A 102886-nucleotide genomic window follows, 5' to 3' on the forward strand; every position below is an offset into this window, starting at 1 on the left:
GCCATCTAGACTTTTGTAGGCTTGTTTTCCTTTCCAGGGACTCATTTTCCTTTACCAGTATCTGTGATAGCTGATTCTGCTTTTTCTTAGTGCTATTGAACTGATGTTTTTTATGGAGCAGTGTGGTTGTGCAAGGCTGCAAACAACTTCTGGATAACTTCCACAGAAAAAGACTTAGCTAGATGTATAGCCTTGATCTGTGAATATATATAAAAAGCAGAAAGGAGGTGATGATTTAAGTCTGCCTGAACAGTTACTGTAAAAGCAAAGATCTCAGGAGGAAGAAATTGCCATCTGTAAAACTGTTCAGCAGTGAGCTGATCTAGACTGTAAAATATGTCCTAGTGTGCCCTGTTAACAGAAGATGGCTCAGTTACAGAGCTCCCTTTTTGAATAAATCTCTGAATCTGCTAGGGGATGATCAACTCAGACCTCTTTAATTGCAGACAGCCACTAAGGGATGCTCAGAAAGGAAAGGAAATCTTTCACTCTGAAGTTTCTTATGAGCAATGGAATGGTCCAAAATCACTTTCAAAAGTGAGCAAAAAATATGACTGCATCTCTGCCAGGGGAAAGCTGTGGCTCCCTGCACTGTCAATCTGGTGAGGAGTTCATTGGCCGGCCTAGGTCCTTCCCCCTTGAATGCACCGAGGAGTTGTAACACCCGTTTAGGAAGTGTCAAAATGAATCACTATTTAACGTGTGCTATGTGCAAAACTGCCACTTAAGTACGTATTAAGGAAATAAATGACGAAGGAAACACCTCTGGAAGATGATCACTGTGAACTGATGGGCACGTCAGAGTTTTTGCCTGGGGAGTTTTGAGCTCATTTTTTGCCTGGGGACTTTAGAGCTCCCGAGTCTTCCTGAACTCCGCACGGGGCTGTTCATTGTTTTATCTTTACCCAGCCCTTGCTGGGGGCAGTGCGGGCAGGGCAGTTGGAGCCGCTGCCTCCTTGGGGTGTTTCACTGCCAAAGCTGAAGGGGCAGAGGGTGCCATCAGTCAGCTGCGCTGTCCGGGGTAATGGGGAGAGGAGAAGAAAAGAAGGAAAATACAGCACAAAAGAAAGAGCCTGTTTAGCCTATTTGCATTTGAAAAGGAAAGTAAGAGGCTAATGGTTATAAAGGGAAAGCTGAGGCGTTGCATAGCGTGGTGGGGCATATCCGCACCCAGGGATGTCCTGCAGGCTGTGCTCTGCGTGGTGTGGGCACGGCGGTGTTGGGGAACAGAGCTAAATCCATGGAGTGTCTCCACCTCCGGCACCGAGGGAAGTGTTGATGTGTACCTGCAGCAAGGAGAGCAGCATAACCCACATTCTCCGCGTTCCTGAATCCACAAAACTGGGCGTGGAAATAACTCGGAGGTGCCCCCGGGTGTGTGTTACAGCTATTTCCACAGCTTCTCTTGTGAGGAGCAAATGCCTGAAAACCCCTGTCCTGTAAGTCAGCTAGTTTGTTTCCTACAGTTGAAGACAAATACACTTCACAGCTTATAACAGTGTATTGAAGATACCTGTGAGTCCACTTGCTCTTTCAGTAGATTCTTGATTTTGCTTTTGTCAGGAGCAGCGTTAAAAAGGAAAGGTAAATTAGCTCAACAAAGTGTAAATGTCGGGCGTTATCCTGTCTGCTTATCGCCCTCATCAACAGGCCAGGGGCGTGTTGTGCGGCCGGGACAGATGTTTTAAGTGATCACTCATCATCGGATAAACAAGCGAGTATTTGGAGGCTGTTTTGTAATGATCTTCCCTGAGAGGGTGTAAATGATTCTTTGAATGCTTTTTCTGCAGGAAATACCCTTCAGCAGAAACCAGGACAGAGCTTTGTCTGCTGCCCAGGAAGGCTCGTTTCAGCCACAGCTCTGCGAGCCTCTCTGTGCCTGCAGCAGCCTGGTCACCGCAGTGCCCGGGGCTGGTTTGCGGGGGCGGCAGCAGGGTGAGCCTCCTTCCTGCTGCTCCTGTAGGAGAGGATGTGCTCTCACACTTGGCGGTGTCTTGGCTTGCAGGGGCAGCGCAGCTCCTGCTGCTCACACGCGGGAACAGAGCCCTGGTCCTGTCACACCGGGCTCAGCCCCTGCCGCCCTTCCCCTTCAGGCTGCAGAGCTCCCCTTTGCCCACCTCGGGTGTGAGTGACTTGTCCCTGTGCTAGGGGAAGGGACGAGCTGCCTCCTTTTCCTGGAAGGTGCTGGTATTGCTGCTTCTCCTGAAAAGCGCTGGTATTGCTGCTCTCCTGAAAGGTGCTGGTATTGCTGCTCTCCTGAAAGGTGTTGGTATTGCTGCTCCTCCAGGCCTGCTTTCCCCTCAGACACGAGGCCGTGTGCTCAGGGTTACACAGCAGGAGAGGAACTGAGCCACAGGTCATGGAGAGGAAGGAATTCAGGCCAGGCTGTGGTGGGGTAATAAAGGTTTTGAGTTTGGTCTGTGACACTTTCTAGGTCTGAGGTTCAGCTTGACTTCAGGCCAAATAATGAGTTCCTGGGCTGTCATCCTCCCTGCCCAGTAAAGAGCTGTTTTGTTGATGAGCCTGCAAGGTGGTGATGAAGTGTGAGCCGCTCTTGTGATCTCCCTGCTCGGGGCACTAAACCCAGAATTGTCCAGCCGGGGCTGAAGTTCCAGCGGTGCTGAGCTAGTGAGGGACAGCCGGCCCTAACCTGGCCCCTGCAGGAATCTGCCCGAGACCTCCCGGCCGTGAGCGAGCACGGGGGCGATGGGGCCTCGTGTGCCGGGCACGGCCGGGTCAGCGATCCAAGGACCCATTGCTCCGTCCCTCGGGCCGGGGCCCCGCTCTGCTCTGCCTCTGCCCTCAGGCCGGACCCCCGGGCTCAGCCGGGCCCGGATCCGCCCGGGACGCGGCGCCCGCTCAGCGCCAGGGGGCGCTCGGGCTCCCCGTGCATGTCCGGGATCGCCCTCAGTTCCCGGTGTCCGGGATCGCCCTCGGTTCCCGGTGTCCGGGATCGCCCTCGGTTCCCGGTGTCCGGGGCTCCCCGTGTATTCCCGGGATCGCCCTCGGTTCCCGGTGTCCGGGGCTCCCCGTGCATTCCCGGGATCGCCCTCGGTTCCCGGTGTCCGGGATCGCCCTCGGTTCCCGGTGTCCGGGGCTCCCCGTGCATTCCCGGGATCACCCTCGGTTCCCGGTGTCCTCACGGCCCGGGGCTCTGGGCACCGCTGCCCACCCTGGGTCCCTCTTGTCCTCGGCCGTGCTGCTCCTTCCCCCCGAGCTGCCCAGGATTGAATCCCGGCGTTAAAACACCGGGAAAAGACGCGCGTTGTGTTTCCGAATAAGTATCAGAATATGGTGCTAGGCATTTTCCACTCTTTGTTTAAACTACTTTTTTTTTTTTTTTTTTACAGGAAGATGCTTGGAAATGTCGCAAAATTTGGTTACTTTATTTGAACTGCAAAATGACTGGTATGAATTTATGGCAGAAAGTCAGACCTGTGCAGTGGGTGAATCATTATCAAATCCACTCATAGGTGAGGCTTGAGACATTTTTGTATTTTTCTCTCTTTTCCAGCTGACTTGTCTCCATTGATCCACAGGCACTTGAGCAGCACAGGAGAGATGGGAAGAGTCATTCCTGATGAGAAATGGATTTTTTCCTCCTGCACTCATTATTGTAGAGGACTGTTAGTTTCCCTTGGCAGCCTGTACAATGGGCTTGCTCTCTAATAAATGCAGATGGCATTAAATTAACGTTTCATTCCCACAGTGACAAACAGTGGCATCCAATTCCAGCACAGGATAATTCAATAACAATATTCAGCAGACATGTACCTCACCTGTTATGGGCTGAATCAGTGATGCAGAGTTCAATTTGGACTCAAAGCATCCACATAACTTGAAGTGAGTTTATTAACCTTTATTAGCTGGTGAAAACGAGCTGGGAAGTGCAATATGTGAGAATATGCATAATAATAAAAAAAGAGCCAAAATACATAAAAATAAGCATAAAAGCATGAGTCAAATCTAATAAAAAATTATTTCTACTCTTCATGTAGTTCTAACTGAAACCTATGCAGGAGCTGTCAGGGGAGGAGAACTGTTTCCACAACTGACTGCAGGAGTGTAAGCACATGTGGACATGAAGAAAAGGATCCTTGGTTTGTATGCGGGCTGATACAGCTGGTAGCAATTGCACTGCCAGCCTGGGAAAGGATGGAGTTTGGCTTTGTCGTGTTCTTGGTCAGAGTTTGGAGAGCCAGGACAGAGCAAGGCTGTGGAGAAGGAGACCCAGAGGTATCTGGGAACTGTTGCACCAAAGATCTGCAGTAGAGAAGAGCAGACACCCACTGCAGGGAGACTCCAGGGGCCGGTGAGGGGCGAGCAGAGCCCCCCAGCACCAGGGAGATGCTGGTCCTCAGGCAGGACCTGACCCTGAGGCTCCTCTCTGCTCCCCCCCTGCTGCCCTTGCTCCTTCCTGCTGGTGCTTGCCTGGTGCATCTTCCCCTTGGAGTCACAGCACACGTGGGAAAGCACTCCAGGGGGAAGTGGATACTGAGCTTTTTTAGACAACTTGCAGAGAAGCAGAGATTTTGCAAGGACAGGAAACTCAGCCTTCATTTTTACAGCATGCCCCGGGGTTTTGTTCTGCACATCAGCAGTTCTGCAGGAGGGAAAGGACGGGTGGCAGCCTTGGATAACACAGGGTTCCCCTTTCACTTGTGCTCAGCTTTCTGGGCTGTGTGTTTCTGAAAGGCTATTTTGGTGTATACATTCTCAGTGAGAGCAGTGCTTCAGTTAGTGCTTGGCATCAAATCTTAGGGGTGCTGGCTGCTTTTTACTTTTCATCAGATGAGATATTTAAAAGCATCTCATTTGTGTCCCCTAGAATTAGTCTGAAGATTCTCATCACACTTGGTTTTTTATTAATGGAAGCTTTTGGAGACACATCTGGCATATTTTATTGATCATAATTTCGTGGTTGGAAGCTCATCTTGGTAGCTATAGCAACAGATTTTTTTTTTTTCCAAACGTCAACATAGCTCCACAAAAAGTGGAGTAAGGGGGAGCAGATCATTTAAATTGCTAGACAGCTAATAACACCTTCTTCTGTAATAACTCCTTCTTCTGTAACCAGTTCTGAGATTTCTGGTTTGATACAGTAAATACTGAATAGGAACTAAATCTTTCAATGACTACCTCTGCTGTGGAAGCTTGTGAAATGCATGGATGTGGTGTCTCAAGAGTCTTTTTTTGGTGATTGCCCATTGCTCCCATCCTCTGCCAGGCTGCAGGGATCATGAGCAGGCTGTGGGCACAGACCATGGAGGAGGAACAAGAGTACAAAGGATGCAATTGTAGCCCTACATCTACTACCCAGTGAAGGAGGGGTCCCAAGCACTGCCCACAGCAGCAGGGCTCACTCCTGCTCTTGGGGGCAAGAAGCACTCCCAAAACGTGCCTGGGAGCTAAGAATAAATGATACAGACTGAAATCATTACCTGTGAGTGTGCTCTGGTGCCTAAAGACCCCTATGAGGTTGGCACCACTGAGTTTTCTCATCAGAGATTTTTCAGCCGTGTCTGCTCAGGCACAAGTGGGACCTGCAGGTGACCTGGCCTGCACTGTGGGTGGCTCCTTCCTCTGCCTCCAGCTCCAGTGCTTGGCTCTGGGAGCACTCCCAGCAGTGTTTCTTCATCCTGCCTTACAGCAGCATCCTGCTAGCACTTGAAAATGGTGATGCTGGGACAGCCAAGTACAGCAGTGGGTGGATGCTGTTGCCTCCCTGCTTTCCCTTGGGGCTTTCCAGCAAGGCAAGTGGAGAACCACCCTCAGCCTCCAGCCAGAGCAGAAAGTCAGATCCAGCTGTGGCTGCCTGACTTCTTCTGCAAGAAGCTGCATATGGGTATAACCAATACTTCCAAGAGATTTCTAGACACTCAAACCTTCACATCATCTTCTCATCAATTGAAAAAAACCCAGGTCTTTGGAAGTGCTGGAGAGCACAGCCCTAAGAAAATTGCAGAGGGTGAAGGGCAGACGCTTTCCCTGGGGGCTGCAAATGCTTCCAGTTAGGGGCTGGAAAATGTTCCCACCAGCTCCATGGCGAAACACTTGGGTGTCCTTAACTTGTTCCCTCAGATGGTGATTGCATTCTCCCAATCCTGCTCCCAGTGGGGGAATTTCCCTGGGCCACACAGCCTCGGGCAGGGCTGAGGCTCTTGGCAGCCCCCTACAAAGGGCCTGGGTGGCGATGATGATGATGGTGATGATGGTGGTGGTGATGATGATGGTGAAGTCAAACTCACAGCTGACAGGCAAACCATTCAGGGGCTCTGCTGCTCTAAATGTCACCTGTTTGAGCCCCTTCTTTGCAGTGCTGTCCTCTACAGCAGCGCAGCCCAAGGTTGTCCCTGCAGGTGCCCTTTCAAGGAACTGCACAGATCACCCTCTCAAAACCCAATGGGGGTTGGGTGTTGGTTTGTTGGGCTTTGTTTGTTTGACTGAGGGTTTTTGTTGTTTTTCCCCCCATCATCTCTCCAGGGCTGTGCTAAACCCCCCGCACCCGGATCCGCGGCCGCCCCGGCGTTTCCCGCACGGTGCGGGCGCTCAGGCCGCTGATCCAGGCCCAGGTCACCGAGCGGGAACAAGGCGAGGATTGTTCCCGAGCCGGGCTAAGGCAGGAGCGGCGGGCACGGGGCGGGCCGGGAGAGCCGCGCCGCCCATCCCGGCACGGCACAGGGCGAGCCGCGCTTCCCTCGGCCGCGGGGAATGCAGGGCTGGATGCTGCAGGGACGGATGCTGCAGGGACGGATGCTGCAGGGATGGATGCTGCAGGGACGGATGCTGCAGGGATGGATGCTGCAGGGATGGATGCTGCAGGGACGGATGCTGCAGGGATGGATGCTGTCAGGCATGGATGCTGCAGGGATGGATGCTGCAGGGATGGATGCTGTCAGGCATGGATGCTGCAGGGGTGGATGCTGCAGGGATGGATGCTGCAGGGATGGATGCTGCAGGGATGGATGCCCGAATCCGTGCCGAGACCTGGCTGTGCCGAACGCAAGGGTGGCTTGGCACGGCTGGCGCTGACTTGGTGGAACCCGTCTCCCCCGAGCTGCACCCTGGAAGAGCAGATAACCATCGGGAAACACGCAGCGAGCGCTGCCGGGGTTTGACACAGCACAATGTTGTGCTGCCCGGAGAGCACATCCCTGCCGGGACAGGTCCCTGCTGCTTTCACAGCCCGGATTCTGGAAGATGAGGACACACCACAACCAATCTGCCCCTTGGTCAAGGGTCGGCCCGGTGGGGCTTTGCTTGCAGATCAGTCAAGTGCAGCACTGTGAAGAGTGTGTGCTTTATATGGCGAGATTGAACATGGAAGAATAAAACAGGTCCATAAAAGCACACAAAACCAATGTGCCTGGAGAGAATTTCAAAGGCAAAATTACTCATGTGGTTGGGGAAAGTTGAGGGGACTTCAGAAAATGAGTGTGGTGTTGTACTTGAAAGGAATAAAGGGGTACAGAGTTTGCTCAATTCAATTTCTTCTCCTGCCTTTACATTTCCTGAATGATATTCCAGGAAAAGTCTTTCACCTTATGTCAGGACCCAGGACATCCCTCTGGCTGTCCTGGATTGCCAGGACCCCTGCCAGGGGGCTCAGAGACCCTGGCACAGAGCCCAAATTCCAGTGTGGTTTTGATTATGACCCATGGAGCAAATTACCAACCTTAGATGAAGATCTGCAAGCCATGACAAATTAGGTAGAATGATAGTGAATTTATCACAGGGTGAAAAAGTAGATTTTGAGGTTTTTAGAATGGGGTTCAGGGGGCAAGATGGAGGAATGTGGGTGTGTCCAGCCTTTCTCCTTCTTCTTCTTGGCCTCCATCTTCTGCTGTGACGTTGGCACTTTTGGATTGGTTTAGAGTAGAAGCTCACTGTCTAACGTAGGTGATAGGTATTGGAAAGGAATTGTAAATATTGTATATGTAGTTTTTAGTATAAAGACATAACACCCCCCAGGGGCAGGGAGAGTGCCTGGACTGTCTTGCTGAGGGGACCTCAGCTGGACAGGAGAAAGAATTTTATAGATAAGGAACAATAAACAACCTTGAGACTGAGAAATGAAGAGCTGTGACTCCTTCTTCAAGCCCCAGGCTGGGAAAAGAGACCTTCCAACTTTTCTGGGGGTCACTCTGAGCAGTGAGAGGCCCCCACAGCCTCAAGCAGAGGTTTTGCTGCATTAGCACAGCTGAGGGGCTCTGGCACATCAGTGCTGGAAGAGTTTGCCTGGTGCTGCTGCAGGCAGTGGGCAGCATCACTGACAGGATCATCAGCAGAGAACTGAGCACCCACTGGGAAGTTTTGAACTCATACAGACCTTGGATATTTTAGAAAAGATTAATGAGGCCACCTTTTGTTTTAATTCCCATTGTGTCTTTATAGCTGTGCAGATTGCATGCCACCCACATCTTAGAGAGCCTCAGACAAAACCATAACCCAAAATTTAGGTGCATCACAACTAGAATCCAGGAGGTTCTAGTTCTGTTATCTCCTCCTGTTCCACACCTGCAGACATCAAACTCCCTGCATGTCTGTCACCCCCTGGGACACAGCTGGGGAGAGGGGAGGTGCTGACCCCCACAACCAGACTGGGGCTCAGTGTCCCAGAATCTGCTGCAGGCAATTACAGGTTACATTATTTGACATTCAGCATTTTCAGGAGTGAGGATGGGAAAGGGCTTTTCAACATCTGCTGATGAGTGGTGGCCTCTAGGCCAGGGACTCACACTGGCTTGACCCAAGGAATATTTATGGACTCCATGCAGCAGTGGAGAACTTCCACCAGTGGAGCTGAGAGGGCAACAAGAGCTTGACACTGCCCTTGGGCAGAGGAAGGGCCAGACCAGGAGTTCCCATGTCTTGGCTGTTTTAACCACAAAAATCTCCTAAACCAGAGGGTGAATGCAGCAGCAATGAAAACCAAACCCAGGAGCTAAATGAACTGAAACAGTAAGTCATGACTCATTTATGGTGTATGGGTCTCAACAGAATTTCCCATTCCCACTTCCCATATACCTTCAAAGAACTGTAAAAACCCTCCTCCCTTTTAAAAATATTTTTAAGCTGAGTTTAGAAAGAATATTTGCAAAACACTATTGCTTAAGCTCTCATGAGGAGCAGGGGTGGGCTCTACCCTCCTCAGCAGCTATTTCAGCTCCTGCCTAGGGCATACTGCACTCCCTGCTCTGGCTTTTCATCTTGTGGGTACTTACCTACCTCTTCTGCATCCCCTGAATGGTTGTGATATTATGAATGCTAGTCAAAAATGAAATATCACAGGGTGCTATTGCAGCCTAAATCATCCCTGTGACTCTGGTCTGTGCTTGTAGCTAGTTGTGTGTGATTATTGTAGCAGGATTCTTTTCTAGGCTTGGAGCTTGTAAATGCCAGCTAGAGAAGGAGAGCAGGGAAATGAATTTAGGTGAGGAGTTAGGTTTATCTTCTGTACTTGTTACTGATATGATCATTTGTATTTGACTCAGTCAGCAGTCATTTAGTACACAGGCATTAACAAACATTCATTAAAGTCAGGTAGAAACTGACTGCTGCTTAATACAACAAATACCTCAGGCTCCTTGTAGCACTGCAAAATTATTGCACTACTTATTCACGTATATATGTCTATGTATGTACACACACACAGCCCCCTATACACACACACACACACACACACACACACATATATATATATATACACACCACGTGTATATACACAAAGATGTGTGTAGATGCAAGCATGTGCATGTATGTTTGGAGACTGTGATGTTCTGCTGATCCTTCAGTACAGACTCACCCCTGAGGACGCTCTCCAGTTGGAATTACCTCACTGAGTTTACACCACGAGTGTGGGGAGAGGCAGGGCTGCTCTCACTGTCGGTGCAGCCCCAGCCCACGCAGCCTGGAGTCAGCAGCAGCCCCACCAGTGCCTGGTGACTGTGGCCAGAGTTCCTCCCACTGCAGGGGGCAGAGCAGCTGTGCATGAGCTGCCCTCTGGCAGGTGGGAGAGGAGCAGCTCCTCTGCCCCAGCAGGGCACTGGCTGCATGAACCAGCTTGGTGCAGGTACCAAGTGTCAGAAGAGCTCACATTTTATTTGGTGTTTCTGTTTCCAAGGCAGAGCCTGAGCTGGCTGCAGGGGCTGCAGCTCTCTCCTGAACTGAGAGCTCTTTGCTGCCCACTCCACAGGGCACAGTGAGCATTCACCAAGGAGCAAAACTGCCCTGAAATTGCAGTGTGGCTCCTAAAACTGCGGTCACACCACCAGTGCTGGCAGCAGCAGCCCCCCAGCTGCTCCTGCCAGGGCAGACCAAGGGGACACCTCACTGTCAGGGACCAGGGGTGGCTGCAGCGCCTGGGCACCACGGCAGGGGGTGACAGCTGTTTTGTGCCACCTCTCTTCTGCACAAGCACCCCCAGAGCTTGTGGGAGATCTTGTCCTGCACTCTGATTTACTTGGAAAAAGATATGTCACTAAATATTGACTCATTCTGCAATGAGCCTAATACTTTCCAAACAGCTGCAGGTCTCTCCTACCCTCTGAAATATTCTTGTGGGGGAGTGACGTGGAATATGTTCCCCTCTGAAATATTATTTTCATTTGATGTGTGTTCTAATGCGTGTGCAATACTGTCAGTGAGATTACTCCGAGCTGTCACGTGTTGAAGACTCTGTGCAATTTGTTTCTATAATGGCACTTCTTACTGCTGAACATTTAAAACTTTTTTTATAAGCAGACAAATAAGTATTGGGAAAGTCTCTCTTGAAACAGGGAAAACAGCTCCTGGGGGAAAACTACTTTTATTGTTCTTGGTTTATGAAACACTTAACAGAGGTCAGACTTCTTTTCTGTGTAAAGATTGCACATGTAGGTACAGAATGATTTTTTGAGTCTCACAGCACAGTGGCAGCAGTAGAAAGCCATTATTAAGCATTAAATAATTAATGTTAATAACTAAGATGCTGATGGCAGGGATGAGGTGGCAGGGCTGCGCTCAGACTAAAGCTCCTTGCTCCTGCTCTGCCTCTCAGGCTGCCCCAGGCAGGGGCACACAGCATCTTCCCTCTGCCCCGACCTTCCCTGCCAAAGAAGGGCAGGATTTTGCCCACAAAAAGGCAGATTAAATGAGAACGAAAGCCAACCAAAGGCACCCCCAGAGCTCAGGAGAGGGCAGTGTGCTCTGAAGGGAAGCAGCCTGCTCCCCGTGCCGGTGGCTCACATCCTCGATGCTGGGAGCAGCCACCAGGGCACGGCTGGAGCCAGGATGCCGCTGGATCCATGGGCACCTTCAGAGGGAATGGCAGGTTCAGGTAGCACAGAGGTGGCACACAGGGACCTGCCTGTCACAGACAGGCACAGCCAGGCTCAGCACGGGCAGGGACACTGATGGCTGGATCAAGGAGGACCTGGGTGTCCCAAGGCACAGGGACTCTGTGGTGGGTCCTGCTGGCTCCCTGGAGCTGCCCCAGCTGCCATGGTCCCTCCTGGAAGGAGCCTCTGCTGCTCCTCCTCCTTAAAAATTGGGAGATTAGCTTGTGTGAAGTATTATTCACAGTCATATTTCACTACATACACCTCCAAGCTGGCTGTGATGCCAGGAAAGATGTGAGGTTAACAAATCAAGGAGTTAAAATCTGCTCTTCCCACTTGGTGAAGAGTGTATGAATTTCGCCCTCACACTGTGACTTGGGGATGTACCTCCAGCTGGCCCTCAGCTTTTCTGCCACTACTTGCCTAAGATTCATTGCTATTTTATACTTCTGGAATGACTGGCTTGAGCAGGGCAAATCTCTGATGTATTCCTACTAACCCTGTGTGTGTGAGTGAGCAAGATGAAGTATAGAAGCACTCACCAGGACAACAGTAATTAGCTGCAACTCATGAATCAAAATGCATAATTAATGTTGTGTCACATGCTGAGCATCAGTCATGCAATGAGCGGGCTGTGATAGCAGTTAGAAATTCCTGAGTTTTAGGCCCATTGCTATGTCAAAAATCTTGCTCCACTTATGCAAATTGGGCAGTATCAGCTGGGCAGGGTCAAGCCCTTGTGCAGCACCAGGCTGAGGGACTCTTGCACCTCACAGGAGCCCTGTTGCAGCTCCACCTCTGAAGAAATGGTAATTTCCCTGTCCTGGAGCACACCTCTGAGTGACAGAGTAATCCTGAGCCCAGGTGAGAGCCAGCTCTCCCCCTGCAAAAGGGGAATATTTAAGGTTCTCCTACTCATTTTTCTTTCCTTGAAGCCTCCTCCTACACAAACACCAAGAGCTCCCTCCTCTCATTTGAGCTTCTCCCATTCCATGGAGGGTGGGAATGGCCCTGACATGGCCCAGGTTCAGCCTGGAGTGTGAGCAAAGCTGTGTGGTGTGTGCCTGCCCCAGTGCCCATGGCAGTGCTGGGCTCTGACACCTGTGGGTCATGCAGCTGGTCCCTGGGTGTCCTGCATGCAGTGTCCACATCCAAAATACCTGTCCAAGAGCTCAGACACATTTTCAGTGACTCAGCTCACGTGCTGCCTGTCAATAACATTTGCTGTTCCAAAAGACATCCTGGGCGTTTGGGGACCCAACCTAGTATTTCCCAGTATTTCCCAGCCTAGTATTTCCCAGTGTTTGGGGTTTTTCAGTTGAGATGAATATTGGGGCCTTCTCATGGTCACATCTGGATACAGGGAAAGGAAGGACTGCCTGCCAGCACAGGGGACAAAGAAGTTCTGTCCCCACTGAGGCTGAAATTTAAAATCACCCTTATCAATCTTATTAAAATCACATTTTCAATCTCATTAAAAGGGAGAGGTTGGTGCTGGTGCAGACAGCACAGTGTCCCGTGCTGCCACATGGAGGAGGGGAAGGGTGATCCCCCCAGCTTCCCCCTTAGCACCACTCCCACTCTTTCTCACTGATTTTTAGGAAGCAAATTTCATTTGCATCAAACACCTCCCACCTCTATCCCCACACTCCTCATGGCCTGTTACTGTTTTGCCAAAAGCACTTTGAACTAAATGCTGCTATCAAACATGTCCCCAAGCCCTCCTGGTACTGCTGGATCATCTTTTTTAGCCTTCTACCCTTTAATGGCCCTCTTACAATATTAATGGTTCACAGTTCTTATAATATGACATTAATCTAACTCTGCATTTTTTACATAGTAATTGTTATTAAATCTCTGTGTCCTGATGAAATATTGTGAAGGGGCTTCTACCAGCTGCCTCAGTGGTAAGGCTGGATGCACAGACCACTGATTTCTTTTGTTTTGTGGAAGATGCACAGGACTGAAGAAGAACCACATTATTTTTACTGCAGACTTTCCACAGGTCACTAAACTGACACCTACAGTAAGCAGACCACCATTATTATTCTGAACAGGGAGGCAGCCCCATCCCAGCATTATGAACTGGTTTGAGAAAATTACTGATTTTTTTCAGCTCAGCAGCTGAACCAAAATGTTAATAAAAGAAACAAAGAGGCAATTACCAAAGTGAGCAGTATGTAAAATTTGCAGGTGTTTCTTTTAGGTAAAGAAAGCCTTGTCCACAAAATCCATTCCATCTAACCCACATTAAAACATTTTATTTCCTTGCAAAAAAAAAAAAAAAAAAAAAAAAAAAAAAAAAAAAAAAAAAAAAAAAAAAAAAGGAGAGGCTCCATACCCAGATCTGTTCCTACACATTCATGATCAGCTGAGCAATCCTCCCTCAGAGAGCAGCTGTGCCCCCCTGCACTGGGTGAATGACAAGGATCTCACACCGACCCAAAACCTGCTGCTGTGACCAATGGAGCAGTAAATAATGTCTTGTGCAGGGATGATCTCCTGAGGAGCCAGGAAATCGCTGTTCCTGGGCTAAATGCTCCCTGATGGGTGGGGATTCATTAGGAGGGGTGTGGGTCTCTGATGCTTTATGGGTGAGGGTTTTTCGGTGCAAACTGAAAGTGTCCAAGGATGTGGGGCCAGGAGCATCCTGCAGTGTCCTCTCTCTTTAGTGGGGTGAATTGCCACCAACAATTAATCACATTTTTGTTTGCTTGTTTGTTATTTTTCCCCACAAATTTGGGTCAAATTGATGAACAGTTTTGGAATAACTGAATTACTTTCTAGGGAGAATTTGTAGTTTCCTTCTAAGAAACTGCTGAGATCTACCTCAGCAGATTATTTCTATTAGCAGCTCTGAGAATCCTTTGGACAGCTGGAGACCATGTAGAAGAGACAGAAGTGAGACTAAACATTTTTCTAGCAAAGATATAATTAGGAATTAGAGAGACTGATCCTACTGCATAGTGTAATTAAGAGATTATGGCGTGGCATTGACTGGGATTAGATTTGACAGAAAAATCTGTGCCCTACTATATAAAACCTTGCAGGTTTTGAAATGGAAACCTATTAACAAAAAATCTTCACTGTCTTAAATCCATGTTGTGCAGCAGCCTGGCTGCATGTTGAGGAGTGAAGGGAAACTTGTGTGGTCCCCTGGACAGAAGTAAAGACACCCCTGACAGGAGCTGAGCACAGCTCTGGCTGCTGCTCCCTTTCCCTGCACAGAAACTGAACCTCCTCTGGTGTGCCCAGCACCCCCCCAGCTGAGCCCTTCTTTGGGCATCTCCTGGGTGGCAGCACCATGGGCAGGGACTCAAGGACTCCCTGCTTCTCCCCTGGCTTCTGGGCAGGTTCCTGCTGGGATCTATCAGTGGTACCTCAGTGCAAACCCCCTTGGGTTTGGAAAGATGCTGGAAGTGCACCTGCCCTGGCCCTGGGCATGGCATGAGAGGACAGAACCACTCTTCACTCAGTAACTGGGGCCAGGGAAGGCTCCCTGTGGGCTGGAGGGCAGGGAGAGAGGGAGAAGTTCACCTGAGCACAGGCTTGATGTTGCAGGGCTCTGCATCAGCCAAGCCAGCCCCTAAATCCAATCAGCACCAGGAAAATTGTGAGAACCAGCTACATAGATCACATTTCCACCCTAAAGCAGTTCTAAAATCAATAACTCAAAAAAACCCCTAATTTATACCTCTAGATGAACCACCAGGCTTGGTGTGCTCTCAGTAAATTAATTCTTGTTAAAAGTCAATAAAATACTCCAGTGAAACATCCCCCAAAACAAGCAGCAAGACCAGTTCTGCCATTCTGCTGCAGTGGTTTTTGTGCTGCCCAGACATAGATTCCCTGGGGAGAAGAGGGAAATTGGGAACTGCAGGGCTCCCCTGCAACTCCCAGAACTTTGTCATGGGTTTCTTTGTCACACACTACAGCTGCAGCACCAAGGCTCTCCAGTTCCCACAGCATCCTCTTCTCTCTTTTATGCAGTATTAATTCTTCAGCACAGGAAACACCTTCTTCTGTGTTTTATCTATTACTAACTATTCCTGGCAGAGTAGATTGTAAATGGGAGCAACTATGAGTATTCCACTTGCCTCATTATATTCCCCAGCACAGGAGTTGGATGATAAAATAACAACTTCATCCTATGGTCAATAAAGAGGAATAAATCTGGGGATGAAATACATGTGACAAACCCCCAGAGTGAGAAGGCACTGCAGCCTCTGCAGATACATTTTTTAGTTTATCAAAAATCAATGTATTGCAAAGTTTCAACAGCCTTCACAAGAAGATCCTGACCAAATCAAAGGCTTCTTTTACTTTGGGGAGCATTGATTTTAGCAAGGTCAGTTGCCTTTCTCTTTCTGTGCAATCACAGAATGAAAAATTGCAGAATTTACAGAAAATGGAGAGTCATCAGCACATCATCTTGTCAGAGCCTGATTTGTCTGGAGACAAGTGACTGTCAGATTTCCTCAGCCTAGGAAGTAAATCTGAGCACTATCTGTCATCTAGTAATTGTGCTAAACTTCCCAGCACTTACATCAAGCCAAACATTTAGGATACTAAAATGAAGATTAAACATGTGATTTCAAATAAAAATTATTCCAGAGCAAGTGCTTGGATTTTCAAATATTTCAAATTATTGTTTTGAATTGTTTTGCAAATTTATCTCTCATATGAACTAAATCTCCTATTCACTGTAGGCTTGTCTGGTAAATATGGCTTTTTCTCCTCTACATTGTATTTTCCTTGGTCTGGATTATTACCCACTGAGTACCTTACTTAGCCTTTTTGCTACCTGACAAGCTAATTAAAAAGTTACTCGAAGTTGCAAATAAAGAAGTAAAAGATTTAGAACTATAAAAAGTAATCTGTATGCTTCTATAAAAGCGTGTCTCTGGGGGATAGCAAATGACTGCAATGTACAGTCAGGAATAAATGGTAACACAGCAAATCAGAGCTGCAATTTCATCTCCCATTAAGACATTAAATAATTTTCCTTTGACAGTGATTGCAGTTGAGCTTCACATAGCTGAAGCTGAGTTTCACACCTGAAGGACAGGACAGAGTGAGCTGGACAGGCTCAGGCAGAGGGGCCATGGGAACACCCTGAGGTTCAGTGAGACCAGGGCTGGGGCAGCGCCGGGAACCAGCACAGGCTGGAGAGATGGAGAGAGCCCTGCTGAGAGGAGCTGGGGCTCAGGGAGAGGCTGGACATGGCCCAGCCATGGCACTCACAGCCCAGAGAGCCAAACATTTGGGATATCATCCAGAGCAGGGTGGGCAGCAGGGGAGGGATTCTGCCCCTCTGCTGAGATCCACCTGGAGCTCTGGGTTTCCAGCACAGCAAGGACATTCTTGGAGACCACCAAGATGATTAGAGGGATGGAGGACCTCTCCTGTGAACAAAGGCTGGGAGAATTTGATTTGTTCAGTCTAGAAAAGTGAAAAAAAAAAAAAATATTTGGGGTGACCCAATTTCAGTTTTTCACTATCTGAAGAGAACCCACAAGAAAGATGGAGAGGGACTTTTTAAGAGAGCATGTAGTGACAGAGCAAGGGGGAATTGATTCAAACTGAAAGAGAATAGGTTTAGATTACATATTAGGAAGGAATTCTTTACTGTGAGAGTGGCCAGGCACTGGCACAGGTTGCCCAGAGAAGCTGTGGGTGCCCCATCCCTGGAAGAGTTCCAGGCAAGGCTGGAGGGAACTCTGAGCAACTTGGTTTAGTGGAAAGTATCTGCCCATGGCAGGGGGCTGGAACTGGATGATCTTTAAGGTCCCTTATAAGGGGACCTTATAAGTTTTGTTCTCTCATATAATATGAAAGCATGAGAACTTGTTTTAAAAGTGTGTGTTGACAAAATACAGTAGACTTTTCCTCCCACATTTGGCCCAGCAGGATCATTAGATCATTTGTCAGAGGCTGCAGAAATGGTCAGGAGCTCCTGAAACAGGAATTTCATTCCTTTTTTCCAGAGAAGGATTCTTGCCTTTTGTAAGGTCTTGAAGATCTTAGTGTTCCTAAAATACCTGTTTGCTTAGGGGAATTTTAAATGTGAGTCTTCTCACTTGTGTTTATTTATTGAACCCTGGGGAGAAAGAAGTCTTCTTGTATATCTAACAAAGTACCCTGAAAAGATCTATATTTAAAGCAAGCCTAGTCACCTGCCTCACAGCCCAGTTCTGTGGAATGATCTCATTGCTTGGGGTACATCCAGAGCCCTGGGGTTCCCTCAACACCCCCAAAGATGCCACTTGCACTGGAGTTACCCCCCCAGTTAGGGCCCTGACCTCAGTTCCAGGGGCTGGGATGGATTCCCTGGCAGTCCCTGCTGGTTTTCCACAATAACCCACAGTGGGTGAGGGGCAGGGTCTGTGCAGCTAGGCCAGGAGTCCCCCAGCAGCCCCCAGAGCCCTGCGGTGTGGGGAGAGGAAAAGCAGGGAACAGAGAGCAAGGCAATGAATAATAGATTACTAAAATCTAGCCAGCGAGAGAGCGCATACACAGGAGAGGGATAGAGTGCATAATTCATCTGTAATTGCTTGGAGGGGGGTTTAAATAAAGAGGAGAGCTGGGTTTTGTTTCCCTTTGTTTCTCTTTTGAGTTTTCCAGCAGTGTAAATGTGTTTTTACTCACCTGTCTTGGCCTTAGGGCTCAAAGGTGACCCAGCTACCATCCTGCCATCTGTCAGGTGATGGGGCTGTCACACATGACATGCCAAGGTGTGACTGAAGCATGACCTAAAAATGACTGTAGCCTATAATACTGCAGGCCCAAAGTGGGGAGCATGGAGGATACACCTTTAAAAAGACCTGGACAAAATGCTGATACCATCTTGTCAATGGCTATTTCACAGCTTCTGAAAATACCCCGAAGGAATTTCTATCTTGTGATTCATGGTTAATCATCCTGCTCACTTTGCAAGCCATAAAATGTAGTGAGGTTGACTTTTGTCACAGCAAATGAAAACCTGTTTAACTTTCTTCGTGTGTTCCTGCAGAATGAACAAGGGAGCACAGGTTGGCTAAATTGGAGTCTGTAGAGGATGCTTCCTTGGGGATTGAGCATGTTTGTGTCTGAAAGTGATGATTCTATGTGATATCTTATACCCTGCAGTTGTAAGGATTAAACACCACTATTTATTTTTTGCATTACAGGAAGTCACAGAAATATAGGCCCATGGTTTCAGCTCAGAGCTCTGTTTGTGCCAATATCCTGTCTCTGAAAGTAAAAAAATTAAGCTCTTCTGGAGAAATAGCAAGTGAGACAACATGCCCTGGTTTCCTAATCACTGTGGGGAGGGATGAAAGGCTGGTCTCTGCTGCAAAACCTGAACATTTGTGACTGCTGCTGTTCCAGGGCTACCTGTGTAAATGCCTTTTGTTTTCTCATCTTGCTACACTCTCGGCCTTGGTGAAAGGCTTTGGCAATAAGTTCCATGTTCCAGTTTATGTGAAAACCTTTCTCAGTTTCTGCTTTGTAGCATTTCAGTATCACTGGATGTTCCCTTCTTTTTTCTTTTTATGAATAAATGCACTTAGAAACTTTTGATCTGAGTTGTCCTTACCATGGTGACATTTTTTTTTTTTTTAGAGTTTCCTGGTATTGATCTTTTCCAAAGATGAATGTTTTCAATGTCTTAAAAAAAGGCTCAATAAAGTGGGAAGAATGGGTAATGCCCACTCAGAAAACATGCAGAAGACTACAGAGCTACTCACATAAGAGAAAGAGAAAAGAATGTCTCCCCTATCCTCTTTCGAGAAGCAAATGCAAAGGGCTGAGGAAGGTAATTGTTTTGTGGGATATCTGATTGCAGGAGCAATAGCTGAAGACCTATAACTGTTAGAAATTGGTAACTGTTTATTATTTCCTCATTTGTTGTATCAGCAGATGTATTTTAACTTCTGCTGTCATGGCAGCTTCTCAGCCTCCACAACAATAACCTGTCTAATGCTTATTGCTGAATTATGGTGTGTCCAGCACCTAACAAAACACTCAATTTGTGGCATGCACAGAGTACCTGGTCCAGAGTTTCTGTTGCTATTCTGTTATGATGGAGCTGATCAGTGAGTGCCAGAGATCATTTACTGCCAGATGGACTGGCGCAGAAAGCTGCACTTCCAGAGGCTTGCTCAGAAGTGACTGTCCTGCCCTTAATTTCTGACCAAGAGATGACTGTAGATACTGTGGTTCTTCTGAGGATAACTTGTGGTTATCAATGCACAAAACGATTTCCATTAAACAGGAATGGAAATGGGTGATATATTTCCCAGTGAATAGTAAATTAACAAGAAATTTGGCTTCAGTCATTCAAAAAAATTCAGATTTGATCTAACTCACTTGAACGTTGCTGCCTAGGGAGAGCAAAGGGAAAGCCGTGTCATTGTATTCCTATCACAGAGCTGGGGGAGGGCGACGCCTCTTTTGAACGTTCAGGCTTGCCATGAAAAATGCGGGTTCAGTATCTGCTTGAGGGGATTTAAGCCCCCTCTACCACCTATTTCTCAGTCCTTCATCACTACCAGCCACACCATTTAGTATTCTGGGGTGCCTGCAATCCTGTTGCTGCGGTTCCACTTAGCATTAATAATTAAATCTTCACTGCAGAGGGGCTGAGCTTGAGATATCTTCCATCCTCGAGGAGTGCTCCAGGCTGAGCAGCATTCACACCCTTTGTTCAAATGACTGCTCATATATTTTCCATGCACCAAAACTGTGACAGACAGAAGGACCAAAGGTGGCGCATTTAGAGTGACTCTTGTGGTTAGCAGGCTAATCTGGAAGAGATTACAAACATTAATTTAAACTCAGTTTCTGCTTCATTTGAACTAAGCTACAAGGTCATTGTTTTTGGTATAAAAACTCTAACATTTAAATTTGTTTTGACCCCGGTCAGGACCTGGTTTTAATTTTGTTCCCCTCCTCCCGCCCTCCTTGCTCTTTTTGTCTCGGCAGGAAGCCCGAGAGCTCTCCCTCCCTTTTCATTAATTACAAACATAACGCTAACAAAACCCTGAGCCAGTGAACACTTCTCACTTGGCTTTGGAGTTTATTCATCCCTAAGGTAGAGCTATTATTTCATAATTGGAAGCACCTTCAAGGGACTCTTTTATCAGCAGTTTAATAGATACTCACAGCCCTGCCACTGCTTCCTTGTGAATCTGCCTTGGTGTTAAAGGCTTTTATCTTGGCTCAGCTGTTTGCAGCTGCTCCGGGGCTGCCCCCTTCCAGGACATAGTTTCACCCTGACCGAAACCAGCATCCTACACAGCTTCACTCTGTCCTGGCTGTTTCACCCTGACCGAAACCAGCATCCTACACAGCTTCACTCTGTCCTGGCTGTTTCACCCTGACCGAAACCAGCATCCTACACAGCTTCACTCTGTCCTGGCTGCAGACAGGTGCTCACCATATTCCTTCCCGTGCTGCAGGAAGAGATCATGACCTCAGTTATGTGAAACAGTGGATGGAGCAAACATGTTATGTACTGGTAAAGTCATGGCCTGGTATGCACAAGGCCTCTAGACTTTCTAATCAGGGCCTGAGCTAATTAGAACTGGCTAAAATGCCCATGTAGTGGACATGTTTTTATTTCGTGGGCTTCAAAAGAGACATAAGCCTCTAAAAGGTTTAGCATTTATTAAATTGAAACCTGACTTTTCAAATGAAGTCTGTGATTGCATGAATGAACAATTTTTATGAGAGTTTGGGGATTGCTTTAATGGCTTTGATAAGGGTAAGGCGTTTTCACAAACATTTTGGGGAGTGTCAGCTGAGGCTGGGGCTGGGGCTGGGGGAAAAGGCATGAGACCACAGCTATGGCAAAGAGGGGCAGTGCAGTGTCACAGCCAACACAGCCTCTGATTTCTCCCTTTCTTTATTGCAGAGCAATTGTAATGGTCAAACCACGACCTACATGAAACATTCTAGGGGATCCTTTGCATCAGCTTGGGATGTAAAACTACACTGGCTGAACCAAAATACAAAAAAAATTTCCATTCTTTCTAATGAAACTTCTATTTTACTATTTAAAAACCACATGAAAATAACAAAGACCCAGCCAATCCCCTTTTATCACTTTCTCCCATGGTTTCCTCTCTAGTGAAAAGCTGGAATGACTCATTTCTGGCTAGAAGCAGGTGAGACAGCAGCAGCACTGACTGTGTCACCTACGGCGTTATTGCTAGGCCAGCTTTGAGCAATGAAATTTTTTATAAGGGTTTCTGTTCACTTTTTAGTGGAAAGAGGAAGGAAAAACCAGCAGAGAAACTTGCAAGAAAGCAAACATAAGCCAAAATGTGGACTTGGATTCCTTAAGATATCTCTGTTTGAAGGAGTGATGGGCTGGAAAGGGTTTGGGCCCTGAACTCCAGTGACTCCTTGGGAATGGCTATGATATACCAAAATTACTAAGAACTCTGAGCCAGCACATAGTTTCCTTCATACCAGCCCACTCAGGGACTTGAAATAACTTTTTTTTTTTTTTTTTTTGTCAGAAGCAAAACTCAGAAATGAGAGAATGAAACACAGCTTGTCATGGACATGTCGTTACCTTCTACCTGACTGTTTCTGCAGTAGCTATTGGCACAGAGAATTGTTTTTTTCTTTTTATGAAGCAGAATGAAATTCAGAAGAGTTGGTGCAGGGGCTATGATGGAACAGAGGAACTGGAGAAGGAAGAATAAAAGGTGGCATCTGTACTAGTCAATTAAACACAGTCACAGGTGCTGGAACTTGATCATCCATAGTGTGAAATTGTGGAAGCAGTCCTCCCCATGGCTTTGGTGAGAGGCTAGCTTGCCATCTCCCACACATGTTCTGCAATAGGACCATTCCCAGCCAAGCTTTAGACTGTGATTTGCAAGAATGTTTACTCAGATGAATATCACAATGTGCAGATTAGGTATTTTTGTGAGTCACTGGGATGCATAGAGTGCATAGAGTGAAATCTCTTCCACCAGGATTGCTCTCTGGTCAAGAACAGCCCTGTGGTGACCAGGCAATGGCTTTAAGAGAAAATACCATGCTTATATAACAAAAGAATTTGGAGAACATCTGAAATAAAACGTGTGTCTATTTTTGGTATGATTTCAGACAGCTGAAAATTAAAATCTAAGTCGCTCATTTTTCTCTCATGAATTTGTCTAATTCTTTATGAACTTGAAGACTTTTGGCATTCACCATTTCCAGTGGCAGTGATTTCCAATAAGTACATGAACAGACTCTAGGGTGCAATTGACCTTATCACATATGGGTGCCTACCTTGAGATGAGATGAATTACTCCCCAGACTCCTTTGATTGCGATGAATAGAAGTCCACTGAGTCTGAAGGGAGCTTTGTCATCCATCTTTGATGTAGATACACACTAATAGATACCCAAAAAATACTTGGGCAGGATGAACCTCTCCTCTGACTTCTACCTATGCTTGTGAAGCTGAGGGGAAACCTACCCAGGCTGTCAGTTTCTGCTGTTCCTCAGAAAAAACCACCCAGTATAAACCAGACAGCCTCACGTAACTTCACTTTGACCATCCACTGGGAGCTTTGCTGGACCTTGAGGAGCCTCTGTGGCTGCATGGGACCAGCAATGTGCAGTGTGAGCTGGAGCTTCCAGTTTCAGAGCACCCACCAGTGACTGGGTTGTTTACCAAGTCATGCCAGACCCTTGCCCTGAAGTAAATTCTGAGCTGCTGTGATTTGAGGAACCAGAAACTCCCCTGTGAATCTTCTCTAAGCCTGAATTTGGTGCAGTATAATAAAATTTACTTCAACACGAGTAAAACGTTTATCACACTAGATTTTATTTAATTCCGTTTGCAAAGCTATGTATTATTTGGATTCTGCTTATCAGTGGTTGATAGACAACCCTTCCTTTTCATTAGAAAACATACAAGGTACATAGAAATTAAAGACATTTATGTGGGGCTATCCTTAATTCTCCAAGGTGTAAATGGACATTTACATTGTGCCTTTGAATATGAGCACTTTTAATTATAGGTTTATAAGAATAGCTCTTACTATTAGAAGGATTAATTGCCTGTTAGTTCAAACCATGATGAGATCAAGACACGACTAGCTGTGCAAAGATGACTAAGATTTAGCTTAGGCAGAGGTCTTAGACCAAGGTAGCACAAAGAAGAGTCTGCCTTCATCTACTGCAGGCTTTAGCTATTCAGTCAGAAAATTATTCATTACTTTTCTCCACTTTTAATTCTGTGCTGTGACTCAGAGGTATATTTTAGTGCTCCACACAGGAGTGATACAGTTTGGAGTACTGTGCTCGATAAGAGAAAGGTGATAAACAGTTTAATTACACAGGCGAGTAGGGAACCAGCTCTTGGCAAGAGCAGAATCAAAAGATCTGTTAGACCAAAACAAATCTCACTTTGTTCTTTGGTAAGGCTGACAATCAGATAGCTGCAAAAAACGTCCTTCACTTGCAAACTGAGACTGCAAATACAAACAATAGGTATGTTTGAATTTTTGTTACAGCTTCGACTGGGTGCTCCAAGAGAGATGTGAAAGTTGAAGATCACAATGGTGACGTGGCTAACAAACAGAGCAGAGTGAAAAAGCATGTGTTGGCCACTGTCCACTCTGCCTAATACAATTTGCAAAAATAATCTGCTGGCAAAATGGAAAAATTTTACAAATTCCTTGCTGATTTTTCACAGTACAACAAATCATCTTCTCTGAACTGTGGATAAAAGTTCCTCCTTAAGGCAGAAAATTCCTTTGTAGTGTCATGGTGAAAGAAGTTCTTTACTGAGCTGGTGAGAAATCTGGGTTCCTTTTTCTACAGTCTTTACTTTGATTGTTCCCTCGTCAATTGATTTTCCATATAATGCACAGTTATATAAATAAAAATGGCTCATCTATTAGTTGAGTCAGGAGATGGGGAGTAAATTGACAAGTTCATGCAAAAAGCCCACAGCATCTGCACTTTGTGAAAAAGTGCTTTTGTAGTACAGAGAAAGAACAGAAAGAAGGAATTGATTGTATGTCTATGTGTAGGTGGTAAAAGTATTTTTAGATAGAGGTGAGAGGCTGGAAGCTGTCAAAAAACTGAGAGTAGGAGCAGAGTACACAGGAGATGTCCCAGGTAATGTGTTTTAGATCAGGCAAACTCAAACATTGTATAAAATACATTTGTAAGTAGGATTAAAAATGAAATAAAAATATATTCTATTTATATAAAAAATATTTGCTGAAATAAGTGCATTTGTCTAAATTCAGAATGGTTTCTCTAGAGCATATCACTGCTAAGGTTATAAGACCAAAAAGGGAAAAGGTCTCTAAAAAGGAGTGAAAACTTGAGGAAACAGCAAAATGAGCAAGGTGGATATTTGCAGTATCTGCCTGTTAGATGTGACAAAGCTTTTTGTATTTGCCTTCTTAGTCATTTCCAAAAGAAAGAATCAACACAGTTCATAATGAGATTATGTTTGGTAAGGAGGGGTGGCAAACAATGAATAAACAACCCAGATTTAATACCAATCACGTTTTCAGCAGCACACTTCTGCTGGTTACCTAACACCAGTTCTGGCACTATGAGTAACAGGATGACAGCAGCCACTCTCAGATACGCATTTCTAATTAATTAAAACATGACACACATCTAGAATTACTGTGACTGAGGCATAAAATAATGGACAGCTGAACTTGCAGAGATTTGATATAGACTCAGAAGGAAAAAAATAGAAAAGAAAAATATGGCAATTTCACCTTCAAAATGAATAGGTTCAGCTTTTTATACATATAAAACTAGTACTTGAGAACTTTGAATCTGAGAAGTGAAAGCAACATTTCTATGTCTTATTCAAACACCAGAAATGGATTTTTTCAAGACTGGATTTTCAGAACTGTGAAGCTTGTTTTCTATGGATTTTTGTTTTATCATAGATAGTAACTATCATATTTTTTTCCCCACAATTGCAGTGTTTATGATGTCACTTTCTTACGTAGATTCTTCTCCACCTCTATATGGCTGACTGCTTCCACAGATTTTGTGGGAGCTTAACCACCTTTAAGGGAACTCCCTTTTGGCAAACAAGGCTAAATTTGGACAAAGGTTTTGAAGGTTTGGCATAATAGAACCGATAGAGACTTCAAACACTGATGTTTCCTGAGGAACCAGTTTACAAAGAGAGAGATTGATGTTGTTGTGTGCAAGGTTTGATACAGAACAGTCAGAACACAATAGGTACATGAATTGAGTCCTGTACTCTCTACCATAGCTCTCGTGTACTACATAAAGCAATTATAGCTGGCAGTTCTTTCAGCCTGGGATTTGTGAGGTCAGTACATCTACTGGATGTTTCCAACTAACAAATACATGCAGTCCCATCTGAGGTATGAGTATGGCAGCATTCCTGCATCTCTGGGAAAAACAAGTCATGGTGAGTAAAGGTTGTGAACTTTAGCTCTTTCTACTCCAGTGAAAGGGCAGAGAAATCCTTCATGGGCAGAATACGCAACAGATACTAATATTGGAACTTGGGCTGGACAGTTTATTTGTAATGTGGAATCTTTCATGACTGCACTTGGGCAGGGACTCAAAATTACATATCTTCTGGCACCTTCAGCTCTATTATGCCTGTTGATCTTATGTGGGACCATTGGTTCAACCCTGACTCAGAGGGAAGAGTGCCTCAGACTGAATCACTAATGCCATATCCTGCAGCACTCTAGTGCAGCCTTGGCAGTAAGGAGGGATAATTACAGTGTGGTTACCGTGACTGATTTTTGAGATGCTTTTATGTACACCTCAGGCATGTCAGCAGGTAAAATGCAGCCAGCTTGTTCAGAGGTACCCAAGTGTCCCAAGTACATTATTTTTTACAACAAAACTGGGCATACAGATAGAATCCTGCTAGACAGAAACATCCAAAATTACTCTATGTCTTTTTCACATATGTGTAATTTACAAAAGACTGAGCATGAATTGTCCTTTTACACATTTCTTTTGCCTTTAAAGGGAGATAATGGACATCTACATACAAGATGTTGTTTCCCTTACAATAGAAATGCTAGTGTCTAGTCTATTTTTTCCAGACCCTGTGAATAACTGCTGAATGCATGGGTGTGACAGTGTTATCAGTCTTACAATACCAACAGAATTTTAATAATTAGGTTTTGTGAACAGACAGCCCAAAGTCAAATGATCCTTGGTGTCAAGGGGACATTCTCACAAGTACTCAGGCTTGAGAAGAAGCTTTAAGGTGTATGCAGTGTTTCCTACTTCTCTTGCAAGTTTGTTGCATGACACACATGAGATTTCAAGGAACTATCAGTATTGAAAGTTCAAGATGGACTACAATTCCATATGAAAATATGTCCACATGTTCAATTAAACCTATTGATGCAGTTTTAATCTTTTCTTCAGTTAAAAGTCTGTTTCTCTCTCTTAATGGCACTTCTCAGGTCTTTTCCCATTGCTTGTCCCTCCCTCAGCAAACCTGTTCTTTCCACCTTTTGATGGTTTTACTGTCTCCTTCCTCCTTCCGTCTGTTAAAATAGTCAAAGAAGAAGTTAGACCAGCATTATCCTTCATTAGATTAATAGAGAGCAGACAGTTTACACATCTCCATGCCATTGTTTCAGGCTGTTTGCAGATTCATTCAGATACTGCTGTATCAGTTACAGTCAGTTCATGCTTTCAAGGTTATCTTTGCAACCAGGAGAACCAGATACTGCTTTTTCAAAGGGAAAGATAAGATTACTTACAATTTGAAAATGCTGTGAAGGCCACCTAAATATTTTCAAACAATGTTTGAGAACTTTTTTTAATATAGTAAGAGACACCAAGTGAGTTAACTCGAAATAAATGTCGAGAACTGTTTATTATTATTTCACTTTAGGTAACTACTTAAAAAATGTGGTTTCTTCAGGTATCGTCTATTGAACAGTCAGACCGAGCCTGTTTGCAGGGAGGAAGGTGTTTTTGTTTCCCTCTGTTCGTTTCAGCAGGGACAGAGAGGCCCGGGTGTTTCACACACGGCATCACTCGGGAGCTGTTGGCATCGCTCCAGCGGCCGCCCCGGAGCGCTCCGGCCGCGCACGGCGAGGCGGACAGCAGGACGGACAGACGGACCGGTGCGAGCGCCGATCTCTCAGCGGGGGCCGGGCGGTCCCGGGCACCGCCCCCGCCCCACCCCCGCCCGGGCCCGCCCCGGCACGTGACCCGCGATGACGCCGCCGTGCCCCGGAGCCGACACTCGCCGGGGCCGCGGCGGGAGCGGAGCGGGAGCCGCCGCAGCCGCAGCCGGAGGGGGCCCGGCCGGCAGGTGGGTGCCTGCGCCGCGCCCCTCGGCCCGCCGGGGAAGGGAGGGCGGGGACGGGGCTGGGGACGGGAACGAGCGCGGCGCTGCCGCCGCCGGGACGGGCGGGCAGGGCTGGGTGGCCCCGCGGGGGAACGTCCGCGCCCGGGCCGGCGCAGGGGCCGCAGCCCCCCGGGCCGCCCTCCCGCCCTGCCGCTCCCGGGGCGCCTCGCGGAGCGCTCCCCGCGCCCGCCGGGCTCCGGGCGGCGCCGCCCCGCGCTGCCCCCGGCGGTGGTGGCGGCTCCGTTCCGCGGGCGGCGCCGGGAGCGCCGAGTCGGCGGCGCCGGGAGGCAGCTCCGCACCTGGGCGCCGCCGCGGGCCGCGCTGCCGGGCCGGGCCGCCCGCGCTGCCGTGTGCGAGCGGCGCCCGCTCACCTGCGGGAGACAAAGGGAGGCAGCGGCGGCCCCGCCGCCCTTCCCGGGCGCCCCCGCCGGGCCGGGGGGATCCGCCGCCCTTGTGTGAACTTGAGCGCGGTAACTTGGGGTGGCTGGGCCGGGCTGGGCCGAGCCGCGCTATTTATAGCCAGCCCTCGCAGTCAACAACTTAACAAAAGCCCGCACCGAGGAGCGAGCGGGGCTGGCAGGGAGGGAGCGAGCGGGGGGAGGGGGGCGCGGGCTGCAGCGGCGCTGAAAAGTTGTCCTGACACTTGTTTAAAATGCATCGCTTATTCAGTGCTCTGAGTCACGGGCAATTATTAAATGGTTGCTTATTATGCCTCTAGCGTTTAAAGACGGGTGAGCTCCGGGTAGGTAGTTTACTTGCGAGTAGTGCTCGATTTCGAAGTGTGTTTGAGGAAAAAGCGAAGGGCTGAGCTTGTTTTCATACAGCTTGTAAGTTGTCTGTTATATCTGGTTATATCTGTCGTTTCCATTTGCCTCTATTTGTGTGCAACTTTTGCATGCTCAGTGCGTGCTTTGCAGAGGGTGGCTCCTGCAGGCGCTGGTCTGCAGGAAAGTACTAGCTGAGGATCAGGTGTGCTGGACAAGCAGTGGTGCCCCTTGGGAAGAAAGGTATGAATGGGTTTGAAGTCTGACAAGGGGCCAGTCTCCCAGGCTGTGGTCATGCAGGTACAGCCTGAACCCCTAAGAAAACTGCCCAGGAAGAATCAGAATCATGGAATCTATTGAGGTGTAGCCCGGGTATCTTATCTGGCCTGAACTGTTAAGAATTTATCTTAAATTAGCCTTCGTAATTGAGTTTATTTCTGTATCAGCACTGCGCAAGGGTTCATTTCAGTAGTGGGTGAAGTTTGATGCTGAAAATGGAAAAAGATTACACAAGTCAACTGCTGCTGCTTTGTAGGACACTGTGAACAAGGTCACACAAAGAAATTTAAGGCGATCCGTTAGTACTCAGTAGCACTTTTAACAATTTATCATCTGTTTGTATTGGAAAGTAAGTAACAATTCCCTGACCCTAGGAGGGGCGCTTTTTTTTTTTTTTTTTCTTTCTTTTTTTCTTTTCCCTTGGGGAAAAGAAAAGAAATAGCAAAAAGTATTTTAGGTTATTTCCCAAGACTCAGTTACCTGGTTTGCAAAGACGAGAAGTAAATCTTCTCATCTTCAGAGATGCGCTTTGCCTGATAATTTCAAAAGAGAGAGTGGGAGTGAGTCTTGAATTCTAGGATAATGAAGGTAGGGGTGATCATATCTCATGCAATACATGAGCATACTCTATGTGTATCACATATGATCATATTTATGATTCTGTGTCTTAGGACTGTGCTTCTTTCAAGCATTTCCATGGACTTGAGGATCAATCGAGAGAGCACCATTCTGTAGCTAAGGCTGGATGCTGTAAGGAGGTGAGGGTGCAGCTGCAGGGGTCAGGTTGCTCCAGGAAAGGCTGAGCTCTGAGCGGACCTACAGCTCTTGGAAGCCTGCCTGCCTGAGGGTGATTGGAGCTGTCACATCGGCTCTGGATACAAACGGTCTCATTTTGTGGGGACGCACATAAAAACGTAGCTAGAGGCGAGGGTTGGCATGCCGAACCCCTGGTGCACCCGCGTGTGGGGAGAGTTCCCCGGAGCCCCGAGTGCCGTGCCGGGAGGGTCCGATGGGGCAGGGCCGGCCCGGTGCTGGGAGTAGCGGAGCCCGTGGGGCAGGGCCGGCCCGGTGCCGGGTGGATCCGATAGGGCAGGGCCGGTGCCGGGAGGGTCCGATGGGGAAGGGCCGGCCCGGTGGCGGGAGCAGTGGAGCCCATGGGGCAGGGCCGGTGCCGATGGGGCAGGGCCGGCCCGGTGGCGGGAGCAGTGGAGCCCATGGGGCCGGGCCGGGCCGGGCCGGGGCGCGCCCGCGGGCGGACGGGGGAAGGGAGGAGCTGACCTCTGCGAACACCCAGGGCTGGCAGCCTTAGTCAGCCTTAGCTGAGTAAGAGATGGGAACGGTTCCATGGCAGCCGGAGTCCGAAGGGATCTCCCTGCCCTGGTGCGGAGTGACAGCCCTGCTCGCCTCTGCCGCGCCTGGGGCCTGCCCTCACCCGGCTCCGTTCCCGCGGGACAGCGGGAATGCTCCGTGAAATGCTGGCTTGTGTGTCCACGGGGATGTGACCCGCCTTAGATCACCTGCCAGTAGTGATTGGGGTTTTCTTCACCAGGAGAAATGCGAGGTCTGAGTCTCTTTTGGTGTTCATGAACATAGGTTTTCTTAGTGAGGCTATTTGTTATTCTCTCAATCACATACTGAGACTTTATTTAAGGTATTAAGGTATGAAAGCTTACAGATGTTCTCTGTGGAAGTAAATGATTTTTCATACTTACTATCCTCTAATTAGAGTAATTCAACCTTCTTTACCAATGTGGATGCCATCGAGCATGGCAGGTAAATGGTAAGGAATAGAAATATTAGGTATAGATAGAAATAATAAATAATAGAAACAATATAACAAATAATAGAAATGTGAGGTTACAAGGGCTGACCAACTGTATCACTTCAGCTGTTGGCTGGTAGCACAGTGCAGTCAGTACTCCAGGTGTCAATATTGAGCATTCACACCTGCACTGTTGTGGGCCCCTTACAGCAGAGATTTGGCCAAGGCTCCCATGGCTCTTTAAACTGTGTTCCATGAGACAGCTTCATGAAAGGGCATTAGCTGTCCCCTTTGCTGCACAGAGAGTACATGCAGTCTACCTTCTGTGACACAAGTGCTGCATTAAAAAAAAAATAAAGCGAAACAAAAATTAATTCATTTGAATCTGTGAAATCAAGGCCATGGTAGTTGTTTGCTGATCTTCAGAGTTAATTTCCTACCTGTACCATACATATTTATTGCTTTTTTGGGTTGAGGAGGAGAATTAGAGCCTTGCTTGATCATGATGATGTGATCTGTTTGTAAATCTGTTTCAGTATTCTGGCTGAACACAGCCTGTCTCTCTTTAATCATATGTTCAACATTACCAAATGTTTGCTATTGACTTGATAATTTTGCAGCTTGGATGAAAGACCAAAAATTGTGCTGCTTATTTTTGTTATTTCTTTTTTGTTGTTATTTTTTGGAAATGAATTAGGCTGCAAAATTGACTTCAAAAGTGGGTAGAGCTATTTCTGTAGCAGTTCTGTTTTATTTAACTTGTATTATTCAACATTTTGGGTTTTTTAAAGCATAACATGCAACCTGTTGAACCTTTCTGTCTTGAAAAAATTTTAAGCATGCATTCTCAAGAAGTTGTCACATGGAACTGGCAAAAAAAGGAATGAAAAATCCGAGCTTTTAAACATTTGTTAGTCCTGTGGGAAACCAGAGGCTTATGTTCTCTCTTTGGTTTCTGTGTGGGAGAAAGATTTTGAATGGAACCTTGTCCTGTGGTTCAGCTTTTTGAGGTAACAGAGCTTTGAGATAGACTGCAGCTTGGTAAGACTTGCATTTTTCTGGTGTCTGACCTGGAAGCCTTGAAAGTGGTTGACAGCAGCTTTGAAGAAGTGTTGGAAGGAGTCAGGTTTGCTAAGAAGAAAAAAATAGCATTTGCATGACAGAGCTTCCAAAACTGGGAAGAGAGTGGGAATAGCTGCAATTTGTTCATGTTTACCTTCTGCTGCTGTTGCTAAACAACTGCAGAGCTGCACTTAAAAACACCTATTTATGTAGAATACCAGGTAAGCAAGTTGTTTTGTACCAAGGCTGTAAATAGACTTTGAATGTCAATGTACCATTTTATGGTAGAGAGTAAACACCAGAATCCTGGCATTCTTTTCTCCTGCTTTGTGTTCCTATTGTCAGCTTTGTTGAATGTGGTACCATCATTCCTTCTGTCAAGTCTTTGATAAAATTGTAAACCTGACCTTCTGCTTCTGTGTGGAGCCTTGGAAACAGTGGTGGCTTCCTGGTTACCTGTAGGAAATGCTTCTTGGAAGTAAAAGAAGATGGTGTGTAGGAGAGAGACATAGATTAAAGATGGGCACTTCTGTCTTGGTGTAGTATTTGAGCTTTTTACCTTCTGCTTTGTCTCTGAGTTATGATCCTAATGTATTTTTTCAAGGCTCAGATCAAATAACAGAAATGGCAAAAGAAAACTGAATGGTCCTTAGTGGTTTCTGCTTTAGATCTCTCCAGAAGTTCTCTTCTGTTGTTATTTCTGTCCTTGGTCCCGTTTAGCAGCTGAGTTCACTCTGCATGTGTGTGCCTGCATGGAATTGCATTAGTTCCACTCTGTGGCAGGGTAAAGGCTACAAATCTCATCACAAAGTCTTAACTTGCAGAGCTGCAAGTTTCTACATAACTTTTCTCATTCATGAAATGGGCATTTAAGAATAAAAAATGTGTTTGTTAATCTTCATAAGATTAAATATGGCAGTATTTTACTTGAGTTCTCCTACTTTCTGTGTGAATGATGGAGATCTTACATGCATTGATTTTCAAGGTTAAAAATCCTACCTTTCATGTTAATTTACTATATTGTGTACAGTGCAAGTTGGCAAGACTAATGCTTTCCCAGCCATGAATTTGGACATTGATGCTACATGATTAAATGGAATTTGTTGTAGGTGTGGATGCAGTGGCAGTTGTCTGGATTATAAAGACGCTGAAAAGTGCTTTGCAGAATTTTCATGTATTAGTAATTATTTCATTACCCATTTTGGTTCATAGTCCTGTTTTGTCACTGTGTTTTGTTTGCATTTTAATTTCTAGCCCTTAAATATTTGGTTAGATCAGGTTTTCTGTAAGGTAGATAAGTCTTCTTTGGAATATTTTGATTAAAACTAGTGTATTAACAGTTCATTTAAGAAATTAAGCCTATATGTAAGCAAGAGATTGACTCAGATCAGTCCCCTCACCAAATCCCCAGTGATTAATCAATATTAATCAGTAATAGAAGCAATAACTAATTAATTAATGAAGCTAATGAGCCACTTGATAGCAGGAGGCTTGTGTGAATAGGACAGTTCAATCAGTGACCTAAGTTGTTCTACTGATTTTCTATCTCAACACGCAGAAGGATATCTGAAAATACTGCATTTTCCATCAATTAGTCTAAGTAGGCAGGATTTCTTCAAAATTATTTTTATCCAAAGTGCTCTTAAACAGCCACTTGATTACATATACCGTTTTTTTTTTCTTACAGCTCTGAACATTAACAGGAAAATAACACTGAAACAGAATGTCACTTACCTTTTGTCTGAAAAGGTGAAATATCTTCAGATAGAAATGGCTGATAAGGGTGGGAAGATGCTTCCAGGACAATTTTACATTCAAGTGGAGTATGACTATGAGTATGAGGCCAAGGACAAGAAAATTGTGATCAAGCAAGGGGAAAAATACATCTTAGTGAAAAAGACTAATGATGATTGGTGGCAAGTCAAAAGAGACGAAAATTCCAAACCCTTTTATGTGCCAGCTCAATATGTGAAGGAAATACCCCGGAAAGCACTGATGCCACCTGTGAAGCAGGCAAGCATGTTGCCAAACAACACCTTGAAGTTGACACATGGATTACAGAGATCAACAGAAAATGTGAATAAGTCACCAGAGCTTTCTAGTTTTGGAAAATCTTCTCCAGTTCAAGTGTCTTGCTTAGTTCGAGATGCCAATCAAAACCTGAGACCCAACAATAGCCCCTGTCAGACTTTTGGTTTGAGTCTGGACCTTACCCAGAACAATGGAAAACTTAACAATGAGTTGCAATCTCCCAAGGTTTCCAATCAGTTTAGAACCATTTCCATGGGTCATTTCCCATGCCCAGAGTTCTTGGAAATAGAGAAGACCAGCTTTTTGCATGAACAGTCTTGTGATTCAGCAGGAGAAGGCTCAGAAAAAATTCACCAAGATTCAGAGTCTGGAGATGAACTCAGTAGTAGTTCCACAGAACAAGTGCAGGTAAGCTGAAAAATGGCCACCATGTCTGGTTTGTTTTCTTTTGTTATTGCCGTAATTGTCTGCTACTGTTTTGAGACTTATTCCCAAAAATTTCCAGTTGTTCAAATAAAAATATTTCTCTCAGCCTGAAATTGTTACTAAAATCGAAACAGTTCATCTGTTTAGTTCTTGCAGAATTTCTGTGCTATGGGAATTGATTCCATTTACATTATTCTGTGATTTAAAGAAAGAACAATAGTGTTTCCATATTAAGATAGTTTTAATATGACATGGAATTTGGGTTGGATTTTCTTTCAGAGGAAGGGAGCCTACTGCTGTAACTCCACATGACTTGGCCTGTTGAAATGTGCAAGTTACTGTCAGTTTTCCCTAAGTGTGTATAGATAACATAAGAACTGTAAATTAATGTCTTGGTGGGTTTAATTACGCTTAAGACTTAGATGGAGTTGAATTTCTGGCTTGATGATTTTATTTGTGGACTGTTTTAATGAGTCAGCCCTGCCAATTTTGCTTCTCACAACTTTACTCTGGATTAAAACTCAAAACATGTGAGTTTGTTAATTAGTATGGAAGAATCTCAGGAATGATGTACTCCTACTTCTGGTTCAAACTGAGCATTGACGGCCTTTGTCCTTGGTAAAGCATTTTCTCTCACTTCTTAATTTTTTTTTTAACAGGCAACCCCCACCCCCATCAAAAGATTAGAACTGTGACTTAATCAGGTCACTTCTGGTAGGGGTAACCAAGTTAATTAGTCTGTTGTAATCCAGGTTTGCTCTTAAACCAGTGATGTTTGTGTGCATACACATAATTATATATTTATATATGTGTGTATGTAGATAATTTCCCCACCTCACACTTGCCTTCCCCATCTTTCTTTAGGGACATGTTCAATTATTTTAAATTCTGTTCAAAGCTCCCTACTCTTGAACTTAAGCTGTAGTGTGAAACTGTTTTTGCTTGGATAAAAACTGATTGTTACAGTAAATCCCACTTGGCAGCATGTGTTCAGAGTACCAGAGTATCTCAAATCAAACTTGATCCTAACATTAGACATGAAAAGTTTTACCATTGAGAGTTGTGAATCAGTGCTTTGCTAATAAGAAACAATGAAGGCAAAGCTGCTTAGGAACGAGTCAATATGGGAAGATCTTAAAGATACAAGACTGATTAGGTGAATTACAGAATCTTGAACTGTGTGTATGTTTATTTATTGTAATATTTAGAATCTGTAGTTTTCAATAGTCTACTGTGTTCTTGGCCTCATTCTTGATGTTCAGTTTCTATAGTTACAGGACATCATGTCTCTAATATTTGTATATTTTATGTTAGTTTTAACTTCATCACCCCTCCCCCAAATATTATGGAATGAATAGGATTACTGAATTTAATTTCTTTTCTCCAGTGATGTCTTACACAGTGTGAGAATCCATGAGCTTTCTTGCACTTTCTATGCAGCACTGCCCTAGCTCAGTGTAGTTGATATGAACCACTCAGAGCTTGGCATGATAAAGTGATTAAATAATTAGATATTTATTTTAGAAGTGTATGTTGGCATGTTACTGCCATATTAATCAATTGCCAAACAAATTATGAAAATACCAAGGAATGTTTAGAAAATATATCCTACTTTAAATAGTTTACCACATTAAAATTTCTATTACATGGTAGGACAGTTCCTTCTTCGGTGTTGACTATAATTTGATGCATTTCCTTCTCTAAAGCAGATGGAATTAATATTACATGGGTGTCTTTTGTCAATAATAAATATATGGCCTGCAGCTCAGTTTCCACTGGACTTTGTGCCTTTTGATGCAGTGACACTTAATCTGTTCACCATTCTCCTCTCTTTCCACTATACTTTATTCTACACTACAACTGATTTATAAATTTATATTTGAGTGGGACAGCAATGCATGTATTGTAGACACTGTTACAGGTCTGAAATGGGGGAGTTTTCACAGTGTTTAAGAGTGACAAATGCCAAAAATGCCACATTTTGGCTGTGGAAAATGCTTGGCAGTTTCACTTGCCATTATGAGAATCTTGGGCAACAAGAGTGTGGATGCTTGCTATGCCTTGCAGTTTGCCTTATTTTGTAACTTAATCTCATGGGGCACAATTGCAAGCTCTTTAAATACAATGAAAATGTTTGACATTTAGTAGCCGTGGGGATTAAAGCAGTGGTAGAACTGATGTCACCGTTAGCTCAGTCTAGATGTTCAGAGTGCCAGCCTTCTCACTGGAACAGCTTGGCAGTTTTTTTAGAATTCTTTCAATAATGAGCATTGTTTAGTAGAAATCAGCTGTGTAGAAATTAATGGCTCAGAAAGCTGTTTTTATTGCTCCTAGTCTGTAGTGAGAACATCAAGTTCCTGGCTTTCACGCACAAACAGGATTTCACTTCACAAGACTGACTGCTTCTCCCTCCCCTGCCTGCTGTGGAGTTCAGTTTTATGCAGTCTGCATTATAATAAACTCTAAGCTACAGGTGTTTTCTCTTGAATTTGTAAGATTAGAAGCTAGAATTACCTTATTAATGCCTTCATGTAAGTTATTTGGTGGTGTTGAGGTGATAGCATTCAGTTTTAGCCTGACCTTCAGTGTGTTTTCACTGTCCTTGAGTACAAATATATGAGATATAGAAGAATGCTTCTCTTGTGAGATCTTTGTAAGAAGTGGTTACATTATTCTCTGCAGATTATCCTCCTCCTCCTTTCCAGTAATGAAGTGCTGGTTCTGCAGCTGTACAGTCTTGAAGTCATAAGCTTGCTGGCTGTGGAAATACTGGAAGATCCAGAGCCTCCAAAGTAATGCAAAAAGGAAGGATTTTTTAGCAGATGAAATATGTGAAGGACAGAGAGGTAGCAATGTGAGCAGAAGGATTTGCTAATGAAAATGTAGCAAGGGATTTGGTTGAGAGAAACATTAGGACTGGATAATGAACATTTTTGACGTTTTATGCAAAGAAATGATAACTATTGTTTGCCACTCTGGTGGATAAGGCATTGTAAGAACCATAGGTTAGTTTGTGGACTTGAGCTGTGGGAGGCTGCAGGTAATTAGAGGAAGTAGGGCTTGAGAGGAAACAAGCTTCAGTTTAACCAGATTTAAATCTCTGGTGTTGACAGTAACTGCAGGTCGAATTGGAACTGAATGAAATAGTTTGAGTGAATGCACAGCTGGCTGTAAGAGTCACTGAGACAATGGTGGCACTCAAAGCATCAATGAAATTCAATGAAATTTCAGGAAAATGGTGCCAGGTGTCATGTTCTGATCCCAAGGAAAGGGCAAAAATATTCCTCAGGGAGGCCAAGCATATGGGGAAGAAGGAAAGTTCTGAGTGATTCTTTAGCAGATACAGACAGTAGAAGGAAAGTACTGAGTGATTCTTTAGCAGATATGGGCAGTACTTGAAAGAAGCAGATGGGATGTCTGAGCAGTATGCAGTAAAAGCAGAGACCTGGGTAATTGTTCTGAAGTAAAAAAAGAAAAAAAAAAAGGACTTACACATTCAGGCATGCCTAAACAGGCAGGAAGAGCTGAAGCAAAAGAAGACATTAAAATGGTCTTTAAAAAGCACCATGGGCAATGCTTCCCTTCTTACCAAGTTTTGAGAGAGAGGGTGTGCAGACAGGGAGAGCTGGCTAAGTTCAGAGATGATGTTAAGAATGTTTAGGTGATATCTTTGAGGATGATACTTTATGATAAAATTACAGACAGAAATTAAAATCTGCTTTTGGCAATGCTAATGGATAACCTATGGGAAATAACTTTGTTTCTGATGCATGTTACCTCCTCTTTTGTCATAGGAGACATAGAATGTATTTAAGAATAAATACATGGCACTGTCTAAATGTTACTTTTTATGCTTATTAAAAGTTACTTTTAGCAGCAGGTTGGTTTTAATCATTATAAATATAGACAGTGACCTATTTGCAAAGATTGTTCTGTCTTTCATCCTCTTTAGTAATTGACTATTGCATAAACTGTGAAGCACTAAAGGGGATTATCACTAGGATGGCTGTTTTGCTTTGATTAATTCTGAGTAGTAAAGATCTTAAAGAGCTCTTTCTGTCTTGCCTTTGCAATTTCTATGGGATTGCAGTAACTTTTTAGTCAGGAAAATAAAATATTTACAGTTTCTGTGAATGTCAGCATATCTTCTGGAGGTCTTGGTGTTCTTGGCTTTGTCACTTAGTTGAAAGACTGGTGGCAGGTTTTTAGTGTTAGACTGCCTTGCTGGTCAAACATTAAACCTCTTAAATAAATGGCTATCGCTGTTTTGCTGGCCACAAAATCAGTTTGCTTCTATGATAAAAAAATTAATGTTACTTTTTTTATTTCATTCCTTTGTCCAAGAGATGAGTAATTTGACAGTATGAAGGAAGCATGCAAGATTTTTTTTTTCTTAATAAAACTGAACAGTTTACAGATTCGTGGTGATATGTATAATGTAGTAGTTTGAATTATGTTTGAAGTACCATCCTTTAGTCTCTTTACCTTCTTAAAAACAGCATTTGCTATTCTAATGATGTTAAATGCTGAAATATGCACATTATAATGAGGTGAAGAATAACTTTCAATGACAAGGAACTCAAAGCTTTATCATTTAAGGAGTTTTATAAAACATTAATTTATTTTTTCTGTGATTTTGGTAGCTACTGCTAGAGCTTTGTAAACAGCTTGAAATGTTTGCTAAATTATGTTAATAACTGAAAGGTTCTGGACAGATAATTTTAAGGACTATTTTTCCTGGCTGGTTTTGTGTATGTGTTTTTTTTTTTTTTCCTATGCAGTGTCAACGGGTGTGGATAGTTTCACTTTACAGTGCTGCTGTTTGTGATCAGCTCAGCCTCTGTAATTTTAATAAGTAATTCAGGTTGCTGATAGTTCTCCCTCTCTGTCCAGGTGAGTAAATCTGGATTGGTGCCTTAAAATGAGCAACCCTTGTGTGCCACTGTTGTCTACAGTCCATATCCCGTGCTCCTCTGCACATCCCTGCTGCAAATCAGATTGAGCTACCTTAAAAAAATAAAAGCAAGCACCAGTGTTATCTGTGTGAGGCAGGTGTCAGAAAATCACGACCTGTGAGACCAGTTGGTTTTAGTTGACTGGCTTGTTCTAATACTGGTGTTGGAATGCTCAGCTCAGTAAGCTACAGATCTGCTTGTATATGCAGCTTTGTGTTGTGCTCTCAGACTTGAAACAAACATCTAGTGCACTGTCAAAATTCTGCAAGTGCTGACACAGTCTTTTGACTCTTGCACCCCTATTTGCCCTAATTTCATGCAGAAAATGATGAAGTGGAACTTTGAAGGCACTGGTTTAGATGAATAAACCTGTGGTTTTTATCCTGGTAGAATTACTTCCTAGCTCAAATGAAGCTCAAGCTGTGCTGCCTAAGGAGTAATAGTCATAATATGGAATTGATTTTTCTGTTTTTACCTAGAAAAGTGTAATTTCTGGTGTGCAATGTGTGAGTTTTGGTGCATGCTGTCCCACCTGACTTTTCTTTTGAATTCATGCCAGGTGCCAGCCTCAGCAGGGTGATGACAGAGTCTTTAGGGATGGTGGAAAAGCAGCCCTAGGAAAAGGAATTTGTCTCACTGCTGCCTAAGCTGAAAGCAGCTGGAGGTGCTGGGGACTTGCTCTTTCTCGTTAGCAGTGCTTCTGTCATTTGAAGCAGGGAACCATCAGACACAGGAAGGACTGTGATAGGTAAAACTCTGCTTGAGACTGTTTTGAGAATATTTGATCATCTCTTGTTCTTTCACATAACTCTGGGTACAAACAATTGCTTTTGCTATGTCTTTACCTGGTTACAATCTAGGCAGTTGTTGAATATTGCAGTGCTTGCCTATAGAACAAAGGTGCTGTTATTCTGTGGAATCCTAAAGAAAGTATCATTTGTTTTACAGCAGTGTGACAAAACATCAGGGAACGTATGACTCTGTAGAATAAAATGCAAAACACTTTTTTCCTTCTTTTAGGCAGCTCTCTGGAATAGTAGACATTTGTGTTTAAAAAAAAAGCAAGCAAAATCTGTGCATATCTAGTACCCAAACAGCTGATACGTCTCTGACATGCCTTGCCAGGTATGTTTGCTTTAAAAACGATAGGGACAAATGGGTTTTGCCTTTATGGGGAGTTTGTTCTAAAGCTAAGGACAATACTTCTGGACAAAACAGTCTGTCAGACAGTAAGAACTGAGGATTTTCAAATGACTTCTGTGATTGTGCATAACTGGACAACATACTGTTAGGCTAAATTCAAAATTGATACAAATATTCTATTTTAAAAGGTCTGCTGACCTAGCTCTTGGGAAAGACAGTAGGTTTCTAGTAGATTATAGTTCTATTCTGGTAGATATGAAAGTGCTAGGTTAGTGCAGAGAGGCATTCAAACAGGCATAGAGAATGTCAGTAGTAGGAAATGGTGCAGAACGAAAATGCAGAATGCAAATTTCTTGGTGTTTCTGTATTAGAAATAACATGCAGTTGCTGGCCTCTCTCATCTTGAAAAGGAGGTAATTTTGATATATTTTCCTCCCATCTTTTGATATTTGTCCTAAGAGTTCGTAAACTCTTTTGACAGAGATTTGGAGCTTGTGTACAGTGATGCTGTGAAGACTGGCATAGATGTTTGGAGTCTGTATTTTAATACATTCTAGTTTTCCATCTGATAAGTTTTGTAAATGAAAGCTAGAAGCTGAGGAGCTGTCTGAATGAATTTAGGTTATTGCTTATGTTGAGATTTGATGTTAAATTATCTGGCTTCCCCTGCTTATAATCAAAATCATGATTAGAAACTTGGACTCCAATTTTAAATCTGAAATTGCGTATTACATTTTGAATTTAAATAATATCATTTTAATTATTCCCTTTTAAAGTAGTTTACCTAAGGCTTCTGGATGATCTTTAGATCATCTAGTTAAATTTAAGTGACTTCCCTGTATTTTGTTTAAATGCAGTGCTGAAGAGAGAGGTTTATGTCTGTTTTCTGCAGGTGTGTAGTGTACACAGTTGCCATCTTTTGCTTTTGTGGATGGTTGTTCAGCTGTATCACTTTGCTGCTCCAGTCACCACCTGGCTCTACAAATATTTATTTCCAGTGTTGCAGGGAGGTGGTGGTGCTGGCCTGGGCAGTGTTGTCACGAGTGTCCCTGGCCTGTAAGGAGCTCCTTTATGGCAGCCTGGATAGGCACAGTCTGGTGCAAAGTCAGCAGATGTGAAGGACTCGAGGACACACTTGCTTTTTACTGTCACTGATGTGATGGGACTCAGGTAACAAGTGTGGTTATGCAATACTGTAATAAAATGTTACATCTGATAAAAACAAAAATACAGTTAGCAAACTTTCTGGACTCTCAGCTGGTTGTTCAGCATGTCTAGTAATATTGCATGCTCATTTATTTTCTAGAGAGCTTGAAAGGTCACCAGGGTATTGTTTGGAAATGATGCATGGTACCACAGAAATGTTACAGAAAGTGTTGCACATAACTATTGTTTGGGTTTTAGATATTTAGAAGACACTTCATCCTGCACTAAAGTGTTGCAACAGTAAATGAGGTTCTTGAGTGACTTGGATTTGCTTTTCCTATTGAAATTGAATGCAGGTGTATTTCCCTCCTCCCCCCAGCCCCCACCACTGAAGATTTATCAACATGCTTGGCACTATCCTTATCAATTCTTGGGTGTCTTCATCCAACTGGAAAAGCTAAAATAGATGTTTGTCATGCATAACTGCATTGTGCTTTAGGCACAGGGAACTCTGTGTGTGTGTTTATCTATATACCCATGTTCTCTGTGTATATGAGATATAAAAAACCAGAACAGCTGTTCTGTTTCTTGATAGCCCTTTGATCTTGATTTGCACCTCATATAGTGTGACTACCAACTTTAAGCTTTCTCACAACAACCTCAGGAGATGTACTCGTCAGTACTGTCATTTTCTGCCATCCAGATGTCCTGGCTGTGACTTTGCTGTGTTGATCCCTCCTGGGTGCTGCACTCTAACTTGTAATGGCATTTTCATGCTTCCCTGAGGCTGTGTGCTTTTCCTGCTGCAGGATGCATTCCCCCATGCTGCTGGTGCCCACCAGCTGTGCCAGGGACCTGCAGTGCTTCCTCCCAGGAGAGCTTTTCACAGCCAGGCTCTGGGGCTGCCTTGCCTTAGGCAGGGAGCAGGAGCCCTGTCAGGGGCCTGGTGCTCACACAGCTCTGTCCCTCTGTCCCTCTGTCCCTCTGTCCCTCTGTCCCTCTGTCCCTCTGTCCCTCTGTCCCTCTGTCCCTCTGTCCCTCTGTCCCTCTGTCCCTCTGTCCCTCTGTCCCTCTGTCCCTCTGTCCCTCTCTCATCTGCTCACTGAGCTCCTCACAGTCACCCATTGCAGCCTCTCCAGCCTCTCTCTTCCCTTGCTTTCATTTTTGCCTTTGCCAGCCTGAAGGCTCATGCTGCCTGAAGAGACAAAGGGTGAGGGATGCTCAACTTGAGATAGTTTTTCTTTTGGTTTTTCCATTTTTCCATGCTTCAGTCTCCAAGAGAGACCTGTCTCTGTGTTTCATAAGGTTGTGGGTTGTCGTCCACCATGGTGTAAATTTTATTTTTAAGTTTTGCTTACTTTTCAGTTAATTATCTATGTAAAAACTGCATTGCATCCATTTTTGCTTTTTGCTAGTTCATAAGTCACTACTGTAACTATCATTGGAGCAAAACTTAGATTTGTACTTAGGCTTGTGGGGTTTTTTCTTTTATGGAAAAACAGAAAAATCTAAATCCTTAGTGTTATGCTAAAAATCTAGCTCTAAACTCTTATTCTTCTTTTCTTGTTTTGTAAATCTTTAAAGCCTCAGCAGATTGTATCCAAACCTAAGAAGTGATGATTGCCTGTACAGCATTGTGAGGGCTGTAAAACAGCTTTTTCCAGCTGCTGGAGGTCTTTGGTTGCTGTTTGTTAAAACAGTCGAAGTGAACATTGTGCTGAGATGGTACTACATTGACAAATTCTTTCTTTGCAATCAGTTTTCTGAGGAAAGTAGCTTGAAGGGCTGCATTTAAATTCTGTGCCCATAGATGGTCTCAGGAATTGTGTGTGCTTGTCTTGCTCTCATATCATTACTGTCTATCCATAAACTGCTGCTTTGCTTCTCAAAGTATTATGTTAAATGGTGATTTGAGCCCTGAGCCAGCCTTCTGTATTTTCCTTGGTGTGGATGGATCTGCTTGAGTGCAGCCTCAGAATTATAAAGTAAATAAAATTACACAAATACTCAGTCTTTTTATATCTTCTTAAACAAAATCTGAAACAAAAATTGCTGGTTTAATATGCATTGAAGTAAAGTGGAAGTTGCATTTAAAGTGGAAGTTAATTTAACATTTTCATGTTGAAACAAAAAATTCAGTGAAAAATGTACTTTTTTCTAGATACTGATTTGCAGAAATAGCTGTTATTGGAAATGAAAGACATTCTTGCTAGTGTAAGGAAAATAAAGAGGAAGAAAAACTGCAGAAATGCATGGCTGAGTGTTTCATGCTTTCTGTCCTTACACTGGGTGCCAACCAACTGTCTGCAAGTAGAGAGAAACAGACTAAGAAATACAGTGAAAGAACAAATACTTCTATTTTCAGTAGTTGTAGAGAGGGAAAAAAAGATGCAACCTGGTTGAGGTTCCCATGAGAATTTTATTGCTTTGTTTAATTCTGCTGTAAGCAGTACATACAGTCAATTGCTGGGTATTTTGGGAATTTTGAGAAAAGTTTGTACAATTGTGTGCTTGGCTTAAGCATTTTAAAAAGCCCTCAAAAGTGATCTTAAAAAGTCTCTAACTTCTTTAAGTTAGGCACATTGGGTTGGATATATTCCTAAAAATGTTCCTCCTGCTATTCAGCATACTTTCACAAAACAGAATCCCAGTGTTAAAACTGGAGTGATCACAACCTGTTCTATCTCAGTTAAATCTGGAAATTAAAAATATATTAGAAGCACCATGGCACAATTATGTACAGGCTTCTTTTTGTGTGGTCTTAAAACAGCTATCAAGGGCAATATTCCTGCTCTGTTCAAAATTTGAAACACCTCATATAAATATATAAATATGCTAACTGATACCACTTATTTTGCTCATCCTATTGTGTCTTTTAAGGCAAAATTTCTAACTGAAGTCTTGACCTAATGTTCTCTGCATGTCTTCTCTGGCATGAGACTTGGCTTTCTGTTATCCTTCATTACCAGAAAGAAATGTTATACGTGATGTAATAGGAGGCGTTCTTTGTCCTAAGTCATTAAAATACATGAGATTGAGGGGGTTCAAGCAGCCCTAACAAAACCTCAGAGTTTTGCTTGTGTGCTGTAGCACGTACATTGTCTTGAGAACAGAGGCAGTGTCTTGGGAATTTAGAAGCCCTTGTGACATTTTGTCTTGATTCTTTATATCTCTCTCCCCTCCAGTATAAGTGACAGATGCCAATATATGTGGGATTTTTGTGGTTTATTTAGAAATTTCAACATGCAAACTAAACAGCCGAATACTTATGTATAGTGGAGGTGACAATATATAAAGAGCCTGTTAGGAGCCCAACTTATAATGGGAATTTAATTTTAAAATACTTCTCTAGTGGAGCTGTGAACTTCATTTCCATAACTGCCAAAATCAGAGGTATTTTTCCTGGTCAGAGAAGTTTTAAACACAAAACACATGCAAAGTACTGGAAAAACAAAAAATATATTCATTTCAATGTTAAGTGTTTTTCCCACCTATTGCTTTTTGCCTTAAGGTTTGTTTGCTTCAGGCAGACTGGTGAATGTCCCATTCCAATATACTGGGAGACAAGAAATGCAGTGTCCTAAAATACCAGACTCCTTTGAAAATGAAATTGTAATCTCCTCTCTAAGTCCTTATACAGTGACTTTGTCTTGCACCTTGTAAAAAAAGTCTTGCTGTCTGTCACAGAACCCACTAATTATATTCAGTGTTACACAGTAAACATGTGAGAGTATACTGGATCTGAATACAGATTTAATAAAGGAAAATCTAATACAGGGACTAGAAAGCCTTATATGGTGACCGTTCTTTGAAATCTGCCAGGTGAAAATTAATTTAGATTTTTAAAATAATCAAATTTTAGATTATCTATTTTAATAATGGGATAAATGAGTAAGTGGGAGAATGATGCTTAATTTTAATTTAAAAGATTACTTGTTAGCTGAAATTGTTTAAATATGTTAAAAAAATTGAATAGTGTGGGGAAAATGGTTTTTGTGTAATCTCTAAGCTTCAGTCTTTATTGAGGAAAGGCTTATGTGGAGAAAGAATCCTATGAAAAGCCATCAAAACCACATCAAACAGCTTCTTGGTCTGGATCTTCTTCACGTTGAATGATCTCATATTAATGCATTATGCTAATCATATCAATAAAGGCATGGTTTATGACAAGTGACTTTTAAAAAAACTGATCCTTGTAACTTCTTGCAGCTACCAGGATACCATACTATGATATGCCAGCCAGTGTGGCCCAAAGCTCTGCAGTGCCGTGGCAAAAGGGGCCATAAACCTTCAGTTTCTGCTCAAAATAGATGAATCCAAGTGCTAAAATGGAAAGTGTGTGTTCTTAGCAGATTTTAGCAGTTTAACATCTCTCTGCATTCCTCTGAGGGGATTTATGGCTGCAAGGCTCATCTTGAGGCTTCACTGGAGGTTTTGTTATGATTGCTGTGCTGTTGCTGTGCCAGATAGTTTGCCTGTCCTCTAATCCCCATTTCAGTGGCAATCAGAAATGCACAGCTAACGCTTCCAGTAAGTGTTATTTAGGAGATAGAGCTAATCACCCTCCATACTCAATTACTGCCCTTGTGAAGACAAAAGCATTTGGAGCAATGTTAGCCTAAAGCCTATTCAGGCACTTAATTTTCCCAATAAGCTTTTTATCTTTAATATAGCTGTTGTACTAAATCTGGCTGAACAGCAAAATCTGAACAGTCATGCAGCAGGATAAGCTCTGGCACTGCCAGCAGTGTTTCAGAAGGCTCTCTGGGCAGTGGGCTGATCAGCTTTCAGCACTGTTACTCTGCAGACCCTCGTGGGACCTGGAATCCAGAGCTCCTACAATGCCTGCACTTGCATAATTCACCTTTTTGTATGAGCTCAATGGAAATCTCACTGGAAAACAACACAGAAATCAACAGCAAAGTATTAGTGTATCCAGTAATTCAAAATACATTAATTATTAATTAATTTTTCTCTTGAGACTCCCAGAAAGTTCAGCTTCCATTCCACCTGTGTTTTCTGCAGATGAACACTAGCTTTCAAGAACAGCTTCATGTGCAGAACATTGCTATGTACTCGAGCAAGCATACATGTCCTTTAAAGCATTTTTTCCCCTGACAGCTTGGCAGACAGTGCTGCCATACTTTGTGACACTTGCAGTTTCAATGAGAACATTCTCCAAAGGATGGTGGCTCCAGCTGATCCCCTGAATGCTGAGCTTGGAGTTGGAATTCAGCAGCACGGGGGAGGGCTGGGGGAACAGGGCACCGCTCACTGCCTGCTGCTTAATCAGCATGAAGCCATTAGCAAATTCTTGCCATCTCAGCTATAATGTACTGCTAATAGGTTTGCTTTATTGCAAAGGACAGTCAAAAAAGTCTGGAATGTTTTAGTAATTTTGAATAAGCATAACATTCCTCTTAATGAAGTTTGACAAGGTTTTCAGAACTCCCTCACGCTGTATAACAAGAGTGCCATTACACATTCCTGTGTGCTGTGTGCTGGTAATTTATTTGTGTCTTTTGCAATACAGCTCTTCTTACATGAAAGCTTTTACATTAGAATTTAAAATTATGTTATTTTACAAAATAGATTCCTTGCAACAAAAGCATCTCTGTGTTTTTAGTCCATTTAAACATGCTCTCTAAATTTAGTCACGGTTTTACACTTGTCAGAAGACTTTGTAAATCCTACTTCAGTGAAAAAATTATTTAGTGTTTTAAAAATTACAGAATAATACACAGAAATTATTTAGTGTTTTAAAAATTAATTTAGATTATGTCTCACTCCTCAGTATTTTGGAACATGCTTTGCAGTCTGGAGCACGCAGTGAATGTATGTGCTAGTGTGGCCTCTTTCAGACAGGGTTAGTGCCAGATATCTGAATCTGACTGTTTTCTTTTTCCTCTCTGTCTTTTGTTTAGGGGCAGGTTTTTTTTAGGGCAGTTTAATAAGTCCTTCATTTTATTGATAAATTGCAATGAATCTCTGATACCTAGGGTTTGGATGATTTTCAGTTTTTTCTTGTCAGCAGTGAAAAATGGTGTTGGATGGCAGAAGGAATTCAATTATGTCACTTTATTTTACTAAAAGTAAGTTGTGAATTTGTCTTACAATCATAGGAGAAGTGAGAAGGGTCACTGTGTTTCCCCATTCCCCAGTGTGGTAGCAGACAGTGAGCCCAGGCAGTCTGCATGGTGGGCAGGGATGTGACAAAGAACTTTGCTTCCTATTTTTATTGCTGGGTCTGGTTCACTTATGGCTGCTCTCGCTCATTTCTCTTAGTTCTGAGACCCTTATCTCATTCCTGAAGCCCAGAATTCAAAAAAGGTTTTTAGGATCTTAATCCAGCAGTGCTGCTAATGGTCAGAATGGCTCTACTTTGAATGCAGTGCCAGCCCTGGGAAGAGCAGATGCACTATTTATGATCAGTGCATCTTTAGCAGACCCTCTCTGGATTGGTATAACTGGGACAGCAGGCTTTGGGAGATGGAGTCTACTTCAAAAATCAAAATCCTTGACTCCCTTCCCTCACACACCTCCTCCTCCTTTCTGGCAGGCTGTGCCTCTTTGTTTCAGCTCTTCATAGGAGGCCTTTCAACCTCAAACTTTGTTGGAGAAGGACCTGCAAACAAGCAGGGGGATTTCTGTTAAACATTTGATTGCAGTAGATGTTCATACTTGTCTGAGTGAATGATCTTCAGAGAAAATTAGAGTAAGACTTTTTGTGTGTGTGTCCTGTTACTTACACAGTTGGCATCTACAGCAAACACAGCATTTTATCTTGCATAGATAGTACCAAGCCTTTTGATTGCTCAGCAGTCCATGTAGAACATAAGGGACCATTGGAACACATTCTGACACCTGTTTTGCAACACATACCAACAGACATAGTGCAGTAATTTTCTGTGTGAAACATGTAACTGGGTTATGTTTAAGGAGTATTGTGGGAAGAGGAGAGATACTCAGATTTAGTTTTGGCTTTGGAGGGTGGATAGCTGTGCTGAGCTTCTGGGGGAATTGTTGATGTGCCCATTCATTACTATTTTTTGAGTATTGTGGAATACACTCTTTCTCTCCCCCCCTTTTTAAAACAAGTTTCTAGACTACGTGACATGCTGCTTTAGTCCTTTCACCAATTGTTTTATGTAAGATAGAACAGACATGCTATAGGTACTATGCATTGACGCTATTTTGTGGTTCTTTCTTGATTACTGTAGCATAAAATCAACTGATTTTCTTTTATCCTCATGGCCATGTAGAAGTTATCTTTGTACTGTGAAAATTACAATTAACTGCTTCTGAAAGGATGAATACTGGATTTTAGATTGCACTGCATTTACTCAGAAGCATGAAGAAGTTAAGCAAAAGCCCCAAAGCCCAGTTCATTTAGTTTGCAGGACCTCTATCTTGTATTACAAAATACAGCTTGCTTCATCACTTGTGTATTTGCAACTTCTCAGGGAAGAAAAATGACTTTAAGTTTCCTGTCAGTGCTGCAGCTGTGAAAGCGAACCAGGGGGAAATGGCCACAGGTCCAGTAAAGCTACTCCTGATTAAACATGGTGGTTTGCCAGCTCATAACATTTTAGGGCTGTTTTTGCAAGTTGTACCTGGGAATTGACTTCACAGCTGCAGTTCTGAGGATGGTGAAGTTGATAATTCACAGTCAGGGGAGAAGTACAGTTGAAGCACAAATATTCCCACTCGTTGGCACATTTCAGGTATTGCCTTGGGTGACTTAAATTCTGTGCTGGACAGCTTTTTAGTGTAGAGATGAATTTGCTGCCTTTTGATCATCTCTGGACATGGAGGTAGGTTTGTCCATTCTTGAACTTGCTTATTCTGAAAAAAATGCCTATTAATCCCACAAAGTAGAGCACTGTATATTTTCTTTTCTGGTTTGTTTTGCATCTTAGTAATTGTTGGGGGCTAACCACCTCAGTGAACTGAAAATGCGGTTATGTCCCTATTTTTTTTTTCTGAAATCTGAAAAGCTTGATTGCCCATAACTCATTCCTCACATTTGTGGGAATGTCTGAAATTGGAAGGATGACTAGATCCAGTGGTAGTCTCTTGTTTTAGTTTTGCTACAGGTTGAAGAAAATTGTCCTTAACTTTTTCTTTTTTGGGAAAGTATGCAGAGGGAGGGGAGAGAAAATGTCCTCTTTCCTTACTGGTATGATTTTATGACACTTTCTGGGTTTTAACTTATTTTGAGTATTAAGATAACCTGGTGGTTTGCAGAGGAGAGGAAAATATAGCATCTTCCCTGGCTTAAACTGATTTAAGATATTCCCAAAATTCCTGACCCAGGTTTTCTTACTAAAAATTAATATTAGTAATGTTTTTTAATTTCTCAAGATGCTGTGAGGAAAATGTTTTATTTTATACTTCAGATGTAAAGTATTAAACGTGTTAGATCTAATGTTCAATGTTTAAAACAGTTTTTCTCAAAATGCTGACAAAAACCATGTTCTTCAGAATTCCGCTTTTCGTTCCAAGTGTGGGACTTCAGCTAGTAAACAAAATATCTTTCACTTTTCACTCTTAGCTTTCATCCAACTGCTGAGTTCTGTACTCTGAGGTGGCAGGAAGAGCTGTCTTTAGTCAGCTTAAAATATTTGTTATTCTCTGCCTGAGCTACTTGGGTTACTTCTTTCCTTCTTTGGTGGCATGAGGTGTCTTCAGCTTTATTTTTGAATGCTCTGATCACCGTGATCTTGTATTGCTCTTTCTTACAGGCTGCTGGTTTTTCTTAAGAGAAAACAAGGTCTTAAACCCAGCATATCATTGTGCATGCTTGTACAATAAATCAGCTTCTTACTATATACTTTTAATAGCTTCTTCATTTGTTTCAGACTTCAGATGTGAATGTGCTGCTTTTCAGGATGAGGGTTAGAGATTTGTAATGTAGCCTTGTTTACAAAGCCTTGTGAGAGTAAGGAAAATAGAGAACAACCCCATTGTCGTTCTTTCTCACTGCATAGGGACAGAAGCAAGAACACCACAAGTGCTATTGAAGGTTGTGGACTAAACTGCACTTAAGCTTTCAAGGAAAGTTCCTTATTTTGCTGATCAGGCTGTTGCAAAATTTAATTCCTTGTTTGCTCTATATGTAAGTAATTTTTTTGCCCCACTTCAATCTAGCCATTTTTTACCTGTATCTGGGAGAAACAGGCAGTTCTTTACTTATTATTGTTTCTATAATTGATTCTGTTTTAGATACTTGAAGATAATTCCTTCTCTCAGCCACCTTTGGAACTTAATTAGGCAGCTAAACCTCCTTAAGAGCTAACACAGAGGTTCTGAAGGAGGAGGTCCTGCTCTCCTGTCACCTCAGTCAGACACTTCAGAGGTGTCTCTGGCTGACCTTGCAGTGACCTGTAAACACCCAAGGAGTCTAAATATGGGAGAGCCTTTTGTTTGTTTGTGGAGTTTCGTTTGTTTTGTTTTAAAAGTCTCAACAGGGTTAGTTTATTGCCATTCTGTTTTTTTCCATCCCTTTGCTGCAGGGCCACATCAGCATCAGGGGTGCAGAGGGCAAGGCAGATGGGGTTGCTCCTTCTGGTAGCCATGGCAGGTAGACCGGCCTAGCTAGGTCTTGAAAATGTGTCATTAATCTTTGATTTTCTGAAACAAATAAATTTGTGGGTTTTTTTGTTTTCTAAACTTTGAGTTCTTGCCTGACTCTGTGCATTATTGATTGGGTCACCTGAACTGAATTAGCAAAAGCATTTGCTGAGCTTCTGTACAAGCAGAAGTGTCAGTGTGGTTCTGTCTTTCTGCAAGAAGGAAATTCTTTGCTTGTGTGCATGGGTAATTAGGGTAACTAACTCATTTAAAGTTACTTTGGCAAGTTACTTTTCTCTTGGCTTCCCTTTCTTCTAAGATTAGCTGACCAATTTTTTCAAAAGGAAAAAGTGAAAAAAAGTTATTTTGTTTTTTTTTATAGTATACATTCTGATGTGTTAGAAATGATAGCTCTTGTGTGTACAGAGTTAAGAACATTCTGAGATTATTATTTCCCTAATCCAAGTTTGTTTCATATTAGGGTATGAATACATTACTTGATGAATAGATTTTATCATAATTTCTCTAGACTTTGGGTGCATAATTTGTGTTTTGGTTTGTAATGGTATAGAGTTAGACAGTATGTAAAATGTGGTTCTTCAAATCATATGTTTTGAGATTGTTTAGCCAGTCATGATCCCTAGAATATGCTTTTTCAGGTGTTCCTGTGTATAAATTGAGCACTGTTGAAACTTGTTTCCCAAGATTTTAATACAATGTTTGTGGAAGTCAACGTGAATAGCTACAGCTACATCAGCTGTTTCTGAGGTTTATTCCTGAGTGGGCAGTGTAATCAAGGAAATTGCTCTCTGGAGTTTTGGGGCACATGAGAGGTGTAGCTGTTTGTGAATGGTAATTGTAGGTTATAAACTCAGGGAATGCTTGGAGAGGCAGATGTGGAGGATGACAGGGTAAAAAGTGACTGGAACTCACCAGTTACCCAACAGAATGTATTACTGGTAATATATTAGTGAGGCAAACGACCAGATGCCCTTCTAGTATTTGATTTGATACTTTGCTTCCTAGGCCAGTTAACTGTGTTCTTCACTGGGGTTTGCCACCTTAATTAATCCCATAAGGTATTTCCAGTATCCCAGTAAGTGTGCTCATACATCAGCTTTGCTCATATGTTTGAATACTGATGATATTCTGCAGCTGCACATGTTATTAAAAACTTCTAAGTGTTGATGTTCATAAGCTCAAGAAGATATTTTGAAATTATTCTAACACCTAACAAAGAAACACTACCATAACAAATGCTTGCTGGATTTGCTGCCATGAGCAACATTTGGTGAAGCAGTTTCACACAAGTGAAATCTGCTTTTGCAGCAGAGTAAAAGGACAGCAGCTGTAAACTGAGTGGGAGTTCTGCATTTTCTTGTCAAGTGTTTGGAATGAAGTACCCTTTCTAAGAGAACACATATTTGATGACTGTTCTGTTTTAGAACTATCTCTTGCAAATAGTTATTTTCCCTATTTTTTTAAGAATCCCCAACTATCTATTGTGAAAGTGAACCATTATAATACACATATAGAGTTTCTTAATTGTTCTGGGCTTTTCCTTCTCTTTCTAATAGGAGAATATTACAGTTTTTGGTCTACTGAATGATGGGGTTTTGGTGACTTGTGTGGTAGTATTTAGACTTCATTTTGTTCATTCAAGTGGTTCTCAAGCTATCTTTTAGGTTTTAGGTTTTTGACTTGCTCAGTACAACTTCAGTAACTTGGAAATTTTATCAGAGGTGGTGTTTACTTTCCCATCTGCAGTTTCATGGGTTCCTGGCTTTACATTGCTTTGTGTAAGCACTGGACCCTCAAAAGTACACTTAAAGGCTATGGGATTTGTACTTTTGAAAATGTAAAGTGTGGAAAAAAATTGCTATTCAGTTTGAAGTGACTGTAATGGAAACTTTTCCATGACCTTTAGGCTATTATGAGTTCAAATGACACCATTCTACACTATTCCACAATAATATTTCATAGGAGCACTTCTTAGACATGCTGTGTTTCTGTAATGGGTACAACATAGAATTGCTCCATGAAGATCTTTATAATCTGCCTTTAAGAATAGTTTCACCTCTCTGAGGCAAATGAGACATACAGCTATACATTAAACCAGTTAAAACAGTAAATGCTTTGGTAAGTGAGGAGTGTCCACTATTTCTGAAACTTCAAGAGATTATTCTGCTGGAAGAGCTCTAAAACTACTGAAGTGCTTGTTGTGTTCTTGTGATACTTGCCATCTGAAAAGCAGTACCTATTGGCCTATTACAGGATAATTTTCCACTGGAAAAAGCAAGCTAGGCTTTTCTTGTGCTTTCTTAGTGTACTATTTTAGTTTGTATAGAATATATTCTTGAGAGAGATCACAAATTATTCCCAACAACTTTATGGTCCACAAATCTGCATTCAGACATGTACTCTGGGCTTCACAGAGCTCAAGAACTGGCAGCAATTGAGCTAAAATGCAGAAACAACTTGAAATTTAACTTCCCTAAAAGTGGAAAAATAAATGTGTAAATCTCCTGTATGGCATATCGAGGTTGTTCAAGATGTGGGCTAAATTTCTGAATTAGGTTGCAGATACTTTCAACACACATAATAAAGTTATCAGCATTTAATCTGATGAACAGGGGGAAAAGGAGTGAAGGAAATTTACTCTCTGCCTTTTGAACATTGTCAAATTTGGCTCCTCTTTCCTAACTGGGGTAAGCTTGCTGTGTAAGCATGCATGACGTAAAGTGTTTCATATGGTATTGAAATTTTCTGCTATAGGAAAAGCAGCTTTGTCTATATCCTTGGACAAAAGCTTTTTTATGGAAGGGAGAAGCTAGATTGTGCAAGTGGCAAAGTACAAGTACGGTAAACACTGTCATCTTTGTGCATGTTTGACAAAGGATCCCATTGTAAGATCTTATTTCCGTTTTTTAAAATATTTGACATCACTGTTGCTGTCCTTCAGTATATTTTCTTTTATTGCTGTAAACTTCCTATGTGCATATGTCATAGTTTGCTCATGCACTGAGCAACTGCAGGGACGTGAATGGGAAGTTTGCAGTGCATACAGGGGAAAAATGGTTTTTCATCCATTTTCTTTGATAAGTCACTTGTGATGGATGATCTGGGAGTGGTCTCTGGTCCTCCAAGACCCAGCCAAGTGCTCCCTGCTGTCCCAGGCTGTGTCCTGCTGCTGCAGCCAGTTTCCATTCCTGCTCCTGAGTGCTTGTCAGTGTGGCAGAAGGAGCCACCTTTCGCTTTCTGTACTGCAGGATTTTGCAATACAATTAAATGAATCATTATCTTGATGAGTATGAAAATAATTTAAGTTACCTCTTTTGGGCTACAAAGGGAAGGAAATGTATTTAGTTTGAAGGGCTTTTTGCTATGTACCTAGATATTGATAGATTACAGTAGCACTAGATAAAGATTTATATTTTCATCAACAATAGGAATTTTTTGTTTTATGAGAGCTGAAACAGAAGGGAATTTACATGGCTGAAATAACACAAGCGTATTCAGGCAACCCCAATGTCCTAAGACTGTTTCATAATCTGGTTTCATTAAGCAAAATATTAATAGAAGTATGTAAAATAAAATTAATTGTATGCAACTATCTCCAATAATAGAAAGAAGTAATATCTCAGCCTGTAGTTCAGTGTAAGTAAAATACAGAATTTCCTGAAAGATAAAATTAGCAAAGGTGAATCATGCCTAATTTAACTGTTTCCAGTCCAATAGGAAGTTATGACTAGTCATTAAAAAATATTTTGAATCTATCTGCTTAATTTTTAAATGGGATACTTTTAGCTGTTGAATGGCCTTTATTAGGCAGATATATTTGAGAGTTGATTTTATTTCTGTGTTGCTTTGCAGTGTCATTTTTTTTAAACCAATTTATAATGGCAGATCAACTGAACACAAGAATGTCAATGCACTTAAATAATATTTGCATTACTATAGCTTGTCTGAAATTTATAATCAGCTGTTAACAGGCATATAATATTCACTCTCATTGTTTTATATGTTCCTTAGACTTACAGTGTGAATTATCCGGCCTATGTTGGAGAAGGCTAGAGTGTAAAAAGTTGTTTCAGTTCCCATTTTAATTTGGCTTGTTAAATGAGCTTGCTCTGTTCACCTCTGAGGTAATAGAAGACTCACTGAAAAATCTCCTCTGTGTGTTTTTTGGGTATAAATTGTAAATATGCCTGTATCTGTTAGAAAGAAGACAGAGTCCGGAACATGTTTGTAAAAAAATAAACCAAAAGCAGAAACAGGAAGGAAAAGATGAGCTAATTATTCCAGTTGAAGCTGTCACTTTATGAACATGAAACTGTAGAGTTTTTGAGATTTCTTTTGTATCGTTCCTGTTTGAATAAAGCTGGTATTGAAGTCCCAGGCCTTCCTAAAAGGACAGTGGGAATTCCTTGGCAAGAAGCTCAGTTGTTGAGGGAACTGGGATGCTTCATTCCCAGTCTCAGGATGCTTTGGGGTTTGCCTGTTCTCCTTTCTTTAGCTTGCTTCTGTAGAGACAGTATTCCCTTACTTTCCTTCAATATAATGCTCCTTTTTTACATGAGTAAGGATAACTTCATCAGGAGTATTGAGATATGCCTTTTTTTTAAAAGGTTCTTCATTTTTAGCAGCTACTTACAGCAGTCTGAATGCTGCTACTGAAATGAAAGCTTTTACATTCATGTTCATTGCTAATAGAGGCACCATAGTGAAAGCAATTTAATGTGTGGTAGGTCATGTTTTGCAGGCTAGCATTGCAGTCATTCTTTGAGCAGTTATGTTCTACAAGTTTTTGTCTTGAATTTAAGTTCTATAAAAGGAAAAAAGGTAATTACCAGTTGCAAGTGAACTTTGTTTTCTGGCTTTTTGTTGCTGCCATGCTCTGCCACTTCACAAGGTACTTTCATTACTGAAATGTGTACGTTTGCTGCCCACTGCACTGAGTTCAGGTTTCCAGAGGCCTGATAGCATATCTGTGGCCTTTGTTAAAAATGTTGACTGTTCATTCATGAATGATTAACAGGTTATTTTTTTTTTAAAGGCCCATATCTGCTTCCTACTGTGCCAGTATAAAAACTGTGTTCTGAAAGTGCTGTGTGTGCAGTCTCTGTTTGAAGAATGCTGTGTGTTGATCCTTGGAAAGGAAACTTGGTCCTGCTTGCATGAAACTCTCTTCCTTATCAATTACAACAATCTAGTGTGAGCAGACATTTTGGAGAGACTGAGGTTAAATGTGGCAGATTTTTACAGTATTCTACAGAGCATTACTGGGCTCTGGGAGAGGCCCTTATGTTCTTGAAGTTGCCAGTGTGCTTAATGGGCTGTACAATTTTAATTCATGTTGTAGTGTCATAGAAGTATTTCTGCTTGCTAATTTTCCTACATCACTTTTCCAGCAAGAGTCCTTCACTGTTCTTAGCAGGAGAAAGCAACATGAAAAAGTCTGAAAATCCATATCAAATAGCAAATGAGTGTTGAAATGTTTGGAGTAGAAGGCGTTTAGTGTGTGCATGCACGGGCACGTTGAAGGACATGTTCTTGCAATTCTGATAGTGAGAAGACAAGGAGTCTCTTTGGGAAGGTTTAATTCCATGTTTATGAGCAGTCAGAGTTTGATAGTGCAAAAAAAAAAGGCCTCAGGGAGGGAAGTTCTCACTGGAAGTCCTGCTTAGTGTTTAGCATATATTTAAATGTCCCTTAACTGTGTATGGTTTTGGGCATACACCCATGGAAGTGATCAGGAACTGTTTTGGTCTAGGTAATGCTTTGTCTAATCATATTAATACATTGTCAGTAAGTAATGCTTTTGATAAATGAAAGTTAAATTAATCTACTTTTTGGCTTAAAATTATTCAAGTTTTTTGCAGAACTCAGTTGTGAACCCACAAAATGATCATTTGGAAGGAAAGGAGGAGGTGGTGCAGTACCTGGGAGCCCTACAGGCCATGCACTGTGACCTGCTTGTGTGGGACTCCCCAGCCTGGGGGGGATTGACAACCTGCCAACACTGGCATAGAACATACACTGATGTTAATTTCAGGAGACTTTGAACTTGCTAAAAGCTGCTTCATTTATCAATAAATAAGATATTGACAAAATTAGCCTTGTTAAGGTTGAGTGCTGTTGAACTGAGCAAATCCTAGACAAAACAACATACCTCATCATGTGGCTCAGGGTATGAGGAAGTTTCCTTGTGTGCTGCAAGGTTATTAAAAATAGATCCTGATAACAGAGTCATATCCCTCAAAGACGTACTTACAAGCTAAGCTGCGTGTTACAGTCAGATTGGTGACTTTGCTTTTTCTTAATGCTTCACTGAAAACAGTAATTTCCAGATGTCTTTCAAAAATCTTGCAGTTCTCCCTGAAAAATCTGTCAGAAGAGAAAACAGCAGGGAATGAAAGGAGCTGGAGGGCTGGCTGGGCAGGACAGCTAGTTGTCTTGCTTGTTGCTGAGGAGAAAAGTTCAGTCTTCTCCTTGAAAATCAGAAATTGGTATCTTGAGTTTGGAAGCACTAAGTATACAGAAGAAAATCCCTCATTTACACTTTCATATTGTTGTGTTTTAAACTTACCTTGTGTGCTGCCTGAGTTAGGTGGCAGTACTTTGGCTGTGAGCTCCCAGTATTGGCTGAGCACATCCATGTCCTGCAGTTTCATCTGGAGTTGTGCTGGTTATAATGCTGGAGTGGTTGAAAACCTCCATGTGAAGCCTCTGAGCCATATTCCTATTGCTTGAGAAAATACTCCAATGCAAAAATATACCAAGCATTCTGTGTTTCAGGCTATTTGGAAAACATTTTTACTAATACACACAACTGTTCTTTTAGTGATGGCACTTAGCTGTCTTAATTAAAACAAAATGGTGACTGTTAAACGTGGGCCAGGCAGAGGAGCTGCCTTATTGCTTTGTGTGGAAGAGGAATTTCAGGAGGAGGTGAGGGTTGTGGAAGCCACCAGCCCCCCTTGGCAGCAGCCAGGGTGCTTGGTGGTGCCACTTTTGCCACTTCCTTAAAAGAGAGGAAGGAGCTGGAGGTTTGTGCGTTCTGTGGTGTCACTTCAATGACAAACCCTGTGGTTTACGTGGGAGGTGCAGCTCTGAAGACTCTTGGACACCGAGGCAGAAATTGTGCTCTTGAATGAGGAGGCATCAAGATTGCTGCCCCAACATCCCAGGGAATTGGTTCATCATCCCTGAAGACATTAGGGTGGTCTTCATTCACAGTAGTGTTGTTTATACTCTTAAGGCTCTCAAGATCAGCTCTATCAAAGGTAGCTGTTCTGCCCTCCTCACAAAAAACCCCAAACCAAATAAAACAAAACAAAAAGTCAACATGTGTGACTTGGATAGTAGAAAAATAACCTTTTACTGTTTATCAAATTTTGTAACAGATTTTTTCCTTTGAATCAGGTATAGGATGATACTGATTGGTTTTGGCTTTCAGATTTTGCCAGTGCTGCAATTTTTTTGTTTTCAGCATTTCACTTGTGGTTTGCCTGAGATGTACTGTACTTGCTATATCTGGCAAGCTGTGTTGTCTCTTTTAAAGGCACGCAAAACAAGTCCATGCCCGTTATAATCTCATTAAGTTCCTCTCTAGCTGTTTCCCCCTTTGGTTGTGGATATTGCCCATATTTGGTTCTACCTATGGTGCAATCAGTTTTTATCTGATTGTGTGGTATGATACGCTGTCTTGCCTGAGCAAACCCTGATAATTTATTATTAGATGTGGCCTAGATTAGCATCTTATGATTTTAATGTTTAAAAGTGCATTATAAAAGGTCTTTTATGTAATGTAGTAGCAGCAGGAGGCACAAGGACTTGCCTACAGCAAAGCTGCTCAGTTAAAACCAAGGGGATGGTATAAATTGTATAGTTTTTCCTTTAGAATACCTAATATTATGCCTCAAAATACAAAAATGGCGGTGCATTACTAGGAAACTCTTTAATTTGGTGTAATAACTAGCTGCTTTCACAATCTCATAATCACAGTTCTTGTGAAAAAACATGCTCTTACACTCTGCATGGTGTATTTGTATTAGGCTTTAAAAATTGAACATCTGAGGCTTTATTTCTCTCCTAAACACTGTAGGGGCTCATTTGGAAGTACTTGTGGTTTCATTAAGTTCTTTGGTCTTCAAACCATAATTTCTGCTGTCTGTCACATTGGCAAACTATTTATTAATAAGCAATTGTCATTAGTGTTTTGTTTTCTTATGAGTATTTGTTGTTCTACTTTTGTGCGTGTATGTGAACAAAATAAGGTGGATAAGAATATCCACTTAGTTTCTACAAGAAGAGAGGGGTAATTTAAATACTTGGTGATGTTGCCTAAAATATTTTCAAATAAGCATGTTTGAAAAGGCATACAGGCAAACTGTCCAGGTGTTTCTCAGAATTTCTTAGTCAATTACTTAATCACAACATTGTGCTCATCTTTCCGACTGAGCTGCCAGTTTAGACCTTGCTGAGAATGCAAAAGTGCTGCTTTACATTCACCATCGCTGTATCAACAGTGAGGTGAAAAGGTTGGGGAACAATCTTTGCCTAACAAGTGGCATCTCAGAAATGCTATGTATTGTCTTCAACAAGATCACATTACTTCCAGTTTCTGAGCAATACTTGAACTGTAAAGCTGAAGTTTTTCAGCAAGGCATGGCAAGCATATAATTCTTTGATGATGATTCCAGTGTATTTCAAATCCACTGTAAGACATAATTATCAGCTGTCATCAGGAGGAATGCTGAAAAATTGGTTCAGCATTAAATAATATAGCTTGTGATATCTACCTTAGAATTAAGAATCTAATGTTCTTATACCCCAGCATTTTATGGCTGTCCTTTGTGCTTTTGTATTTAATAACAAAAGAAGGAGTTTGTTGGTTTGTTTTACTACTGCATTCTGATTTGTAAGGGAGCATTCAAAAATTCATTTGCTCGTTAACAGTGCATTTCTTCTCTCAATAGCCAACTACTCCACCAAGCCAAGGGAGGCCTGATTCACCTGTTTATGCTAACTTACAAGAACTGAAAATATCTCAGTCTGCACTTCCACCTCTACCTACAAGTGCTCCAATCCAAATAAATGGGGAATGGGAAACCCATAAAGATACGACAGGACGCTGTTATTACTACAACAGAGGATCACAGGAGCGAACCTGGAAGCCTCCGCGGTGGGCCCGAGATGCAAGCATTAATAAAGGGGATTCCCAGAGCCATGCAGATCATGAGGTAGTTCCTTCTGAGATCAAAAGCAATGAGATTGTAATGCATTTGAATGGTCTTTTGCTGTGGGATTTGGTATCTCTTGGTTTTGAGGTGTCAATGAGTGTCTTCCTTTGTCTTTTTGGTTATGTGTCTTGCTATGAAGTGGTCAGTAGTTTCACTCTTGGGTTGCTTTTGTGTATAGGAATGTGTGTGTAACTGTGTGGAAGAGTAGCAACTTGTAAAAAAATGCCTGTAAAAACAGCCCCATAACAGATACTGCTACTTTTGACTAGATTCCATTCAGACCATGAACATATTCTTTAGGTATATCAATGGAGTTTTTTCATTATGTAAAAGTTCTGTTTTTGCAGAGCCTTTTGGTAAAGCTTTGCTGCTGACCTTGCTTGAGATAGTTGAAGCTTACTGTGAAGTTATTTATGTTAAAAGATGATTTGGACTAATATTTGAGGTGCCAATTTATTCTGTGCAGCCAGTTGCTAGGGAAAGTCTGATCGTGAAGTGTGTTTATCTGAACTGCAGTGGTTCAGATAAAGCAAAGGAATAGTTGGGAGATGGATATTACCATTTAGATATGCATAAAATAGTGTTCTTGTGTCCAAACAGTACTGAGGTTAACCAGCTTCCTGATGGAAAGAGAAAGCAAATATTTATCAAAAAATCTTCTGCATATTTCACTTCTATATTCCCTTTTCAAATATATATACACCTTTTTTTTGGTGGATTTTCTCCTGTGACAACTATATATAGTGTCTCTATATATGCTATATATATATATCTAAGCTATAAAACCAGAGTTTAGTTTTAAAATTGAATTGTGGACTGCTCAAATTTTTGATTGCCGGAAGCCTGTCACAGAAGTCTACCTCTGGAAAGGTAGTAAGAGGAACAGGTGAGAAAGGGAAATGGAAACCTTTCATTTCCTTTGGCACTGGCCTTCACAGCAGCTGTGACATCCATGAGCATTTAAATAGCCAAATTTTCTTGCCTCAGGTGAATGGCAGCAACAGGCAAACAGAAGTAATGTTTATGCCTGTCCCTTTGGTATCTCTGGTGATGGTCTCTTAATTTATCACTGACTGTCCTTTTGCTGGATAAGACTGGTTTTAGTCTGGGTGAGCTGATTGCTTTTTTGAGTAGTGATTCTCCTTGTCCTGGTAATGGTTTTCTCATTGTTGTAGTTCCATCTCCTGGTAATTGTTTTCTCATTATTGTAGTTCTTCCTTCTTTTCATGGAAGAATTGCAAGAGTTCTTTCTTCCTCCCCATCTGCAAGCAATCCCTCTGACTCTTGCTCATACATCTGTACCATCACTTCACCACATGGTTGCATCTTTGGAATGCTTGATTTTTAATTTACTTTTTAAAAATTGCCCATAACTTCTTTCATCTCAGTTCTTCTGTTTATTTGTGGTGCTTCAGGTATCACAAGTTGGCCATCAGGCAGTTATGTCTATCAAGTTTTCAGTCTTTGTGAGACCACTGGAGATACATGTTTTGATTTTTAAATAGACACGAAGTCTGTATTTCCAGTAGCATCAGCTCCTTAGGAGGTAATTTTTGTCTTGGTTGGGTTATCAAAACATAGGTCTAGGGAGAGATACACATTGCATGGTCATGTCAGTCCACTTCCCAGCAGTCATGTTTTGTTTTTGAAGCTGCCTTTCCCCCCACCCCTCTTTCCTTTTGTTTCTTTTCTGTTCTGCATTTGGGAACATGCTTCACACTCCACTGTTCATGTTCCTTTTTGGAACCTCTGGGTATTTAATCCAATATAAAGTAAAGATTGAGATCCAAGCCTGAGCTACAGGAAAATGTAGGACATCTCAAATTTTGTCTGATAGGGAAAGTTAGAGCTAATATATCTTAATAATTGTAAGTTGGCTTTTGTGCTAGCCTGAGTTATACTCTTTTAATAATAAAAGAGTACATGCAGAAGGATTAAAAGCTAGTTTCTACTAATTTGTCCTCAGAGGAGCTTGTGTTGTATTAGATAGCAAAATGGAAGGTGATGTAAAAACGAGAGCGGAGAGATCAGCTATTATAATATATGAGTAATATATGAAACGTGACATAGTTTAGAGTTGGTCTTTGAACTCTGTGATTAGGAAACCAAATTTTATTGGATAATTAACAAGGGTCAGAATTGTATCTTATTTGCTAAAGTAGCTGGTCACAGACATGGCACAAAGAAAACAGTAGTAGGTCATGACAGTTAAATGGATGTTATATGTTACATGGATGGGATATGGGGGAGCAGAGATGAAGTCCTATGGATAGGGGCTGTAAGAAGGTGTATAAGATTTTGGAATTACAGAGAAAATGTATTAGTGATTTGTTGATGTATCTGAGGAAGAAGTGTTTAACAGTAACTAGGAGGAATTTGTCAAGTGAAGTGATTTAATTAAGTTGAACTGTAAAAGGAATGAGATGTCACAATATCAGAGAAGACAAACCCTTAATACCTGGATAGGAGATCATAATGTGAAGGAGACATCCACAAATTACCCAACAGCTGTAGAAAAGCAATGGATTTTAATTGAATTTCAAAATGAGATTTAAATCGTGTCCAGAATGTGATTTCATTCCATGGTTTTTGTTTTAATATTAACAAATGGTAATAAAGGGATGGTAGCTTCCTTAATTAGTGTTCTTCCTGATTATTTTCACTTGCACAAGTAGTAGCAATGTTAAAAGCTAGAAAGGTGAAGTGATAGGAGGGACACAGGTAGCTGTTCCCAGTAAATGCATGGTGATGAACTGGTCTCTGCCCCCAGGAACTTTCTCTGTAAACAGAAGAAAGCCAAGAATGACAATAAGCAGCAATGCTATGGGGGACCTTTTCTGCAATTCTCTTTAATGTCACAACAAAGTTCTTATGAGGCACCTGTCTGCTTAAGATGGGTTTATTTAAGTGTGGGATAGTGTAACTGGGGATGAGACTTGAGATAAAGCACGAACAATATGAAAAAAACATATAGGCATTTAAGGCTGAAAAAGTGTTGAAAGTGAAATTGAAAGCTGAGGAACAAGGTTTAGCCGGTGTTCTCTAAACCCTGTTGATGCAGCTTTAGCAGCTGTTCCTGACAGCTGAGGGACAGGGAGTGCCTTGGCTTGGTAAAATTTGTAATAACTCAGGAATTCTGTTGAAGTTTAGGTCTGCAAATGTACAGGATATGAGTTAAACCATGCAGCACCTAAACTATTATTACATGGATGCCATGCAGATAGACACATTAACATTCCTCCTATAAAACAGAGGCTCTTCTAGGAGAATTTTCATTTTTAAGTCCTCTGTTTAGTTTTACCTATGTAGGGTGTTTCTGCAGTATCAGGAGTTGCTTGGAAGAGGCAAATAGCAATGTATTATATTATTAGGTCATAATCTCTATAGATAGTAATAATAAAAATGTCCAAAGTCTTCTACATTGATTTACCATATGTCAATGCAATTAATATTTAACTATTAAAACCATGTAAACTTAAGTACATGTATACAATATAGTTATCCTGTGAAACAGTAGTTCAAATGAGGCCAATAGCACCCTTGGCAACTCTTCAGTCTTAATTCTGCAAGTGTAAAAATGGGACTGAAGAACTCCCCCCACCTTGCTCCCTCTGCTCTCCTCCCCTCTCCACAGTGGTTAGGAATTGGCAGGTGAGAATTTCACATTGCCCCATGTGCAAGAGAGGTAGCATTGGTTAATCCATAGTTTACATGCTCACATTCTGTAAGCTGTAGAGGACATGTGCATTTTTTCATGTTCCTTAATTAATGGTCTAAAAATTTCCTGTGGGTTTTCCTGTGCTTGGTAAACTGGGTCATGTCAGTTAAAGGAGTGTGTGTCACATAGGTGCTAAGGTACTCAGAAAAGCAACACCAAAAACCTACACAGAAATCATTTGGATATGTCACTAAACATATAGTCTTTAAACCCTCTGACTTTTAAAAACTGGGGAGTTTCTGATAATTTAATATTTTTTGTAAGACTTGATTTTTTTTGGGAGAGGTTTTTTCCTATTTAAATTTGAAATTGTGTCTCTCTCCTGCCTTAGTTTTTCTCAAAACCCTTATGCCAGTGTTATTGAACCATATTATTTTATTCCTGTAGTTTCTGAGTAGCAGGGTGTCTTTAATGTTTTGCCTCCTGCTAGCTGAGGATCCAAGACATTGTGAAAGGAAATCTGCATAGAATTCCTCAGGAGACCACAGCACAGAGATGTTGTAGGAGATGAAAGGAGGGAGATTTTTTTTTTTGATGCATGAAGTGGGTGCTTAGAATAAGACTACAGTGTGTTAGCAAGGGGATGAACAAGGTTTATAGGGGTACAGAAATAGTTGGATGTGTGTGTAAAATCTTTTCTCTGCATTACTCATCAAACTTGTTCCTAGGATAATAATTGACTTCTACCTTCAGGAAACAGTTTTTATCCTCAGCTAGCTGTGCCTTGTGGAAGGCTTTGCTTTTGCAATGCTCTTTGTCATGTGCATCAGAGTTGGAAGGAGGAGAGTGGAAATTCATAATATTTTAAGATGCAGTGGACAAATACTGTAAAATGCTGCTATCTAAGAAGGTGAAACTGAAGTTTCAAGTTGCCCTTAATTGTTCCTGTGTTTCCAGATGTATTTGAAAAAAAGGGGAAGGATTTAAGTATGGAATTAGGGATGATGGTAGATGGTGGTAGAAAACTGAGGTAGCAGGGCTCCCAGGTTGTTTTTTTTTAAGGCAATGCAGATTACTAAAGCTAACTCTCTTAATCAGTAATGTAAATTTGTAGGAATAAAATTCGGATAGACAAAACCCCTGGAGTTTAAATTTGAGTAGTGAAATCTGATATTGTGGAAATTAAAAAAAATTATCAGTAAAAGCTAGTTCTGAAAATACTTTGAATTGTCTGCACTGTAAAACTGCATCTCATTCTCTCATATAAAAATGTGAACTCCCTGTTTTCATTACTATTCTCTTTCTAGTCAAATAATCTTTGATCTTTCAGATTTTAAAGCGCTTTCATTCTCAAAACTGCTTTGTATGTTTCTGACTACTTGTAGCATCTTTCATCAGAAGAAAACGACCACAGTTCTTGTTACAGCCAGTCAGATAGTCAGTATGGTTCTCCTCCAAAGGGTTGGTCAGAAGAGTTGGATGAACATGGTCAAACCTTGTATACCAATGACTATACTAATGAAAAGGTACTTTTTCCTTCTTCTCATCACGTGTTCTAAATCTTTCCCACTAATTCACTTCTAGAAATGAAACCTACATTTCAAAAGTGGAGAGCATACCTCACCAGTAGCTCCTTTTGTTTTTTCTAAATATGCATGAAGCTTTAGCAAGTGAACTTTTTTGCTTATGTATGTTTTTGTTATTTAGAAGAAGTTTTATTTCCAGTTGTGTGTCAGATTATATTGAATGAACATACCATGTATTATTTTTTAGTTCCTGCTCTCTCCCTTTCTTTTGGTTATACTTCAGGATTGAACTTCATACCAAAAAGTTTTTCTTACTGTCTTTTTTTACTGTCAAGAGCTGCTCTTGTCTACATAGATGTTTTTAAACTGAATGTAATGTTGCTTTACTACTTTCATAATTTCCTTTATTAGAGATTTTTCACTACTGCTTTCAGATGTAGACAAACTTCTTAATTAAACTGCAGCCATATCAGCAGATTTATGCCCTGTTTTTGCTATCTAATTGCTACTGACAACTTACTGGGCATGCCATAAAAATTTCTCCCACTTAAGATAAAATACAGTATTTGTTTATATTTGTAAAGCAGTGCATTTTCCAGTTGTTCACTGAAGTTGCATTTTTAGTTTTTTAAACTTCTGAAGTTCACTGAAACAGTACTTTGTTGTATTATAGCACCGCCTGTTCTTGAGCTGAATTAGGCAAGTCTTATTTGCAATAATTTTCAAAATAGTTGTATTTTTTTTGTCCATTTTAGAATTTTATTCTCTTTAATCAGTTTCTGACAAACATCTGTAAAGCACAGTCCTATGTATTAGCAAATGTGCAGCCTTCTTTTTTAATTCCATTGGGATTGATAAAAAACAGCCTTTCCTACCACAGTTATAGAAAGGCAATCTTGTGAAACCTGCTTGAGCCAAGAGCCTTGCTGTGAGTGTTTCTGTGTTTTTCTGCAATCACCTTGTTGAGTTTTGCTCATTACAATTCTTTTCTTTCTGCATGACCAGTGCCAGTTGTCGTGGGTTTACTTCTTTGATTGTGGGAGGTGCTTGTACAGGTTACAGAAATTATATTGTCTTCTTCATGATTTCTCTAGGGACTGCATCTCATGTTTCCACTGATGTTTTAAAAAAGTTGTTCAATGAGTGCGTAAATCTCTCATAGTATCAGCAGTTGCCTGTTGAGCTGCTTTTTTGTAATTTTATATATAAGATCCTGATGCAGATCTGATGGAAAAATTGTGCCTCCCTAAAATGACAACATAATGTTGAATAAGATATGGCATCTTAAAAAAATCTATTTATCACAATCTCTTGTGTGATATTGCTTTCTGAGGAGTTACAGAAGAAAAAAATCAGGATGCTGAAAACTGTTGCTCTTACTGCAATCTAACCTCAGTTAGTTAATGGAGGGTTGTGCATTAGACATGGCTGAAGTGGATGGCACTTAATTAAAAATTAACTTTAAATCTCAGGTCTCAGAGATTTTCTGTTGTGACTGTCACTCTGATTACATTTTCTATCATCACGTTTCTCTCTGCAGTGGATAAAACACGCAGATGAACAAGGTAGACCATACTACTACAGTGCTGATGGTTCCAGATCAGAGTGGGAGTTACCTAAGGTGAGTGACCTAAAAAAGAAACTTCAACAACTTGGGGCTTTCCTCTCTTCCTGAATATCTGTTCTGTCAGGCCTTTAATGTGAGGTATTAACCACCAGAGGACTCAGATATTGCTCTTTGTTATTTATTGCATTTTTGTGGGATTTCTGATTGTGAAGAGGAAAAAAATGTACTCAAGGACATGAAAAATGGATGTATATAGCTTATTTAGATGTCAAAGGAGATCTAGTGTCTTTGCTGAATTGAACAAAGGTTTTATGCAGGGCTGCAGAATGGCATCTGTGATTTTGGTGTGATAAAGAAAACCTGTATAGGAAAAAGGAGAAATCTTGATGAGAAACTGTTGTCGATTTTTGTAACCCTCCATAGTGGTTATACAAACAAGTGTATAAAACAAAAGTTTCAGCAGTTTTGTGGTATTTTTGAGGATGGGACAGTTTCTCCAGAGTTGTGTTCTGGTATTTATTAATGTTGTAGTGAAAATAGAAATTTGTAGAGAAGTGACAAGTCTGGGGACACTTGTTAGTCTGAGGATGTTTCTAATACTATTTAATTCTCATATTCACTTCAAAAAACTGGGCATTTGTCATATGGATGTTGTTATGTATGTCTTCCCTGCCATTTGTTCAAACTACATAAAAAGCTGTGGCTATTTAAAAAAACTGTTTCACACAAAATTGTGTGCATAAATATATGAAAAAGCATGTTTCTCCATTATTGTTTTATCAGTACAAAAATCAGTGTCTTGAGTCACTTGCACTTAGAAAGGAGCAACCTTAATAGGTAGTGCTTTCATAATACTTGTGAAAAAATATTTACATGAAAATTAGAAATTCAGAAGAAGCATCTGAAGCACTGAAGGATTGAGTTAGCTTTGAGAATTCTACTATATGTTAGTCTGATGTGTTAGGTAACTCAAATTTTGTAACATGTCTCAATGTAACCATATCATCTGTACTTATTGGTTTTTAAAGCTGTTTAGCATTTGATTAGTTACTGGATTTATTAGAAGTCTTAAAATCTGATAGACCAGGTTTTACCAGAAGCAATTATTACTTCTGTATGTATAATTGAAATAATTTTTGGGAATAATGTCATGCATTCATTCACTTCATTCTATGACTTATGCTGTGCAGAAAGTTTTGAAGAAATTGTGTTTCACAAAAATAGATTGAGTTAGGATTTGAATTAAATAGCAAATTGCCTTTAATCCAATTAGAATAAGTCACAAAGGTAATCCTGAGCCATTACCTGAGGTACATTAGGAGGCATAAGGGACTGCGTTCTAGTAGTTGTTTAATAGTACGTGTTATTTTAGTGATTCTAAACAAAGTCTGAATTCTGTTGTATTAGTAGCCACTTCCAAAATGAAACATTGCCTTTGGTTTGTAATTTGAGATCTGAAAGTGATCACATATTGATGCTAGAAATTTTCGTTGAAAATTATTTCTTATTCATTTGGGTGGAATGTACTTTTTGATTCCTTCTTGAAACTAGTAAATCTTGACTGGCAGCAAATATAAGGTTAACAGAAGAAAATGAGCAATTGACTCTTAGATTCAGAATCTTGGCTTTTAGCTTTAAATTCTGTGAAATAGTTTAAAAATTTCAACAAAAGATTAAGCTAGTTTATGTAACTATGTATTTGAAGATGTTATGCTTGTGAGTAATTAAACAGGATTGAAAATTAGTCTCTCAAAGATCTTCCTGAAGCTGGTTTTAAAGTACTTAAAATGAATTAAAGAACACTCAGACCACAAAAGTGCTTTGAAGAAAAATAATCTATGTTGAAAGTTCTCTTGAGCAGTGAGAGAAAAACATAGAAGGATCTCAGCATTGTTACACTTGCTTAAATGAAAAGTAAGTTACTAGGAAAAACCCTACTCTTGCTCAGTTTTTTTGTTTTGTTTTGTTTCCCCTCACTGTATTTAGCACAAATATTTCCTTCCAAGTCTTGTGAAAGAAAGTGATATAATAGCATGGTCATGTAATACTATAAACCAGAAAAAGAATAGAATCTTTTTGTTAGATGGTTCTTAATAATCTGGATTTCATTAGAACTAAGAATGGTTCAGAGATTTCTGGAAATAGCACACTAGCTGAGCTAATACTGTGACATTAAAAATCTTCAGAGTAATAGAATTAACTATAAATGTGCACATGCTTGGGAATAACACTCTGTTCTTGTATGTGTGTTAGAAATTGTGAGGGTATATGCTGGGAAGGGAGGACAGTTACAAAACAAATTACTTTAGACAGTCTCACAGAAAGCCCTCCAGTCATGTGGATTTAAATAACATCTAGGAATAGCTGGATGCCTCTGGCTAAAAATGATGTTTCAGATGCAGTGGCTTTGACAACTGCTGAAAAGTCTATTAAGGCTCATGATGAGTGTGACCCAGCTTTCTGCAGTGGAAGAGAAGAACATACTGAATTAATCTTTAAAATGGATAATAATATTTTAATCATAGTTTCTACTAGATCCTGCAGGGGACTGAGATTTCTCATCTGCAGTATTCTGCAGTATTCAGTTTTTGGTTCTTGCCAATTATTTAAAAAAAACCCAGCCAAAACAATCAAGCAACAAACAACCCCAACAAACAAGCAATTAAAAGTTAGATAATAAAATATGTTTCTTTCCTGTTTAGTAAAAGAATAGTGTCTAAATTCAGTTGAAGAAGGGCTACAGCCCTATTCCAGAAACATAGTTTTCTAATAGGAGTTTTATGACTTAAGCAAATGAGAAATCTCTAGTAAGGGTGAAGGGAATTAAACTCATCTCAGGAGTAAGAACTCCCTAATTTCTGAAGTTTCAAGAAAAGTTAACATATCAAAGTGTCAAAAAAAAAAAAAAAGGTGAGAAATTGAATAACTAGCAAAACGAATAGCTCAAATGAGATTTATAGGGGATAACCTAATAAAAAATAGAGATTACAAATCTCTCAGATTTTCAAAATGGATTCCTAGGCCAACATCTGACATAAGAGCATGATGCTTGGCCTACCTCTGGGCAAGCTCCCTGATCCAAGAGTAGCCTTTGGAGGAAAATGTGTCTACTGTAAGCCTCTGGAGTGAACTCAATTTTAGTGTTAATATTTGCAGACTGTGATATTGAAATTGCCTGTGTTCTTCTCACAGACTCCTGCAGCATAAGCTCTCCTTGCTGTATCCACAGAGGAAGGGGTAGCTGGAGGAGTTTCATTTTTGGCAATGTTAATGGAGCAGCAGTCTGTGAATTCACTCTGTGCACTGCCAGCATGGGGGTGAGCTCAGGGGCCTCAGTTCTGGTACTTGGTGAATGGTTTTCCTGATGGAGACCTGAAAACTGTCAGAGCATGATAGCTGAAAAAGTTACACTGAAACGGGGGGCAGGTAACATATCAAAAACATATCATACAATTAAATGGTGAAGGAAAGTAAATATGAGAACATGTAAATAAAACTAGGTTGTCTTATAGTAAATTTGTCTTGTTCTGAGCTGTGCTGCTGGATTTGAGGTTTACCCTGTGTGCTGGCATTTGAGTCTACTGCAAGTCAGTGCACTAGGCAGTTCCATCAGCAGTAGTGACATTCTTGTGCTTAAATTTGGGATTGCCTGGTGAAAGATGAGACAGCCTCAGTTGGTGCAAGGATCCAGGTGGTTTTTACCAACACAAGTTGTTAAAAAAACAAACCTGATTTAAGTATGAGAAGACAGTCATGGTTTTTCTCCTTTCTCTTTATTATCTGTATTTCCACTCTCAAAACCTGGTTGGATCTTCCTCATTGGTTCTGGGCTTTAGTTGGCTCCCACCTCCCCCAGCCTTTGCTTGGGCACACAGCAGGACCTGGCAATCAGCAAGGACTTGGAGCTGCTCATCAAAGATGAGCAGTCTTGGTGACCCTGAGGATTGATTAAAAGGGGAAGCAATGGATGTCCAAGACAGCAAAGTGAACAAAGTGGGTTATCCAGAGGTGTCTTTCAGTCACTGGTACGTTTGAGCTCGAGCTGCTTGTGCCATGGTCTCTTTCTGCCTGGGTTCTGTTCCTTCTGTGTGGCTGAGGCTCCAACTGCTGCCACCCTGACTTGTTCTGGCAGAGAAATCTTCATTCCCTAGAGAAAGGAAGGGAATGGAATCCCTTAAAAGGGCAAAAACAATCCTATTTATTTATGAAGGTTTAAGAAAAATGTGTTACTGATTTAGTTGATAAGAAAAGCAAAAGCTGTAACATAGGTGTTACATCTATCACAACAGCAAAAAAGCTTCTTCAAAGCCAAGGACAGTAGGAGCACTAGAAAGTAGTTTTGTTCTGAGGCAGCTTTAATTTAAGGAAGGTTCTTCTATTTCAGACAGTCATTTGGGACAACTGCAAATAACATATATGAGGGGCTAAAGGGTACTAGGATAGCACAATGTTTTTAAATGCTGCTATTTTGAATTTGATTGCAGTAAGGTTGTCTCAAATGCTTCACTTCAGCTCTTTGCCAGCTTTCAGTACTGGTTGCTTCTCAGTCTTTTCTCCCTTAGCCCACCCAGTTCCTTTGTCTGGCTGAAGATGTTGCTAACACAAACCAAGAAGAATCTTTTTTCTGTTTCTTCAAACTGACAGATCTGTGCTATCTCTGTAAGAATGGGGACAACTGCTACAAATAACTTGGAGGTGTTACATTTGTTTCAGCCACAATTAGGCTGGGACAGAGCCTTGAGCCATGCCATGTATCAGCTTAAAATTAAATAGAAGTCACTCAGCCAGTTCAGAAGGTTAGAAAATTTTATACTGCGGCAAAGAAAGCCTTTAAGTAGCTGGAGAAGGTATTGAACAAATTCAGCAATGAAAAGAATACTCTGTGACCTAAATTTACACCACTGGTATCCTTGAACTACAGCGAGAACTATTTCAAAAAAATCCCTTGGTGTGTGCAGTCAGAGAATGAACGATTTGCTCATGTGCCCCCTGTGTGATAAGAGATGCTCCCAATGAAATGGAGAGCAACCTGGGATGATGTGCCAGAGGGATTAGTGTATTGGGACAAATTTGAGTTTGGGGAGGATTTCCAAGGAGCAGTAGTGTGTAAATGTGGATTTTAAAAAGCTTTAGTGTTAGGAAGCAAACACTCACCCTAAGAAGATGCTGGTAAAGCACATGGTGTAGAAGGGGCTGTCCCACCAGGCAATGTGTAGTCTTGAATGGGTCAGTTTTATTGCAGAGGACAGCCTTGCCTGATCTCTGTCTTCAGGATCACACCAAGTCTTAGGCATAGAAAGCCTGGTTATGGTTATGTAAAACCAGGATTTTGAGGGAAGGCAAGCCCGACCTAGTTTCTGTTAAACAATGGTGAATACTGCAAATGCAGGAGGAGAGAGAGCAGCTCCTTTGCAGGTGGGAGTCCTGAAGAGATCAGGGAACTGACCTGAAGCTGTTCTGCAAGGCTTTTTGAACTGAGCTGGGGTGGGGCAGAGCAAAGGGCAGCAGGATGGTGTCACCCAAGCAGGGAAGCCTTCCTGCTCTGGCCACCTCTCCCTGGCCAGGGGACACTGCCTGGTCTAGAGGGTGGTGAGCTCTGCTGGACAATGCAGAGTAGGAAGCGGTGCCTCTGTCTCCCTCTGATTCTCTTTGGACATCACAGACCAATTCATGTGTTTTAAAAGTGGAGACTTGTCCTGAGCCCAGAAACACAAAACTTTATTTCCACATCATCCTTCCTCCCAGTGTGTTTTACTATTTATAATGAATAAAACAAACAAAAAACCTCTTATACATCTGAGAAAAAAAGATTTACTTGAAGTTTCTATTGTGAGAAAATGGGGCAGAAATGTCAAATGTTCCCATTAAAGACTTGTCAGTTTACCAACACTGTTTGTATCACCAATGCAAATTATTTAAGCTGCTAAGATGCATAGAGCTCAGTGTTCCTGAGTTGTTAGCAGTGCTTTGTTGATGAGCTCCATATACTGTTGCTTTGCTTTGTTGTTAAATATGCTTAGTAAAACTTGAATTTCATGTTACAGTTCCTTTTCTCTTCAAGGTGAGATTGTTTGTTAGAGAAGTTCACTCCTGTGGCTTGTGATAGTATCAAAGGTACCGTTTAAGTACAATCACCTGTGCCCATATCCTAACTTTTGAAATGTACTTAAATTCAAGATAAATTACTTCAAAATACATATTTGTTCATTCAATTCCTTCAGTTACTCAAATGGAAAGTGCATGGAAGATTTCCATAAATAATGTATACCAGTGTCAGTAATGTGTAAATCTATTTCTGAAATAAACAGTTCTGTTTCATAGCAAGAAATGTGTTGGAACTGCCCACCTAAGTGGGTTAGAGCTGTTGCAGGGAGTTCTGTTTGTTTCATCCTTTGTGATTTAGACACAGTTTGCTGGAAGTTGTTTAGATTTTAGTTTTGCTGGCAGGCAGTTTTGCTGCACGTTGCTCAGCGTGCTGCTGTGGTTGGGGTAGCAGGAGCTCTGGCAGAGTGGATATTTCCTCAACGAGAAAGCAAACCAGCACTAGGGTCCTTTCAGCAAGTATCACAGCTCAGCTTCTGATTTAACAAGGAGACAAACTGAGAGCTGGTTAAACCTCACCACTGTGGGGAAGCAGTTGTCATGTGAGTGCAAATGTGCTGAAGCCAGTACAAAGGCAGGCTCAGAAGTGACTTTCTGCAGTGACAGCCGATCTGTTTCTGTGTGTACATGAACTACCAAATTTTATTCTCAGTTCTGCAACATCCATTCACTTGGGAGTGTTTCACTTATCTTGTGCTTATTAAAATAATGTAACAAAACGCTAAAGTTATTTCACTTTTAAGCATCTGTTGGCTTATTGGAGCACTAACTCTGTTCATAGTAAAATACAAAGCTAACTCAAGCATTGTGAGTGCTATAGCAGTACTAATGCTGGTTCTTTATTTGTGCAATAAATATAACTGTATTATGCAATTTTGGTTAGATTTAGTGTTCATATTGTTTAGGTTAAACCTTGCCATGCTTTGTTGGTATGTGCAGGTATAGGTTATTTTGTCTTTGAACACCCGAGGCTCTGAGTTTATAGCAGGAATCAATATCAAAACTGTAGAACTCATTGTCCTTGCAGAGATTATTGCTTTAGCTAAAGGGAGACCTTCACTTTTCTTTGTTTTTTCCTACTTAGTGGATTCTAGTGCTTTACATCACTCCACAAATGCTGCCTTAAGTTTCTTTGTATGTGTGGATTTCAGTCTTTTGATACTGATTAAAAAAATGAGATTTTAGTAAATCGCTTAAAACCCCCATACATCGATGTTGTCTTTTCTTGGTTGTGTTTCCAGTATAACACTTTGTCTGAAATATTTTTAGAATTTTTTATAATGTATTGTGATGATGTAAAATGGCAGCACTATTAATGAAAAATATGCTGCAGTTGAGATCTGGTTAAATGCTCTGTCCTTCTCATGAACCTCACATTTTCTCAGCGAGTTTGCATGCTCTTGAGTTACTAGAAAACCTATGATAAATATGGTCTCTCCTTGGTTATTACAGCTCTGCTAGGTCTTAAAATTATTTCCTGCTAAATATTTATCTTACATGTTTATGGAATGTGTACATTTGTATATGGTAAGTACATTCCAAACCAGCAAATTATTTTATAAGCAATTTGATGTGTTTATTCTGTAAAAACAAGTCCTCACTCTCATGTCTCCTCACCCTAGGCATCCCAAATCTTTGGGTCAGAGTCATACCAGACAGTCATAACAATCTAAATATTGTTAGGATCACAGATTTTCTTACACAAGAGCTAGCCATGTGCTGTAGTTCTGTCAATGCAACATGAAGAGTGAATGTTTACATTTTGTATTTCCTGTAATTTCTTTGGTGGTTCTCAATACCCTGTTGGGGGTTGCAAAATCAGCAACATCTGCTGCAGAAGAAATCAAACACCTCTCTGCCAACTGAGAGTATTATCCCAACATGCCAGTCTTAGCTGCTGTTTCAGAGAGGACTACAGGAGAAAGGAGAATTCTGAAGACTAAATGCAGAATAAAACCAAGGCTGTTCTCACACACTTGGGTGGTGACATCAGAAGTCTGAAAGTTTGCACTGCTTAGGCATATGAGTGGTATGTCCAGGTCTTGTTTGCATGATTTAGATTCTATTTAAAATTTTATTTTTCTTTTTTTTTAGTATAATGCTTCACCACAGCAGCAGAGAGATATAATAAAGAGTAGGAGTCTGGACAGGAGGCTACAGGAACCAATAGTTTTAACAAAATGGAGGCACAGCACAATTGTGCTGGACACCAATGACAAGGTAGGAGCAAGTTATCAGCATGCTGAAATGCCACTTGTTTCTGATGTATGATGTATTTAATATGCCAGAAGTTACTATGCATGAATTTCTGAAATGTCATTTTTCTTTTGGTCTCTTGTATCATTGTGCATAACATGCAGCAAAAACAAAGGCTGTTCAATAACTTCACTACTGTTACTTTGTGAATAGTAGCTCTTTTATTGTCCTTGAAGTATTTTAACTAGCGTTAGTTCAGGGGAAAAGCTGTGCATGGTTACAGCAGGGTTGTAATTTTGTTTTTGAAGGGCAGAGGACAGTACTGAAAGTGCTGAAACACTTGGCTTTGATCCTCCACAGCTGAGCTGGTGTTTAGCCTGAAAAATGCTGTGGGTCAGTAACAACAAAAGCTGTTTTCTGCCCATTCCCAGGGCATGTTCTTTTTGGGCTGTACAGGAAGAGGTGCTGTTTAGGCCAGCAAGGAGTCTGGGCCTTTCCCTTGCTCTCCCTCTGCTTTGACTTTTTCCATTTCTGCTTGTGCTGGGCCATTCTGCCCGTGGGTCAGGAGAGCTGATGTGAGCTGAGCAGGAGGAAATGGGTGATGTACAGTGGTAGCATGGTTTCTGTGGCTTCACTGCAGTCCATCCCAAGATACCTGGAAAATAAAATAACTTGGTGGTGCTGAAATCTTAGCACAAACTTCTCAGAATGAAATACTTAGAAATGGCATTGTAAGTTCCCTTTTCCTAAAATTCAGAGAAAAAAAAATAAACCACTGCAGATTTGAAAATGTAAGGAAAGGCCTATGAGTGGCCTTGTGTAATCGCAGATGTCAAAACCAAACTTGAATGGACAAAACACAATAGTTGTAATGACAATGGATCTGCTGCCCAGAACCTTACTTGCTCGACCTGTTGTATCCATTTTAATGGACTTGCTTTCCATGAGTTGACTTAGCTCTTCAGAGCAGGATTTATTGGATTTGATCTTGAGCTTTTGAGTTGTCACTTTGGGATATATCATGTGTGGTGCTGAGGAGGCAGCGGGCCGTGCTTGGCTGGGACTTTGCACCTCTGGGCATTAATTCAGCTCCAGCAGTTCTGAGATGCTGCTGCTGCTCCTTTCCCCTCCCTCCTCCTCCGCCTCATGCATCCTTCTGTACTCAGAGTCTTGTGGCACTCCATGAGACACAGCCTAGATGGAGCCCTGATAAATCAAAGCTGAGTGAACACTTCTAACCTCATGTGCAGTTTATGCTTCACAGGTATGAACGATTTTGTTGGAGATAGCTTGAACTTCTGGCTTCGCTTTTAAAGGAAGACTTAACTTTTTATTTTTTGGTATAATATATATTGCTGTTTCCATTTTGGAAAAAACTTTATGTAGTGCTGCACTGAATGAAGAAGCTTTTGTAAAACATTAAATAAGAGGAGCTGTTTACATTTCTTCAAGGCTCAGAGTTCACATACTGAGAACTTAAACCTAGTGAAGCAGACATGAAAATGCACAAATTTTATGGGTAATAACCAAAAGAAACTCTATTTGAGCTGCATTTGTGAAGTCTTAAGTCAGCAGCCTAAAGCTCCTTTAACAGTCTCCAAACATGTAGGCAGCATGTGTTTTTTATTGGTGAGAAGAAAATAGTTTATATAGAGCACAACATTTGAGAAAATTTAAAACATGTAGTGGAGCAATAAACTAATGTTTTATGGAAAGACAAATAATTTTTAGTTCATTAATGCAGCTGTTTTATTAGCACTAGCAGGCACACTGTTAATATATTCTGCTTTAAATTAGTATGTGGAAAGGGAATGGTTCATTACCACAAATACTGGATTTCTTGTTCGAGAGTTGCTGTTGCTGTATGAAATCTGCCTCAAATTCAGCATGAAATAGAAAGGAAAGCAACTGGTATTTGTCTGGGTGGCCACATGAACCCCAAACTTTCTTTTCAGCTGTCTCCTAGGGAAGCTGTTTTCTGTTTATTTTCCTTATTTATTTTTTGCCTGGAAAAACAATGGAACTCAACTGTATGAAAATAGGGCAGTCAAAAGAATACCTGAAATGTGTCAGGATGAAAGTATGGGTTGCCAGGGCTCATGAGAATTTGATGATACCAAACATACTGGTTAACAGTTTATTGGCTGTGGCACATATCTGGATATAGCCATCGGCTAAAAAATTTGATAAGCATAGGAAAAAATACCTTCCTGGGAGGGACAATTGATTTTCTTAATTTGAAATTTTTTTTTCTTTGCAGACATCTGAAAATATGGAACATTTAGGCTGTTCTACTTAGGAGTGCTAAAGTTCTCTGTTATGCTACTAAAAGAACTAGTGGGTCACTTCTAGGTAGATTTGCAAGTGAGTTTTAAAGCACAAGTGTGCAGAGTGCTATGTAATGCTGCAAAAGCAAACTGGGTTTAGGAGAGCTATCAAGGGATTTAAAAAGAAAGAGGGGGAGAAATGTGTTAACAGTAGCAGAGAACAAGTGATGTTTTTCTTCCATTTGAAATTCTTTACCAGATTTTCAAGCAATGTGTTTGTGCAAGGCAATCATTACTTCAGAGGAAATGCACATGCCTTTTTTTCCCCCCCCTCAGATGGGCAATTTTTCTACTTTTCAGAGATTAAGTATTTTATTTTGATCTGTTGTTAACAGTTCAAAACAAAATACCAAATTTCTAGAGATTTTCAGTGTTTGACTATAAGGAGATTAATGATCATGAGCCACAAAAATTAATAAAGTTGGTATGTGTTTTTCTGTATATATAATTTTTTTCTGCTAATCTTGTATTTACTGACCGCACAGAAACATATTGTATTCTTTAAAATCATTTTATTTGTATATGGTATCATGTAATCAGCCATTATTTTAAATATACATTAAAATGTAATAGCAATGTCATGCAAAAAATCTATCCCTTTATAAGGATGAAGCCTTTGCTTGATGCTGATGCAGCATGTATTAACATCTTTTTTTCAAATGGTTATGTACTAATTAGCCCAGTTTGAGTGTTGTCTGTAAACCTTGTAAGAACACTGTTTAGTAAGTGAGTTTAGAATGTAACTGTCTGAGAATATTATGAATGCCTAAAAGAGGTACTTTTCTAATGTATGAGTGTGTTAAAAGAAAGAGAGAGAGAGAGAAAGCATCTTTAGGTTAAAAAAAAAATTGTATAAAAGATGATAACAGTATCTGTTGACATTGACTATTTGAATTTTATAGGAATCATCAACTGCTTCTAAGGCCAGTTTTCCTGAAAATGAATCATCTCCTTCTTCACCAAAGCATCAAGCCACAGTCAGTATGCAAAATGTTTAAATAAATAAGTAGATGTTGTAGAAACTGAGCTATTCATGATTAGAGAATTGAGGGCAAGCCTTCTTGTTCTTGGGAAAAACAATGGGATAAAACTATTTGAAGGCTTTGCATTTTAAAAGGAATGCATTACATCCAGCTCTGCTTTTGGGAAAAAATGTGAATGTCCTTGTTTTAAATGCAACTTAGTGATAGTAGGTTAAGTCAAAAATTCACTGTGGCCAAATTGTGCCTAGTGATGTAGAACTCACTTTGCTTCCTCCAACAGTCACATCTTCTTACATAGCATCTAGAAAATGCTAACAGTAAAAACAGAAAATTTCCCCTCTTCACAGAATCCCTCACTGCTAGTAATAGTTGACATCTCTAATTTTGGCTTGTGTGTCAGTCTTATTAAAGAGACATTGGGGACCTAGCATAAATAAACGGTGTCCTTTTGTTTTAGTAGAATAACTTCTGGGAAAAAAACCCCTTAGTCTGCTAAACAGCTTTTTAAAATTTCAGTTTATATTTAAAACATGACCATTCATTTTTAAACAGCAGGAAATGGATAAAAAACTTCTTCTTTTTTTTTTTTTTTAAATTTTTGAACTGTACTACAGTAGCATTGAAATAACTAACTTGGTCAGTTTTACCAGCCCTGTGATAGGAACCTCAGGGTATTAAAGGCACAACTTCTCCTGTTTATTCCTTACTCTGCATGCAGGGGAATAATTCTCTGGCTTAGTCCTGATAATCCATTCTCACACATTTCAAACAGTTTTTCACAGTAAAATAAACATTTTTTTATTAAGCAAGCGTATCAGATAACCTCACACAAAAGCAATTATTGCTGCATGTGATCTAATTTCTTTAAATTTGGCTCTGATCTTGAATTTTTGAAATTGTATTTTGCAGAAGAGCTCACTCCTGATTTAGGTAGCAGAAAAAACATCTGTATTTTCTTTAGCTGTTCCCTGGGATTCAAATATTCCACGGAAAGCTGGTAAATTTTGAGAATTTTGATCCTTAACCTGCTTTCCTCTTCTTTTTCCTGATTCCATTAATTTTCCCGTTAGTACCCCCTAGTGTTGCTGCAAAGTAGGGCAGTATGATCCTTGCTCTGAATAATTCTCAGGAACATCCCCACTGATTCCACTGTGAGTAACTGACAAAACCCATGATTTATTTTGGGGAGTGAGCACAGGTTGCTCAATCTCTGTGAAAGTTGGCAACAGGCTGTTCTGCTTGTTAAAAGGGTGCAATGCATGGGACTGCTGGTCCACATGGATCACAGAGTGATCTAAAGAATGGGATAATTCCTTTGTTTGGCCTTTTGGAGAGTGGATGAGGGAAGGGGCTCACTTCTTCTGTTGAAAATACCAGTTTTGGAAAATAATGCATCTGTCACTGGCTTGGAAAAGCATTTCAGCCCAGTGAAGATATTAAACTGAGTAAGAGCAGCAGTTACCACTGGACTGAAGTAACATCTGATCCACCAGCTAAACATCTTTGTCCTTGATAATGTGTCTTTTCTGTATTTTACGTGCTGGGCTTGAAACATGCAGGTAGAATTTTTAAAGTCCATGAAAAACAGATTTGTGTCTCTGATAAGAGTGTTGTCCATGGTATCCCAGAAAAAAAAAAAATCTTCAAAATTGTATTGTGCAGTTATGGTCTATTTAAATTTGAGATTGAGATGAAAATTCTGAAGAGGATTTATCTTCTATTTTCATTGTATCTAGAATTGAGGTCATTTTTTCATGATAAAACTAATTTGGATCCATTCCCTAGTTGATTGTTTCAACTATTACATACATTAGGAACTGTTAGAAGCTGTTACTGAAAAGGAATTGATGATAAAATAATTTAGCATTCTTTTAGCACCACTGGCTGGTTGGACAAGGCTGGGGTGTCAGAAAAAAATGATAGCTTTTCATACCTCATTTAAAGGTGATGGTTTAAGTGAATCTTTTTATCCTAGAATGCTTTTCAAACATTCCTTCATTTCATTATTTTTACACAGAGACTAGAAATACTTCAAATATTTGAAACTTGCAAACAGCCTTCTTGTTCAGCAGTGTTCTTCTCCCATCAATCACTGACTGGTGTTCCAGTTTTTTTTTTTTGTAGGCATACTAATATAGATGGTTTTCATCAACAAGACATAACTAAGTAGTTTTCCATGGGGATAGGAAGAAAAGAGGACATCAAAGAAGTGCTTCACTCTTCTGTTTTTAACATGAATATGTGAATTTTTTATGCACTTCAACCATGTTTTATTTAAAATATGAAATTATATTAAAATTAATAGGAAGAATTTATATGGGAATCTAGGCTAGTTTTTTGTCAGCCACCTCCTTTTCTAGTAAAGGACTACTATGGTATTATTATATTACTATTATGTAAATCATTATAAATTTTACGTTAATAATTTTCACTGTCTACTATCACAAATTATTTAATTTGGCTTGCCCAAAGAACCTTGATCTTGATGAGGGAAAGTTTTTTACCCTCTGAATGGTAATAAGTACTTTCCCAGAGGAATTTTGATTTTGCTGATCTCTGAATATTTAAATATGCTTAAAGACAGTTTCTTAAAGTTATGGCATGAGCAAAGATGGCTTACAGCCAGAAATGGATTATTTGGGGGATTGAATTCTGTGATGTGATGTTAATAGAAGCAGGTTTTCTTTTATATTTCTTATGCCTTACTCTTATCTTACAGGGTCAAGAAAAGTATGGGTTATTAAATGTGACAAAAATCACAGAAAATGGGAAGAAAGTTCGGTAAGTCTTGGACTTGAAAAGTGCATGTGCTTAGGGTTTATCCAAGGTCTTTTGTATTAGGACAGCATACTGGAGTTTGCAACTTCTTACTTTTTGTGTGACTTTGCCTTAGAGGTTTTCCTGTGTGACACAGCTTAACCTTAGCCCATGTGTTTGTCCCAGTGAGCTAAAGCTGAGGGACTGCAGAGAGCCAGAGGCTCATGGATCAGGGCTTCACACAGGCCAGCCATTTCCTGAAGGGGCATTGATGAGAGACAGCTCTTTAAAATGGGATTGATTCATTGATTGATTTACTGAAGAACAAGTCTGTATATGTTATAGTGTGCCTTGTTCCTTGGATAAAATCAGTGTAAGAGGAGCTTTCAGACTTTCACGTGCTGTCCTTTAACGTTGAAGGAGCATACATCCACGGTGCTCCTTAATTCTCCCTTCACTGTGCTTGTGAAGGCTTTGGAGCAGTGTTTTGCCCAGTGTCAGTCTCCTGTAGGTGACTGATCTAATTTCTAACTTTCCTCTGCATCCCAGGCAGCAATTTGCACTATAAATCATAATGTGTAATCAGGTGATGCTGTCTAACTGCATTTCTGGTGTTTTGAATCAATGGCAAATACTGCAGAGGTGTGGCATCCTCAGAGTTAATTGAGATTTGCTTCTTGCCTTTTCCCCCTTTTTTATTATTTTTTGGTTAATTTAATCTTTTAGATGTAATAGTGTGTTCTGTCTAGTTCAGTGTTTCCCAGAGTTGTGATACATGAAGCATGCTTGTTCTGAGGATTAAATAGCCAACACCCAGCTGTTGTTGTAGAGCCACCCTGACCTAGTCCAGTCTGGCTGGGCAGCACATCTGACCACCAGCCTGGCTCCTCAGAGTTCTACTGAGAGTTTGCTGGGGCTGGGTAGACAGCAGTGTGTGTGAGCTGCTGCTGGTGCAATGTGCTGTCATCATTTACATTGCATCTGCTGGAATCATTGATCTGGATTGTTGCACTGCTGAACAGAAAGATGCATCGTGGCCATCCTGTCACTTTGAGAGCTGCTAAGTAATAATTCATGGGCAATGGGAATTGATATTCAGGGCTTGTCAAGATTTTTTTTTAATAACCTCAGGAGGACAGGTCTGCTGGCATAAAATCAAATAGTCAGACAACTGAAACAACTTGTTCTTTCTCTTAATTTTTCAGATGTGTAGGAAGTACTTTTTTGCCAATATAAATGAGCTTATTACATAAACATGGGACAGTTGCATCTCAGATCAGTGAATTTCAGAATTATGCAGTAGTTTGGCATGTTCTGTTAAGTACACAGGGAGCTGAGCGTTTCAGATTAGCCCCTTTGAAATTATAATTGCATGGTGTTCTCTTGGTGTACTGCTTCTACTACTAATTAGCTTTGTTTGAGTTAGACTTTGATGGTCAGGCTGGGATTGTTAACATATGTTTCCTTCTACAAATATGATAGCATTTAAGACTTACTGATGCCACTAATGACTATATATGTGCTTAACTATATAAACTTACAGGTCAGCTGAGCAACAATGATCGATGGGTTAAATATCTGCTTTCAGAGTCAATTTATTTTATGTTTGTTTACAATTATTTACAGAAAGAATTGGATGTCATCATGGGCAGTGTTACAAGGGTCATCACTGCTGTTCACTAAAACCCAAGGAAGTGGAACCGGCTGGGTAAGCCCAGGAACAACCCCCACCCTCACTGAAGTGTTAGTCATGTAAAGCACCATAAACTAAAGCCCTCTTACTTACAGGGCCTAAATACCTATATATATATATATATATATATATACACACACACACACACCTGCACCTAATACCTGAAAAAATACCTGTGTAGAAGTTGGCATAAAATAGTTTCACGTAACCATAATGTAATTATTATGTAGAGTAAGAAGAAAACCAGATGTATGTATGTATTTTTGACAGGCAAGAAGCTGATAACATTCAGGTGTTTCTTAGGCTTGATACTTTAGTGTTCTTTACTAATGTGTTTGTCTAAACAGTTTGTGTGTTTTACCATTCTTGGATTTTTTTTGTATACTCCAGGTAATTTTGAATGTGATACATATAATAAAGAAAATAGTCTGACACATGGCTTCTTGCCTTGGCCTGTTTGAGCAATGCAGTGTTGTTGTCTTATGATTTAGTCTTTGTCTTGCTGGATTCCATATTTTGTTCTTGGTCTTCATAGCGCATGATAAGTACTTGTACTTATTTTGTTGTCTGATGAAGACCAAAGGAGAAACATCACACTGAACATGATGATGATTCAATTTTTTAATCACCTCTAGTGTAATAGCACTATCATTAAATTTGCTGTATTTATCCAGCTGCATTCCTGCATTAATAGGTATAGAAATGGCTCTTTATGTATGGCTTTCATTGCCTCTTTTGGAGGTCTGACATTAAACTGTGTGGATCCCCTCTGATAAGTAAAGACAGACCAGAGCCAGTGTTCATTATTTTCATGTATTGTCACGTGAATTCCAGCAAAATTGCCTCTTACAGATCTGTGCTGTCTTGCTGTGCTTTACTGGTCTTTCTACCTGCCTCACTTTCTCCTGTTGTGCTTCATTATGGATAATGAATTGGAATTGACAATTCTTTTCCATAGTATTGAGTTTTTTTCAGACCTGTAAATATATTTTTCCCCCCTTCTGTAGAAGGGGTGGCTGGAAGAAAATAGATGAGGATAGATAAATAAAATTTGGAGTAGAAGAGAATGAAAAAGGTAAAGCTGGGCAAGATGATCATGCAGAGGGAGGAAAGAAAAACAATAAAGATGAAAGGCATGAAAGAAGGTCAGTTCCACTGTATGGCAGGAAGTGAATTTTGGTCACTTCTGTGATTGACTTTTGCAGCCAAAGATCCAAAAAGTGTTTCAGTTTTAGATATTAATAGGCATATTGCAAAGTAAAAGTTCTGCCTATGTAGCTAGTCAAGTTCCAAAATCTCATTTACAGCTACTAATACTCTTAATTCAGATGTGGCTGTAAATCAAAAGAACTGTACTTTACAGCTGTATGTTCATATCATTAAAATACACAATGCTAAACTCTTCATGAATATATGATAATGATGATGTGTGCCCAGATTTATTATCCATAAAAGATAAGCTATAAGCAGAGTTGCATGATTTATGAGCACTAGTGTAAGTCATGTTATGCCAGATAGAATAATTTAAAAATAAATAAAAATCTTAACAAATAAATTTAAAATTAAAAATGTGTAAATTCTTTTGATAATTTAAGTGGAGCAGAAGTCCCATGGTCAGAATATTTCTGTGAGACACTATCAATTGTGTGTAGTGTAGAGCACTAGAGTAGGGTCAGCAAAATAGATATCAACAGTACAAAGAGAATAAAATGAAGCTGGAAATATTAAAAGAGAATCTCTCTCAAGAACCTAATGTTTTACACCTGCATGATCATAGCTGACTTTGTAGGTACGTAATTGAGTGTTGAGCACACACTCTTCTTGGTCTCTGTAGGCAATTAATTTTTGTTTTTTAGGTATTCAAAATTCCACCTCTCAAACTTTGTTCTGTCTCTATATTTTGATAAGGTGAAGTCAAGTCTAACAGTGTGACATATGATAAGAATTACATTTCTTCTTCACCTTATGAGAATATTTAGCATTCATCTAGTGATTGATATGACCATATCTTCTTTTTTTGTGCATTGTTTTTTGACTTCATCACTTTTCTTCCTTTTTCTCATCAAGTCATTTTGCCAAGGGGCCTCAATTCCTGAGCTCTTGCTCTCGCTGCTTTCTTCTTGGAAAAATGCTCTCAGTCATCGACCTGCTGTCACCTATGTAAACTCTGCCCAAGTTTCAGCTATCACTGTATGTGTTCTTGTTGCATGCCTCTTGTCACTGTAAGGCTATTTGCCACTAATCCTGAAAGTAAATTGGATTTTTCCAAGATTTCGTTTTGACACTACATATAACAGCTCATGTATCTTGTTTGCTGTTTTTGAAAGTCATCCAAGGTGCAGATTAACACAAGTTTATTGCAATAATCCTGTAATTGTTCCACTGGATCAAAGTAGAAAGTGTACCTAGTTCATTGGTGCTAGAATTATAATCCCAAATTTACCTACTATTTGAACCACTAGTGCCTTGACTAATAAGCAGCATGATATTCTGAATTTTTTAACAGATATTTTGTCTGATTCATTCTAACACAACTAATTTGGAATCTTTTTATGGTGCCTATGATACCTTTGATACAATGGTGTACATGTTATTTGATAATTCTAGCTGTAATGGGAATACCCCAAAATGTAAATGTTATGCATGAAGAGGTGAAAGGAAAAGAGAACAAGGATGTTCTGGCACTATTCCACATACAGAAAGCTGATGTAAAGTTGTAGGATTTTTATATGTAATTTAAGCATCTGTAGTTATGTTTTGAAAATGCCAAGCACAGAAGAGCTGCCTATCAAAAATTCATTAATTAACCTTGTGTTTAAAATGATGCAACTGTCTTTTTCTTGTTTGTGAAATTAATTGCTCTGTATGTGGAAGCCTGGAACAGATAACTTGTGGACAGTTTGGTAGCCTTGTAAAAGGCTACTTGTTATAAGGACATCTGGATGTTTTTAAAAAGTATTTTTCATTCAGTTTTTGGTGTGAATGAGATGTATTATTGTTAAAGTGACAGGGCTTCCTAAAGCAAAGAAAATGGCAACTGCTTAGAAGGATTCATCTGTCAGCTGTCTGTAATAGTGACATGCCCTCAGTGACAAGTACAGTGGTGGCAAACTAAGCCTGTAAACTTCCCAAACATCATGGAAATAGATGCTCTTCAAGATTCATCTGAGCAAACTCTTGTTGATACAGAACTGTGATTTTAGCCAAGGATGTTATGTGTACATTACCACAGTTCATCAGTATTGCACTGCTGATTATGCAGGATCTCACATGCTTTTGTGAAAACTTGATGGAATGCAAATAGCCCTATCAGTCTGATTTAAAAACAATCCATCATTTTGCTGTGACAATAAAGAATTTCCATCCCCTCCCCCCCTTTTTTTTTGCTTAAGCTGTAGTTTTGAAACTCCCCTGCCAGCCAAAAAGGTGCATTTCTCTCCACAGCTTGCTTTCCACAGGTATCATGGAAGAGGAGGGCTTGGAATTAGAGCATCCTACCCAACTCTTATTAGAAACAGAATTACAAGAATGCCAGGTGTCATTTGTACATCCAAAGTCTTCCAATAAATAATTTCCAGTTCTGTTTCCAAAGAGTGCTAGAATGTGTCACAGTTCAGACTGTGTGGTTTGTCCCTGTGCAGGCTTCCAGGACTTGGAGAAAATCCTGAAAAGATTGAAAAGGCCTTCTATTTATTGATGTCAGAACACATCTTTAAGGCTATCCTTAAGCTGCACAGCATCCTCTCTGTCTAAAGCAAAGAAAGCACCCTATTCTTTCAAAACAGTTACCTCTCCCATGCAACCAGTATAAGTACATCCCATGACTATGTTTTTGTCCAAAAAAAGGTGTCAGAAGTGACTGTGGGACAGCTTCATATCTAGGACAGCTGGCAGCACCACATATAGACCTCTCCCTCTTTCTGTCTTCCCCTGCTGCCCTTTCCAATATTCCCAGGCAGCTCAAAAGAGGAATCCAGAAAGAGTAAGGTGTCTGCTCAGTAAGAGCTGGATTTCTCTTGACTGGTGCTGACTAGGTAGCGCTGTTGAAAGCAGACTCAGTATCTGTGTGGCAGCAGATGCAAAAGGAAAGGCTTTTCTTGAGCTCTCTCAGCAGAACCTGCTGGCTTCAGGAGGGTTCAGTTGCCTTCAGCAACCTTTGTGTGCAGGTTGTGTGAGCAGCCCTGTGCAGCACTTGCTCCTGAAAGCTTTGAGGAGGGAAATGGCTGCTGGCATCTCATTTTCATAGATCTGGGAGCAGAAAAGAACCTTGACAGGAAAGCTCAAGGGAGAGCCTGCATGGTAAACTTAAAATGTCCTTGAATAAAAAGGTTGTGACAAGAATGTCATGTGTTGGTGTTTCAGAAGAGCTTTGCAGGGTAGCTGGGATTATTTGCTTGGGTTTCTCCATCCTTGGCTCTCACACAGCAGTTTGGCCAACATTTGAGTGAAGGAGTGGTAAAAGTCTTCTTTTTTTTTCCCTTTTGGCTTTAGTTTTTGCTTTCTTCTGTGCTTCTCTGAAATACTGAGGGGACTCAGGCCAAAAAGAGGGGTACAGTTTAAAGCTGGAGGTAGTGCAGAAATCTGTCAGGTGTGGATTCAGCAAGCTAATGTAGTGGAGGGCTTTTCTTTTGGTCAAAACAACACTGACAGGTGACATTTTTTTCTTGTTATGTGCTGATGTCACCTGTAGCACGTCCTGTTCTGTGAATCTCAGCATCATGTGGGCTGTGGTTTTAACTAATCACCCCCCTGCCCCAATCCTGTAGAGGACTTTGGCACTAGTTTCCTGTTCTCTTCAGTGCCAAACTCTATAAATTGATTTAATTTTTTTCCAACACACAGCAAGATTGATCTAGACAGCCAGGAAGTGCGTCTGGGACACTTTGGGTGTGTGTGCAGCAGTTATGTGACTTTCTCTTGAACAGGCAGCTGCTGCAAGAGCCAAAATGGCCCAGAGATTGTTCTTTGGACTCTGCTGCTGAGCTGGGCTTCTCTCAAAAGCTCTACTGTAATCAATGAGAAATGTTCTTGGATGAGGTATCTGAGAATTGAGTTTGAAAGTGGAAGGTGGTGTGGAGTTTTTTCCCAAGTGCTAATTGGCATTGGGTAAATTAGAAGTACAACCCTATTCTGATATTTCGTGGGTAAAATAAAGAAGTTAAGATGCTGCTTTCCATTCAACACTTCATTGCCCTTAGGACTCTAGACTGGAGATTTTCCAGTGGTAAACAGCCTTTCTGAAACACAATTAGCATTAATTAACATCCATGCTGGGAGTTTATTCAGAAGCAGCAGATTAGTCCTGTTTTCTGAACCATCTTTTCTCCCCTTGGGTATGGCTGTTCTTGCACAGGCTGGAAACTTGTGTTTGCAGCAAGGAGCTTGTCCTGGGGCTTGGGTCCCCCAGAGCTGTCACAGGAGCAGCACTCACACATCAAAGGCTTTGTGAAGAAATAAGAATCTTTCTGGGGGAGAAGATGCTACAAGCTTTTCCTGGAACTACAGCATGAAATTTCTGTGCTGTAAACTGAGGGACTTCCAGCTTTCCCTGTTCCATATTTTACTCATGTCACTTGCAATTAGAGCTTTTTGTTTGTGTGGGCCGCTGAACTGGTTTCCTTGAGGAATTACATTTCAAAGCTATGTGGTGTATGTTGAAATCATAGTAAAAGTACTTTATTTTTAAAAATTCTGATATCTAATATAAATGGGAAGGTCGCAGATAAGAATAGCTCCCTGAGGTTTTCCTCCAAATTGTTTGAAGGAGTTACTTGTGGGTTATTTGCTCTTTAGTAGACAGACAGTGAGTTCTGTTTACTTGGTAGGACGTACTCCAGTATTGCAATAGAAGCACTACAGAAAAGTATAAGTGTTGGGGGGTAAATGTTTTTTAAAAATTATAAATAGAGAAATGTACAAACTGAGAGTGCTCTTTCAGTGTGGATGGATGTGATTCCTGTCCAGCAAGTGTACTGTTTCTGGTTTGATTTTTGGTTTTGTATACAACGGCTGATTAAGTGGCAGAATGTTGGGGGATGTTTTGTTCAGTTACTTATTAGCTGGTTTTGTTTAAAGCTTGGGACTATCTTGGCTAAAATCAAGCTACAGTCAAATGTTGTATGGACTTCTGCCATTAGTCATAGGACAAAAATATATCTGCTGGAATCTGATTGGCATTTAAATTTGTAGAATTTTGAGGGCTTTAGGCTGAGCAGCTTGTAACAGACGTGCCTAAAGTTTGTTCTGTGGAAGGTTTTTTGTTTTCCTGGTGACATGCCTGTTGATTCGTGGCAAAGTACTGTATCTGGTCTAAGTTGTACAGACTGTAAATAATACATGTTACATTTAAAAGATTGCAAGACTGTAAAGAATTTCCTCAAGTTTAATTTTATCATCACTGTTCGTAATTTTTTCCAGAAGTTTGGTGTTAATCAGTCTAAGCCAGAATTTACAGTGGATCTCAAAGGGGCTTTGATTGACTGGGCCTCAAAGGACAAATCCAGCAAAAAGAATGTTATTGAGGTAAATTATTTTATTTAAATGCAGAATTATATGCACTTCAATTACTGATGTATGAAATTTTCTTTAAGCTTAAAATTAAAACCTCATAAAACTGAGTTTTATCCACATCTACCTGCTTAAATGTAGCTGTTAGTACCTGCAAGAAATGTCCATTTTTAATATGGCTGTATGGGATATGTTTTGCAGTTTTAAGCAGACTATTAAAGGCTGTCCTCCCTGGTAAATGTTCTGGAGTGTCTGTGTATTAGCTAACAATTTTGCCAGTGAGAAGTTTAATTTTATTTTAATTATTTTACTTTTGAACTATTATGTGTTTATAATTTCTGATGATATCTGTTTCTATTTCTTTAAAGCTAAAAACCCGCCAAGGTACTGAGCTCTTAATTCAATCAGATAATGACAGCTTTATTAATGAGTGGTATAAAGTTCTTAACTACACCATCAACAATCAGGTATGTATTTGTATCATGAAGGTTCTATTTTCACAGTAATATTATTTAGAAAACTAACTGATATAGCAGCTTCTAAAGTTTCATGTGCATCTTCATTTACTGATTTTCTTGAGAGCAGACAGGAGTTTGAGGATATGGCAGTTCCTGGTGGTGGTAAGTGAAATATAACTAATAGTAGCAAAGGGATAAAGATGGTCCACTAGCTTAAGATGCAGAAGGTGTGGGCTGACATCCATCTGAGAAATGAACTTACTTCTCTGGCCAAATACTTGTTCTGTCTCAGTGACCTGAAAGGTTCTGAGAGGGAATGAAAGGGGGAGGATGGCCAAGGGACAGCTTAATGACATACATTTATTAGCATTTGATACTGCTCTTCACTTATTATGGCTGCACTGAAGTGCAGATTAAAAGTCCTGGCAAAATACTGTATTATCTCTTCTTATCTGACAGCATAATGCCAAGTATTTAATTATCAGAGAAGTGCTCAAGTGTTTGCTTTTGATATTGCCAAATAGGATTAACAATTTTTTAATTCAGAAATTGGAGGAGATATTGGAGAAAATATTGCTCTCTATCAAGTTTGCTTCATCTATATTCTTACTTTTTAATAGTTCCAGGCTTGGCTGCTGTCCCTAAGCTCCAGTTTTGTTACTTTCAATGCCAGTCAGTGTCTTTCATTTCTCTTAGCTCTGTTAGTGCTTTTCACATATGGGTGTTTTCCACCAAAACACAGCAAGTTGATATGAATGGTTGAGTTTCTTTCTGAGCACTCATGGCTTAGTTCCTAATCTGCTGTCTCCTGGTATGGGAATGTCATGGCCCTTAATACCCAGGCAAGGCAGAGTCACTCAGGGACCCTTTCTCCTGTCTGCCCTGTGTAACACAACTGAGGCCACTCCATCTCTGCTTAAAAAAGAGTGAAGATAGATAGGCTGAGATGTGGGGTATTACTTGTTAGGTTGAGGAATGGTGGAATAAGGAGAGTTTATCAGCATTCTGGAGGAAATGGTGATGGATACTGCTGGGAGCTGGTAGCCAAGAGACCCAAGACTACAAGCCATAAGTCAAGAAAGTGCATTAGAGTACCTGATAATCTGAAGCATTGAAGCTTTGGGTACAAAAATCCATCAGATCTAAAGCCAGCTTTTAATTTTGGAAAGTTTATGGTAATAGCAGCTGTGATCTCTTTCCCATGACCAAGGTACTATTGCTAGCATGACAAGATCTTCTTCAAAAGAACATGCAGATCAGATTCTGTTCTCTTTGCTCCCTCAGGCTCTGTTGTGGCAATGTCCTGTACAAGAGGAACCTGCAAAGGATGTGGCTACTCTTTTTTAAACATGGATTTTTTCATGTTATTACTTTAGACTTGTTGCATAGTGCGAACTAGATCCCAGCTGACTTTTTTCCAAAGCATTTAATAGTTTTAAAATATGCCAATCCTAAAAAGCTTTGAGGCCTCTTGAAGAGTGGCAGAGGATCCTTAATGGGGACATTATTTGCCAGTTGAATATATTGATCTGTGATGTGTAAAAAGGCTATCCAAAGCTTTGGAAAAGGAACAGGAATGAAGGTGTTTAAAGGTAACAGATTAAAGTACAGCTTAGTCCAGGAAGTCATGATGCTGCTCAGTGCTCTGGAGTGCACAATCTTGCCTCATTTGTTAGGATTTCCTTCCTTGTAAAAGAAAGCACTCTGCAGACAGATTTTGGTGACTGCATAGCAGTCCAGTTCACTTCAGTTGAAGTGAAGTAAGACATGCACAGATTGGGAGGGGAATATGTTGTACTGAAGCTGAGGAAGCTTCTTTCCCCATTTCCTCGTATGTCTGCAGTCACACACATAGCCTGGGCTGCAGGTGATATAGCAGACTCTGGAATCTGCCTCCACACTTCAACATGATCTGTGTTTTCCCTTGACAATGTTTAATGAGAATATGCTGATAGCAGGAACACTGGGAAAGAATTTTAGACACTGGTACACTTATTTTTCAGAGTGAATTCAGTGTATGTTTTGACAGTAGTGAGATTTTCCAATTGATAGTTCTATTTTCTATTAAGAAAATTTTACTTAAAGAGAAAACAAATTGGGTAAATGCTCTAGAATTTTTTTTCTTCTCCATCAGTCAGGCATTTCTGTGGCAGACCATTAAATAGCTGATGTTTGTCTATTGGATATGGAAAATAAGGCCAACCAAAAATAATTTCTGTTGTTTATGGGTTGATGTAATGAAGTGTTATCATGAAAGACTGGTTGTACTTTGTTCAATGTCCAGCAACATTTTTTTAATTGAGCCTTATGAATAAATAGTGTTTCTCAAAGTTACTCACTCTGCCAATGAGAGTTGTCTCTGAAGATGTTTAACATCTAGAGTTCAGGAAAGAACAAACTGAATGTCATTTTAGGGGGAGAAATTGTGTACTGTAGAACTGTCTGCAGGCAATGTGTGTGTTAGTGCTGTATTATCTGAACTGGCAAACTGAGCACTGCATATCTTCTTAAATCCCACAGGTAATAGAGTCTGATGAAGCATTAGATGATGAGGTACCAGATTCCCCTGGAGTGGAAAAACAAGACAAAGAGAAAGAGAAAGAAAATAAAGACTCTAAGAAGCTTCGTTGTGAGTTGAAAATTTTCCATTAATTTATTCTAGCGATGGCAGTTTTCATTTTCTGCATCTTCAGTATTTTGTGTAAATAGGGAAGAATTCTAAAGGACAGCTAAAAATGAAACTAATGGAGTTTGGAAACAATATAGTTCATTCTGCATCTTGGTGCCACTTGGTAAATTTTCTTCCATGTTTTATTAATCATACTTTAAAAAGGGAAGAAGAAAAGAAGTGTGAAATGTCTTTAGCTCCTGTTGTATGACACATTTAAAGCAGGAGAAAATAAGCAATGGTGAAATTAATTTTTTTCAGGGTGTTGTCAAATGCATAGAAATAGTATCTGACTTACCAGGCAAACTGTTTTCTCTCCTTTCCTTCCAGGCTCTTATATGAAATTTTCAAAAAAGTATTTGTTTTTTTCAAGATAGTTAACCTAATGGGAAGCAGGACGGGTTTTGAAACATAGCTGCACTTGTAAATTTCCACATCAATTCCATACATAAGCTACTGTTTAGTTGGTTTTGCAAGTGTTTAGTGATAGGGTTGTCTCTTGGTAGTTTGAGAAATGGATGGTATTTACAAGGAGTTCCAGAAAGTTAAGGAAAAAATTAGGAATGAGTTGCAAATTTGAGTGGATTTTTTGTGTTTTGGAGCGTAATTGTTTTTTTCTTTAATGCTGGTTCCTTGGCTGATAAATACAGTGTTGGTTCTGTGGGTAGTAATGCCAAATGTGTTTCTGTTTTCAGCAGTGAAAGCACCCAGCAATATAGACTCCACAGATCAGAAAAAGACCAAAACGAAGCTCAAGAAGTTTCTTACACGGCGCCCTACATTACAAGCTGTCCGTGAAAAAGGCTACATTAAGGGTAAATGAACCTTTTTAACAAAGGACATAATTTGAAAAGCTGAATTTAGTAGTTCATGTGTAAAATGGGGTTAAAATGGTCTAGTTTCAGAGTAAAATACATGTGTATAGTTGGTTTAACAAGTCTTGGATGTATAGTGGAACTGGTGATTGCTGTACTTCTGAGTGCTGTTACTGGCCATTAAACTGCTCGGAGGATGCCTCTCCCTCGGCTCCGTGCTGGCCGAACTGCAGTGAGAACTGGGGGCCCAGGAGCCCCTTTGGACTTGGACTCTCTAGCTAAGAAGCACTGCATTCCACCCTACTGAGCTGGAAATCCAGATATCTGACCCTCATTTGTGCAAACAGGGGAAGGAGCAGCCCTTTGGGTACAAAGCTGAGTGCGTGTGCTCACCCAAGGGTGTTTTAGTCCGAGTGGAACCAGACAATCATGTGCCATATCATAAGAAATTAAATATTTAGGGAAACCAGGATGAGGTTACAGGAGTCTTAACTCAAACATCTTTTTCCCATAACTTTTTTTGAATGTATACATTATTTTAATTGTTTCAGATACTCTTGAATCAAAGTTATGAAAGATTTCTTTTTGTCACAATTTGACAAAATGGTATTTGCACAGGTTTCAGTTAATGTGTTTGTGTAAATTATTGACTTGGTACTCATTGTAAAACTTCATTTATTTATTTATTTGTATGCTTTAGCAGGACTTGTAGGTGGTGCTCTACTAGGGTCAAAATAGCATATGGGTAGGCAAATACCAGACCAAATCCTACTGTGATTTGCCTCACTGCATACTTTAACAGGTGTGCTTCTGTTGCATGTGGCATTTGATATATTTGTGTATCTGCAAATATAATTTACTTGTAAATGATGGAAATTTTGTTTGGAATAAGGGAGCATTATTCCCAGACTTTGACATTTTGCTCTGCTTTGCAACTTAATATTCATGTCATGGCTCAGTGACATAACTTCTGACATTGGCAACAGTGAACACTAAGCCAAGTTTAACTTGTACATGTGCGTGCTAATGACTGGATTTTTAATAAAGGCATTAAGGAATGAGGAGTTTGGTTTTTATTTAAAAGCATGGTGTAAGTTTTAAAAGTTGGATGGGCACTGTACAGCTTTACATTTATTGTATGAATGAAGAATACAGAAGTCTTCATTTAAAAGCCCAGTGTACTTTGGTGGCTGCTGCAGAACAAGCCTAGTAAATGGAAAGCTTGACAAATCCAGTATGAGCAGAAAAACTAGTGAAAAGTTCTGGAAGAAAAAAAATCCACTTGAAACAGCATGCACTAAGTGGAGAAGGAACTGTGTAAAAGTTTTGTTACATGGAAAATCAAAAGTACAGTTATTACTTTTAAGATGTGAAGAAAAAATACTACTTTTGTGTATGTTGAAATTATTAAAGTCGAAGGTAATTGTAGCAAATTACTTTGTTACATGCTACTATTTTCTTCTGCTAGCTAATCTGCATTGCTTTACCTGCCACAGCTGCATGCTAGCCTGGCTTTCTGCTGCGTGGGCTTTTTCAATCCTTTGCTACTGATTCTGCTTATAAAGCTCGCTGCGTGAGTAGCTGCCACAGCACCGAGGTGGTGTGGACCTCTGGCCTGATCACATCCAGCTAAGAATGCCATTAAATGCCCATTTTCATATTGTAAAATTGGTTTGGTGTGCTGTTTGGGTTTCCCAAAGCACTGGTCGAGATGTAAGAGTTGTTAATCTACTGAAATTATTGAACCTGAAAAATGGGCTAGGTGCCGTGCATGATGCAAATGCAAGAGCAGTCTCTTTTGCAGAAGCTCTGAAGTAAGACACACCAGATGCTGGGAAGATGGCCACTTATGTATCTAATTTAACAGAGTAAACAAACCAACAAACACCCCTTCCGTTTAAGAGTGGAATCTTTGCTTCTGTCTCAAGACCCCATGTCACCTTCATGCATCTGAACAGAAGAGGCCATCTATTATTTTGGCATCTTTGATGAAAGCCATAGAAATGGATCTATCAAAGGTTTTGGTGATAACAATCTGAGCAAGAAGAATTTACATGCTGCTAATTCACTGAGACATTGCAAGATTCTCCTCTCTGTCCAAGCTAATTTTCAATTTTGCTTCACTTTATGATGGAAAATTCTCCCCCTGAATTGTGCAGTTTTGAAAATAAGATTCAGATTTACCATTGCCCATAAATATCTTTATTTAGATTCTGACTTTGCAGCCAGGTTGCCTGTGCATGGTCAGATTTGCATCCATTCAGAGCTCTGAGGTAAAAGTCTGTCATTTACAAATTTGCATCAGAATCTAATAATGTCAGAAGACTCTACATTAAAATAAAGTAATATATAATGCTGTGTTAAACAGTGAGTGCAGGAAAGATGACATTTTGCAGGGTTCTTTCCCCAAGCAATGCCAAAAGCTTTCACACCGGTTAAAGTTCATAATCTCTTTGAATTTTTAACAAAGATTGCAATAAATGCATGTTGATCTTGGGACAGGAATGGAGTGTAACAGGACACATTTGCATCCATTACATTTCTTATAACATTATTGATGAAATGACTCATAAAGTATCACCTGATGGATTAAAAGGATTTCAGTAGCAAAACTTCCTTTCTCGTGTAGCTGCTGATGCTCTTCTTACTGGGAGCTTTTCTCGCTGGGAGCTGCTGAGAACTCTTTTCAAAACTTTCCTATTTCCTCTCCAATACTGCAACAATTGTATCCAGTAGACTTTGCCCTTTGTAGAGGTTTGTTTTAACCTGAACTAGTTCTGTCACTCGTGTCCTGTTCCACTGTAAATCAGTCTCTTTACTTGGTTCCAGATCAAGTTTTTGGTTCAAATCTCACCAGCTTGTGTCAAAGAGAAAACAGCACGGTGCCAAAGTTCGTGAAGCTGTGCATTGAGCATGTTGAGGAACATGGTATGGTTGAATTTTTTGTTTACAAATCTCTCTAGCTCACCACTCTTAATGTTGAACATTTAATCTTAAAATGCTGTTGGTTTATTTGGGGAAGCTAATCTGAGACTTGTATCTGGAGTTAGCATTGGGTTTTCAAGAGTGAGGACACAGGTGGGATCCAAAGTGGGGAGAGGGAAGGAAATCTTATATCTGAGAACCTAATCTGCTTGAGTGTATTTCAAGCTGAGGAAAAGGCAGGACAGCCCCCTGGCAGCAAGGCTTCAAAGGAAGAGGGAGTACAAGAAGTAGTAGAAGAGCTCGGCTCATCAAGTTTCTTTTTTTTCCCCCAGATTAAAAATGAGACTATTGAAATGCAACTATTCATTTTTGGAAGGTTTAAGCATGCTAGCAATCACTTCTTTTAAAAATTCCTTGAAATGAACTTTGAGGAAAAAGTTCTGTTCCTGCTCTGTGTATGCACTGACTGCCAGAAGACCAGCCTGCTTGTTTGATGCCCTTCAGCCAGTTACACAAATTACTGTATTTTGTGCAATTCTGGAGATTATCAGTGTCCACATATTGACTCAGTTTTTGTTTGCTTTGATTGAAAAATATGTATTTCCTACCTAACAAGTGACAACACTTTGTTTGAAAGCTACATGTGACATTCTGGGTTTTCTGCTGTTAAGCACATCTTCACATTTTTGTCGAAAATTTGTTGGTTGTGACTCCTGGCTTGGCTATAGTCTCTGTGGGTTTTCTTGCCTGTTTCTTGCTGTTGTCTTTGCCTTATCTCTTGGAAAAGATGACTGAGAGGGGATTATGGAATCTCCATAATCATCATTCAGATATTTACCAGTCTGTTAATCTGAGAACAGTCCCTTGAGTATCAGGGTAAGTGTTACAGGGGAGTACATGTGAATTCTAAGGCACCTTCCATGGGACCTTCATTTAGCCTCTAGTCCTCTTTGTCAGTGTTTCTATCTTGTGGCCTGGGAGGGGAGAAAAACTGCTTCCATTGCATTACTCCAGTCTGACAAACTGCCACCTTGCTTGTGGCTGCAGGCTTTATTCCATTTGTGATCTGAAGATTGTGAGAAAGGGGTTTGTTCCTTGCTTTGTTCCTTTTTTTTTTTTGGTTTTTTATTTTTTTTTTTATTTTAAAGGCAGGACTTCAGTGAAGATAGTGAAGTTTTCCTTTTTTAAATACCTGAGGGGAAGCTGACAGAAATGAACAGCTTTTTTTTCCTACCTCTCCAAGTCTTCTTCCTTCTGCCAATACACTTCAGATCAGTTCTTTCTGTAGTGGATTTTGGGGAAAAGGGATATGTCAGATGGTGCTGGTAACTGTGCTCTGTTGCATCAGACAACTCCTTGAGGAGCTACAGGCACTTGCAGGTATTCTGGCAACACTCACCCTCTCAGTGGCACTGACTCACCTGCTGCATCCAAATGGCTTTTCAGATAAATTTTTTACCTCCTAATCACTGCTGAGTAACTGCAGTAGCAACCACAGAGACACAGTTTTCTTCTTTTCTGGTCGAGTGTGCAATCCTGTGAGGCAGGGGCTGCCCATTTTAGTTCTGTGGGCTGTTGGGTAGCTCTGAGTGTGCATGTGCATCATTCCTTCTTGTAAACCTGGTCACTTGACAACTTTGAGATGCTCTCTATGCATGACTTGATTGGGTTTTCTTAACCATACATTAAAAATTGAACATTGTATCCACAAAATACCTGGTTATTGCATGTTGGACTCCCGTGTATTCCCTACCCACCCACCAAGAGCATCTTAAACAAGACATCTGATCTCATTGGGGAAACTTGGAGCTGTTGCCTCATTACTACTTGAATAGGAAGTTTTAGAGATTACTTTGAGCTTTATGCTGCCAAAGTTGTGCCAGCAAATTAAAACCCCTCTGTTTTATATGCCCTACCCATCAAAACAAGCTAGTTTAACTTTTAATTTCTTTGTTACAAGGTGGGTTTCCTTTGCTTTTAATTTTGCTACTAGGTCTACTAGACCTATACATATGTAAGTTATTAAAATTGATTTATCCCTTTGTTTCAGGATTAGATATTGATGGCTTATACAGAGTTAGTGGCAATCTTGCAGTGATACAGAAGCTGAGATTTGCAGTCAATCATGGTAAGCTTCCTCCAGTTATATTACAATGGCATATATTTTCAGATTCTTGAAGTCCATAGAAAGCTAAATAAAAGGATTTCTCTGTAACATATCATGAGAAATTACTGTCATCCTTGAAGTAAAGTTACTTCAGAATTACAGAACTGACCGTGTAACATACATTACTTGAAAAACCTGATATTCTGGAGGTTTAGTCTCATGTGAACCTTAGAGACATTGCTAGAACAGAATTCTAAAAAAAAGATGGTAATAGAATTTGAGGAAGGGGAATTGTTTCAAACAAAATATCTCACTGCCTTATGGGAAAACAGCAAGCATGTTGAGCTTTTACTAACATTAAAATTGTAAGTTTATGGGTTATTTAGTGAGATTTGCTACTGCCTTTTAGTGGGGAGAGGGCTTAGCTCCTCTTCACTGTACTCTGTGTATAAAACCCCTTCTTCTGGCAGTATCTTAGCATAGCCCATCCAGAATCTGACCTCTCATTTCCTGATTGACAGGATCTAACAGTAAATTTTGTGTTATGTCAGCAGCTCCTATTCCCTTCTGGAAAATGCCCTAGGAGTAGGGGAACTGTATGTAGTGCAGTAGGCAGAGTTTAGCCATCTCCATCTGCTGCTGCAGCTCTGTATCCCAGACTGGGATATGGAATGTGCTGAAGTAGAGGGAGTCTTCACTGCTTTGAAATCAATAAGTACAGAAGAAAAGTTGAGTTTATTAAAAAAAAAAAGGAAAAAGGAAAAAGACCCTTTATAGTTGTAGTATTATCATTAATTATTTATTTCTCTCTCTCAGATGAGAAGCTGGACTTGAATGACAGTAAATGGGAAGATATACATGTCATTACAGGAGCTCTAAAAATGTTCTTCAGAGAATTGCCAGAGCCACTGTTCACTTACAACCACTTCAATGACTTTGTCAATGCAATTAGTAAGTCTGGAGAACTTGCACATGGTGTTTGGATAAGTCCTGTACAGTTTCAAACATGATTTTGGCCATGAGAAGGATGTTGTGGTTGTGAGCGGGGTGACTTGCCGGGATTCCTGTCGGTGCTGCCGGGGCTGGCCGGGAGGTGGCAGTGTCCTATCTCGGATTAGCGCCGCAAACCGCGGCTTTCCTGCCCAGCCTCTGAAATTCTGTGCTCAAGTTTTAAACAAAAATGCTGAACTTTTGTTTCTCAACCTCACCCTTTTGCAGAGCAAGAACCACGGCAGCGTGTCCCTGCTGTTAAAGATTTAATCAAACAGTTGCCAAAACCAAATCAGGACACGATGCAGGTACTCTTTAGACACCTGAAAAGGTAAGTGACAGGTAGAAGGAAAGGCTTTGTGTTGCTGATCTTTCCTTAAAGAATCCAATTTAAAGTGCCAAATGACTGTTCTTACTGCATTTTTTATATTGGACTTGATACAAAGCATGTCTGTTTGGATATGAGCTTGCAGAGCACCAGATAGAGACAGTATGTTGCATAGTTGTGATGTTTGCTGCCAAGTCCTTTACAGGGACTATGAGAGGACCAAGAATGACATTTCAAAACAGAACTTTTTTCATAGAGAAGGGAATTACAGCAGCTGTATGTCTTAATAGCAGGACTGCTCATTAAATAAATACTCTGAATAGCCATTTGCTTTGGGATGTGTCTTTTTCTGTTATCCTATTGCCCCAACACTGATAAATCTCTTCTTGTGTATTGTTTTCTCTTTCAGAGTTGTAGAAAATGGAGAAAAGAACCGAATGACCTATCAAAGTGTAGCAATAGTTTTTGGTCCAACCTTATTAAAACCAGAGAAAGAGACTGGTAACATAGCAGTCCACACAGTATACCAGAATCAGATTGTAGAGTTAATTCTACTGGAATTGAATTCCATCTTTGGACGCTGACATTTTTCTTGGAGGAGAAACTGGAAGTGATGGGTTGGCAGCAGTACCCCATCAGAAGAAAAACCTCTTGCTGTATACGATGTTTTATGTTTGTGGACCAAGCAGCAACTTGTTTTTTTGCACTTTTGGGGAGGGAAGAAACAGGAGAAATGTTTGACCACTTTAATGCAAATTAAAGACAACACTTCAGATTTCTTTGAAAAGTTCAATATAAAAAATCAATTGAAAAGTTTCTAGTTTGCCTTTTTAAAGCATCATTGGAAAAATCTAATATAGGTTCATACACTGGATTTCTTGGAGAGTAAAACTAATAATCTCAGACTGGATAATCTGGAATTTAATTTCAAAATTCTTCCATATGATGGGGGAAAGTCCTACCATTTTTCCCAGTATGGAAAAATTCAGTGAAGTTACATCTTAAGCTTGTTTATTACAGCCTGCTTAGATCTGTATGACACTTTTCCAAGGGGTTTCTGCATGCCTGATTGTCCTAGACTTGTCCTAGACTTGGTTTAGTTATTTAAATCTAATTCTTCCCTTGATGTCTGCTGCCCTCTGTTCTTCTTTTTTTCCTGTTTTTCTGTTGTTGGGGTTTTTGTTTTGCCTTTTTTTTCCCCCTTTGTTTGTTTTTCAGAATTTTTTTTACTTCTTTCTTTCTTCCTCTTTTTTTCCCCAGCAGCCTCTCTGGAAGTTCTTTGCTGCTTCATAGAGCAGCACACTATTACACTATTTCAAACACTGAACTTGTAAGAATATCCAGCTATGGTTATTTGTCATGGGACATAATAGAAATAATATTTAATAAACATGTTCATTTTTTCAGGGTATGTCCTGAGCTAAGTTTTGTGTTATACTGATCTAAAGCTAAAGTCCTAAGTAAATACCGACTGTAACACTGTATTTAATGCTGTGGTAGTGGAAGTTCATTCTTGGTGTAAATACAGGCTGTCCTTTTGATTCCTGTATATAAGTCAGTTCCTGTATAGTTGAAGAACACTTAAGTCACACATTTCTAATCATGGGTAGATTAGCTACAGTAGCATAATGTTTCCAGTGGATGTCTGGGTTTCAGCAGGGAAACAGGTTATGGGGAGGGAGGGAGATCTAACTGTGTGCACTTTTAGATGTTAATTACATTTGCGGGCAAATAACTGTAATGCAAATGGTACTGGAGAAATACTGAGTGTGCTTGCTAAATTGTTAATGCACTACAAGAAGAGCCTTTTAGATTATTTAATATGTACAGGATACATTAGAAAAATGTATTATGAATTCTAACATCTGCAGATAGTGAAAGTCATGTTTTGATAGATAGATGTTTGATGGAATCCACTATGCTAAATTTAAGATTTTCTTTTTACATTAATGTAGAATAATTTGTAAAATTGGTTTTGAAAGATTTTGTTACAGGGAGCATGGTCTGCTGAAGATTTTTTTAAATGTATTTTTCTAGACTAACTGCTGTATCTGACATACTTGTTATGTCTAACCTGAATAAAGAAAACCAATAGTTCTTTTAGAGTTTACCATACCCACTTCAGACAACACGAGCCCCCTTTGAACAAGACCAATGTATCTCACCCCTTAGCATGGATGGATACCACTTGTGACAAAGAGCTGTCACACTGGACTGAAATATGAATGCCTACTTTATAACCTGACAATTTTAGGAACTTCCCAGTCCCCTTCTTTAACAACTTGAATTCTAACATGAGGTTCAGAGAGGGCAGAAGTAATTTATGGATATAAATTTGCAGTCTTTGAAACACATCCCAGCTTGGAGCCCGCTGTACAGGAAGCAGTTACGCTGAGGAGGGGATTGTGTCAGTAGCCCTGGCTCTGCTGTGTCCCTGTCACACACAGCCCTGGCTGGCAGCAGAGGGGACCTGTGGGGACACACTGAGCTCTAACCAGACTGATGGTACGAGAATTTCACGAGAACTTCATAAGGCTTGCATGAAAAGTTTTTGGAGATGAGCGAGGAGATTAGTAACCTTGTGGCTTTCTCAGTGTCTTCTTGTGGTAATGGTGAAGTCTTGTGGTTTGTTGCAAAGCGACCTGGGTGAGAGCTGTGAAAGCCCTGTCTCAGACGTGTGGTGTCAGCCTCCCTCTGGGCTGTCACCGAGCAGTGCTGAGCCTGTGCCCCGACCTGCTAGAAAATATTGACTGAGATGGAATCTGTGGCTGTGCATTATTCAAACCCTGCCTTTGGCTGTAAAGGAAGAATTCCTGCTGCTACATGAGAGGGCTTGTTCACCGGTCACCTTTTGTTGCAAGTGTTACCTTTTTCCAAGGAAGAATGCCTTTTTAAAGCAATTTGATTATGAGGATGTCACACTTTTCCTTGTATTCCCCAAAAATAAAGCATTTTGTTATTACAATATCTAGTATGGTTTTGTGCAGCGAAGTTGTCTTAATGTTCTAATTTCTAGTTTGGGGAGGGGAGAGGATTCTTTTTAATTGAAGGAGGTGTAGGCAAACACTTGAGACATTCAGAAGAGGAGAAAATCCAAGCTAATGGTACATTTGTTGTGGCCAACATGAAACTATGTATGTCACCACATTAGGTTTCTTCAGTGCTTGAAAGATTTTGTCTTGTTCCTGCAGTTAGCTTTCTTTTAAGTCATCAAAATGAGGGATTTGCACAAACTCACCA

The 102886-nt window shown here is 40.7% G+C and overlaps 1 protein-coding gene across 3 annotated transcripts; it reads left to right on the plus strand.

The window, feature by feature from the left end:
• Positions 1-27511: 27511 nt before the first annotated feature.
• ARHGAP12 (Rho GTPase activating protein 12) lies at positions 27512-102580 on the plus strand. 3 transcript variants are annotated; one of them, XM_058804064.1, is made up of 19 exons: positions 27512-27617; positions 33208-33959; positions 59776-60039; positions 65083-65223; positions 66764-66844; positions 74987-75112; positions 78318-78392; positions 81118-81179; positions 82782-82863; positions 84916-85038; positions 89266-89370; positions 89724-89822; positions 92334-92442; positions 93177-93296; positions 96126-96224; positions 98272-98349; positions 99145-99279; positions 99547-99649; positions 100056-102580. In XM_058804064.1, the coding sequence occupies exons 2-19, from the start codon at positions 33291-33293 to the stop codon at positions 100228-100230; spliced, it is 2646 nt and encodes an 881-aa protein (XP_058660047.1). In that variant the 5' UTR covers positions 27512-27617; positions 33208-33290; the 3' UTR covers positions 100231-102580. The 3 variants fall into 3 exon arrangements, with proteins under 3 accessions (XP_058660047.1, XP_058660055.1, XP_058660063.1); XM_058804072.1 differs by lacking the exon at positions 84916-85038; XM_058804080.1 differs by lacking the exon at positions 84916-85038 and having other exon boundaries at positions 89269-89370.
• Positions 102581-102886: the final 306 nt, after the last annotated feature.

The sequence above is a fragment of the Ammospiza caudacuta genome, chromosome 1 (genome assembly GCF_027887145.1).
Source record: "Ammospiza caudacuta isolate bAmmCau1 chromosome 1, bAmmCau1.pri, whole genome shotgun sequence".
Taxonomy (NCBI): Eukaryota; Metazoa; Chordata; class Aves; order Passeriformes; family Passerellidae; genus Ammospiza; species Ammospiza caudacuta.

Bases quoted from the DNA above. Each gene is read 5' to 3' on its own strand.
- ARHGAP12 (XM_058804064.1), top strand. From the start codon at position 33,291: ATGGCTGATAAGGGTGGGAAGATGCTTCCAGGACAATTTTACATTCAA. The intron at 82,864-84,915 runs GTAAGCCCAGGA...TTTCTCATCAAG, and splicing joins AAGGAAGTGGAACCGGCTGG to TCATTTTGCCAAGGGGCCTC. The intron at 85,039-89,265 runs GTATGTGTTCTT...AATTTTTTCCAG, and splicing joins CCCAAGTTTCAGCTATCACT to AAGTTTGGTGTTAATCAGTC.